This window comes from Symphalangus syndactylus, chromosome 1 (assembly GCF_028878055.3).
Source record: "Symphalangus syndactylus isolate Jambi chromosome 1, NHGRI_mSymSyn1-v2.1_pri, whole genome shotgun sequence".
NCBI classification, from domain to species: domain Eukaryota; kingdom Metazoa; phylum Chordata; class Mammalia; order Primates; family Hylobatidae; genus Symphalangus; species Symphalangus syndactylus.
Genome location: NC_072423.2, coordinates 85,789,933 through 85,911,828, shown reverse-complemented (window position 1 = coordinate 85,911,828; position 121,896 = coordinate 85,789,933). Strand labels below are relative to the sequence as shown.

The window sequence follows — 121,896 nt, the reverse complement described above, 5'->3', positions numbered from 1 at the left end:
AAGGTGCGTTGTTCAGACTGGGGCACTTTAGGAGGCAGAAATGATAATTATTCCTGGACAATAGACATAACATCCAGGGCCTTCTGAAGCAAACCAGGGTGTGGGGCACCCACACAAGGCAGTAGGCCCCAGGAGGCAGGTCCCTGCAGTCCCAGCAGAGAGCAGGGCACAGGGGTGAGAAGACTGAGAAAACTTCGTTATCGGCTCCTTTGTCCCCCACTCTGGCCTGGGGCAATCATTCTGGGCTCTTCCCACTTCCCCAAAAACCCAGTATAAAACGGCTGCCTCTGGGCCCTGAAGCCAGAGGCACTGAGAGTGGAGGTCTCAGACTCTTGGAAGGTGAGTTCTTTTCTGGCTGCCCAGGCAGGACCATTGTAGGCCCTGGGAAGAAGCAGCACCTCACAGGGCAAACACATAGGAGGCCTGTCCTTAGGAACATCATAGCTGAGCAGATCTGTCCCTGCAGGGGCAGGAGTCTGGGCTAAGGGTGATACTGGAGAGCAGCAATGGAGACTGGAAGACAAATGAAATTTTGTACCTGAGTTATCCCTCCCACCATTCCTTTTCTAGACTCTCTGGCTCAGGGTCTGTTCATGGCAAGAGGAGAAGGCAATCTTGTTTGCTCTTTAATCAAACAATTAAACAAACATTCCCTCTATACTACGTGCCAGGGACTGTACTAGACACACAAAGACAGCCCCAAGAAGGAAGGTGGAGTAGTGTCCTCGCTAAAAGACAGTAGATATGCAACGCCTCTTGCTCCTGCCCATTCTCCTGCTGGGAACAGTTTCTGCTCTTCATCTGGGTAAGTCTCTCCCTTCCCTCCTCATCCGTCTTTCTCTTTTTTCCTTTTTCCTACACTCCCCTTCCCTGGCTTTTATTTGCACTCATGAGGCCAGGACCACAGTCTTCCCTCTTTAGCTGATACAGCTCATCTCCGGTAAGATATCACTTGGACTCAGAACTGTAACCTGGAACTTTCTCTTTTTTTGTTTGATTTTTTTTGTTGTTTTTGGTTTTTTTTTTTTGTTTTGAGACGGAGTCTTGCTCTGTTGCCCAGGCTGGAGTGCAGTGGCACGATCTCGGCTCATCACAACCTCTGCCTCCCGGGTTCAAGCAATTCTTCTGCCTCAGCCTCCTGAGTAGCTGAGACTACAGGCACACGCCACCACTCCTGGCTAATCTTTGTATTTTTAGTAGAGACGGGGTTTCACCATATTTGCCAGGCTGGTCTCAAACTCCTAACCTCGTGATTCGCCCACCTCGGCCTCCCAAAGTACTGGGATTACGGGCGTGAGCCACCGCACCCGGCCAACTGTAACCTGAACTTTCAGAAGGAAAAACCAACCGCCCGTTAAGATGAAGGGCTGGTAGTTGCTGTTTCTCCCACCTTCAAAATACACACTCGTGGTGTCGGCCAGAAGTCAGGTTCTTAACCATTTGTGGGTGTGACCCGAGATATCTCTCCTTACCTAACACCAAGGAAATCCTCCAGTCTTGTCTTCAGGTGGAATTCCTAGGAAAGCTCCAGTGAGGTTGCTGGAGCTGTCCACGGTTCTGGAACAAGGAAGCTCTTGACCTGATGGCAGGCTACCTCTTCTTCCCAGAGAATGATGTCCCCCATCTGGAGAGCCTAGAGACACAGGCAGACCTAGGCCAGGATCTGGATAGTTCAAAGGAGCAGGAGAGAGACTTGGCTCTGACCGAGGAGATTCAGGCAGAGGGAGAGGAGGTCAAGGCTTCTGCCTGTCAAGACACCTTTGAGGATGAGGAAGCCATGGAGTCGGACCCAGCTGCCTTAGACAAGGACTTTCAGTGCCCCAGGGAAGAAGACATTGTTGAAGTGCAGGGAAGTCCAAGGTGCAAGACCTGCCGCTACATATTGGTGCAGACTCCTACAACATTTGCAAAAGCTCAGGTAAGTAGTAGGGAGGCTACTGCAGAGGACCTGGCGGAGAAGAGAGTACATTCAGTCTTTTGTTCCCTATTCATTTAGGCTAGTGGTTCTCAAAGCCTCGCATGCATCAGAATCACCTGGAGGTGTTGTTAAAACACAGATTTCTGGGCCTCACCTGCACAACTTCTGATTTAGGAGGGCTGAGGTGAAGCCTGAGAATTTGCATTTACAACAAATCCCCAGGTGATGATGATATTGTTGGTCTGGGGAGAACCACTGATTTAAACAAAAGGCTTTGGTGTTAGAACCACCTGTGTTAAATTTTGGTTCTGCCTTTTATCAGCTGTGTTATCTGGGCAAGTTGCTTTGCCTTTCAGAGCTTTAGCACCTTCATTTGTAAAACGAAGATATATAGCACCAACTTCTTAGAGTTGTGGTGAGCATTAAATGAGATAATACATGAAAAGTGTTTGGAATAGTCACTGGGCTGTAATAAACTCTCAATAAGTGCTGGTTATAATTATTATGAGTATTATTATTTCCTGCAGGATTGTCCTGACAGCTAATTAAGAAGCAAAAGATAGGATTAAGGGAGGCAAGTAGGTTTATTGTTAACCTGAAAAGGGATGCTGGGCTCTTGCCTGGAGACTCAGAAACTTGAAATAAATGAGAGGGAATTCTCTACTTTGTTTCTGTCTGCAGGACGTCTGCAGGAGATGCTACAGAGGCAACCTTGTCTCCATCCACAACTTCAACTTCAACTATCGCATTCAGTGCTACACTAGCACAGCAAACCGAGCCCAGGTCTGGATTGGAGGCATCCTCAGGGGCTGGGTAAGTCAGGGGCCAAATCTTGGGTGCAGTAAGTTCCTTCTGAATGTGTTAAAGTAGCACCTGATGGTGCCAAGCCTCAGGCCAGCAGCTGAAGTGTCCTCAATGCGGCAGGCAATGATGTGCTGGAGCTGGCTTGCACTGGCTCAGGAGAACTGATTGTGCCCATCTCTTCCCAACTCCATGCTCAGTGACTACATGCTTGCAGCTTGACATCAGCCATGGTGGGAGTGTTTACACAAAGGAAATTGGCAATTGCTACACATCAGGGCTCCTTTCTACTCCCCATCCTCCCACCCACCCCAAGAGCTGGTATAAACATTTACCAGCATACCACTGGAGTCACGAGACAGAGTCCAGGCCCAGCTTAGTCACTTAGAAAGCTAGCTAAATAGGTTTCTTGGAGCCTTGTTTTTTTTTTTTTTTATCCCTGAAATGGGGACCTTCTTCTCTCAGGGTGGTTCTGGAATTGTGGGTGAATAAGTGACATTATATTTGGTACGGTCCATAGATCAGCAGTACCACCATCACCTGGGAGCTTGTTAGAACTACAGAATCTTGGACCCCACCTCAGACCTCTTGAATCAGAACCTGCATTTTAACAAGATCCCCAGGAGATAACGTATGCACAGTAAAGTTTGAGAAGCCTGCTCTGTGTGATGGCTGAGAGAGATGGTTGCTCTTCCTGTCATTGCCTGGAAACTCTTAGGAATGGCTCTCTAGGGTGTCTGGCTCCTGGCCGGGTAGGCAGTGAGAGAAGTCAACAGGGGGTATTCTGTGAGGTCCTGGATCTGAACTTCTGCCCTCTGACCTAGTCTGTCACTTCTCTAGTTCCTGTGGAAGCGGTTTTGCTGGACTGATGGGAGCCACTGGAATTTTGCATACTGGTCCCCAGGGCAACCTTCGAATGGGCGTGGGTGCTGTGTGGCCCTATGCACCAAAGGTGAGGGGGAAGGGCACCAGGGCAGGGAGAAGGGATAGTAAAGTGGATTCTTAATACTACCCCTTTGAGCTGCCTGAACACACCTCCCCAAACTCAGACTCTCCCGCTGACTGAAGAACCAAAGTCCGGTGTGTAAGGAGGGCTGAGACATAGGGAATCCTCAAAGCAAAACCAGATGATAGGAGTTCTGGAGACAGGGGGGTGGGCTGGATGGTGTGTGTGTGGGAAAATTCTTTGCCTCCTTTGATATGAGGGCAATAAATTCGAACAACAGATGTGACCAATGAGAGTAGCAGAAGTGGATATAAGGTGTGGATGAGAGAAAAGGAAGGATGGGGGAATCAGGGGTGGCTGAGAGACAAGATGCCCGCCTCCAACAGCAGATGTGGGCAGCAGCATGGGTGCCAGATGTGAGTTTAGTATAGTGGCTAAGACCATATGTGCTGGAGCAAGACTGCTGCAGTTCACATCCCAGCACTGCCACTTGCCAACTGAGATACAGGCACGTTGTTTATCTCCACTAAGCCCCCATTTCCTCATCTGTGAAATGGGGATGATGACAGCACCCACCTCTTGGAGTCACGGTAAGGATTAAATGCAATAGTCCACCTAAGTCCATCTAATGCAGTTAGCGCACAGCCTAGCTAGCAGTAAGAGCTCAACAAATGTGAGCCAGCAGGGATGTGGGGCAAGCACACAGCTGGCAGATGACGATGGCCATCGATGGGGACATAGGGGGCCCCTGAGGAGGGAAAGAGGTGAAGCCCAGGCCAGACCCCGCAGGGCTGTGGACTTCACTGTGCTCTCTGCTGCTAGGAGGTTATTGGCGACGAGCTCGATGCAACAAGCAACTGCCCTTCGTCTGCTCCTTCTAAGCCCGCGGCACGGAGACCCTGCCAGCAGCCTCCTCCCGTCCCCCAACCTCTCCTGCTCATAAATCCAGACTTCCCACAGCATTTCCTGACTCTCGTTTCTTTATTGCTCACTTTGGGGGATTACCCCAGTTCGGAAAAATCCCGGAAGCGTTCACTCTTGGGAAAGTGAGCGATGGCCGAGTAGGGCGGCCCGGTGGGGGCTGGTGGCGGCGCTGGGCGGCGGAGCGGGACCTGGGGCGCCCGAAGGCCTCCCTGGGCGTGGGGTAGGGATGAGGGATGGGGGCAGGGGTGTGGGTGGTGGGAGTAGAGGTGGTGGAGATGGTGGTGAGGATGGGAGTAGGGGTGGGAGTGGGGAGTTGGGGGGATGGGAGTAGGGGTGGGGGTGGGAGGTGGGGGGATGGGAGTAAGGATGGGTGTGGTGCAGGAGAGGGGCTGGGAGTAGGGGTGGGGGTGGGAGGTAGGGGGATGGGAGTAGGGATGGGTATGGTGCAAATGAGGGGTTGGGAGTAGGGGTGGGATGGGAGGTGGGGGGATGGGAGTAGGGATGAGGGTGGGAGGTGGGGGATTGGGAGTAGGGGTGGGAGTGGGAGGTGGGGGAATGGAGTAGGGGTGATGGTGGGAGGTGGGGGGGATGGGAGTAGGGGTAGGGTTGGTGGAGGTGAGGGGTTGGGAGTAGTGGTGGGGGTGGGAGGTGGGGGGATGGGAGTAGGGATGGGTGTGGTGGAGGTGAGGGGTTGGGAGTAGGGGTGGGGGAGATGGTGGTGAGGATGGGAGTAGGGGTGGGAGTGGGGAGGTGGGGGGATGGGAGTAGGGGTGGGGGTGGGAGGTGGGGGGATGGGAGTAGTGGTGGGGAGATGGGAGTAGGGATGGTGTGGTGCAGGTGAGGGATTGGGAGTAGGTGTGGAGGTGGGAGGTGAGGGGATGGGAGTAGGGGTGGGGGTGGAAGGTAGGGAGATGGGAGTAGGGGTGGGGGTGGGAGGCGGGGTGATGGGAGTAGGGATGGGTGTGGTGCAGGTGAGTTGTTGGGAGTAGGGTTGAGGGTGGGAGGTGGGGGGATGGGAGTAGGGATGGGTGTGGTGGAGGTGAGGGGTTGGGAGTATGGGTAAGGATTGGGGGTGGTGGGTGGGAATAGAGGTGGTGGAGATGGTGGTAGGGATGGGAGTAGGGGTGGGGGTGGGATGTGGGGGTATGGGAGTAGGGTTGGGTGTGGTGGAGGTGAGGGGTTGGGAGTATGGGTAAGGATTGGGGGGTGGTGGGTGGGAGTAGAGGTGGTGGAGATGGTGGTGGGGATGGGAGTAGGGGTGGGGGTGGGAAGTGGGGGGATGGGAGTAGGGTTGGGTGTGGTGGAGGGAGGGGTTGGGAGTATGGGTAAGGACTGTGGGGGTGGGGGTGGGAGCTCAGTTGGTGTGGGGTGCTTTGCTGGTCCTCTTGCTTTGTTTGGATTCAGTATGCGGTGCAGGGTGGGGTGGCTTTCCAAAATAAAGGTGATAGAGCTGTTTCAAGAGTTGGTGTGGAACACTGAGGTCCCACCTAGCAGACAACACCAGGAAGTGGGGAGAAAGCAGTCTTGTCTTGGGGCAGACTGCTCCTCTGGCCCTATGTCTTTCTGGCTTCTGATAATGGCCCTCAATTTTATTTCCAGCCACCTCTGTGAGTCCCCAGCCTCCTCTGAGGCATGTTCCCCATCCATTCCCAGGAGGGTGGTGGTCCTCCCCTTCCTTCCTCCTGGCCTACCTCTGTAGAGGGGCCACATCCTTAGGAGTGAGCGACTTCTCCCCAGCAGGGCCCTGGGCACAAAGCCAGGGTGTCTGGTAGTTTCCATTCCCAGTTCTGCAGCCCCAGGCCTCTGTGGCTTTCCATCCCCCACTTTCTCAGACCCTGGGGACATTGAGAGATTATTGTTGTTGCTATTAACTTTGTCACAGATGAGGTACTGGGTTCCAGGAAGGATGTAGAGTTGATGAAGTAGGAAACTCAGACCTGAGACCTGGTATCAAAAGGGTAGAGAGCCCTGGATTGTAGGGGGTGGAGGTGGTGGGGAGAGAGAGACTTCTTGGGAGTGTGCTTCTACATGGGGCCCAGGGAGAATACAAAAGTATTTCTGTGTGTGCACATGTACATGTGTGCATATATATCTCGGTGTGTACATGAGTCAGTGTTTGTGTACATGTGTATACCTGTATATGTATGAATTTATATATGTAAATGTGCCTAAATCTGTGAGTCAGTATGAATTTGCATATTGAGTGTGCATATGTTTATATATCTCCGTGTATTCATGGATATGTCTGTCTGTGTACACCTGTGAATGCATATGTCTGCATAGCTTTGCAGCCTTATGTTCCCGAATGTCTCTTTGTATGCATATGTGTCTTCCTCTGTGTCTTTGACCAGTATGTATGTGGATGGGTATATGTCTTAGTGTGTGTCTGAGCATACCTGCATACAGGACTATGTTTGTGTGTGTGTGTATATCTGTACCAGCATCTGATGGGATGTGGTTTCAGGAGCGAAAAGAACTTTTCCCAGATGTGCTGTGTTTCTAAGGGTGCTAAAGTTGAGGAGACAGGATCAGAGAGCCCTGGGGAAAGTGGGTGATGGAGAAAGCACAGAGATGAGGCCCTTAAACATGGGCAGGCCTCTGGCAACAGGAGAATGGGTACTGGCATTGCCAGGGACTTTATCCATGCTGGGCCCCAGGGACTGTCTCTACATGAAAAGGCCTGTCCTCAGTAGAGGGGTCTGTCCAACTGCCATGGATGGAAATTGGGTGAGGCAGCTTCTAATCACAGCATGTCAAGTGGTCCTTCTCCCCAAGGGCATGGAAGGGGAGCTACCTGGGAGTAGGGCTCCACACAGATCTGCACACTACACACTACACACTACAATAGTCCCTTCTTTTTTTTTTTTTAACTTCTATTTTAGGTTCATGGGTACATGTGCAGGTTTGTTATAGAGGTAAACTCATGTCACAGTGGTTTGTTTGTTGTTCAGATTATTTCATCACCCAGGTACTAAGCCTACTACCCAATTTTTTTTTTCTTTTTTTTGAGACAGTCTCACTCTGTTGCCTAGGCTGGAGTGCAGTCGCACAATCTCGGCTCACTGCAAGCTCCGCCTACCTGGTTCACACCATTCTCCTGCCTCAGCCTCCCAAGTAGCTGAGACTACAGGCACCCGCCACCATGCCCGGCTAATTTTTTGTATTTTTAGTAGAGATGGGGTTTCACCGTGTTAGCCAGGATGGTCTCGATCTCCTGACCTCGTGATCCACCTGCCTCGGCCTCCCAAAGTGCTAGGATTACAAGCATGAGCCACTGCGCCTGGCCTACCCAATATTTTTCTGCTCTTCCTCCTCCTCCTACCCTTCACCCTCAAGGAGACCCCAGTGTCTGTTGTTCCTTTCTTTGTGTTCGTGAGTTCTCATCCTTTAGCTCCTACTTATAAGTGAAAACATAAGGTATTTGGTTTTCTGTTTCTGCTTTAGTTTGCTAAGGATAATGGTCTCTAGCTCCACCCATGTTCCCCAAAAAGACATGATCTCGTTCTTTTTATGACTGCATCACATTCCGTGGTGTATATGTACCATATTTTCTTTTTCTAATTTGTCATTGACGGGCATTTAGGGTTATTCCATGTCTTTGCTATTGTGAATAATGCCGCAATAAACATTCTTGTGTCTGTGTCTTCATGGTACAATGATTTATGTTCCTCTGGGGATACGCCCAGTAATGGGATTGCTGGGTCCAGTGGTAGTTCTGTTCTTAGCTCTTTGAGGAATCGCCATGCTGCTTTCCACAATGGCTGAACTAATTTACACCCCCACCAACGGAGCACGTGTTCCCTTTTCTCCACAACCTCACCAGCATCTGTTATTTTTTGACTTTTTAGTAATAGCCATTCTGACTGGTGAGATGGTATTTCATTGTAGTTTTGATTTGCATTTCTCTAATGGTCAGTGATACTGAGCTTTTCTTTTTCATATGAATAAGCCCATTCTTTTTCTTGTTTTCCTATTGGAGAGTCATGCTTTAGAATAAGCCCATTTTTGATGCTATGCTTCTAGAAGAACAGTGTAGTCTGTCTGTGGGGGTGGGAAGGACAGGCGATAAAGGAAGTTCTGTGCACATGATCTGGGGATTGGTATTTCAGCTGAATGCCAAGCCCTTTGTATCAACCTCTACTTATCTCCCTGATGGAGAATGAACTGTAGCCAAATCCAGTAGCCCAACATCCTGCCAGTCAAAACCAGGGGTAGACGTAGAGAGGGGAAAGAAGAGGGGCTAAGACTCCTCCAGACTGAAGCTTACTTGAGGCAGACCAGGGTAGATAAGATGTCCCTCAAATCTCCAGCATGGTCTAGCATTAGGCCTCAACATCAACTCTTATATTTTCATTCCTTTGGCTGATTAAGCCCTTCCAGTCTTGAATAACCCCTGATTAAAAAGGAAATACTCTTGAGAGAAGAAATTCCCCAGAGTGTTATCTATTAATACCCCTGGAAGGCTGATTGGCAGCTTGCTGAGAACAAGGTTTTGTGAGAAGGAACACAGAAGGGAAGGATGTGTGGAATTGTCAGTGGAAATGGTGGGAGTGGGGTGGGAGGGGGAGAAGAGAAGCTATTAAAATGGAGACAACAAAGCAGAGCCAGGGCTGTGCTCACTATTTTCTCTTCCTAGACACCCAAGAGGACTAGGACTTTCCCAGTATCCTTACAGTAAAGCTGGGCTCTGCAGCACGCTGCTGAATCCTGCCAATGGAAAGTGGCCGGAGGTGAAGTAAGCCCACTCCAGGCCTGGCCTTCAGATTACCCCCTGTGATCCTCCAGTTTTCACTTTCCCTGTGACAGTGGCCTGGCAGTCCATGTGTCTCAGATGGCACAGCTACCAGATGGAGGGGGCTATCTGACCTACTTTGCTGTATTAAACTCTGCGATTTTACTTGTTACTGCAGCAAAACCTGTATTACCTGAATGAACACACATAGAAAAAAAAAAAGGTACTAACAAGTTTCTGGATTTTCCCCAGATAGAGCATAGAAGTCATGATCTCAGACTCCAGAGTCATAAAGTTCTAGGTTCAAATCCCAGTTCTCCTATTTCAGTTTCTTTGTTTTAGTATGCATCAGTTTCTTCTTCTGTAAAGTGGGGGGTTGAGTTAGACAATCCCCGTCACTCATTTGGTCCATTGCCTGCCAATAGTAAGTAATCCATGTTGGCTTTTATGCTGAATGATTAAAGAGGCAATGTAGTGTTAGGAATGGGAATGGGTTCCCGATCTCATTTCCATGTACTGTAAATTTTTTTCTATCAAATAGGATTAATAACAAACCATAGCAGACTCACCAGGGTTGGTGTGAGGGTCCATGTGATTATGTTGCTGATTGTGCTGAGTAAACCATAATGCAAACAGAGACAAGGCAGCTGTTTTTATCACTACTGATATTAACCCTACATTTAGCACACAGAAGTGGTAACTTAGTTCAGATATGGGGAGGACAACCTCAGGCTCACACACACTTGCTGGCCAGCTCCAGAGGGGCTGAGGCACCTGCAGGAGGACCACCTCCATCTGGGTAAAAGGGAGGGGTTGGGAGGGTCCCTTCAGGACACCACTGCCTCCATCTCCCCATTAGAGAGAATCCCTGTGACCCCAGCCTCCCAAGAGCTGAATTCCCCAGGGATGCCTGGGGGACTCCCAGGTGGAGAAATTTTTAAAATGTGGTGCTGCCTTCACTGATGTCTCTGCTGGAGAAGCATAGTCTGGTCAGATCTCCAGGCACTGCCCAATTCCCAAGGCTGACCCTGGGCAGATACGCCCCACCATCCTGGGCATGGGGCTGTGGGTTAGGGCAGAGTGAGGGAAGCGGTGTTGAGCTTTATGTGGGGAGGGTCTCACCCCTTCTCCCCCTGGGGTGGGGGGTCATTGGGCAAGGCCTTTGCAAGTACCCACCATTTGAGCCTCCTGAACTACTCCTGATGCTGTCCCTTCCCCACTTCCTGTGCCTTGTGTTGAGGGGCCACCCTCCATCTACAGTTGAGCTGGTGCTGCTAAGACCTCATGATCATGCCCACTCCGACTGCCAGATGCAGATTTATCATGAAGCTATTGAAACATTCTTTAGGCTCATTCACTTGCATGAGCCCCTTCTAATACCTGATTTTGTATTCTTTCTAAAGAGATGCTCCCAAATTGTATATGTTTAGGATTCACAAAACCTAGGTCTGCCCCAGAGCCCTGCCCTGGGGCAATTTCTGGGCCTCTCACTGTAAGAGAGGACAGAAAGGGGATAGAGGATGTCTGGGTCAATGGACCCAGCCTCCTGTTCTCGCCTCCTTCCCTGAAGGGCCAGGACATGCGGGTTCCTTTTTGGCCACGAACTGTGGCACTGACCCATCATTTTCCCTTTCTGGCCTCAGTTTGCTCATCTGTAGGCAAGAGGGTTAGATAAGATGGTTTCTAAGGCCCCTTTATCTTCTAACCTTAGAAAACGGGGCACCTCGGGAGGCGGAGCTTGCAGTGAGCCGAGATCGCGCCACTGCACTCCAGCCTGGGTGACAGAGCAAGACTCCGTCTCAAAAAAAAAAAAGAAAATGGGGCACCTTATTAAAACCCTATGGGGACAGGCCTGGCCGACCCAGCTGAGCAGCTCACAAGGCACCAGGCCTTACTGGAGCCTTTTCACTGATGTTATAAATGAGGACTGCTGAACTCCTGGAACAGGGTCCCGGCCTACGACAGGACCCCAGGTCCAGGAATCAAATCCCCAGAGTGAGGGGGCCCAGATGTGTGTGGGTGTGGGGTCCCAGAGAAGAACAAGAATGACCCCTTCCCTGGTTTGGGGAGAGAGCTGTGGGGTGTGATGAGGAAAAATTCACCGACAGCCATGCCTTCTGTTGCCTTCTAAATTTGGGATGCACCCAAGTCAGAGATGGGGTCCCTCACCACTGTCTAACCAGTCTCCCTAAAACGCAGCCTTTGTTGCTGGGAAAGGCATGGGGCTTACTCTTTATTAACGAATCATGGTCAGGGTGGAGGCGGCTGAAGCAGCAGGGCTGACGGCCCCCAGGAGTTCATTCTTCTCTCATGGGGTGTGGGCGATGGAGTTAGTCAGACGGAGGTTCAAATTCCAGCTCTCTCACATCCTGACTATCTGGCCTGGGGCAAATGACTCAGTCTCTCTGAGCCTTGGTTTATCTTCAAAACAAGGGAAACTAGTATCCACCTCATAGGATTATTCTAAGGATTAAATGAGATAACGTGTGTGAAAGTGCCTGGCACTTGGTAGGCCCTTGTGGCCCTCTGTCCTACATTATCATCTCTACTCTTTGGGAAAGGGATGGCTCAGGTGCTCCTGCCCCAGGGGTCCTAGGAAGCAGATGGGGCCAGGCAAGGAGTGAAGGTAAGATTGGGGTCTCAGCAGGGAGCACTGCCTGTCTGCTGGAGCAGTGGGAGGCCCAGACACGTGGGTCCCAGCTATGCTCACGGAGTGAGCAGCAGAAATGAGAGCCCCTCTTCCCTCTCATGCCCCCTTGCTCAGGCAGGGTCCTCTGTGGGGAGGCCTGGAGCCTTTGTGAGTGTGGGGCCCTGGAAAGAGGCCCTAGTGGCCTATGGAGAAGGCCCCCGAATCGGTGGACTGCTTCTCCGCTGTGGTCTGGTCGCTGGGGTACACTGGGTTGGTCAAAGCGGCGATTTTCAGCGTAGTCTCATTCACCTGCAGGCAGAAGAGCTGGGGTTGTCGAGTTCTGACTATGGGCAATGTCCTCTTTTGTGACCCCATTTGACAGACTCAGCAGTGGGCACCCATGACCTAGTCATGAGGGGAGCCAGGACATCTTTGTGATCCCAAGGCCCCTCCCATGTACCCCGAGGGCAAACAGAAACCCCATTCATCCCATGGCCTCCCCTAGTCCTGCCCCAGAAATGGAGAGGGGAGGTGACAGGGTGGGGACCATGACAGAGATGACCCACAGAACCCGCATGATTCTCTGCAGAGCCCAGTCTTGGCCAAGCCTTCCCTTGTCTGGACCCCAAATATTCATTGAGGCCTGGTGAACCCCCCTTCAGAAGGCCTCAGAAGGGGAGCCATTGAGAGTCCCTGCCCCTGCCTGCCCTGCCCCCTCTCCCTTTTATCCAAGGGTGCCCCTCCCCCAACTCACCTCCTCAAACTTCTTGGCTTTGTACTGGTCGGCCCCCTTGAGGAAGTTGAGCAGGATGATGTCACAGAGAACAGTTCCCTGGAGGAGGAGAGGCAGGGTGGGCTCCGAGGGGTGCCCTGGGGTGGGTGGGATCAGGGTGGCAGGAAGTAGTAGGCTCGGGCAGCACCCCCAAGCTGCCTAAACAGTGGGCAGGACATTTCACCCTTGCAACAAACTTTTGGGATAGTGCTATGGTTTGAATATCCTCATCCAAACTCGTGCTGAAACTTAATCCCCAGCGTGGCAGTATTGACAAATGGGGCCTTTAAGAGGTGATTGGACCCTGCGGGCTCTGCCCTCATGGATGGACTAATCTCTTCATGGATGTATGGATTAATGGATTAATGGGCTATCATGGGAGAGGAGCTGGTGGCTTTATAAGAAGAGGAAGAGAGATCCAAGCTAGCATGTTAGCAGACTGCAGGCCAGGGTGGGGACCAGTCCTCCAGGGACGCCTGACTGATGTTCCCTCTTAGAAAAATGCCCAGGGACTTTGCAGGATGTTTCAGGGCTGCCTTCCCAGCTCCTAGGGGTGACCCAGACCACAGCTGCACAGAGAGAGGACTGCATGGGGTGGAAGGGTGGAAGTCCCTGAAGGCAGGCTATGTGCCCACCATGCCACGTGGGCTCTGTTCCTCACTAAGGCATCTCAGGTCTGCAGAAACCCAGAGCCTCCTCCCCCAGCTATACGGTGAGAAACAGGAACTCTGTAACAGGTGGAGCCTCCTGAAAACGGGAAGGCTGCTTCCGGAGGTAATGAGCTCTCCATGACTGGAGACGTTCCAGCCAGGGCTGACGCAGCAGGGTGGTGGCCAAGGAGACTGAAGCACCTAGCAAGTGGGGGTAGGGGTTTTACATTCCAGGCAGAGGCAGAGTTCTGCCCCCGTCACTCCCCTGCCTGCTGGTACCAGTCCGGGCCCCACTCTGACTGGCCCGTCAGACCGTGGAGGGGCTGAACTCACCACTCCCACAGAAGTAAAGGCTGCCACAGAGCTGATGATGGTGGGGATGATGTTGAACTTGCCAGCCTGTGTGCACAAAGACCAAGGCGAGTGGGCAGACGGCCCATGGGATGGGGGTGAGGCCCGAGGCTGCACCTGGAGCCAGAAGGGTTCTTGGTGGATCAGCAGGTCCCTCCCCTTCACGGCGCAGGTGAATTGATGGGAGAGTGACCCACTGAGGGTGTCAAAGCTGGCCAGCAGCAGACCCCTGCACCCCAGAGGAGCTTCTTCAGAACCCGAGAGGTGGTCTGGGCTGCCTCCCCTGTCAACCCCATCTGCCTGGCCCATGGACTCACATTGCCGTATACCAGCACGTCGAAGCGGATGCCAAAAGCCTTCAGGAGGGTGCGGTACTCACTGCCATTCTCCATTTTGTAGTACTTGGCAAACCTGGAGGTCAGAGGCAGAGATGGGTCCCTCTGTGGGATCCTGTCTCTCCTGCCTGAACCTTCTGTGGATGTCCAGAGCCCTGTGTCTTCGCTCACTGAGCAACCCTTACCGACGGTTTGCTGAGACACCTGCCACGCTCCTCCCCGTGTGGTTAGCTGACCCCTCGCACAAGCATCATCTTGGGAGCTTGTTATAAAAGCAAATTCCTGAGCTCCACCCTGAACCCACAGAATCAGCATCTCTGTGGGTGCAGCCCAAGAACTTGCCTTTTATTTATTTTTATATTTTTGAGACAGAGTCTCATTCTGTTGCCCAGACTGCAGTGCAGTGGTGCGATCTCTGCTCACTGAAACCTCTGCCTTCCCGGCTCAAGTGATTCTCCTGCCTCAGCTTCCCGAGTAGCTGGGATTACAGGCATGCGCCACCATCCCTGGCTAATTTTTGTATTTTTAGTAGAGAAGGGGTTTCACCGTGTTGGCCAGTCTGGTCTCGAACTCCTGACCTCAAGTGATCCACCCGCCTCGGCCTCCCAAAGTGCTGAGATTATAGGGGTGAGCCACCGCGTCCAGCCAGAACTTGCCTTTTAAATAATTTCCATCAGTGATTCTGATGTGCTGGAAAGTTTGAGCCACTGCTAGACTCCAAGCTTCTTCAGTTCCATTTGTCTGGGTCTCCCAGAGCCCAGCTCACTCTGCTTATTTGGGCTCAAAGCCTGGATCTGCTGCTTACTGACTGTGCAAACTTGGGCCAGTTACTTAACATCTCTAAGACTCAATTTCCTCATTTGTGGGTGGGAATAATATACAAAAGTCCTGCTTCATAAGGCTGCCATGAGCATTGAGTGAAACCACACACGTCAGGGGTGTAGACAGTGCCTGGAACACAGTAAGCACTCAGGAAACACTCGCTGATGTTGGCCAGTGTTATTGTTTACATTTATAGAGCAGTTTTGAAAGGTGCTTTCAGACTCCTCATCTCATTTCACCTTTGCAACAAACCTTTGGGATAGTGCTATGGTTTGAATGTCCTCATCCAAAACTCATGTCAAAACTTAATCCCCAATGTGGCAGTATTGACAGGTGGGGCCTTTAAGAGGCGATTGGACCCTGCGAACTCTGCCCTCATGGATGGATTAATCCATTTGTGGATTAATGGATTAATGGGCTATCATGGGAGGGGAACTGGTGGGTTTGTAAGAAGAGGAAGAGAGATCTGAGCTAGAACGTTAGCACACCCAACCCCCTCTCCATGTGACACCCTGCGCCCGAGACTGCAGTCCCCACTAGTAGGAAGACTCACCAGATGCGTCTGGCTCCTCAACCTTGGACTTCTCAGCCTCTATACATGAAGAAATAAATTCCTTTTCTTTGTAAATTACCCAGATTCAGGTATTTTGTAGAAGCAACAGAAAGCGGATGATTATAGATAGGCATGTGATTGCTGTGTTTTTCAAATGAGGCTCTGAGAGGGTAAGGTGACTTGTCTGGGGTTACGCAGAGCTGGTGCTGAGTTCACCAGCTGGTGAGCTCAGCACTAGATTTGCCCAAGTCCAAGCCTTTGACCCCTGCACCTTCTCTGCCTTGGCTTCTGGGTGCCATGAACTGTGCTGGGGACTTAGGAAAATGATCCCATTTCATTCTCACCACAAACAGGGGTTAGTGTTCAACACAGACCCCATTTTGCAGATGCCTATGTTGGGGAGGAGATTTGCCTGTGGTTTTGCAGTTAGTGAAGTGCTGGATTTGGGATTCAAATCGCTTCAGTCTTTTGGCTTCTAAAGCCAGTGCACTTTCTGCTGTGTGGCTCTGCCCATCACGGGCCAAACTCTAACATTAGGAAAGTGTCATCTCTTTGGGCTACTGTCCCACAGCTGTAAAATGGGTTCCTGATGCCAGTAACCTTGGAAAGTGGTGAGGATTAAGTGAAATCACAGGAGTGAAAGGGCCCAGAAAGCTCCTTAGCCATGTGGGGTCGACACTGTTCCCTCTCAGGGTCTCCAGTCCCCACGGATTCCCAGGCCTCTCCCACCAGGGGCCTGAGAAACTGATTCCCTGAAAGTGTTCATTGATTGACATGACGCTCCTGACAGGGATATTTGCATTTGAACCTGTACAACAGAGAAAAGGAAATGCTCAGCCCCAGCGAATCAATCATTGAGTGATTACAGGCATGGGAGGAAGATAACTTGTGATGGGGAAGGAAAACGTTTGCCACTATCTGCTCTGGCTGCCATCTGGCAGTGGGGCACTCTGGAATTAGGCAGAAATGAATCTAAATCCTGGCTCCACTACTTGTTCATGTGGCCTCTGGTGTTACCTTCAGGGTGTCCGTTTCCATGTCTATAAGCACAGGTGTGCTCATGCCCTGCTAGAAGGTCTGTTGGTGAGACAGGGTAAACGCAGACACCATTGAGATTCTTGTGTTAGAGATTCTGTCTGCTCCTCCACAGCCATTCTTTGTCCCTTCTGTGCCCAGCTCTGGGCCCTGAGAGCCTGGTCTGCAAAGACCACTTTGGCCTCCGTTTCCAGGTGGGTTCAGCCAATGGAAGGCGCTGACAGGAGATCAGAGGGCAGGGAAAAAGAAAGGCCAGGGCATTGAGGTGGCTGGGCAGCCTCGGCTTTTGTTCAGGTTCTGGGAATTGCTCCTCCCCTCACTCCCGACTGCATAGGTGGTAGCAGCTTGGCATCACTGCCAGCACAGAGGCCCTTCACTGGCCTGGTTAGTTCCCTTCCCTTGACCTGGAATGCACCTTTGTGTATAGTCTGTTTATTCAGTCACCCCTGTGAGACCACGCACTGTTTCCCCTTAGGACACCTACCCTGACCACTCCCACTTTACAGAGGAGCAAGCTCAGTCCTAGAGAGCTTTATCTGGGTCAGGAGGGAGCACAGGAGAATGGGTGACACATTTTCTGTCTCTGCCTATGCGTGGGCACGAGCAGAGCTGGTGTGCCTGAGTGATGTACCTGTTGCTCCAGTAAGGCTGAGAACGACTCAGTGAAAAAAAGTTTCCAGGGGAGCCTGACCTGGGAAGGTGTTTCCTTGTGGGCTGTGCAGCTGAGGGAGAGGCAGGGGAGGCAAGAGGATCCCAAGAAAGAGTAAGACCCAGAGTAAGAATGAGAGTGGCCCTGGGAAGGCAGCAGAAAGAAGTGCAACCACTTAGCCGGAAGAGGGCTTGGAGGTCAGGGAAAGAGGGGAGAGGCTAAACCAGCTTTAAAATGATGCTAAGTTCAAGTCTAGGTGGTGGAGGAAGACAGCCTTAAAACCAAGGCAAAACAGAATGAATTCAAGGTGCAGCAAAAGGAGGATAATAGGATGGACACAAGAGAGGATGTCAGTTCTATAAAGACGACAGAGTCTAAGAACATAATTCTCCAAGGAGGACTCTCAGGAGATTTTAAAGAAGTCTGCAAAAGAAGTACCTGGGCCGGGTGCAGTGGCTCACGCTTGTAATCCCAGCATTTTGGGAGGCCGAGGCGGGCGGATCACGAGGTCAGGAGATCGAGACCACGGTGAAACCCTGTCTCTACTAAAAATACAAAAAATTAGCCGGGCGTGGTGGCGGGCGCCTGTAGTCCCAGCTACTCGGAGAGGCTGAGGCAGGAGAATGGCGTGAACCCGGGAGGCGGAGCTTGCAGTCAGCTGAGATTGCGCCACTGCACTCTAGCCTGGGTGAAAAAGCGAGACTCCGTCTCAAAAAAAAAAAAAAAAAAAAAAAAGAAGTATCTGGAATGGGCAGAAGGCTCCAGGAGGTCCTTATAGACCATCACTGTCTCCATGCCCACTGTTTATAGAGCACCAACAATATAGGCAGTTCCTTAATATAAGCATCTCCACTAATCTCATGAAGACTATACTGTTGTTGACCCATTGTACAGATGAGGAGACAGGTGAGAAGATAACTTGCCAGAGCTGGGATTCTAATCCATACTGATGCCTCTAAAGTTCATGCTCATGCCCCTTGAACCGTCCTGCCTCTGAGCTCTCAGAGGCTGTTAAGCATAACGCAGCCCTTGTGCAAGATCTCAAAGCCTTCTAAATACTGTGTTCTGTCTCACATCACTAGAGAATTTAAGGCCTTTGTCTCAGAGATGTGGCTTCTCATGTCCATGGGTAGTGGGCAGGGGTGAGAGGATGGATCACAGAGGTTTGGGGCAGGGCAGAGGCTGGGCCTGTGATCCTGAAATCTTTACTGCTGGCCAAAGGCAGCAACCATGAAAACGGCTCTGACGGTGACATCAACTTGGAGAACAAAAAGTCGTATCCTGGGCACTGCCGTTCAAAGTGAGGGCTGGCTAAATTTATCCTGGGAAGGAATGTGAAGGGAACAGGGAGAAAAATCAAAGCAGACTTGGTTTTTCTCCAGCACCTGCCTTCCAAGAGGCAATAAGCATGGTAAGATCATTATCTCACCAACCACCCACCCTCTGAAGAGGGTTGGCAGGGACTGGTTCTCTTCCCGGGTGGAGGGAGAAGGAACAGAGCTCAGGGAGTGTGGGCCCAGGCTGCAGACAGGGAGGGTAACCCAGAAGTCCCAGCTTCTGCACTATCCTGTGGCCGATGGGGATCACAGAATCTGCCCACCCCTGTGACAGAGACGGCTCACTGGTCACCAGGGTCTGGTTATCTCCTCTCTTTGCAGATGATTAGACCACATTTCCCAGTCCCCTGCATTTAGCTGGAGCCCCATGACCAGTTTTTGCCGATGAAATGTGAATGGCCGTGAGGTTTGTTACCTCTGGACTGAGGTGGTTTAGAGCAGTGTACCTTCTACGTCTTCCCTTTCCTCACCTGATGGCCAGTTGCTCAGGAGTCAGGAGAGGACTCTGAGGCTCTAGAGAGACTGAGTCAAGATGGCAGGAGCCGGGGGTGGAGCCAAGATGGCCGAATAGGAACAGCTCCGGTCTCCAGCTCCCAGCCCCAGCGACACAGAAGACGGGTGATTTCTGCATTTCTGCTTGAGGTACCGGTTTCATCTCACTAGGGAGTGCCTAACAGTGGGTTCAGGACAGTCGGTGAAGCGCACTGTGCGCGAGCCGAAGCAGGGCGAGGCATTGCCTCACTCGGGAAGCGCAAGGGGTCAGGGAGTTCCCTTTCCTAGTCAAAGAAAGGGAAAACAGACGGCACCTGGAATATCGGGTCAGTCCCGTCCTAATACTGCGCTTTTCCAACGGGCCTGGAAAACGGCACACTAGGAGATTGTGTCCCGCACCTGGCTCGGAGGGTCCTATGCCCACAGAGTCTTGCTGATTGCTAGCACAGCAGTCTGAGATCACGCTGCAAGGCGGCAACGAGGCTGGGGGAGGGGCGCCCGCCATTGCCCAGGCTTGCTTAGGTAAACAAAGCAGCCAGGAAGCTCGAACTGGGTGGAGCCCACCACAGCTCAAGGAGGCCCGCCTGCCTCTGTAGGCTCCACCTCTGGGGGCAGGGCACAGACAACCAAAAACTCAGCGAGAACCTCCACAGCCTTAAATGTCCCTGTCTGACTGACAGCTTTGAAGAGAGTAGTGGTTCTCCCAGCACGCAGCTGGAGATCTGAGAACGGACAGACTGCCTCCTAAAGTGGGTCCCTCACCCCTGAGCAGCCTAACTGGGAGGCACCCCCCCAGTGGGACAGACTGACACCTCATTCAACCGGGTACTCCTCTGAGACAAAACTTTCAGAGGAACTATCAGACAGCTGAATTTGTGGTCTCACGAAAATCCGCTGTTCTGCAGCCACCGCTGCTGACACCCAGCCAAACAGGGTCTGGAGTGGACCTCTAGTAAACTCCAACAGACCTGCAGCTGAGGGTCTTGTCTGGTAGAAGGAAAATTAACAAACAGAAAGGGCATCCACACCAAAAACCCATCTGTACATCACCATCATCGAAGACAAAAAGTAGACAAAACCACAAAGATGGGGAAAAAACAGACCAAAAAAACTGGAAACTCTAAAAAACAGAGCACCTCTCCTCCTCCAAAGGAACGCAGTTCCTCACCAGCAACGGAACAAAGCTGGATGGAGGATGACTTTGATGAGTTGAGAGAAGAAGGCTTCAGACGATCAAACTACTCTGAGCTACGAGAGGAAATTCAAAACAATAGCAAAGAAGTTAAAAACTTTGAAAAAAAATTAGAAGAATGGATAACTAGAATAACCAATGGAGAGAAGGGCTTAAAGGAGATGATGGAGCTGAAAGCCAAGTTTCGAGAACTACGCGAAGAATGCAGAAGCCTCAGTAGCAGATGCGATCAACTGGAAGAAAGGGTATCGCTGATAGAAGATGAAATGAATGAAATGAAGAGAGAAGGGAAGTTTAGAGAAAAAAGAATAAAAAGAAATGAACAAAGCCTCCAAGAAATTTGGGACTATGTGAAAAGACCAAACCTACGTCTGATTGGTGTACCTGAAAATGATGGGGAGAATGGAACCAAGTTGGAAAACACTCTGCAAGATATTATCCAGGAGAACTTCCCCAATCTAGCAAGGCAGGCCAGCATTCAGATTCAGGAAATACAGAGAACGCCACAAAGATACTCCTCGAGAAGGGCAACTCCAAGACACATAATTGTCAGATTCACCAAAGTGGAAATGAAGGAAAAAATGTTAAGGGCAGCCAGAGAGAAAGGTCGGGTTACCCACAAAGGGAAGCCCATCAGACTAACAGCTGATCTCTCAGCAGAAACTCTACAAGCCAGAAGAGAGTGGGGGCCGATATTCAACATTCTTAAAGAAAAGAATTTTCAACCCAGAATTTCCTATCCCGCCAAACTAAGCTTCATAAGTGAAGGAGAAATAAAATACTTTACAGACAAGCAAACGCTGAGTGATTTTGTCACCACCAGGCCTGCCCTAAAAGAGCTCCTGAAGGAAGCACTAAACATGGAAAGGAACAACCGGTACCAGCCCCTGCAAAAACATGCCAAATTGTAAAGACCATCGAGGCTAGGAAGAAACTATAGCAACTAATGAGCAAAATAACCAACTAACATCATAATGACAGGATCAGATTCACACATAACAATATTAACGTTAAATGTAAATGGGCTAAATGCTCCAATCAAAAGACACAGACTGGCAAACTGGATAAGGAGTCAGGACCCATCAGTGTGCTGTATTCAGGAAACCCATCTCACGTGCAGAGACACACATAGACTCAAAATAAAGGGATGGAGGAAGATCTATCAAGCAACTGGAAAACAAAAAAAGGCAGGGGTTGCAATCCTAGTCTCTGATAAAATAGACTTTAAACCAACAAAGATCAAAAGAGACAAAGAAGGCCATTACATAATGGTAAAGGGATCAATTCAACAAGAAGAGCTAACTATCCTAAATATATATGCACCCAACACAGGAGCACCCAGATTCATAAAGCAAGTCCTCAGTGACCTACAAAGGGACTTAAACTCCCACACAATAATAATGGGAGATTTTAACACCCCACTGTCAGCATTAGACAGATCAACGAGACAGAAAGTTAACAAGGATATCCAGGAATTGAACTCAGCTCTACATAAAGTGGACCTAATAGACATCTACAGAACTCTCCACCCCAAATCAACAGAATATACATTTTTTTCAGCACCACACCACACCTATTCCAAAATTGACCACATAGTTGGAAGTAAAGCTCTTCTCAGCAAATGTAAAAGAACAGAGATTATAACAAACTGTCTCTCAGACCACAGTGCAATCAAACTAGAACTCAGGATTAAGAAACTCAGTCAAAACCGCTCAACTACATGGAAACTGAACAACCTGCTCCTGAATGACTATTGGGTACATAATGAAATGAAGGCAGAAATAAAGATGTTCTTTGAAACCAACGAGAACAAAGACACAACATACCAGAATCTCTGGGACACGTTCAAAGCAGTGTGTAGAGGGAAATTTATAGCACTAAATGCCCACAAGAGAAAGCAGGAAAGATCCAAAATTGACACCCTAACATCACAATTAAAAGAACTAGAAAAGCAAGAGCAAACACATTCAAAAGCTAGCAGAAGGCTAGAAATAACTAAAATCAGAGCAGAACTGAAGGAAATAGAGACACAAAAAACCCTTCAAAAAATTAATGAATCTAGGAGCTGGTTTTTTGAAAAGATCAACAAAATTGATGGACCGCTAGCAAGACTAATAAAGAAGAAAAGAGAGAAGAATCAAATAGATGCAATAAAAAATGAAAAAGGGGATATCACCACCGATCCCACAGAAATACAATCTACCATCAGAGAATACTACAAACACCTCTATGCAAATAAACTAGAAAATCTGGAAGAAATGGATAAATTCCTCGACAAATACACCCTCCCAAGACTAAACCAGGAAGAAGTTGAATCTCTGAATAGACCAATAACAGGTTCTGAAATTGTGGCAATAATCAATAGCTTACCAACCAAAAAGAGTCCAGGACCTGATGGATTCACAGCTGAATTCTACCAGAGGTACAAGGAGGAACTGGTACCATTCCTTCTGAAACTATTCCAATCGATAGAAAAAGAGGGAATCCTCCCTAACACATTTTACGAAGCCAGCATCGTCCTGATACCAAAACCTGGCAGAGACATAACCAAAAAAGAGAATTTCAGACCAATATCCTTGATGAACATTGATGCAAAAATCCTCAATAAAATACTGGCAAACCGAATCCAGCAGCACATCAAAAAGCTTATCCACCATGATCAAGTGGGCTTCATCCCTGGGATGCAAGGCTGGTTCAACATACGCAAATCAATAAATGTAATCCAGCATATAAACAGAACCAAAGACAAAAACCACATGATTATCTCAATAGATGCAGAAAAGGCCTTTGACAAAATTCAACAACCCTTCATGCTAAAAACTCTCAATAAATTAGGTATTGATGGGACGTATCTCAAAATAATAAGAGCTATCTATGACAAACCCACAGCCAATATCATACTGAATGGGCAAAAACTGGAAGCATTCCCTCTGAAAACTGGCACAAGACAGGGATGCCCTCTCTCACCGCTACTATTCAACATAGTGCTGGAAGTTCTGGCCAGAGCAATCAGGCAAGAGAAGGAAATAAAGGGTATTCAATTAGGAAAAGAGGAAGTCAAATTGTCCCTGTTTGCAGATGACATGATTGTATATCTAGAAAACCCCATTGTCTCAGCCCAAAATCTCCTTAAGCTGATTAGCAACTTCAGCAAAGTCTCAGGATACAAAATTAATGTACAAAAATCACAAGCATTCTTGTACACCAATAACAGACAAACAGAGAGCCAAATCATGAGTGAACTCCCATTCACAATTGCTTCAAAGAGAATAAAATACCTAGGAATCCAACTTACAAGGGACGTGAAGGACCTCTTCAAGGAGAACTACAAACCACTGCTCAATGAAATAAAAGAGGATACAAACAAATGGAAGAACATTCCATGCTCATGGGTTGGAAGAATCAATATCGTGAAAATGGCCATACTGCCCAAGCTAATTTATAGATTCAATGCCATCCCCATCAAGCTACCAATGACTTTCTTCACAGAATTGGAAAAAACTACTTTAAAGTTCATATGGAACCAAAAAAGAGCCCGCATCGCCAAGTCAATCCTAAGCCAAAAGAACAAAGCTGGAGGCATCACGCTACCTGACTTTAAACTATACTACAAGGCTACAGTAACCAAAACAGCATGGTACTGGTACCACAACAGAGACATAGATCAATGGAACAGAACAGAGCCCTCAGAAATGATGCCGCATAGCTACAACTATCTGATCTTTGACAAACCTGACAAAAACAAGAAATGGGGAAAGGATTCCCTATTTAATAAATGGTGCTGGGAAAACTGGCTAGCCATATGTAGAAAGCTGCAACTGGATCCCTTCCTTACACCTTATACAAAAATTAATTCAAGATGGATTAAAGACTTATATGTTAGACCTAAAACCATTAAAATCCTACAAGAAAACCTAGGCAATACCATTCAGGACATAGGCGTGGGCAAGGACTTCATGTCTAAAACACCAAAAGCAATGGCATCAAAAGCCAAAATCGACAAATGGGATCTCATTAAACTAAAGAGCTTCTGCACAGCAAAAGAAACTATCATCAGAGTGAACAGGCAACCTACACAATGGGAGAAAATTTTTGCAACCTACTCATCTGACAAAGGGCTAATATCCAGAATCTACAATGAACTCAAACAAATTTACAAGAAAAAAACAAACAACCCCATCAAAAAGTGGGCAGAGGACATGAACAGACACTTCTCAAAAGAAGACATTTATGCAGCCAAAAAACACATGAAGAAATGCTCCTCATCACTGGCCATCAGAGAAATGCAAATCAAAACCACAGTGAGATACCATCTCACACCAGTTAGAATGGCCATCATTAAAAAATCAGGAAACAACAGGTGCTGGAGAGGATGTGGAGAAATAGGAACACTTTTACACTGTTGGTGGGACTGTAAACTAGTTCAACCATTGTGGAAGTCAGTGTGGCGATTCCTCAGGGATCTCGATCTAGAAATACCATTTGACCCAGCCATCCCATTACTGGGTATATACCCAAAGGACTATAAATCATGCTGCTATAAAGACACATGCACACGTATGTTTATTGCGGCACTATTCACAATAGCAAAGAGTTGGAACCAACCCAAATGTCCAACAACGATAGACTGGATTAAGAAAATGTGGCACATATACACCATGGAATACTATGCAGCCATAAAAAATGATGAGTTCGTGTCCTTTGTAGGGACATGGATGAAACTGGAAAACATCATTCTCAGTAAACTATCGCAAGGACAAAAAACCAAACACCGCATGTTCTCACTCATAGGTGGGAATTGAACAATGAGAACTCATGGACACAGGAAGGGGAACATCACGCTCCGGGGACTGTTGTGGGGTGGGGGGAAGGGGGAGGGACAGCATTAGGAGATACACCTAATGCTAAATGACGAATTAATGGGTGCAGGAAATCAACATGGCACATGGATACATATGTAACAAACCTGCACATTGTGCACATGTACCCTAAAACCCTAAAGTATAATAAAAAAAAAAAAAAAAAAAAAAAAAAAAAAAAAAAGGAGGAGAACTGTGGGAGAAGGGAGAAAGCCTTTCCTATGCCTTCGAGGAACATCTGTTTATTCACTTGTTTGTTCAGTTTTTCAATAAATATTTGTTGAACACTTGCCTACTAGGTAAAAAAAAAAAAAAAAAAGATGGCAGGAGCCTAGATCCCTGAATGACTGCATGGAGCTCCCCACCCCCGCTGGCCCACAGTGCACTGTGCCATAGGCAAGAAATCAACCTTCACGTTAAGCCACTGAAATGAGGGGTTCGTTTGTTATAGCAACTAGCAATACTAACCCTGACTGTTACAAACTCCCAGAATTTCATGGCTGAGAGATGTAATTTGCCAAGGGACAAAGAAAGAGCTGAAGTTGGGGAGTTACTCAGGATTAGATAGAGGGCACAGTCCCATGTTGCTATATCCCAGGAGTAAACCCTCTAAGGAGGCCCTAGAGGATCTGGGTATGGTGCTATGGCTGTTGTGAATTAGCTTCTTGATCTTGGGAAAGTCATTTGACTTCTCTGAGCTTTTTACTTCAACTGAAAAATTGGAGGAAAAAGAGCTCTGAGGAGGATGAGTTGAGAGAGTGTCCATATATAGCCAGTGCTTAAAACACATCCCTGTCTTATCCTAGCATAAAGATAAAATGAAACAATATCTCCATTTACTTTAATCATTACGCTTTCCTGGCTCCTGTAGATAATGATATTAGTAATAATAACAGTCAACATCTACTGAGTACTCCTCTGTGACCTGACACTGTGCTAAGTGCTTATGCTTATTAGCTCATTTAATGCTCACAACCACCCCATTGCATTTAAGTACTGTTGCCATTCCCATGTCACAGCTGAGGAATCAAGATCAGAGAGGTGAAGCAACTTGTCTAAGGTCACAAAACCAACAGTGAGTGAAGCTGGGATTCGAACCCAGGCAGTCCAGCTGTCGGACCCACACTCTTAGCCAGCATTTATACTGTTCTTTTGTTACTTGATTTCTGTTGGGTCATAACTAATTTCATTCTCCAGCTGGGGCATCTTTTTGCATTTGCTAGGTGGGTCTCCATACCCAGAGTCACTGGCTGGGAGCAGAACAGGAAGCCTGGGGGGCCATGCAGTGTCAGGACAGAAGGACCCTGCAGCCTCCTCATCTAAAAAGGGGAATGGCTCAGCTACATACACCATGCCCAAGCCTTGATTTCCCCCAAGTCCTCTGGTTCTTACCAGATCACTTTTGTTTTTTTGGTTAGGATTGGGGTTGGTGAGAATGACAGGACCATTCGATACCATGGCCCCTCCCGACCTGGCCCAGTCCACCTGCCTTATCTGCAGGCTCTTCTCCCTGCCACATACTCAAGTTCCAGCTACACCAGACTACCTGCCTTCCTGCATTTCCTGAACACATCCCACAGACACAGACATCTATGCTTTTGCCCATGCTGTTCCTCTCGCCTCCCTTTTCCACCTTGCAGACTCCTATTCATCCATTAGGGCCCAGCTCAGATGGTCTCTCGTTCTTTCAGCATTCAACAAATATTTGGAGCACACCTGCTCTGTGCCAGATACTGTTCCAGGTACTGCTGATACCTTGCCAAGCTCTGCTGTCATGAGAAGGAGAGAAATACTAATTAACCACACAAGCCCATAAGTAGTTAAATTGGACATAAGGAAGGGCTGGGAAGGAGAGGAGTGCCATTCTATGAGCACGGTTAGATGTCTAACCTAGGCTGGGGGTTAGGCAAGCCTTCATGTGAAAGTGACCCTGAAACCAGAAATACCATTTAACCCAGCAATCCCATTACTGGGTATATACCCAAAGGAATATAAATCATTCTATTATAAAGATACATGCATGCATATTTATTGCAGCACTGTTCACAATAGCAAACACATGGAATCAACCCAAATGCCCATCAATGATAGACTGAATAAAGAAAATGTGGTATATATACACCATGGAATACTATGTAGCCATGAAAAGGAATGAGATCATGATCTTTGCAGGGACATGGATGAAGCTGGAAGCAAGCCATCATCCTCAGCAAACTAACACAAGAACAGAAAACCAAACATTGCATGTTATCATTCATAAGTGGGAGCTGAACAATGAGAACACATGGACACAGGGAGGGGAACAACACACACTGGGTCCTGTTGGGGGTGCAGGGGGAGGGAGAGCCTCAGGATAAATAGCTAATGCATGCAGGGCTTAATACCTAAGTGATGGGTTTATCGTGCGGCAAACTACCACAGCACACGTTTACCTATGTAACAAACCTGCACGTCCTGCACATGTATCCCAGAACTTAAACTTAAAAAAAAAAAAGAAAGTGACCCTCAAGCTGGGGCTTGAAAGATGGAGAGTTAAAAGGGCAAGAAGGCCAGAGGTGGGGGCCGCTTTCCTGGCTGAGGGAACTGCAGACCCTCTCATGGGAAAGAACGTGGTGTTTCTGAAGCAGCTGGAAGAGGGTTGGTGGGCTGCTGGGTAGAGGCAGATGGAAGTGGCAGCAGCTGGGTCCATATGCCCTGGCTGGCAGCCAATTGTGTGTAACTCTTTCCAATTCCACGTTTAGTGACTTCACCCTGGTAGCTTGAAATTGACCATCCTGGAGTATTTACCTCACAGAAATCTAGCCAATGCTACAAACCAGGGGCATGAGCTGAGGTTGGGACATCCCCCAGGGCTGCCTTTTCTCTCCCCATTAGGATTCAGGCCTCTACTACAGTATCTGCCACACCAGACTATAGCTAATAATTTTGACTATGGACTATGAGCCATATCTCACTGTTTTTCTTTTTTTTTTTTTGAGACAGAGTCTTGCTCTGTCACCAGGCTGGAGTACACAGTGGAGCGATCTCAGCTCACTGCATCCTCCGCCTGCCGGGTTCAAGTGATTCTCCTGCCTCAGCCTTCCAAGTAGCTGGGATTACAGGTGTGAGCCACCATGCCCAGCTAATTTTTTGTATTTTTTTTTAGTAGACAGGGTCTTACCATGTTGGCCAGGATGGTCTCCATCTCCTGACCTTGTCATCCGCTCACCTCGGCCTCCCAAAGTGCTGGGATTACGGGCATGAACCACCGCACCTGGCCTCTTATCTGACTGTTTCTGTTTGCCCAAAGGCCTAAGGCCCACAGTAGGGGGTTGAGTAAATGCTTGCTAGAAGAATAAATGAATTTCTGAGATTCTTGACATCTCAAAGATTGAGTTTAGCTAGGTTGTCCTCAGGGCTCCCTCCTGCTGCCACTGGTTTCTCCAAATGCTCCTGATTCTGCAGGTGGAGCTAGTATAAGGTGGTAACAACAGGCTGCTTCTCTCCCCAGCAGAACACAGTTAGATTCGGCAGCTAGCTAGGTGGGAAAGTGGGTGCCACTGGTGGGAGCCAGCCTCTCGATAGGGGCAATGGGGGAAAGAGTAGGAAAATGTATGTGGGACAGTTACTCCTGCTAAGCACTAGGCTACAGGCTTCCACACCTGTTGTTTCATTTAGGCCTCACAACAGCTGAACGAGGTAGCTGGCGGCTTACGCACTTTGAAATGAGATAGTCCTGGGCCTGAATCCCAGCTGTGCCACCTAGTTTATATGACCTTGGGCGAATTACTTCTCTGAGTCTGTTTTTCCATCTGTAAAATGGAGATGAGAGCAGTAGCTGTAGGGTTGCCTAGAGGATTAAATGACTACAGAATGTGAAGGCTGAGCACAGTACCTAGCACACAGCTTTCTCTTAATGTTGTGTACTGGTCATCAGGCAACGTGCCTGATTTTACAGGCTGGGGAAAGGCACAGACATGCTCCATAGGCTACTCTGCCTGCAAGGGGCACAGCTGGGATCTGAAATCTGGCTGCCTGACTCCAAAGCCCTTGCCTACCCCTACTGCCTCCCTAAGAGAGGAGCCAAAAGGAGTTCATTGCAGCCTCAGTGGGCAGGGAGCTTGCTAAGCTGGTGTCTGTGAAAACACCTCAGCTGTGGAGAAAGCATAGCATGGCTGTGACTGCGATGATGCCGTAGGCATCAGAGCAAAGAACAGAGCCCAGACAGCTGCCAGCGCTGAGCTGGAAAAAGGGGAAAACAGCCCCAGAGGCACACGCAGGGCTGGAGTTGTCAGGGTCGGGGGCTCCTCTGACAGGCGCGGCTGGAAGGGCTACTGGAGCCCAGACACTTGAAGGGAAGCAGGGATGGTTATCTGGTGGACCAGAGACTCTGCACTTGCCCCGGGAGCCAGTCTCTGGTCTGGGGAGCCCTGCAGGTGGACCTCTGCAGCCCACATTCCCTGGCTTCCTCCCCCCTGGTTTCTGGGGAATTTGGTCAATGGGAGGCACTGGCAGGGGACCCGAGGGTGGGAAGGAGGGGATGGGGTATGTATCCGCTCACCGCTTCCCTGCTCTGCCTTGATTTTGCCTGTGGCTGTGTCACTTTGACTGCTGCTCCTGTCAGGCACCCCAGCTCAAAACCAGGCTCCTATTCCTCCCGCGGGGGCGGCAGGTCTACAGTGGTGACGGCTTCCTGCTTTGTTCATCCCTGAGCGCCTCGACTCCCATGCTGGTTCCTGTTGTGTAAATTTCTTCACAAACCCCAGCTGAATGTGCTTTCCCTCCTGGGCCTTCACTGAGACATCCCTAGCTGTGACCAGACAGGACACCTCTAACACAGGACTCAATCAAATGATTCTGAGGCCCAATAGTGCTGGGATGTTGTGCGTGTGAGTGCGTGTGTGTGAGAGTGCGCGCGCTCCCTTGTGGCATTACCAGCAAGAGATAAAGAATGAGTAAGTACAAATGTCAATTACCATAATAAATCATTTGTCAGATGCGCTTCTGCAGGGCAGGGCTGGAGCTCCATTCCCATGTGATTGTGATAGGCCTATAAATAATAGTGCATGCTTCAGCAGCCCAAATTTCCACAGCCCTTCCTCAGACACCTACACATGTTGATTCACATTTTTATAGCTTGAAGGAGCCTAAAAGATCATCATCTTTAACTAGCCCATTTTACAGAGGAGGAAACTGAGGCCCACAGAGGCAATGAGACGTGCTTAACATCACATCCAGCATTTACAGCAAGGCCTGAACTGTAGCCCACATCCTTCTGCTTTACCTCTGCTTCATCTTGACTATCCTTGGCTTGCCCCTGCACAACATATATATATATTCTTTTGTATGAGCATTTTTTGTTATTTGGATTCAAGTTTATCATCACTATATTAAAACTTGCTTGATTCTAGGAACTGGTCTTGTTCATCTCTGTATTCGCCACAAAGCCCAGCATGTGATATAATCTGGAAGTTGAAAGAGACCTTCAAAGTTCTCCCTACATTGTCTACAAAGGGTTTCCCTGCCGATGCCTGAATACATTCAGTGCAAGGAAACTCACTACCTGTAGGAGCAGCCCAAATTTAGCTTTGGATAGCTCTAACTGTTAGAAGTACTTCCCCATGCTGAGCTGACATTTGCAGTAGTCAGCAGTCAATAAACGTTTGCTGAATGGAGAAGGGTTTTTTATCATGATGTACAAATCCCTTGGAAGCTCTCAGACATCTGTTTAGAAATGATCCATCCTCTCATCGAGTGGTGGAAATTCCTTCTTAAAGCAGGGACACGTAACTGTTACAGCAGCAGGAAAAACAGCAACAAACTTGCCGGAGCCGGGTTTGACTTGCAAGGGAAAACTTGGGCCTGGAATTTGGGTTTCTAAGTGAACGTGGTGGTGTTCTCAGCAAAGCTTTGCCTGGTGGGAAGTAATTTTGCCAGCTGAAATACACTTTTACAGTTGATTTCATACTGATAGGAAAATATCTCCTGGCAGACTCTTTGCTTCAGGGTGGGGCAACATCCTTAGAACAGGCTGGAACTCTCCTCCTTAGAGAAGGGCCCAAAGCCATACTTATTTATTCATATTCCAGGCACCAAATCAACCTCAAAGGCAGACATTAAAAAAATGCTTCTTGTTGATCTTTTAAAAATGCATTACTATTAATTTATCTTTAATTAATAAGGTAGGGAAAGATCAATGGACCTGGAGCCAGAAGATGTACCTGAGAGCCAGGTTACTCGCTGTCTGCTCCTGAGATCTTTTTGGCCTCGGTTTCCTCATCTGTAGAATGGGCGTTACCATACTGGTCCTACTTGTGGTTGCAAGCACAGGTTCTGGAGCCAGGCTGCTAGGGTTTGAATTCTGGCTCCAGCAGTAGGAGCTGTGTGGCCTTGGGCAGGTAGATGAAACCCCTGAGCTCAGGTATCCAGTTCTAAAATGTTCTCTTGAGCTGTTATATCTTTTTTTATTTTTTTTGACAGAGTCTCACTCTGTCGCCCAGGGTGGAGTGCAGTGGTGAGATCTCAGCTCACTAAAACCTCCATCTCTGGGTTCAAGCGATTCTCCTGCCTCAGCCTACTGAGTAGCTGGGATTACAGGTGCGCGCCACCACACCTGGCTAATTTTTTTTTTTTTTAATTTTTAATAGAGACAGGGTTTCACTATGTTGGCCAGGACGGTCTCGAACTCCTGAAGTCGTGATCCGCCCGCCTCGGCCTCCCAAAGTGCTGGGATTATTACAGGTGTGAGCCACCACACCTGGCTCTAAAATGTTCCCTCTTCAGGGTCAACAAGATAATCACACAGAGTACCTGCTAATTCTCTGGCTCACTGGTAAGTGTTCAATGAGTGTCAGCTAATATTTTCTATGAATAATACTGGTTGCTGTGAGAATAGGATAGACATGAACATGATAAAGGGCTATCTAAATCCAGGATCACTCTAATTGCATCACTTCCACTGAAACCTAAAAAAGATGAAGAAGAAAATGGATTATAGAGAATTTGAGCAAGTACATTTCCCATGGAAGAGGGCCTTCAAGTGTTTCTGTGGAAATGACGGTACTGGCTGCTTATAACACATATTCTATGGCTTTTGGAAAGAGAAAAATCCAGATTGTAGAGAGAATGATCAAAGCCAAGGGCGCACTTCGATTCTGTCTCTGTCAATTGGCCTAAGATCTTGCTGATCCACACGTTTCTGCCTGGAAGCAGGACAGGCGCCAAATCTCCGAGCTTCATGAAAGCTGCTGTGGGTACATTTCCAACATGAAACGATCACTAGAAACACCTACCGCACCAGGAACATCTAGCAGCTGAACAAGTGTTTTTTTGTCCCAGACACCAAAAGAGGAAATCCAAAACTGCGTTGCCTTTTAGTAGCAAAGCCGTCTTAGGAACTCTCAGAGGAGAAACAAGAAATCAGGCATTTTGAAATGCACTGTTTCGATTCTCTCCCGTCAATCACACCAGCCATCACTACCAGGTATATCTCTCAGAGCTATTTTTTTTTCCTTTTTTGCAAGCCATGTGATGGCGCAAGGTATGCTGGAAGCAATGGATATAGATCAAATTCCTGGGTTTGAGTCCTGATGTGCCTCTTAATTAGGCTGTATCATCTCAGGCAAGTTTTGAAATCTTTCTGAGCCTACCTTGGGGGGTGGGGGAAGATGGTGAGCTGTGAATCCCGTCAAAAATAGGTGTGAAAGGGCTTTGCAAACTTAACTCTAGGGCTCTTAATCTGAGGTGCAGGGATAGGCTTTCATTTATTATTTATTTTTTAGAATTTTTAATCTTATTTTTGTAGAGAAGGAGTGTTGCTATTGCTGCCCAGGCTGGTCTTGAACTCCTGGCTTCAAGGGATTCTCCCGCCTCAGCCTCCCAAAGTGCTGGGATTACAGGCAGGAGCCTCCACACCTGGCTATGGGATAGGCTTTTAGAGGGCCTCAAAGTCTTGGAATTTTATGCTGCATGAGTATAAATGCATAGAATAAGAACTGGAAGGAAACTCATTAAACTGTCCCAGATGTTAACTCCCTGCAAAGGGTGCAGGCCTGGGGGAATGAAAGGGACTTCCCATGTCATTACTCTGTATATATCAGTATTGGTTGGATTTATCACTCTGAGAATGTATTTATATCTTATTTGTAGAAATGAAATAACCTGGCTAGGCGTGGTAGCTCACGCCTATAATCCCAGCACTTTGGGAGACCAATGTGGGTGGATTACTTGAAGTCAGGAGTTCGAGACCAGCCTGGCCAACATGGTGAAATCCCATCTCTACTAAAAATACAAAAATTAGCTGGGCGTGGTGGTGGGCACCTGTAATCCCAGCTATTGGGGAGGCTGAGGCAGGGGAATTGCATCAACCCGGGAGGTGGAGGTTGCAGTGAGCCGAGACTGCACTACTGCATTCCAGCCTGGGCAACAGAGCAGAACTCTGTCTCAAAAAAAAAAAAAAAAAAAAAAAAGAAATAAAATATCCTTTAAGAAGAGAACTTGCCTGTGAATTTGCTCATGTCTATGAATATGTGCGTCTTCCTTGGACAATGCTCCCCACTTTCAGTGGGGGCATAAAGCAGTTAGAGACCTCTGAAAGTTAAGGAAGGGCTGTGATTTCACAGATGTAAGTTGTCAGGACTTGTCCCGGACATCTCTGCAGGTGCCCCTCGGGTCCACGCTCCTCCCTTCCTCGCCCTGCCCTGGCTGCCTCAGTGGGCCGCTTTGCCTCAGCTCTGGCTTCTGGCGGGGATCTCCTGAGTCACAGCCACATGTCAGGTTGTCCTCTGCTCACAGCTGTGTCCGTCTCCATGTTCCTGTCACTGCTTCCTCTCCTCGCCTCTTCAGACCTGGGTGGTAACCAGTGTCCTGTTTCTGGCCCTGGCACTGCACTATCTGTGTGGTTTCCGTACACCCTGCCCACACCTTTGAAACAGTCCCTTTATTAAACTCTCCTCAGATTACCCAGTTAGAATGTGCCATCTGTTTCCTGCGGGGACCCTGACGGATACAGTATTTTTAATCTGTCATTGCACCATCAATGCCTATACACTCACGCATACACACACACACTGACACACTCACTCTCAGCCTCACACATTCACCCACTAACAAATACACCCACTCTCACGAACTCGCATGTGCACACACACTCACACACACACAACATCACCTGCTCCCAGGACATTGGGAAATATAGTACTCTTGTTAAAATCCTGCTCCTGTGAATTGAGGGTCTACCTGGGCCACAGAAACCTTGCCAACAGAGAAGACAGCCTTCTGAAGAACTGCAGGGCTCTGCTGAGGGCGCCTTTCACTTGTGCAGCACTGAACTGGTGATTCTCAACAGTTCTTATTTTTAGAAATTGCTGCACTTTGTCTGCTAGAAATCCAGATGACCCCACCAACTGCAATCTCAGTGTGCTTGGAAAGAGCCTTCATAAAAATACTAAGTTAAAGCGGCCCACGGAGTCTTTAGCCACGCAGAACAGACCAAGGAGTAAAAATAAAATCTCTCCACTAAATTTCAGGTAGGGGAAGAACAGAATCTTTAGGGGATCACAAAAATAAAGATTAACTTGCATGGACACCACCAAGTACACTGGAGAGGAGTTGAAGGGAGACACATTTTGGCTCAATTTGAGGTCACCTTTCCAATGACTGGAGCAGGCCAATTTGCTTGCCATGGATATCAGATATCCCCCAGTGTCAGGGTGATTACATGGGCCCTCTGTAAACTCTTTTAAATCACAAGGGTCACATTAGGAGTTGAGATCCAATGACCTCTGAGGCTACGCTAAGATGCCCCCTTTGGAACTTCCGCTTCCTCATCTGCAAAGTGACCGCCTTACTCTGGGTGACTGCAAGGGAACTTCAACAGCTATAAATTCTCAAAATCTCTGATTCTGCAGGCAAAGAGCTACAAAAAGTAGGGGCGGGGGGGAGTGACATTTGGAAGGGAGCTGCGAATGTAATTAGTGATGGAAATGTGAATCTCTAGCTGCCTCTGGATGTCTTAGTTAGCGGATTCAAGCAAGGCCGAATCTTGGCTGAATAATTCCATTCCCTCCAGAGCAAACGGCAACAGTAGGGGTGTTGAAAAATCTGCCTCTGTTGGAGGGAGCGGCAAATGAATTTGTTTGGGAGACAAAAGGCCAGGCTATGAATTGTGCTGCCTGCATCTGCTAGTCTTTAAATCTCCCTGGAACTTAGATTCTTTGTTTTTAAGCAGGGATGAAAGTATCAACCACATAGGCATGCTGTTTTTTTTTTTTTCTGAGGATTAACAAGTACAAATGTCCCTAATCTTCCTGGCTGGGGTGGAGATCATCCAAAGAAATATGTTTTGAATCCAGGCTCCCCCTCTTGCTTGCTTTGTGACTTTGAGAACGTTATTTAACAGTGAGACTCCATCTTCTCCTCTGTAAAGTTGGGGGGGATATTGCAGCATCTACTTTGTTGGGCGAGCAAGGAGCGCTGAGCTGAAGCACACAAAACGTTTTGCACACAGGGTGACTAGTACGGTTTCTACTGATAAGTAGCTTGGTGAGATGCTAAAAAACAGAGTAAATTTTACCATATCATAGAAAGTGCACTGTGCCCTGCACTGAACCTGGCTTTGTGACCCTTTCTCTCTTATTCCAGCATTCAGAAAGACGGCTTTGCAGCCTCCCACACGTGGGCTCTTAGCTTAGCCTTGGGTGCCAGTAGTTTGAGGGTTGCATGAGGGTGGTGGGTGGGCACCCAGGTGAAGGGATGGGAAGGGGCTTGGGCAGAGCCCTCTGCTTGCCACGGATATCAGATGTCCCCCAGTGTCAGGCTATTACTTGGGCCCTCTGGAAACTTTTAAATCACAAGGGTCAAACTAAGCAGCTGTGCTTCCTTCTTCTCTGGCCTGGGGGGCTTTGTTGGGGGAGTCACTTATCTGAGATCCTAAGAGGGAGTGGTTTCTCTTAGGCCTCTGGGAATTATGCAGGCAGGATCTTTGGAGACACTCTGTCCTGCCTCCCCAAATACCCTCCAAGCTTATTTAGGACCAGGTCTATCTCACATCCTTCTGTGCTCAGGTGGGGAGGGAGGGAAGGCAGCCACAGTGCAATAAATTGGAGATAAAGAACTTCAGACCAATTCTTCTTTAGATGAGAGATGCTGTTCTAAAACTGTATGATATCAGTAGTTGGGGGTCTTTATAATATTCACATTCTTCATAAGCTTTCCTGCCAAATGAGTTATTTGGAGGATTAAAGAATTCCCAATGGCCAAAGGGAGGTTATGAAGATGAAAACTTGCATTTTAGATCATGAGAATTTTATTAATAGTTACTATTTTAAGCCACCATACAAATATCCTTTGTATTGATCTCAGTGTGATATACCAACTGAATAAATATGCCAATTTCTGCCAGTGAGCCGAACAGTATTTTTAACCTACTTTAAAATATGTGTTGTTTCCTATGGTTTTTTTAAAGTTTGGAGTTGATTATGAAAGTACTTTCAATTTTTAAAGATTCTTCTTTCCAGAGAATACACATGTATATTTTAAACTATTAAATATAAAGCTTAATGGGGTGGGTGATTATTTTTTTAAGTTATAAATTAACATTTTAAAAAGGTGAAATGATTATTTTTGGCTTATGTATGCCATTGTATCAGAGACAAAGGAAATTTGAGTAACATTTATTTGACTATATTCAAATATATATTCTTATGTTCAAATGTAAATGAAATATATTCTTATGTGTTTTTTTTCCCTGGTCACTGCCTATTTGGTCTATTTAAGCTGTTTAGTGTATAATGCTGTGTACTTAAACAGGGCCCTGCCAGAAGCTTCAGGATCTTCAAAAATTGGGGGAAATCCACAATGTATACATGTATCAAAACATCACATTGTATCCTATATATATATATACAATTGTTATTTATCAATTAAAAAGAAAATAAAACCTTTAATAAGTAGTGTTGACCTTGTAGCCTACACTTTAAGAACTGCTAACCTAAGATAACTGAGTATGGTCCTTAGCATGTAGTAGACAATTGGTACATGTTTAATGGATGAATCAATAAATGAATGATTCAGAAAAAAACAAAGACAGAAACAAAACAGAAAGCTGAAGCTTTTCACACACTGGTTAACTGAATCCTGAAGATCACAGCGGTACTATCACAATTTCATAGGTGGGGAAATCAGGATGGGAGAAGACCAATGGCTTGTTCAAGCACTTTCAGTTGCTTCCAAACAGTTTGTCCTCTGATTCCTCTCTCCCTTTCTTCAAAATGGAAAAACAAAACAAAACAAAACCCGAAAAGATCCCTGAAGTCTCAAAGCCATTGGGATGATATTTAAAGACTGGTCTGAGTTCTCGTTTGGAGAGGCATCGAAGAACCACTGACAATCATAATTGCTACTGGTGACACACGTTTGCGGACAGAAATGCAAAGTTGCCATCTTGTAAAATGTAAAATGATACCAGTTATCACCCTTACTTTGTAGAGCGAGAAACCTTAGAAAATTCAGGCCCAGGGCAGGGAATGGGCCTATCTGGAAGTCACTTAAGCACGTTACAGTTTCAGGCCAGCGTTAGGAACAGGCAAAGAATCGCAGAACCCCAGCATTTCAAGAGACCTTGGCCCTCTCTTCTAACTACTGACCTGCAGCAGGAATCCTTGGCGTGTTCCCCTTCAGTGATAAGGAGACACTGTCTCCCAGGACAACCAGCTAGATCCTAATGGCTGTTAGACAGTCCTTCCTGATTTGAAATGAAACCTGAGGTGGGACTTGGGGCCAGGGGTGGGTGGATGGATGTGGGATCTTGTCTCCCCAATAAACATTGCTGTTAACAGCCCGCACCTTCTTCTCCTGATGTCCCAGGAGACAGGGAATTACCTGAAGTTGTAGCCTGGGGACACGCTGCTCTTCTCAGAAACGCTGTCGAGCCGGGTGAAGGAGTATTTGGGGATGCACTGGTCCCAGGCCTTGTCCAAGTCGCACACCCAGCCGATCTTAATGCCCAGAACGCCCCCCTGAAGAAACGGGCCGGGTATGAGCTTTCCCCTCGCCCTCTGACTCCCTGCACTGGGCCAGGGTGGGGTTGGGGTGGAGGTCGTGACAAATGATTTCCTCCCATCCTCCAGGTGGGAGACGGAGGCAGGGAGAACGGAAAGTGACGTGTCATATGCCGCTCATTAAAGAAGTGCTGTGATGGCCGGGAGCGGTGGCTCACGCCTGTAATCCCAGCACTTTGGGGGGCCGAGGCGGGCGGATCACGAGGTCAGGAGATCGAGACCATCCTGGCTAACTCTACTAAAAATACCAAAAATTAGCCAGGCGTGGTCCCAGTTACTCGGGAGGCTGAGGCAGGAGAATGGCGTGAACCCGGGAGGCGGAGGTTGCAGTGAGCCGAAATCGCGCCATGCACTCTAGCCTGGGCGACAGATCCTAATTTTGGGATCTTCAGTCCTTTAGCTACAATGCAGGAGAAAGTGGCCACAGGTCTACTTTCCCATCGTTTGGGGCTTACTACAGATCTAAGGTCTCTCCCTGAGGTGAAGTGTGAAGATGGGAGTGAGAAACTGAGGCTTCAGAAAGGTGGGCTCGGCCAGGGCGGGGGGCAAGACCGCTCTGCGCGGGGAGAGCAGAAAGGATTCAGGCACAAAGCCAGGCCTGGGATGCTTCCACCAGGTGGCGCTGTCTCGCGGAGGCTCCTGGCCAGTGCCGGCCAAAGGGCCCTGAAATCTGGGTAAGGGCTGAAGTTGGGGAGTTTGGGGTCGCGGAAGAGTGGCTAGGTCCTCACCGTGCGAGCCAGTTTGGCAAAATCCTGCCCCGCAAACTTGACCACGTCCCCTACCCGCAAGATGGGGCAGAAAGGGTCCTTGTCCGGGTGGAAGCGGCAGGTCTTCATGTCCCTGGCTGTCAGGTTGGGAAGGAGGTTTCCCCTGGGGAGGAGCAGAGAGAGAGGTCAGCCCAGGGTTCATGGGAAGATCGGCTTGTGCAATCTCTCCCCGCCTTCCGGAGCCTCAGGGCCCTCCACGCCTAGGGGGGATCTGAGCCCTCAGCCTTCATCTAGACCTCGCAATCTCCCTTCCCTCTTTCCTTTCCCTGCATCTTTCTGGTGCCCCATCACCCCCTTCCCTGTATCAGGGTGATGTATGTCGGTGACTAATCTCCAGCTGCCAGGCTGGGAGTTCGGGAGGGCAGGAATCATTCCTGGTTACTCTGTGTGTTTTTTTTTTTTTTTTTTTTTTTTTTTGCGGAGTCTCGGTCTGTTGCCCAGGCTGGAGTGCGGTGGCTGATCTCAGCTCACTGCAGCCTCCACCTCCCAGGTTCAAGTGATTCTCCTGCCTCAGTCTCCCAAGTAGCTGGGATTACAGGTGTGCGCCATGGCGCCTGGCTAATTTTTTTTTTTTTTTTTTTTGTATTTTTTTGTAGAGACGGGGTTTCACCATGTTCGCCAGGCTGGTATCAAACTCCTGACATCGTGATCCACCCATCTCAGCCTCCCAAAGTGCAGGGATTACAGGCGTTTGCCACTGCGCCTGGCCTAGTGCACTTCTGTAGTGACTGGCATTGCCCTCTGCACATGGCCAATGCCCACCAAGTAGCTGTGGAATGAATAAGTCAATGAATGGGGGCTGAACTGACTAAGAGAAAAGGGATTTCCACACATGGGCTAGATGTGGGGAAAAAGAAATGGGACGAGACTGAAAGGGTTTCAACCGTTGAAGGCATCCTCGACCCAGGACTAGGCCTAAGTTGTCCCTCTCCTACCCCAAGCAAAACTCCCGTTTGGGTCTGAGCCCCAAGGCGGGGAGGCTGGCAGAGAAACTGACCCCAAATTTCACCTGATCCTCAGTGGCCAAGGCCCGCTGGGAGATTGGGAATGGAAGCCCCAGGGAGATGGGTCAGCAGAGCAAAAGTGGGAAGAACTGTGGCGAGGGGGCATCTCCACTTCCTTGAAAACAGGTTGGCAGGGCTGGGGGCGCCTGCATCTTGGCTTTAGGGAAGAAGTGGGGACTCACTTCTCAAAGTTGAAGAGGGGGAAACGGATGCTGTTCTTGATGAAAATAGTGAAGTTCTCAGCTTCCATCATGATGGGCCTGTGGGTGAGCACAGGAGGCCTTAGCTTTCCAGGAAGAAGAGGAGGAAATGAAGGCTTTCACCCCAGGGCGACCTTTCCTGGGGGGTGCCTCCAAAGGGAGACCTCTTATAGATAAAGGGCACTTTGAGAGCGGACCATAGGAAGGGGCTGTCTGTGCCTGAGCGTCAGAGCGGGAGGAGGAGGCAGGTGGGTGGGCTGGGGAAGATGATACCCTGGGCCTGAGGTCACCTCCCACACCAGGAAGGGTCAACACCAGAGAGAGCCACAGACCCTCCTCAAGCTCAGAGACACACGGCTCCCACATGGGCAAAGGGAAGCTGAGGTGGGGGCCTGTCTCCTCCCAACTGGCTTGGAGCCTTACGTTTCCACCGTGTCCACTTCCGTGGGGCACCAGCCCTGGATCTCACAGGTCTGGAGCACAGAGCTGTAGTTCACGCAGCGGCCAGTGAGGATCCCTAAAGTGAGAGCCACAGCTGCTGGGTGGCTGCCTGCCCTTTGCTCCTCTCCCTTCCCTTCCTCCCTCTTCCCTTCCTTCCCCCCAATCAGGGACCCTGGCAAGTGGCGGAAAAGAACCGGCAGGGAAAAGGGAGCTGACTTCTCTCCTGCTGCTTCTCCTGAGCCCCAGACCCAGCCAAAGGGAGGTGACAGCCTTTCTTTCATGTACTCCGAACCCCAGCAACCCTGAGGACCCCTCTTCTTCTTGCTCTTCCTTCCTTGCCTCTGAGTCTGTGCTGCAGCTGTTCCTTCTGTCTGGAATGCACTTTTTGAAGCCCCCTCTGTCCTGCCAAATCCTATTCATCTTCAGGGACCATCCCAAATGTCACCGCCTCAAGGAAACCTTTGGGTACCGTCTACCCAGAAGCAATCTCTCCCCTTCCCCCAGGCTCCACAGTCCTTTGTACCTCCTGGACAGCACATGCCACTTCAAGCACCCCTGTCTGTCACCACCATCCCAGACTGGGAACTCCTCTGGGGGCAGGGCCCATGCCACCTTTGTAGCACCCGCTGGGTGTGGCACCCAGGGAGCATCTGTAAATGCCAGCAGAATGACATGGAACAGGCTGGTTCCCACTCCCTCTCCAACGACGGGCTCTCCCCCATGGGTCCCACTAACACTTGGGATTGTGGGGTGGGGAAGGGGCTGGACTCACCCCCGCCTGGGAAGTGCTCAGGCCCGCATTGGCTGTCTGATACACAGCGGTATTTCTCCTCACTCTGTGGGCAGACGGGTCACAGGTTGGTGAAGGACACTGTCCTGGCCTGGTGAGCCCCTCGGCTCCCACAACCTCCCCACAACCAGCAACCTCAGGAGGGTGGAAGTCCCAGGTCCCAGCTGCAAGGCCAGACTTGGGGCCTCTGCTCATACCCCGCCCCTCCCTGCCACCACTCCCACTCCCACCAACATTTTCAGCCTTGACCTGCTTCACCCAAACTCTCTCCTCCCCTCACCTCTGGGCAGAATCCTTGCATCTGATTTTCAGTAACAATCATCTTGGTGATGATGACAAAGACCGAGGTGCCCTTGCGGGGAGAAGAAGGGAGAGAAAAACATCCAGCAGTCCCAATCTGTGAGACAGGGACTATAATTGATTATCCCCACTCTACAGATGAGGAAAGCGAGGCTTGTGTCTAGTGACTTGGCCAAGGTCACAGGGCTGGTGAGGGGCAGAGCTGGCTCTTTGCAGCCACCCACATGGCCCCCTTCCCCCGTGTGTGTTGTCCTTGATTGCATTACAAGTTGTGGCAGAGCCTGGAGAGGAATCCAGCTTTCCTGATGCCTCGCACCGCAGGCCCAAACTCCCGCACAGCACTCAGCTGCTGGGGGAGAGTTCCTCTGGATTAGTGACATCATGGATTCTAGTTTGGGAATTCCATGGCACTCTTTGCTCGCTTTCTCCCTTCCAACCTGCCCAGCGTCTGGGCATCCACATGCCTCTCTGGGTAGGGGGACCATACCTGAGGTGGCGTCACATAATCAGACACATCCATGACCCTGTTGGCGTACAGTCCGGAGCCCTTCACCTTGGTTACCACCGAGGACTCAATGGCTGTGTCCCGTACCTGGTATGCCTTCTCGTGCAAGAAAACCCACCTGGAGCAGGAGAGCATAAATGAAGAGAAAGAGAGGAGTCCATAGACCCGGCAGACAGAAGGTGGGAGAGGACACCTTCCTGCCAACACTTGGCCATGCCTGGCAGGGTGTGCCGGTGTTTCCTTCTGGAGGTGTGAGACCTAGAGTGAGCCCTTGGTTGACTTAGAATAGCATTTCTCCACCTTTTGTCCCATTACTGCCCCTCAGGTGCCTTTCTAGACATTTTCTCCCCTAGTGGTCCCCCCCTCCATGAAACTCTGATATCACAGATATCTGTTTATGTACTGTATGCAAATTTGTGCTTTATGAATAAAAAGAGTGAGAACCAATTTTCGCCTCCTCGGGGGCCATATGGCCCCATTGAGAATGCATGGCTCAAAGTCATTCCATGCTGCTGATGGGGGCCACTTCTCTGGCAGGCACCCAGGAGACAGAAGGACAGAGGATCCCAGGCCTCTGCTTCCGTGCATTCCAGCCTTGGCCCACGGCTGTACCCTAATGCCCAACACAAAGTAGCTCAGTAAACAAATCAATAAAGGTCCTTGGGAGCTGGGTGCTTGGCAGAATCTATCTGCCCAGGTGTCAGATGAGAACAGAGGAGGAAGTGGGGACAGCGGCTGAGCTTTTACCTGGTAGGTAAAGGAGTTGGGTTGAAGGTGGGGGGCTGGGGGGAAAGAGGAGGAGTCTGATCTTATTCCTTGGATTGTGCTGCCACCCAGTGGTCATTTACCTGTACTGGCTCCTTCCTGCAGCTTTAAGCCATTATGGGACCACGTGGATGAGGCCTTCCCTTCTTCCATCCCTACCTTCCTTCTCAGACTTTCCCGGCCTTGAGCAAGAAGGGCCTGCAGATACTTACTGGCAACTCGTGCCTCTGCTTTCCTATAAAGTGCCTGCCTTTCCATTTGAAATCGCCAATCACAGCCCTCAAGGCTGAAGTCCCCGCTCAGCCTCACTTAATCCCACACTTCCAGCCTTTGGCAAGATTGCCTTTGTTCCTGATGGCACACTGGGAGGTAAGATGCTGCCACCATCCCCATTCGACAGATGAGAAAACCTCATCAAATACGTTTAGAAAATGCCATGCAACCTTCCTCCCTCCCCGAGAAACATACAATGTAAACAAATAAATACATCTGTTACATTTTGTTAACCTCACTGTCTCTCAATCTTATTTGACCACAAAAGGCAGTCTTGGAGAAATACTGGTGACCTCTCACGGAACTGAGGAGCACACTTTTGGAAATGCTGGGTGAGGGCATTTTCTGCTTCTAACCAGGGTGGCACGAGGTTGGAAAACCACACCAGATGGAGGTGAGTGGAAGGAATTTGAGACTGTGTAGCCCAGAGAAGACAAAGCCGTAGGAGTTAGAGGCTGGGAAGCTGCAGAGGCAGGAGCTGGGCTGACCTGAGGATTCTATAAGGAGGTGGGTGAGGACTTCAATCCCAGAACTGGCTGCTGCGGGAAGTCACCACATGTGTGCCACACGTCTGGGAAGACTCCAGGACAGCGTGTTGCTCACCTGGCAGGTGTGCTGAGAGGAGGCCCCTTCCTCAGGTGGAGGTTGGACTGAATGATCTCTGGGGTCACCTACTGTTGGAACATGCAAAGAGCAGCAGCTCCCAGAACGTACTGGGGGTCCCAACCACTTATAGTTTGGACACCACAATTCTATTTACTGCAAACCCCAGCGGATATTTGCAAGTGGCTCTTTGTTCAGTTTTCAGTGAGAGGGTTTGGCGTTATCCCCATCATGGGTCTTCCTTTGCTCACTGGAATCTTTTTTTCTTTTTATTCTAATTTAAGTTTAAATTTTTGATAAATAAATACTATTTATTATTATTATTTGAGACAGGGTGTCACTCTGTTACCCAGGCACTGGCACCATCTCGGCTCACTGCAACCTCTGCCTCCTGGGCTCAAGTGATTCTCATGCCTCAGCCTCCTGAGTAGCTGGCACCACCACGCCTGGCTAACTTTTTTGTTTTTAGTAGAGACGGGGTTTTTCCATGTTGGCCAGGCTGGTCTCAAACTCCTGGCCTCAAGCGATCTGCCTGCCTTGGCCTCCCAAAGTGCTGGGATTACAGGTGGGATCCACCATGCCCAGTCTTATTTATTATTGTTAAGTAATAATTGTATGTATTCATGGGGCACAATGTGGGTGTTTTGATATGCCTATACCTCGTGGCATGATTATGTCATGCTAATGATCACATTTACTACCTCATATATTTATCATTTTTTTGGTAGTATTTCTTGAATGATTTCTTGAGCAGGAGAGAAAGGGTGTAGTCACAGCACCGGCATATGGCTTTAAACCCGTTACCTGTTTTCCTATTGCTGCTTTAGAGCAGGCAGGCGGCATCCTGATTAATGCACCACTTAGAGTGACTTGCATGCTTGTAAAATGCTCTCATGCACACCGCCTTCTATGGGGCTTTGTGGTGCTGCTTTATCTCCCAGCACTTTTCTTTTCTTCTTTTTTTGGAAGGGGAGGGGTTTCATTCAGATTTCACAAGGAAGTATGCCTCACGTACAGATAGAAATCCCATCTGCCAAATTACATCCTAGCAGAAGAGAAGGGAGCCTCCCTGTCACGGAAACCCAAATGAGCATTATTAGCTCACAGCCTGGGGCCCTGCAGAGTGACGAGAGTGAGGTCTGGGGCCTAGGCTCTCTGCTTCCAGCTAAGATGGCTGTTGGCCGCAGCTGTACATTCGCAGAGCGCAAACTGTGGTCTAAACACACCCTTCTGGAACCGAGCCTCAATGTGCCTAGCCACAGAATAGTCATATTTCTCAGTGTCGACCTAAGGAAATGGTTTTCTGAGGCCCCTGCCCTGCGTCCTTAAAGTCCAGGAACATTTGGAGATTCGGAGTTCAGATTACTATTATATAACCAATGCGGCACTCGCTAAGCTGAATCTTTCACTACATTCTTACTGAGACAGCTTCGTTATTACTTTCATGTCATGAATGAGGAAACTGAGGCACAGAGAGGGTGCTAACTTGCCCAGGATTTCACAGCTGGTATGTCGGCTCTAACCAGACAACCTGCTCCAGACCACTCACAGCCCCTTCACTCGAAGGTCTCTAGCTGTGTCCCAGCTCAAAGCCGGGCCATGCTGGCCCCCTGAACAGGACCCTGTGCTTTTCCTACCAGCTCCTGCTCCATCACCAGTGAAAGCACCTCCTGGCTTAGGATAGTCTCAGGAGGAAAGAGCCGAGGACTCCAAGGAACAATCAACCAATCTCCTACCTCCTCCTCCTCCTTCAAGGCTCCTTCTTGTGCCCAGTGGGGCGGAGAGGCCACATTAGAATTCTCTCTCTGACTTAAATAACAAGTGGAAGAATTTCAATGGCCTCACGGGGCCTCAGGATGTCATCAAGGCAGCTAGAAAGAAGGGGATGCTTCATTTCCAGAACGGAGGGGCTGCGTCTGTCTCTGGAGGCCAGGGCTCAGGAGCTAGGGCAGGCCTGAGCCTTCAATTCTTGGCATTTACTCTGCTGCTCTGACTATTTTCTTCTCGCATTCATGGTTTATTATTTATAGAGCGGAAGGCGTGTGGCAGCTCCTTGGCAGGTGGGATGTGCAGGAGAGAGGCCAGAGCCGCGCCCCAGCACCCTCCCATCCGCCCCCAGAGAGTAAAGGAGGAGGCTGGGGAGTGGGTGTGAAGAGTGCACGCTGTGTGTGTGGGAGGAGGAGAGGGGTCTCTTAGGAAGGTGTGAGCTGGGCAGAGGGAAAGGGGGAGGGGTGATGGTTGGGTCTTTGTGAAGTAGTCACAGTTGCCATCTATTACTGAGTCACCATCTCCGAAAGGCACTTCACATATGTTACCTCCCCTCCCTATAACTCTCAGGGAGGAGGTATTCCTAAATCCATTTTACAGATATGGGGACTGAGACTTTGAGACGTAAAGTCACTCTTAGGAGGCCCTCTCCTAGTTGGTGTCAGAGCCAGGCTTCTAACCAAGTGCTCTATGTTCCATATTGGGGGAGAGGGCAGGCAGGAATGAGAGTCACTCCTCTCTCTGGACCAGGATGACTGGTCCAGATGGGGCATCCGGCCAGGCATGGTGACTCATGTTGTAATCCCTGCACTTTGGGAGGCCGAGACAGGTGGGTCACTTGAGGTCAGGAGTTTGAGACCAGCCTGGCCAACATGGTGAAACCCCATCTCTACTAAAAATACAAAAATTAGCCAGGCGTCGTGGCACACGCCTGTAGTCCCAGCTACCACGGAGGCTGAGGCAGGAGAATCGCTTGAACCCAGGAGGCGGAGGTTGCCGTGAGTCGAGATTGCGCCACTGCACTCCGGCCTGAGGGACAGGGCAAGGCTCCGTCTCAAAAAAAAAAAAAAAAAAAGATGGTGCAGCGCAACAGTTCTTCCCACCATAACAGCTCTTCCCACCATATCAGTCACTTAATTGTGCTGACAAGGTGCCTCACAGTGATACCCTGGGCTGAGGATGGAGTGGAGAGCCAAGAAGGTAGGATTCCAGATCCTTCTCTTTAAACCAGAGCAGCTCCTCCCTTTCACCTGCTTTATGTATTGAACTCCCACCTAAGATCTGAAATGAGACTGCATATTGTGAACCAAAGCATGGGGCTGTACAGATGGCAAGTTTATGGACTGGGTCTTGTATGAGGGAGGAACAGGGCAGGCAGGGCAGGGCTGTGACAGGGTCAGAGGCTCCAGCAGCCACCAGTGACCCTTCAGGGCAATGGGGCATCAAAGGCCTGGCAAGTCCCTGGCCTCCTAGTTTGCAAGGAGGCAGCTTCCTCCAGGAAGGCCCTGGAAATCAACCTCAGGCCAAGCACAGGCTATTGCTTCCAGGGACTCAGATCCCAGGGATTTCCTTCAACTTCTCAGGTCCCCACAGAATCCAGAATGGAGATGGGCTCTCGGGAAGTCCCACTCCACAGAGGCAAGTGGGGATTACCACCTGGACCCAGAAAACATGTGAGAAACATCAAGTAAGTCCAGGCCTCTCTGTGTGCCCTGGAGTGGGTAAAGGAAAATAGTGATGAAATGGTGTCAACTACAGACAAGCAGCTGAGGGCGGGGTGAGAATGTATGCGAGATGACCAGGTGGTGTGTTGCTGAGTAGGTCTCAGAGAAATGATGGGCTCATGTTAGGCAGAGTCTAGGTTGTCGACCTGGTTGGGATGATGGGGAAGAGATTGAAGTATCAGTGAAATATTAACACTATAGCCTTAAAAATCCCTTCAAATTCGATTGGGTCCAAGCCGCTGTCACCTCTCTCCATAAACTGCCTCGTAGCAGGTTTTCCTGCACCCACTCCTACTCCCTCCGCTTCCAGGCGAATCAGCCCGGGTGCTCTTCCCAACTCAGATCTCATCGTGTCTGTTTCTCTCTCTCAAACTCACGTGTGCACAGACACAAAAGTGCACACAGACACATGGGTTAAAATGCTCCCATGGCTTCTGTTTTTTCATCTCCTGTAAAAAAAAAAAAAAGCCCTCTAAGGGTGTCTGAGGTCCAGCCTCTGTGTGTGTTCCCATCTACCGTACACCACCCTCACTCACTTCTGCTCCCTCGGCTCCAGCCACAACGACCTTCTTTTCTTTCCCCTGTTTGCCAGGCTCCTTCCGTTTGCAGAGGTGGGTTTCTCTGCCCTGAACTCTCTTCCTTCCCTCTTTCACTTGGGTTGCTCTTACTCATCCTTCGGGTCTTGACTAAAATGTCACATCTCCAGAAAACCTTCCCTTACTCCCTGACCGGGCCAAACACCTTCACAGAAGTGGCTCTCCTATAACTGTGCACCTCCAAGCCACAGTTGACATTTCACATTTGTAGAGATCATCAGATGAATGCTATCTCTTGCCTTCCACTGTAAGCCCCACGAGGGCGAGGACCCTGTCTGCTTCTGCCCACCATTCTGTCCTCAGTCTACAGTGCCTGGCATACAGAGATGCTGGTACATTTTTGCTAAATTAATGATGGTGGACTCATGAAGTCACAACGTGCATGGGTTCACATACACCGAGATGGGACTCAGGTCAGGGGGCTGGGCTGCAGAGGGCACCGATGTAACTGGAAGGCAGTGTCCCGTGGGGAGCTGTCAGGCTAGGAGATGGATGGGGTTGGAAATTAAGATGCCAAAGAGCTTCGCACACTCGCTCCAGCAGGCTGGGCTCCAGCCCTGAGGACTGGAGGATTCGATCTGATCATGATGAGACAGAGACAAGGGCAGTGGGGGCTGAGCGGGCTGGTCTAGGAGCCCACTCTCTCCCCCATCAATCTCTGCCTGGAGCCAGTGGAGCCAGGCCAGATGGGGAATGTGCTGAGCCAGCTTTTGCACTCACCTAGGCCAACATACCATCTTGTGGCTATAAACAACCACAGCATTGAATATACACGTGAACACAGAACATTTAAGAACCAACTTTGAGCCAAGCTCTAGAGATGCAGACAGCGAACATTTGCAAACCTCGTATCTCACAAAACCTCAACATTGGAAGGGATTTTGTGGCCATTTAATGCTATTCCAAAGCTTGAATCCCTTTTCTAAAATCTCCCAAAGGAGCGCTGGATGGTGCAGCCTTTTTACAATACCTGCCCACTGAAGCCTACCAGGGCTTGCCCAGCACACAGAGGGAAAAATCACCTAAAAAGTCACATCTAGCCACCTTTCCCTCCACACCCTCACATAAACTTCAACTTTTCAGACAAGCAGGTTTGCATGCAGCTTCAGCCCACAGGCACACAGGATTCTCCTTTGACCTGCTTGAACTAACTCCTGACAGTCAGTGGCTTGCTGCCTCAAATGCAAAGACCCATTGTCTGAAAGAACAGCATAAGATTGGAGACCCGCATGCCAGGAAAGAAAATCTTTGAGGTTTCTGCCTGTATTTCCTGGTGCCCACCAGTGTGTGGAAATGACCACAAGAAGGATAGGACCTGCATTCTTCCCCAGCCATTGTCTGCTCCACAGCCCTTTGTGTACGTGCGTGCGTGCGTGTGTGTGTGTGTGTGTGTGTGTAGGTGTGTGCTTCCAGGTGGTAGGGGCTGAGAGGGGATGGTTGCACCTTCCTGGCTCTTAAGCAACTCCTAGGATGGGTTACATGGAATAGGGTCAAGGAACTTATGGGAACTTATGCCTTTTGACAAAGAGGAGCATTTCTAGATTCCTGGGGAGGGAGCTGCACTACGTTCAGGAAAGCTCCTTTTCTCCTTGGCCCCTCTTCCCTTGGGCCTGTGTTTGTTTCTTCATCAAGGGGCAGTTCCCTCTTTGTCCTCCCGTTCAAGAGCAGAGGGCTTCTCCCTTGCCCTTCTCTCTCTCACCATCTCACCCATCCATGCCAGAAGGAAACTCCTCATTCTAAAATGGATCCAGTTCTCTCTTTCCCTCCCGGCCACCAACTTGATCAACCTGCCACCACCCCCTTGTCTCAGTGCCTTCCCTTCCCTATTCCTGTGCTGTATTGTCTTTTTGAGACCCCGAAGAATTGACTGAGGGGAATTCGAAGATGTGGGAGGGGGTCTGCCTGTTCTCTTGTTGGGGAGATGAGAGCAGGGAGGGTGCAGATGGAGCTCCTGAGCCCTCCCTCGGTGGAGGGCAGTGCCGGGGCAGGGACCCTACTCCTCCGAGCGTGTGTCTTGAAACCACTCTCAACTCTGGAGGATGAACTGGGAAAAGAATTCATCTGGGTGAATTCAGGTCCTAGGTGGGGGAGCAGAGGCCAGTCTTTAAGACTCGGCTCCACAGAAAAAACTGTTTCTCCCAGGAGGGGAGGAGCTCAGGAAGCTGGATGGTAGCACCGAGGCAGGAGGGTGAAGATGGGATGCCAGGCAGCCCACCCCACCAGGGACCTGAAGGGCCACAGACTCACCCTACAAAGTAGGAGATGATCAGAAGCTGAACTACTCGGTTGATGATCCCGATGGTCCAGCTCTTCACAACCACCGACTTGGTGGTCTCATAGGTGAAGAAGTCAGATATGCAGTTCATGCTGAGAGAGTGCTCAGGTGACACTCAGAAGGGGGCCCAGTGGTGGCCTCAGGAGAGGGAGGTCCTACAGGACAGGGAGATGAGATCACGACCTGGAGGGGGCAGCTTAGAGGGGTCGGAGGAATGGGGAGCCTGTCCCTTTAAGCCAGGCAATCCTAGTCAGGTTCTCTCTGCTCTTGATACTCTGGCTTCCAAGAGGCCGGGACCAGGGCGGGGGACCCCCTTTTTGTTCGTCTCCACCCCACTCCCCTGTGATGTCACAGCAGGGGTGGGGTCTCCAATCCTGGGCTCCTGATTGCCTGGGATGTAGCTGGCTGGAGCCCTCTGGGACTAATGTTTTATCTGCACTCTGTCTACTGTTTCTGTTCTGTTCTCTTCTGCAGCATCCTCATCCCAGCTCACCAGCTGCTCACGCTCTCCCTAAAGCCCCTTGCAATTTCCCATCCCCCAGTCACCTAACAACCTGCCTGAGCTAAGGACCCCTTCATTCCTGAGTGTCTGCCAAATTCCACCCAGTTCTGCAGCCGTCTCCTCCTTTCCTGAGTTGCCCCCGGTGGCATGGGTCAGGGGGAGAGGGTCTCTTGAAAGTTTTTCTGGGTCTTCTGGGGTGTGATGAGTAAAGAGTCACATATTTCTAACTCCAGTTGGTAATGAGCTTCGCTCTACCTGTAGCATAGCAGTTAGCACTTCTTTTTTTTGTTTGTTTTGCTTTTTTTTTATTATTATAGTTTAAGTTCTATGGTACCTGTGCGCAACATGCAGATTTGTTACATATGTATACATGTGCCATGTTGGTGTGTTGCACCCATTAACTCGTCATTTACATTAGGTATATCTCCTAATGCTATCCCTCCCCACTCTGCCCACCCCATGACAGGCCCCTGTGTGTGATGTTCCCCACCCCGTGTGCAAGTGTTCTCATTGTTCATTTCCCAACTATAAGTGAGAATATGCAGTGTCTGGTTTTCTGTCCTTGCGAAAGTTTGCTCAGAATGATGGAGTCCAGCTTCATCCGTGTCACTGCAAAGGACATGAACTCATTCTTTTTTATGGCTGCATAGTATTCCATGGTGTATATGTGCCAACTTCTTCTTTTTTTTAAAACTGTCAGTTTATTTATCAAAATCATTTGTTAGATTATGTTTTCCTGAAAGGTTGGGGCTGGGTTTTTTTTTCTTTCTTTCCTTCCCTTCCTTCCTTTTTTTTTTCTCTTTCTTTCTTTCTTTTTTTTTTTTTTTTGACAGAGTCCCACTCTGTCACCCGGGCCAGAGTGCAGTGGCACCATCTCAGCTCACTGCAACCTCTGCCTCCTGGGTTCAAGTAATTCCTGTGCCTCAGCCTCCTGAGTAGCTGGGATTATAGGCACCCGCCACCATGCCTGGCTAATTTTTGTATTTTTAATAGAGACGGGGCTTCACCACGTTAGCCAGGCTGGTCTCAAACTCCTGACCTCAAGTGATCTCCCCACCTTGGCCTCCCCAAGTGCTAGGATTACAGGTGTGAGCCACCGCTCCTGGCCGGGGATGTTTTCACCTTGTTCAAGTTTCCTCAAATCCGAGAAGTGTGCTAAAGTAGTAATAGGCCCTTAATATCTATTTATTAAACCCAGTTGAATTTATTTTGCTAGATAATGCTGGAATAGCCACTACTCAGAGGTTAAAGCTATGAGTTCAGGGGAGAAGGGTGCATTCCTGTTGTCTCTTACCCCAGGAATGAGTTAGCAAGCTGATGTACTGATTGTCAGGGAAATCTTGAGTTTACATATTCTGTATTAATGTCTTCATGTAGGACACATATCAATAGTCATTGTGAACATACAGTCACTGTGATTATGACAGAAGATAACTGGACTGGTGGTGTTAAGGAGGTCTGGGTCCTAGCCTTGTTGCCAACGCACTGAGACCCTGGGCAACTCACTCCCCTTTGGCTCTCAGTTTTCCCATCAGTAAAAGGAGGTTGGGGTAGAAAAACTAAAACATCTTTTCCAGGTCTGGTCTCTGATGTTGCAAAATGCACTCTGGGATTATACGGGGGAGACCTGGCTTCCGCAACCCCAGGATGATATGGTTTCAAATCAGTTCTGGCTCCAAGGTGAATCTGACATCAGGACTTGAACTGGATACGGCCGTTTGCCAGCCTCTTGGAGGTACCTATAATTTTCGGTTAGGGATGTGAAAATTTTGGGTGTAGACAGTGAACTTGACAGTTCAGCCAGAAAGCAGTGCACCCACCATGACACCAACACCCGCATACTCTCCGCAGCCAGTGGGAGTGGTCGTTTCTTCCCACAACTGTTCAAATACTTTTCTTCTTGTCCCATAGACTCCTTTCCATGACACAGAAACTATTTTGCAGAGAAACGGGCACGCACCATTCCAATACACACCCCCACCCCACCCCACCCTTGTACTAAGTCTGATACAATAAAACTACACAATTTCTCTTTAGTATCTAGTTTCGACTGAAGAAGCGTCTGTAGTTTCTAAAGATCCCTACACACATTTTCTAGGCGATTCCAGCCGGGTGAGAGAGGCTTCACGGCAACCACCCTTCCCTCAGGTCCTCCAGAGTCGCTGACGCTCTATGCGACTGTCTCGCAGGCGGGCCCGGCTCGCGTCTCTCTAGCCAGCTCGTCTTCTCTATGGCCTGTGCGCGGCTTCCGGTGGCGGGACGCGGGGCCGCGCACGCGGGAAGAGCTTCCCCGGTGTCCCCCCCATCCCCCGCCCCGCGCCCCCCCGCATCCCCCCAGAGAGCCCACCTCCCGCGCCGGGGCCCTCGCGAGGCTGCAGCCTGAGGAGGTAGGTAGTGGTCGTCCCCCGGTCCCTGGAAGGCAGGGGCCCCGCTCCCCCACGGGACGCTCGACATGGACCATTCCGCGTTCGAAACCGCGGGGAGCTGGCGAATCCATTCTGTGGGGCGGGGGTGAACCGTGGGTCTGGGGCCGCGGGGTGGTGGGAGCGGTGCGAGGGAAACCCTGCACTCTGAGCTGGATTGGGGCGCGTGCGAGGTGCGGACTCCGGGCAGACCCTGGGGTTCCGCTGCTCGTTGCCATGGCTCCCGCCGGAGCGGCCAGAGCGGGCGTCGGGTTGGGTGTCAGCGGTATTCCAGGCCCGGTTCTCCACCCGGGCCTGGGCCTGGACCCTCGGGCACTGCAGCGTCCGTCTGTAGATTTCCAGGCAGAGGAAATCCTGAGACATCCAGGCGCAGTTGGGAGTTGCTACCTGGCTCCATCCGTGAGCACAGCGAGGTGCTGCCTTTCATGCTTATCTGTCTTCCTCTTGAATTCAGATTCCCAACCTGCTGAGCATCCGCACACTCACTGAGGAGTTGGGGCCCAGCTCCCAGTTTACTTGGTTTCCCTTGTGCAGCCTGGGGCTCTGCCCAGGCCACCACAGGCAGGGATCGACATGGCAGAAACACTGGAGTTCAACGACGTCTATCAGGAGGTGAAAGGCTCCATGGTGAGAATGGCTTGGACAGTTGATACAAGTAGAGAGAAGGAAGGAGGGTAGAGTTTTTGTTCATTAATGAGAGCTTGCTTTAGTAACGTTATTTTGGAAAAAGAAGACTCAGTATAATGTATACCTCGTGTCTCCCCCAACACAAGGCAATACTGAGACATAGTCTCAGAGTTATAGGGACCGTATATGCTGTTCAGTTCCCAATTCCTGTTTTACAAATGAGGAAACTGAGAATCTGTTAAAGGTTCTAGATACCAGAGTCTGGTTTAGAATCTAGACTCCTTGGCCCCCTCAGCTGTTGCTCCTGCATTGATAATCTGGCCAGTCCACTTGCAGCAAGAATGTGTGTTAGGTAGAGCTGTAGAACCCAGGACATGCTGTGTACTGTCTCCATGCATCTGGGCCTGCTTTTCTTACAGAATGATGGTCGACTGAGGTTGAGCCGCCAGGGCATCATCTTCAAGAATAGCAAGACAGGCAAAGTGGACAACATCCAGGCTGGGGAGTTAACAGAAGGCATCTGGCGCCGTGTTGCTCTGGGCCATGGACTTAAACTGCTTACAAAGAATGGCCATGTCTACAAGTATGATGGCTTCCGAGAATCGGTGAGATGTCCCATGGCTGTAAACCTCCTTTTTACTGCATCATCTTATTTTAATCTTCTGGAGACTCGATGTTCCTTCCTCATGTAACCCTGTGATTGCTAGTTTGGGCTCCTTAGAGCAGGGCTGTGACGCCATCAGGCAATCAGTGTTTGGCTTTGAGCGTTGAAGTCTTGTGAATTTCTGTGTGCCTTGACTCCAGAAGATTTTCTTCTGTCTTGATTTAGACAGTAGTTTCTGCCTGTGGCTTTTATCAAGGTTCAGAATCTTAGCTTGATGTCTTTTTGTGTGTTTTTTTTTTTGGGACAGGGCCTTGCTCTGTCACCCAGGCTGGAGTGCAGTGGCGCAATCTCGGCTCACTGCAGCTTCCGCCTCCTGGGCTCAAGTAATCCTTCCACCTCGGCCTCCTGAATATCTGGTACCACAGATGCTGAATATCTGCCTCCATGCGCAGCTGATTTTTCATAATTTTTGGTAGAAACGGGGTTTTGCCACGTTACCCAGTCTGGTCTTGAGCTCTCAGACTCAAGGGATCGCCCACCTTGGCCTCCCAAAGGGTTGAGATACAGGCATGAGCCATTGTGCCTGGCTAGCCTGATGTCTTAAAGTGTGGGGTTTTGTTTTCCAGTTTGAACTGCTTGAGTTAAAGGCTTTATTTGATTTTAATTTCCACTTTCATTAAAGTAATACCTATACAAAGTTTATAAAGTCAGATGGCCCATAACCAGGAATGTCAGATCCAGTGGCTAGAAGCAACCTCTTTAAACAATCTTTTAAACCATGAGCTGGGTTGCTAAGTCAGCATGGATTTCTTATAAAGCCTATTTGCGGCAGTTTCTCAGAAATAGATAATCCCAGGACATTCAAGTCGGTGTTAAGCCCACCAGGGTTTACTGGGATTGTGTCTTCTTCCCTCCACCCACAGGAGTTTGAGAAACTCTCTGATTTCTTCAAAACTCACTATCGCCTTGAGCTAATGGAGAAGGACCTTTGTGTGAAGGGCTGGAACTGGGGGACAGTGAAATTCGGTGGTGAGTCGTGGGGAAGACTGAGATTTGGGGGGGAAGATAGGGTGAAGGGTTTCAGCCTTTTACTTGTTTTGCTTTTTTCCCTCTGCCACTGTCTCTGATTTCCTATCTGTGTGCATGTTCATCATGTGTTTATTGAGTACCTACAGTATACTGGGCACTGAGCTTGGGGTTGGGGTTACAGTCTAAACAGGCTAACCCCAGTATCCTGTCTCTGTGGAACTCAGTTTGGTGGGAATATTGCTTATGCAGACTTAAGGGGAGGAGCTTGTGGCTGGATAAGCCCTTTCCTCACAGGGCAGCTGCTTTCCTTTGATATTGGTGACCAGCCAGTCTTTGAGATACCCCTCAGCAATGTGTCCCAGTGCACCACAGGCAAGAATGAGGTGACACTGGAATTCCACCAAAACGATGACGCAGAGGTGTCTCTCATGGAGGTGCGCTTCTACGTCCCACCCACCCAGGAGGATGGTGTGGACCCTGTTGAGGTGAGGCTTCCCCTGGTTGCCTTGGCAGCAGATGGTGCTGAGCAGGCGTTGGCTGGCCTGGGAGCAGGGCCTGCTGCTTGGTTACCAGTGTGTGCTTTTGCAGGCCTTTGCCCAGAATGTGTTGTCGAAGGCGGATGTAATCCAAGCCACGGGAGATGCCATCTGCATCTTCCGGGAGCTGCAGTGTCTGACTCCTCGTGGTCGTTACGACATTCGGATCTACCCCACCTTTCTGCACCTGCATGGCAAGACCTTTGACTATAAGATCCCCTACACCACAGTACTGCGTCTGTTTTTGTTACCCCACAAGGACCAGCGCCAGATGTTCTTTGTGGTAAGCAGAAATCCCTATGGCCGGATAATCCTGGTTTTTGCCTAAGTGTTAAGTAGATGGATCTCACTGGTGTGCAGAATTCTATGCTTGTTAATTGCAAGTTGTTGTAGAGTGTCAATTAGTACTCTTCCTTACTAGATCAGCCTGGATCCCCCAATCAAGCAAGGCCAAACTCGCTACCACTTCCTGATCCTCCTCTTCTCCAAGGACGAGGACATTTCGTTGACTCTGAACATGAACGAGTGAGTGTCTCCCTGGACTCGTTTTCTGCCACTGTCCAGGCAGGAGACAGGTGTGCCATTAGAAGGCAGTAGTGTTGTGACCTCACCTTGCTTTCTTTGTAGGGAAGAAGTGGAGAAGCGCTTTGAGGGTCGGCTCACCAAGAACATGTCAGGATCCCTCTATGAGATGGTCAGCCGGGTCATGAAAGCATTGGTGAACCGCAAGATCACAGTGCCAGGCAACTTCCAAGGGTGAGAGTATGGGCCTGGGATCCTGCCCTGCCTGGGTATGGGAAATGCCGTGTCTCCTTGGTAAACCCTTCCTGAGATGGGAATGCAGCCTGTTAGAGGCCTGGATGGGACCTTGTGTCACAACAGGTGTCAGCGCCTCTGTCAGAACAGCTCAGTGAGGTTTACTAAGTCGAGGACATGAGCATGCGTGTCGCTGCTGCTAGATATGCCCTTTACCTCTGCTGAGGTTGGCACTAACCAGGCTCCCTGCACCCTCTGTCAGGCACTCAGGGGCCCAGTGCATTACCTGTTCCTACAAGGCAAGCTCAGGACTGCTCTACCCACTGGAGCGGGGCTTCATCTATGTCCACAAGCCACCTGTGCACATCCGCTTCGATGAGATCTCCTTTGTCAACTTTGCTCGTGGTACCACTACTACTCGTTCCTTTGACTTTGAAATTGAGACCAAGCAGGGCACTCAGTATACCTTCAGCAGCATTGAGAGGTGAGAACCTCCACCTGTCACTTCCTGGGCATCCTGGTCCCGAGTCAGCTTTGTCTAGGAAGGCTGGCATGGCCTGGGGCACTCTCCAACCCTGGAGCAGAATTTTTCTTTTGCTACATCAGGATTTGGTCCTTTTCCCTGGAGTGCTCAGACTTTAGAAACCTCTCCATTGCTTTCTTTCTGGTCATTAAAAAACAAACAAACAAACTTTTTCCGTATTCTGAAAGCTATATGTCTTCACTACTGGTCTTTTTTCTCCTCCACTCCTCACCATGATGGAAATGCTATCTCTTTCTTTCCTGGAATGAGCTTTGTGCCTGAGAACATAGCAGCTAATGTTTATTGAGTGCTCACTGTGGACTAAATGTTTTATAAGCATCTTCACGTGTAATCCTCATATCAACCTTGTGAAGTATGAAAAAAGATGACCACATCCCCTGCCCCATACTTACTCCCCTCTGGTAAACAGGTGCGAACCCCTTCCTGCCTTTTCTTTCCCAGAGCTCTTCAAAGCCATGCAGTTCTTTCAGGACTAATGTCTGGCTCTGGCTCTGCCTTATTGCTGTCCTCTGGGGGTTTCTAAGCCGTTGGGTTGGGTAGCATAGTCAAGACCTCCAGTCTCCACAGTGTACCCCAGCTCATGGAATCAGAACATTGTTTAGTCTGCCCCTGTGTTGGCACTACCTCTCTGGTAACATGGTGCATGTCTCCTCACAGGGAGGAGTATGGGAAACTGTTTGATTTTGTCAACGCGAAAAAGCTCAACATCAAAAACCGAGGATTGAAAGAGGTACTTCTGTGTCGGGAGGATGAGACCCTCTCCTGGTCTTTCTGTAGGGGAGAAAGGGGTGGAGATTTTTTCCGGCTTCTTTTTCACTCTTTCTTCTCTTCTTACCCTTATAGAAAAAAGAGGTGCGTGTGACCCTTTCCCCCTCCTGGTGCAGGTTTCCTCTGCATGACCTTAGACCAGTCTATGCAGCCCCTCAGGAGCCCCCCGTGGGGCTGGGAGAGGGAGGGGCTTGGGGCTTGGACTAACCCAGTTGGCAGGAAGTACTTGGGCGTAGGCCCTGCACGTTGGCTGTGTGTGGACAATCCAGCCCCAGGTCTTCTGGGAGCTGCTGCTCTGACTTGACAGGCATGGGGGTGTGCTTTTGAGTGTGCAGGGATTCTGGCTCGAGGGTGAGTTGGCCCCACTGTGAACTCTTCCCTGGCTAGGGCATGAACCCAAGCTACGATGAATATGCCGACTCTGATGAGGACCAGCATGATGCTTACTTGGAGAGGATGAAGGAGGAGGGCAAGATCCGGGAGGAGAATGCCAATGACAGCAGCGATGACTCAGGAGAAGAAACCGGTGGGTTAGCCTCTGTGCTGAGCACGAGGATGGTCAGACGCTCCTCGCTGTGGCCCGGGCTGGACTCACCCTTGGGCCAGAGCTGGGTGCCTGGGTGAGGTGGGGGGATTTCCACTGGGGCAGAAGCTGATGCATCCTGTGCCCTTTTTCAGATGAGTCATTCAACCCAGGTGAAGAGGAGGAAGATGTGGCAGAGGAGTGAGTTTTGGTGGTACCTTGTGGGGATAAGATGGTGACCCATAAGCTTAAGGGACCAGAAGATTTCTGGACATTTCTCAGGTCCCAGCATTAGCTACTGACCTAGAATGGGAGAGTGACCTCCAATGCGGTGATACACGAAAATGTTTTGGAAATTGTCAAGGGCTTTGTAAGTGCAAGTCATATTTTGAAGTCACAAAAGTATAGTGGGGTCTATGGCCATACCACCCTGAATGTGCCAGTCGGGGCTGGTTCACAGTTGGATGAGGAGAGAATGGGAATGAGAGCTGGTCAAGTAAGTCATTGAATCTCAGTTTCCTCATCGGTAGAAATGCAGTAGGACCCCTGCTAAACTGGTTAAGACTTTTTGTTAGCAGTGTCAGAAATGTGACTCACTCTCACTTTAAAAGGGAACATATAAAAGGGAATTTCATAAGTTCATGTTACTGCGGAGTCTGGGGATTTAATTGGCTTCAGACACTACTGGATTCAGGCGCTCAAATCTATTTCTTCCGATTTCCTTAATTAAAAATAGGTTTACCCCATGGGGTGCCCAGTGACTCTCAGAAGCTCAGGGCAGGCTTAATCCTACTGGTTTAAAACAACACCAGAAGTGCCTCTTTTGGTGAACAGCATAGTGAACACAATGGTTACCTGCCCCTTTCTAGCCTGAGTTATTAGGATGGGCCGGGGTCTGATGGGCCAGAAATAGGCCAAGTGCCCACCCTTAGAGCCTGTGGTTGGGGTAAACCCTTCCTGAGTGGGGGCAAGGTGGTTCCCAACAGAAAATTGGGACTCTGCTCTCTTAATCCAGAAGGATTGTAAAAGAATGTCGAGCAGCAAAAAAACACCCAACAGGAGTCCACTAGTTCAGCCTGCCACATATTTATGAAAGTTTATGAAGGTGTAATGAGCAAATATTTGTGAAAGTGCCTTGAAAACTGTCCAGCAGCATACAGGTGTAAGTAAGGTAGTTGCATTTTTTGAGGAGTTTCACATATATTAGATAAGACTGTCAATTACAGGGGTAGGCACTGGGTTGGACTGAAGTTGGTTTTCTTCTTTTTGTAGTAACTGATTATCTTTTCATCAGAAGACTGTAGGGCCAATCCTTTTGTAGTTCATAAACATAATGGTTGGGTGTTACGTGCGTGTGTGAAACGTGCCACCCTCCAGCCTTGTTATGAAGTCGACACATTACCCATCTGACATGAAAAAAAAAAAAGACAAAAAAGAGTATAGGGTAGATTAAGGTGATTACTCCGAAGGAAGTGGTGAAGTGGATTTGGGCCATGTTCCAGGCATGAATGAGGCAGTGTTTCTGCCTGTGGTGTCCTGGGGATGGACTAGGACCTGGTTTGGCCACGCCCAGGGAGATCCGCTGAAGCTCATTGATTTGTTTTTCATTCATTAATTCCGATCAAGTAACCAATTGCTGTGGCTGGGTCTGGAGAGGGCATGGCTGAAGCCACCTCAGTGAATGGGAGGAAGCAGTGTTGGGAATTGGTGGTGGATACTGTCCTCTGGTCTTCCTCCCTTGCCCCTTTTGGGTGGGTATCTTTGGATTTGTTTTCCTCCTGTCCTGAGGCCGTGGGGTTCTGTCTTCCCTCCTCAAGTCTAAGCCTGGCTTGTTCTCTGGCAGGTTTGACAGCAACGCCTCTGCCAGCTCCTCCAGTAATGAGGGTGACAGTGACCGGGATGAGAAGAAGCGGAAACAGCTCAAAAAGGCCAAGATAGCCAAGGACCGCAAGAGCCGCAAGAAGCCTGTAGAGGTGCAGACTGTAGATGGGAGGGGCTGTGTGTGTTGCAGTGGGTGGGGGGCGTGGGAGGCATTCTCTTTACCTTCTCCTGTCCACCACCAGTAGGACCTGTTCTTCCTTGGGGCTGTTTTTTATAGTCAGTGATTATAGCCTTGAGGGGTATCTTCTTGGAAATTTTTCTCACTAGCCCTGAGATTAATAAGCTTCTGGAAGGTCTGAATTAGGAGATGGGCTTCTGTCCTGGTAAGCTAGGCACTGAATTGCAGAGGGGAAGGAGATACTATCCTTGCCCTTAGAGAGCTCTCGTCTCGCCTGATGCTATTTAGTCCTCCACTTTTTCTCCACGTTAAGTGATCTAAATAATTTATTTGGGAAAATGTGTGAGTTCTATGGGAAATAGCTGAAGGTATTTGGGTTCTTATGTAGGTGAAGAAGGGCAAAGACCCCAATGCCCCCAAGAGGCCCATGTCTGCATACATGCTGTGGCTCAATGCCAGCCGAGAGAAGATCAAGTCAGACCATCCTGGCATCAGCATCACAGATCTTTCCAAGAAGGCAGGCGAGATCTGGAAGGGAATGTCCAAAGAGAAGAAAGAGGTGAGTAGCATCAGAGGAGGGGTGATGCCTCTTATGGGCTGGCGAGAGGTGCTCTCTTGGGGTGGCGAGTCTCATGACTGATCGGGGAGCAGTATGAGCCGTTGGAGGGACTTTCTATATCGATTTTGCCTGCGTCAGGGGAGAGGGGAGATGGGAGAGGTCTTGTCCTTCACTGTTTTTTTCTGTGTGTGTGACAGGAGTGGGATCGCAAGGCTGAGGATGCCAGGAGGGACTATGAAAAAGCCATGAAAGAATATGAAGGGGGCCGAGGCGAGTCTTCTAAGAGGTGAGTGTCGAGAACGTGGCCCAGTCACTGCTTTTTGTGGCAGACTTTTTTTTTTTTTTAACAGGCCGAAGTTGAGCATTGGAAAGTTAAAGACAGCAGATATGCTTCTGACTGCAGTAGGGTAGTGCTTCTCAAACCTGGGTAGGCCATTGCCCAAGTATGGGTGACATGACAGGGCATTCAAGTCACTGGGGAAATATGGCCCATTTTCCTGGACCATTTTATTTGAAGGTACGGGGGAACGAAAAAAAATACTATTATGGAGTGCAGTGCACAGTTCGCATGAACTCTAAAAGATAAAGCAAGAAATGTCAAGTAGGTTTTGCATATGGGGCTGCTTTAGGCTGTGCCCTCTGATTCTTCTGGTGTACTCATGATACTCTCCCTTGGTGCTCTTCAGGCTGACACATCCATTTATGTTCAGAGTGAAATGGGCTATGTGGCTGGGATTGGGAAAGGCCTTGTTAAAGCTGGGAGAGGTTTGGTCATGGTGATAGGGGACCTGAAGGCCCAGCTCCTCTTCCCTCTTGCCAATACAGGGACAAGTCAAAGAAGAAGAAGAAAGTAAAGGTAAAGATGGAAAAGAAATCCACGCCCTCTAGGGGCTCATCATCCAAGTCGTCCTCAAAGCAACTAAGCGAGAGCTTCAAGAGCAAAGAGTTTGTGTCTAGTGATGAGAGCTCTTCGGGAGAGAACAAGAGCAAAAAGAAGAGGAGGAGGAGCGAGGTGCGGCAGGAATGTGGGGGCTGTGGGCTGGGCAGGGTGAGGGGCATGTGTGTCTGGGGTTGGTCTGTAAGAGTAATGAGTTGGAGTGGATGGTGGAATTCTGAGGTTCTGAAGGTGGGTGCTGTAGTTGGGGGCGGTAGGGAATTGCGGGCCCTTCACTGAAGAGTGGGTGGGGCACCCAGGACTCCAGCTTTTCCCTTAAGACACCTTTGGTTTTCAGGACTCTGAAGAAGAAGAACTCGCCAGTACTCCCCCCAGCTCAGAGGACTCAGCGTCAGGATCCGATGAGTAGAAACGGAGGAAGGTTCTCTTTGCGCTTGCCTTCTCACACCCCCAGACTCCCCACCCATATTTCGGTACCAGTTTCTCCTCATGAAATGCAGTCCCTGGATTCTGTGCCATCTGAACATGCTCTCCTGTTGGTGTGTATGTCACTAGGGCAGTGGGGAGATGTCTTAACTCTGCTGCTTCCCAAGGATGGCTGTTTATAATTTGGGGAAGAGATAGGGTGGGAGGCAGGGCAATGCAGGTTCCAAATCCTCATCTTACTTTCCCGACCTTAAGGATGTAGCTGCTGCTTGTCCTGTTCAAGTTGCTGGAGCAGGGGTCATGTGAGGCCAGGCCTGTAGCTCCTACCTGGGGCCTATTTCTACTTTTATTTTGTATTTCTGGTCTGTGAAAATGATTTAATAAAGGGAACTGACTTTGGAAACCATGTCCTCATGCTTGCTTTGTAGCCCTGGTGTGTTGCTCCCACTTTTATTGGTGGTGTTTACTGCTCTGGTCAGACTGAGCAGGGCCTTCCTGGCCAGCCGGGAAGCAAGTCTCGAGGTACGTCCTGTTCTGTTCCCGGCTGGACAAGCATTGGTTTTCACCCGCCTCTGCCCGGATGGGCCACCTGAGAGTCTAGAAATGAGAGCTGATCTGATTAGGAAGTCTCTCCCAGTTACACTCCATTAGCCAACCAAGCTAGGGGGAGGCAGCTCTTGGCTGCATCCTTACCTATGAGTCAAGGGTCTTCCAAGGCTTTCGATAATGAAATCAGGATTGACTGTCCTTCCCGCAGCCGGGGGAGTGGAAACCTGAGCTTGGGGAGTCGGGGAGGATGAGCGTGTGTGTAGAGTGGTGGTGGTTGCAGCCTGGTGGGGGTGCAAGAAAAGTACGGAGTATATGTGAAGCTTTTGTTCTTACGGGAAGAAGGTGGGGATACAAACTTCAGTGTAGGGAGGAACCCATGTCTGAGAAGGGGCCTAAAAGGAGATAAAGGTCACTAATGAAGAATGCAGAGCTGCCAGACTTCTTCACGGTGGCTCTAAATCTGAAATGACACAGGAGAGTGGCCACGTTGCGCGCGTTCTCAGCACTCAGGTGGTTGTACCAGGAAGCCGCTCCAGTCCGCCGGCGGCTACCTTCTTGCCAGCGTAGCTCGATGGTACTGTGCTCTGTGCAGGCGGCGGGGCCCGGGAGAGGCCGCCAAGGCAGTTTCTCTAGGCAGTCGTCTCGGTGGCCATTTTACCCGAGCGCTCCCGGCTGAATTGCGTCAGTTTCGCCCCGGTCTGAGCCTGGGGCGGGCCCCTCATCTGCAAGCTTCATGAATAATTGAGTACTGGGCCGCGCCTGTTTGCCGACAGTGGGACGAATTCTGCACAGGCTTCCCACTCGCGGGTTCCACCGGCTCATGCATATTCATGGAGCGCCCTAGGGGCGTGGCCTGGGCGGAGCTAGGGGCGGGGCCCCGTCGGGGCTCGCAGTGGCTTCGTCCCGCGGTGACGGCGGCGGCGGCGGTAGCAGCGGCGGCGGCGGCGGGGACTGGCATCGGGGCCCCGAGCCGAGCGGAGCCGGATCCTGGGCGAGCGCGTGAGTGCGCGGGGGCGGGCGGGCGAAGGAGGGGGCGGGGTCCGGCATGGGGCGGGGGAGGGGCATGGAAGGAGTGGTTGCTTTCCAGCCGACACCTTGGGTTGAGGTGGTGGTGGTCGGGGGGTCACCAGGAAAGTTTGCAGGGGCCGGGGGCGCTGGGGACGCTTGAGGCCCGGGGGAAGGTGGCGCGTGTGCGCGGGGGCGGACGGGGTATGGTTTGGAGCTCGTGCTGGCGGAGCCAGAAGAAAGGGGGGAGGGGGCGAGGGCTTGGGGCGGGGCCGGGGGCGGGCAGAGCCGCTGGAGGGACCCCTGCCTCCCCTTCCCCCGGGCCGCGCTAGCCCCCTCCCCCGGCTCCTTCGGCACGCCCCCAGCCACCCCAGTCCGCCCCCACCTGATCGACGTCTGCAGCCCACCGTCTGTTCGCCGGCTGCTTCACAGCCCGCTCACAGGTCCTCCGCTTCTGCCACCACCGCCGCCCCCTCCTCCTCCTCCATCCTCTTCTCCTCCTCCTCTTCGGCTGCCGCCGTCCCTTCTGTGTCCAGAGCTCCCCACTGGGCCCCTCCAGACAGCCCATTGCCCGGGGCTGTTCCATCTTCCCGTTGGCCCTCCCTCTTTCCAGCAGTTTACGTGCTGTCTCTGCCGACCTCTCTAGCCTCGGATCCGGCTGGAGATCCTGGGCTCCATAGGGGCGACCCCGCCTGCGCCGAGTCCCCTCCAGGGCTGGAGCTGCCCAGCCCTTCTGGAGGCCTTATCTGCCAGGGGTCAGCTCGTCTCTACCCTGCTACCCTCTGCCCCGCTACCCTCTACCCCCGGTCTCTTGGGGGTGGGGAGTGCTCAGAACCGCTGCGATTTGGCAGCTTCTGGCCACAGCCTTGGTGGCCTTGGTCACCTGGGGCCCCTGGCTCGGGTCTCTGAGTTGCTGTGGCCACCTCCGCACCTGGGGACTCTGAGCCCGCCTTCATTGCTGCAGCCCCTCATACCGCAGAGGGGCCCATCAGAACCCCAGGTGAAAGGATTTTTTTGGTTCTGAGCCAATTCATTTCCATCTCCAACCACCCACACTATGTCCCCAGTAATAATGTTCAAGGACAAGGAAACAATCTTGTGTTTTAATTTTATTTTTTCTATTATGTGCCCCTCCCCCCACCACACTTGGCCTGGCTCTGCACAGTTATTCACCCACCCACAGTGGGCAGTCTTCCGTGGTGGTTGACTGACCAATGGGTTGACAGTACTAGGTTTCTCTACTGTCTTCATACCCTCTCCCATCTTTGAAACACCTGGGGCAGGGTCAGCGTTAGGGGAGGGGAGTTGGATTTTGCAGAGGTTGAGCACTGGGGGTCCCTTTTAAGGATTTGGTGCTGTCTTCCCAGACCAGCTGGAGTGGGTGACTTTAAGTGAGGCAATGCCCCTTGCAGGTTGGAGAAGTTTGGGTTGTCCCCAGGGCTCTGCATACCAGGTGAGGGAAACTTCTGCCTTGCATGAGAGGTGCAGGGCCCTATCCCCCAGGGTCTCCATGTTTTTGTGGGTGGGAGAGTGCTTCAGGAGTCAGGATGGGAACTGAGGAGGTGGTGGAGTATCTGAAGAACAGGTGATAGGACTAGGGCCTGGGAGAGTGAAGGAATGGTCTGGGAATGCTGGTAGCCTGGGGTCAGGGAAGAGGAGGAGGTGGTTATCAGGGATGTTAGCTCATTGGTGACACTGAATGGAATCACAGTAATAATAGGCAACATTTGTTGAACCCTTATTATGTGCTAGGCATTGTGCTAAGCCTATTTCATGTACTATTTCATGTAAGCCCCCTCAGGGTCTCAATAATCCCATTTTTCAGTTGGAGAAACTGAGGCTTGGAGAAGTCACACGGCTAGAAAGTGGTAGACCCACCCAGCATTGAATCTTGGTATATCAGATCCTGAAGCTCATGTGGCAGGCTTCTACCACCGGGCTGTGCCACTTGGTTTAATTTCTTCTGTCCCCCTCAGAACTCCTTAAAGCCAACCCTAGGCTGGTGAGTGAAGCCCACATAGCCCCTTTTCATAGGCTGTGGCTGCTCCACCCTGACTGTCTTGGAAGGTGGAGCCCCAGGGAATTTTCCCCCAAGTCACTCCACCCCCCGGATGTTCTCAAGCCCTGTCCCGTTCTCCCAGCCCAGGCCTGGGCCGGCTCCTCCTTCCTCTTGGCTAGGCCCTGGAAATCCAGTGGGAGGCCATTGCTATGGCAACAGGACTAGGCCCTGGCTTTACCTCATCAAATTCCAAGCTGAAGCCAAGCGATTGAGAAATTAAAGAAAAAAATATATTCCAGATGTTTACTTTTTATTTCTTATTTTTCCGTGTTTGGATGAGACAGCTCTGAGGGAGGGGAGAGTGGGGCAGGGATGTGGAAGGAGAACAGGGAGAGGGGGGAGAGGGAACCACTCCCAGCTGCGGGAGGGAGGGAGAGAGGAAAGGAGGGTGAGCGGGAAGGGGGAGGCAGGCAGTGGGGCGGAGCCCAGGTTGGGGAGGAGCGGGTTTTTCCCGTCTCCTGTGAGGTGATTCACAGAGAGACTTCATACTTTGCAGCTCTCTAGCTCTGCTTTGAGTAGACACCTCCAGCGGGGCTGTCCTACCCAAGGGGCACTGTGGGGACTGTAAGTGGGGTGTCTTGGAGAGCTTGTCAGAGGAGGGAGCAGTGAATGACTCCCTGAAGCGCTAGGACTTTGGGGTTAGGAGATAAGAGTTGGGGAGGATCTGGGAAGAGTTGAGGATATGGCTGCTGGGAACCTCCCTTGACCTCCTCCTACCCTCCCCCACCCCAAGTTCTCTCTCCCTGTCCCACACTCTGCCTCTGCTAGAAATAGGAGACTTCTCTCTGCTAAACCTACTGGCAACGCCCAACTCTTTTTTTCCTTCTCTTCTCTCTCTTTTCCTAGGTCTGCAGCCACCCCAGCTCCTACCTCTCTGCCTCCCCGCTCTCAAGGAGGGTCTGCCGCATGTGATGAAAGTGTCTACTCTCAGGGAAAGCTCAGCCATGGCTTCCCCACTGCCCCGGGAGATGGAGGAGGAGCTGGTGCCTGCTGGCTCTGAGCCAGGTACCAATGGGTGCAGGGTGGAGCTGGGTGGCTGGGAGGGGGTGGGAAGGGCAGAGGCTGCCCCCTCTTTCTGTCTTGGGGGGTGGTTGAGTGATGATTCTGTTGAGATAGGGAAGGAGTACCAAGGCAGTGCAGGATGAGTTTGAAAGGTTCTCAGCTTCTCTTGAGACTCAGAACTGTTTGGGATCATAAATCTCAAACAGGTATAAGAGCAGACAGGGACCTTTGAGATGATATGGATCAAGCTGCATGCTTTGCAGAGGGGAAAACTGAGGCCCACAGGGAAAAATGGAGTGTACAGGTAGGAGTTTGAACCCAGACCTCCTGGCTCCTTGTGTAGATTCTTTTCTTATATTTAGCCGAACGTGTAGGAGATACGGGATTCTATCAGGAGGACTGTGGACGAGAGTACTTCCAAGGTCATTTAACTTTATGTAGAAGGTAGATTTCTGGTCCTGTTTTTTTTCTTCCCGTAGCAGATTTACTTTTGTTTGACTTGGGTCAATAGTAAGTTTGCATTCCCAGTCACACACCAGATGACAGTGGGGAGGTGGCCTGGGAGTGTGCTGTGGCTGAGAGGAGGCAGCCTGGAGGCAGGATAGAGAAGCTTAGCTGAGATTGAAAGTTTACTATGGATGATAGAGAAGAGTGTCACATAAGGTGAAAAAACTAGATTGGGAATATGGGGGGCTGACTGCTTGATAGGGGCAGGCAGGCATTTGTTTATTGGCTCATTTGTTCATTCATTCTTTTGTTTAATTATAACTTATACTAGGTACAAAATACAGTACAGGAAGAAATAAGGTGCCAGGTAGGTCCTTAAATAGCTTCAGCTTAAAAGGGGAATCGGCTAAAACATTTTGGGAGTTTGAAGAAGGGAGAAGATGCTTTTGGGATGTGTGTAGAAAATCAAGGAAGGCTTCATGGAAGAGGTAGCATATGACTTGTGCCTAGAAAGATGTGAATATTCTTAAATTGGAGGGTGGGAGTTGAGGTGGAACAGGAGACAAAGAAGTTCTGCTTCCTGGTTCTTCTGACAGCTCCCCCACCAACCCTTTCCTTTTGGTAGGTGACACTCGGGCCAAACCCCCTGTCAAGCCCAAACCCCGAGCCCTGCCTGCCAAGCCAGCCCTGCCTGCCAAACCCAGCCTGCTGGTGCCTGTTGGGCCTCGGCCTCCCCGGGGTCCCCTGGCTGAGTTGCCTTCTGCCAGGAAGATGAACATGCTGGCAGGACCCCAGCCCTATGGTGGCAGCAAGCGCCCCCTTCCCTTTGCACCAAGGCCTGCAGTTGAGGCCTCCACTGGAGGAGAAGCCACCCAAGAGACTGGGAAAGAGGAGGCTGGGAAAGAGGAGCCACCCCCTTTGACACCCCCAGCTCGATGTGCCGCCCCAGGGGGCGTACGGAAGGCCCCTGCCCCTTTCCGCCCAGCCTCAGAGCGCTTCGCGGCCACCACGGTGGAAGAGATCCTGGCCAAGATGGAGCAGCCTCGGAAGGAGGTCCCTGCCAGCCCTGACCGCCTGTGGGGTTCCCGCCTCACCTTTAACCACGATGGCAGCTCGCGGTATGGCCCCAGGACCTACGGCACGACCACTGCTCCCAGGGATGAGGATGGCAGCACCCTCTCCAGGGAATGGTCCCAGGAGGGGCCAGTAAAGTCTCCAGCAGAGTGCCAGGAAGAGCACAGCAAGACCCCTGAGGAGAGGTGAAGGGTGGGAGGTTGTATATTTTGTGGCAGCCTGGAGGTCAGGTGGGGTGGGATTGGGTGGGGGCTGGGGACCAAGTGCATGGCCCCATATAGGGTTGTGACTTTTACCTGTAGGTTGGTTGTGTGCTGTGAGTACAGGCAGATCCCGATCTAGGTCACAAATCATTCCCCAGCAGATGGTGTTATCATTACTGTATGCTTTTAAAGTTGTAGTTTTCTTTACAGAGTTGATTCAGGTTTATTTATGTTAGAGAGTTCAAATGTACAGTATAGAAGTTTAATAGACAATAGACTTTTTTTTTTTTTGAGATGGTGTTTTGCTCTTGTCGCCCAGGCTGGAGTGCAGTGGTGTGATCTTGGCTCACTGCAACCTCTGCCTCCCAGGTTCAAGTGATTCTCCTTCCTCAGCCTCCTGAGTAGCTGGGATTACAGGCATGCGCCACCATGCCCAGTTAATAATTTTTTTGTATTTTTAGTAGAGTTGGGGTTTCACCCTGTTGGCCAGGCTGGTCTTGAACTCCTGACCTCAGGTGATCCGCCTGCCTCGGCCTCCCAAAGTGCTGAGATTACAGGCGTGAGCCACCATGTCCAGCCAAGAAGTTTATTTTTAGTTTCTATGTACTGACAGCTGGGCACCAAACTTTGCCTCATTGGCATCCTGTTTGTTCAAGGGAGTATTAGATCCATTGTAGAGATGAGGAAACTGAGGCTCAAAAATGACTCCCATAGTCTCAGCAAGTTAAGAGGCAGAGACAGACGTTTGTTTGATTCCAAATCCTCTGCTCTTAACTGCCAGCTCTTACAGTGGGCAGAGCAGTGTGCCAGTCTTGGGATGGGGCTGCATGTGTCAGGATGAGTAGGGCACAGTCTCTGCCTGTGAGGTAGAATCTGATGGGAGAGGTAAGAGAGGAACGCAATTTTTTTTTTTTTTTGAGACTGAGTCTCACTCTGTCACCCAGGCTGGAGTGCAGTGGCGCAATCTCGGCTCACTGCAAGCTCCACCTCCTGGGTTCACGCCATTCTGTCTCAGCTTCCTGAGTAGCTGGGACTACAGGCGCCCGCCACCACACTCGGATAATTTTTTTGTATTTTTAGTAGAGACGCAGTTTCGCTGTGTTAGCCAGGATGGTCTTGATCTCCTAACCTCGTGATCTGCCCGCCTTGGCCTCCCAAAGTGCTGGGATTACAGGCGTTAGCCACCGCGCCCGGCAAGAAGAACACATCTTGATGCCAGGCCAGCTAGTGTCTGCACAGAGATTTTGGCTGGTTGGAGATATTTGCATATGATACGCTTCTCCAGATTTGCCACTAGTATAAAGCAAGGCTGGCCAGGAGGTGCTTCTTGGGGTGGTGGGCACAGGACATTGGAGGAAGAGGCTGAGGCATCTCAGGAGCCATCAGCTGCACAGAGGCTGTCCTCAGTGCTGGGAGAGCCAGCTTGAGGTATGGCTGGCTCCTTGGGCCTTTGACCGCTGTGCTGGGCTCAGAGGCTCCCTTTCTCTTCCTGCTGCTATGAAGGCGAGGGCTGGTGTGGTCTGGGTTGAGCGGGAAGCTGAGGGGCCCTGCCCTGGCCTGCCCTCTGGCCTTGCCCTTCTCTCACCTGAAAGTGTCCGGAGCCTTGGCCCCAGAGCTAGTCCTTTGCCTGTCCCAGACCAGGGTGCTGTGAGGTCACACTCTTGCCCAGGCTAGGCTCCACCCGCCATCTTCCTTCTCTCCCTCACTCCAAGTAGGGCTTAAGAACAACTTCAACCCTGGAAAATCACTCTTTCCTCTTCCCCTCCCCCACTGCAGTTCTTCAAGAAGTATTGGCAGGGCAGCAGGACCAGCTGCACTCTTCCTGGCTAGAGGAGAACTTTAACTCTTTATGGGTTAAAGGAAAGAGGAGTTATCTTTTTTAGGAGCCGTTGAGAGGTCTGGGCATCCAGGATGCTTTTCCTAAAGGAGCTGGGGAATTTAACCCTTCATGCTCAGGTAGGGAATAAGCACTGTTTTCTGGGACACTTGCCGAATGGAAAATGGACAGATTCTGTGTCCCTAGTAGTTCCAGGCAGGGCTCAAGAGTAAGTGGCTAGGAGGGTTTAACCTTTGGGTGCTGTTAAAGTTGCACTGGGAGACTCTCCCACATTTTCCATTCTGTGACAGACTCTAACGTTCCGTGCTTCCATTTCCTGTCTTCGTCCCTCACAGGGGCCTTCCTTCCGACCTGGCCTTCAACGGGGACCTGGCTAAGACAGCCAGCTCGGAGCTACCTGCTGATGTGAGTTATCCTCCAGTTATGAATCAGAATCACATATTTTAGAGCTGAAAGTGTCATCTGAGATCATCTTTTCTACTCTCCTTGTAGTTCAGATGGGGAAACTGAGGCCCATGGAGAGAGTGACTCACTGGAGGGCTGGCCCTGGGATTTTTTGATTCCTAGGCCAGTGCTCTTGATCGCCAAAGTGGCTAAGTGTGGTTAAGGCCATGAGGCCATTCATCATAAACAGTAATGATAGTATCTACAGCAACTACCATTGATTAAGTCCCTACTATGTGCTGGGTCTGTCCCGGGAACGTTAACTAACTCAATCCTTGTGATAACTCTGGCTAGTAGACCCGGTTAGTCCCATGTGAGAGGTAAGAGCACCTGTACTCACAAAGGGTAAGTAACTTAGGCTGAGGCAGGAGCTGCTGTGTCTGCCTCCTGTGCTTTCCCTGGCTGGGCTGCCTTTTCTGGGTTCAGAAGAGGGGTGAGTCCTTTTGCTGAGATTTTCCCATCATACTCTCGTTCTTGAAGATGGTCGACCTGCTTTCTTGAGTAAACAAGGTACAGGATGGCCCTTCTTGCTCATACAGCCCTTGCTAGCTGGAGATCTGACTTGATTCATTTGTCCATCCAGCAAGCAGTGACTGAGTGCCTGTTAGGAGCTGGATGTTGGGATAGCTGTCAAGGTAGAGTAGAGAGTGCAAGGACGAGTGTGGTCAGGGAAGGTGTCACTGTGAAGGGCAGAGGCTGAGCTGTATGCATGTCTGGGGAGCAGCATTCTTGGTAGAGGGCACAGCAAGTACAAAGGCATTGGTGCTTTCCTGGCAAGGAGGCCAGGATGTCTGCCTCTCAGTGAGAGAGGAGTTAGGTGGTAGTGAGGACCGACAGGTGGTGGGGTTGGATTGTGTCAAGTCTCGAAGGTCTCTATAAAGACTTTGGCTAGAGTGAGAGCAACAGGCCATTTGAAGGGTTTGCAGGAGAGGCATGGGATGCTGCTGTCTTAGTTGTAAAGAGTCACCTGGCCCACTGGATTAAGAATCAGTTGCAGGGAGGTAAGATCAGCAGCATGGACCAGTCAGGGGGTGCTATTGGAATAGTCCAGGTGAGAGATGATGACGGCTTGGACCCTGGAGGTAGCCACCGGTGGAGAAGGGGAGAAGTGGTTGGTTCTGGATAGAATTTGAAGGCATGGTGGAAAGGACTTTCAGATAGAGAGCACAGAATCAAGGGTGACCCCAAGGCTTTTGGCCTGAGCAACCGGAAGGATGAGTTTATGGTTGTCGAGATGGGGACTTCTAAGGGTGAAGCAGGATTGGGGGAGATGGGAGGAGTTTTGCTTTGTCGAATTTGAGATGGCTTTCAGACATCCATGTGGAAACGTCAAGCGGATGATTGGGTAGTCAAGTCTGGCCTTCAAGGGAAGTGAGCAAATTTGAAAGAAACACTTGGGAATTGTCAGAGTAGGGATGCTTGCGAAGACTGGCTGAGATTACTGAGAGTGGGGATGGTGCAGGAGGGGAGGGCCTCGAGGCACAGCCAAGGAGACTGGGAGGATAGTGAGAGAGTCCACCAAGTGGAGGCAGCCTCCAGGACTGGGGGAGGGCGCCATCAGCTGTCAGATGCCACTGACAGGTCAAGTAAGGTGAGCACAGAGAATTGGATTCAGCTCCAGGGAGGTCATCCGTGACCTTGACGAGAGTAGTTAGGTGGCAAGGTAAAGGAGAAAGCCTGTTTGGAGTGGGTTCAAGAGAGAAGGGGACAAGAAGAACTGTGGCTATTAATAGTGAATGTAGACAGGGCTTTCAAGAAAATGGGTGGTAGCTAGTGAGTGATGTGGGGTCAAGAGTGGTTTTTTGCTTTGCTTTTTTGGCTTTTCAAGACAGAAGAAATTAGAGCAGTTTGTGTGCTGATGGAAATGATCCAGTAGAGAGGGAAAAAAAAATCAATGATGCAGGAGAGAGAGGAGGGATTGACCTCAGCCCCAAGCGAGGACAGTGCTTGATAGCAGAAAGGGAAGCAGAGTGCTTGGGCTCCCATGCAGGAAGTGGGTGGTGTGTGTGTGTGTGGCAGGGGGCCAGGTGGGGGGGGTGGGGGGCGGCGGTTGTCGGGTTCTCTGCTGGTGGCCTCTGTGTTCTCAGGGAACAGGAAGCAAGGCCATCAGCTGAGAGAGGATTGGGAGAGGTGGGGGAGGTGTGGAGGTCTGATGGGAGAAGATGCTAAAACATTGCCTGGGAGAGTCATGGAGTGAATGGGACGGGGAATGCCGTGGGATTCTGGGCAGCTCTAAGGCCGGCTTGAGGTCAGTGGTGAATCTGGAGTGAGACCAGCTGTCACGATTATGTGTTTTTCTCCAGCCACATGCAGCTACTCAGGTGCTGGGCTAGGACTGGCCCAGCTGTATTGGAGAGCTGTATTTAAACAGGTTAAACAGTGTGATGAAGCAGATGAGGGAGTTGAGCGTTGGGTAAAAAGTGATGTTAATGGTGATAAGAAGAGAGGTGAGGGTGTGAGGGGAGTGGGGGACAATGAGAAAGAATTAGGGTTAAGGGGCTGTGCTACGAGAGGGGCTGAAAATGAGGGCATTGGGGAAATAGAGTGAGCCAGTCAGATAGGCGGTGGGGATGGGCAAGCGGGATACTTGGGATTGAGATGATGCAGAGGTTGCAGCCACTGGTAAGGATGAGGTCTAGGGTGTGACCTTGAGAGGATGGGTCGCACAGTCACTGGGAAGAGGAGGTCAACAAACCAGAGGCTGGAAGGGTCGCATCTGGCTATGGAGTTGACTGTAAGCTATCACAGCAATGATGGAGAGGGTTGCAGTGATCCAGCGGTTATGGTTTTCAAGGAATGATGGGTGTTTAAGGGTCGATAACAAGAAAGAATTGTGTGTGCTGTAGTTTAAGGGCATGAACTTTGAAATTAGAACGTTGCAGAGGGGAGTGAGCATGGAGGGAACAGAAGGGACCTTGAGAAGCAAGCAGGACCCTTTATTTTGCCCAGGCCTAGTAGCTGATGATGTGGGAGAAATAACTGCATGGGAGAGGGCAGCCAGGGAAGCATGACCTCTGCAGAGGGCAAAGGTCAGATGGAGCCAGACTCGCTTCATTGTCTGGGGACAGGTGGAGTGCCAGGTGCTTGGTGCCTTGTTTGTCCCCCTCTTCTCTCCATGTCCTCCCCACTCTCTGCCGCCATCATCCCATGAGTCCTATGCCGAGGGGCCAGTGCACACATTTCCCTTCACCCTCACCTAACTGGGAGATGAGCATTGTTGCCACCAGCCCTAATGTACAGATGGGGAAGCTGAGGCTCAGAGAGACCAAGTGTCCGCCATACGTGAGGGAGGGCACATGCTGGTAAGAGGCAGTGCTGGGATGGCTCAAGCCAGGGGCTGTCACAACCCCCAGTGACTTTTGCCTGGGTCCCATGGCCTTCCTGCTTCCTTGGCACCTTCCGTGCCATGAGGGGCACCCCCTGCACGCTGTAGCCGCTCCTGCGAGCTGCTCTGTAGCTGCACTGCACCTTGAGTCCTGCTTGGACGCAAAACCCTCTCTCCCCTCCTGGCTCCCATGTGCTGAGGTGCCTCAAGAGCTAGATTCTCAATGTTCCTTTTCCCTTTATAAAGCCGGTGTTCTGGACCCCAAACTGTGGCCTCTGAGGAGATCCTCAGATGAGCTTTGGGTTGAGTGGGTGAGGAGTTCCAACTACCTGAGATGGTAGGAATTATGCTTTGTGAATAAGGATAGGCGCATTCTGGGGGAGAAGGTCTAAAGGGGGCTCTGAGAAGTCCTGCCTTGCATTGTCTGTGGGGCCCCTCCCATCTATCCCAAGAGGACCCCCTCGGGTTCCAGTTTCCTCCTCCCAGCCTGGGAGAAGCTGACCTGGGGTCTGTGTGGGGTCAGAGGGGACCCTCCCCACCCCGCTGAGAGGTGAGTGACAGCTCTTGACCTTTCTCTTGCAGATTTCCAAGCCCTGGATTCCCTCAAGTCCAGCCCCCTCCTCAGAGAATGGAGGCCCTGCCAGCCCAGGCCTCCCCGCAGAAGCCTCAGGCCCAGGCCCTGACTCTCCCCATCTTCACTCACCCGACAATAGTTCTCCCTGCCACTCGCAGCTTCTGGAAGCCCAGAGTCCTGAAGCTTCCCAAGCTTCTCCCTGCCCCCCTGTGACTCCATCAGCTCCAAGTGCAGCCCTGCCTGACGAGGGCTCCTGCCATACCCCCAGCCCGGGGCTCCCTGCCGAGGGGGCTCCAGAGGCCCCCATACCCAGCAGCCCTCCCCCTGAGGTCTTGGAGCCTCACAGCCTGGATCAGCCCCCTGCCACCTCACCCCGGCCCCTGATCGAGGTGGGTGAGTTGCTGGATCTCACTCGGACGTTTCCATCTGGCGGGGAGGAGGAGGCCAAGGGTGACGCACACCTCCGCCCCACTAGCCTGGTTCAGCGCCGATTCTCCGAAGGTGTGCTCCAGTCACCCGGCCAGGACCAGGAGAAGCTGGGGGGCTCGCTGGCTGCCCTGCCCCAAGGCCAGGGGAGCCAGTTGGCCCTGGATCGTCCCTTTGGGGCAGAGTCCAACTGGAGCTTATCACAGTCTTTCGAATGGACCTTCCCCACGCGGCCCTCGGGTCTGGGCGTGTGGCGGCTGGACTCCCCGCCTCCCTCCCCCATCACTGAAGCCAGTGAGGCCGCCGAAGCTGCTGAGGCTGGCAACTTGGCCGTTTCCAGCGGGGAAGAAGGAGTGTCTCAGCAGGGTCAAGGGGCCGGGTCAGCTCCAAGTGGGTCAGGAAGTTCCTGGGTGCAGGGGGATGATCCAAGCATGTCCCTCACCCAGAAGGGCGATGGGGAGAGTCAACCTCAGTTCCCAGCTGTACCCCTTGAGCCCCTGCCTACAACTGAGGGCACACCTGGATTACCTTTGCAGCAGGCAGAGGAGAGATACGAGTCACAGGAGCCCTTGGCTGGACAGGAGTCCCCTCTCCCCCTGGCTACCAGGGAGGCAGCCTTGCCCATCCTAGAGCCGGTCCTGGGGCAGGAGCAGCCAGCACCCCCTGACCAGCCCTGTGTTCTCTTTGCTGATGCCCCTGAGCCTGGGCAGGCACTGCCTGTTGAGGAGGAGGCCGTGACCCTAGCCCGGGCTGAGACCACCCAACCCAGGACAGAGGCTCAAGACTTGTGTAGGGCGTCCCCCGAGCCTCCGGGCCCTGAAAGCAGCTCCCGCTGGCTGGACGACCTCCTGGCTTCACCACCAGCCAGTGGTGGCGGTGCAAGGCGGGGAGCTGGATCTGAGCTGAAGGACGCACAGTCCCCAAGTACCTGCTCTGAGGTGAGAATGGGCATAGGGAGAGTGGGACTTCTGGGGACAGAGGCCAGGGCTTGGGTGGGCTTCATTCTTTTGATCGTGGATTTTACGTGTCGAGAGCTTGAACATGGATTTTACGTGTCGAGAACATGGATTTTACGTAGCGAGCAAGGCAGCTGTGGACCTGCAGATTGTAGCTCTGCAGAGCCACACAGGACGGTGTGTGGGGTTTCGTGTGAGACTGTATCCCAGCTCCAGCATTCGCTAGCTGATCGGTGTTGGGAAGAATGTACCTTAACTGCTGAGCTTCAGAGTGCTTTCCTGATAGTAGCATTGGCCTCTTAGAGTTATATTGTGGGTAAATGCGAGGCGGAAAGCTCTAGGCACAGTGTGTGGCAGGTGCTGCGTATTCAGTCTCATTATGGGAATATCGTTCAAGGCAAAATAGTGTAGCCATTTAGAGCGTGGGCTCCTGGGTTCATCTCCTGGCTCTGCTTTCCTTTGCCCAGGTGTGACCTTAAAAGAGTGACTTTTCTGCCCTCTGCGTCAGTTTCCACATCTGTAAAATGTGGATAACAAGATGAGCTCTACCTCCGAGGGTGTTGGCAAGGGTTCAATGATCTGTAATGTCTAAAGTGCCAAGAATAGCGCCTGGCTCATCCTAAGTGCTTAAGAAGTGTTGGCTTTTACAAACGTTATTAACGTTGAGCTCCAGACCTGCTTTGTAGACAGGCAGCTAGGCCTCAGAGGAGGCGAGCCTTGTGCAGTTACCCAGCAAGTTGGTGGCTGGGCCTGGGCCAGCGCCGTTTCCCGGCCCAGTGCCCTTTCTCCTACCAGGCTGCCTCTGAATTTAAGGGCTGGGGGCCAGGTGGCTTGTGAAATTTATTTCTCAAGCCAGGCCTGGGCTGTAAGGGGCGGGGCTGCAGGAAAGGAGGAGCCTGGGGGCCTCTAGGGGCTGGGGGGCGGGGAGAAGGAGGAGCAGGAAGGGGTTAAGCTGACTCCTGCAGTAGGTGTGTCTGTCCCGGGATGTGGGTGACTCAACTGGCTCCTGGGCGGGGCTGCCCAAGCTGCAGCTGCTCCGGAGGGAGCAGGGCCAGGGTGAGGGAGAGCCAGCGCCAGAGCCGTCGGACAGGTCCCAGCGTGGGGAGCAGCCCAGCCCTATCCCTGCGCCCAGCTGGCCGCACCCAGCAGCCCCAAGGCAGGTTGGGGGCGGGGGGCCATGGCCCAGCCTGGGGATGGGGAGGCCAGCATGTCTATCCTGGAGCGGCTGCTGGCCAACGCTGCGCTGAGGGATGAGGCTGGCCGGCTCCGAAGCCCTGAGCCCAGGGCTCTCCCGCCCACAAGGGTGAGTCAGGGAGCGTGAGGTGGGGGGTGGGGTGCAAGAAGCCCTGGCTGGGATTTTCCCCTGTGCCAGAGGCTGCCCCTCCTGTCTTTCCTGGGCCAGGGTGAGGGCTGAGAGGTCTTCCTGGGGAAGATTGAGCAGATGGCACTTTGGTTGGGGAAGAAGGGCCTGGGTACTTATAGGAGGATGGGGGTCAGATGGGGCATGGGGGAGGATGGGCTGGAAAAGCTGTCATTGGTGTTGGAACCTTGCCTTGCAAGGGAAGTCGCAGAGAGGCTTTGAATCTTGACCTCTCCTAATCAAAAGGAAAGTGCACTGCCCGCCATTCCTGTGTGAAGACCACTCCTCTCCTGGCTGTTAGCCAAGTATTGCCCAAGACTTGTAAACATGACCATGGGACCATCGATTGAGTGCCCACTGCATGCCAGGCACCATGCTGAGTGCTTGGTCTAAATGATCTCATTTAATCCTCTCACACGAGCCCCATGCAATAGGAATTATCCTCGTTTAAGGATGAGGATGCCGAGGCCCAGAGTGGTTAAGTGATTTGCTCAAGGTCACACAGCTGTCTGTTGCCAAAGTGGGGCTTTCAGGCACTAGGCAGCGCTGACTCTGCTGGATTGACTCCCACCCCAATTGAATCTAATCGTTGTTTCTTTGTCTACTTTTTTTCTTATTCCCAGGGACTCCTTGGCTGGTCCCAGAAAGATCTGCAGAGTGAATTTGGGATCACAGGAGACCCACAGCCCAGCAGTTTCAGTCCTTCCAGCTGGTGTCAAGGTGCTTCTCAGGACTATGGCCTTGGGGGTGCAAGTCCTAGAGGAGACCCAGGTCTCGGAGAGAGGGACTGGACCAGCAAGTATGGGCAAGGAGCAGGGGAAGGGAGCACCAGGGAGTGGGCCAGCAGGTGTGGCATCGGCCAGGAGGAGATGGAGGCCAGCAGCAGCCAAGACCAGAGTGGAGTGTCTGCCCCAGGGGCGCTCACAGCCCAGGACCGGGTAGTTGGAAAGCCAGCCCAGCTTGGCACCCAGCGGAGCCAGGAGGCAGATGTTCAGGACTGGGAGTTCAGAAAGAGGGATTCCCAGGGCACTTACTCCAGCCGGGATGCGGAACTCCAGGACCAGGAATTCGGGAAGAGAGATTCACTGGGTACTTACAGTAGTCGAGATGTAAGCCTCGGGGACTGGGAATTCAGGAAGAGAGATTCTCTGGGTGCTTATGCCAGCCAAGATGCCAACGAGCAGGGCCAAGATTTGGGGAAGAGGGACCACCATGGCAGGTACAGCAGCCAGGATGCCGATGAGCAGTACTGGGAATTTCAGAAGAGAGATGTGTCACTCGGCACCTATGGCAGCCGGGGTGCAGAGCCACAGGAACAGGAGTTTGGGAAGAGCACTTGGATGAGGGACTACAGCAGCGGTGGCAGCTCCAGGACCCTTGATGCCCAGGACAGAGGCTTTGGAACGAGACCCCTGAGCTCTGGGTTCAGCCCCGAGGAAGCCCAGCAACAGGATGAGGAATTTGAGAAGAAGATTCCAAGTGTGGAAGACAGCCTTGGAGAGGGCAGCAGGGATGCTGGCCGGCCAGGAGAGAGAGAATCAGGGGGCTTGTTCAGTCCTAGCACTGCCCACGTGCTGGATGGGGCACTCGGGCAGAGAGACCAGAGCAGCTGGCAAAACAGTGATGCTAGCCAGGAGGTGGGAGGGCATCAGGAGAGACAGCAGGCAGGGGCTCGGGGCCCTGGCAGTGCTGACCTGGAAGATGGGGAGATGGGAAAGCGAGGCTGGGTCGGTGAGTTTAGCCTCAGTGTTGGCCCCCGGCGAGAGGCAGCATTTAGCCCAGGGCAGCAGGACTGGAGCCGGGACTTCTGCATCGAGGCCAGTGAGAGGAGCTATCAGTTTGGCATCATTGGCAATGACAGAGTGAGTGGTGCTGGCTTTAGCCCTTCTAGCAAGATGGGAGGTGGTCACTTTGTGCCTCCTGGGAAGACCACAGCTGGCTCGGTGGACTGGACTGACCAGCTGGGTCTCAGGAACTTGGAAGTGTCCAGCTGTGTGAGTTCCGGGGGCTCAAGCGAGGCCAGGGAGAATGCCGTGGGACAGATGGGCTGGTCAGGTGGCCTGAGCTTGAGAGACATGAACCTGGCCGGCTGTTTGGAAAGTGGAGGGTCTGAAGAGCCCGGGGGAATCGGAGTTGGGGAGAAGGACTGGACTTCTGATGTTAATGTGAAGAGCAAAGATTTGGCTGAGGTCGGGGAGGGAGGAGGCCACAGTCAGGCCAGAGAGAGTGGCGTGGGGCAGACTGACTGGTCAGGTGTGGAGGCCGGAGAGTTCCTTAAATCAAGGGAGCGTGGAGTTGGGCAGGCAGACTGGACACCTGACCTCGGGCTGAGAAACATGGCCCCAGGGGCAGTCTGCAGTCCTGGAGAGCACAAAGAGCTTGGGGTGGGCCAGATGGACTGGGGTAACAATCTGGGCCTGAGGGATTTGGAGGTGACCTGTGACCCAAAGTCTGGAGGTTCTCAGGGGCTACGGGGATGTGGAGTGGGGCAGATGGACTGGACCCAGGACTTGGCACCCCGGAATGTGGAGCTCTTTGGGGCTCCGAGTGAAGCCAGGGAGCATGGGGTGGGTGGGGTGAGCCAGTGCCCGGAGCCTGGCCTGAGGCACAATGGCAGCTTGTCTCCTGGCCTGGAGGCCAGAGACCCCTTGGAGGCCAGGGAGCTGGGGGTTGGTGAGACAAGTGGGCCAGAGACCCAGGGTGAAGATGACTCCTCATCTTCCTTGGAGCCACACCCTGCAGACCCTGGAATGGAGACAGGAGAAGCCCTCAGCTTCGGAGCCAGGTAATGAACGGAGCCCCATCCCAAGTGTGGGAGGGAACGTGTGAGGGCTGTCCAAGAAGTCGGAACCTTTCTGAGGAGGGAAGAAACAGTTTTTCCTGAGGACTTTTAGTGTTTGGATAATTGAGACATTTTGGACTAAGAATTTTTAATTCTACTTAAAAAAAAATTGAAATATGATACACATACAGGTGAGTTCTTTTTTTGAAGGATGACTAATGTGTTACTTTTGCAACCTGTGTTTGAACTTTCTTGGTGATTTGGAATTGTGACTGTGATGGAGGAAATGGTGCATGTCATAGCTTGGATGGTTTCTGATGGGTTCTACTCTTGTACACAGTAGCCGTTCCTCAGGCCTCTCAGCCCTGAAGCCACAGGTGGTTTCATAGGCATAGGGCAGAGAATTCTGTGTCTTTGGCCGGGGCCACCACAGCCAGGAGTGGAGTGGACAGTGGCACCCACGGGTTCTCAAAGAGGTTAGGGACTTGGTGCTTCTTGCCTGTCCTGTCATGAAGCCTGGAATAGCAAGTTCAAGAACCTGAAGGGTATGGGGACCTGGCCCCATGACCTTGGCCTCTATGTGCAAATTCGCTGAAAGAACTTTCCAAAGGCTTTGCAAGCCAAGCACAATCTGTTTCATCGATGTTTTAAAACCAGCTGAGACGATTTTGCAGCTGAGAAAGGTGCTAAAAAGGCATCGCATCTGTTTTGTTAACATTTGCATCCATTGAGATTCGCTTTTATTCCCTTTAGTGAGCAGAAAATGTTATCTTTTCCAGCCCCACAGTGGGAGCTTCTCACTGGGTATGTGGGAAAGGCAAGGGAAGTGTGGGGCAGGGGCTTTTATAAGTGGAAGGGGTTGGTGGTGGGAGGAGAGGAGCAGGAAGGGGCTAGAGCACATCATGGTGGTCTTGGGGAGTCAGGAGAGGCATTTGGGATGGAGGAGGAGAAGGGAGAGAGGAAGATGGGCCCAGGGAGATACCCAGGGGGATTTAAGGGGAGCTTCCTGTCGACGCAGGCCGTTGAGAGGGTGGTGACGGAGCACAGGGAACCACTGAGGCTTCATTGAGGACTGCAGGGACAAGGGGAGGGCGCAGGACTAGGAGTCGGGAGGCCTTGTGGTCCTGGGCAGGTTGCTGGGCTCTGAGCCTCAGTTTCTCAGGGTTTGACTCAGGAAGTGCAGAGTTCCAGCTTTAATGTTCCTAGTGCAGGGGAGAGTCCAGGCTTGGTGTGGTTGTTACTGATTTCTCTTCCTGGGACTCATAGAACTTCGCACGCCCCATTCTTAACCACACATCTTACCTCATTGATCTTCACAGCTGCTCTGTGAAGCAGGAAAGTGATTTTTATCCTCTCCACTGGAGGGTCGAAAGGTAGTGTGACCCCTTAAGGGCAAAGAGTCAGGAGTACCTCTTTCTCACTTGTATATGTTAACTGCTTTCAGGTGTGGCCGCTGTGGGACCCACCGCTCTCTGCCTTTCCGTTCTGTGTGGGGTGGCTCTTAAGAAGTGAAAAGTGATCATCTTGTTCCCTTAGTTTAGGATGGAGGGAGGTGGGGGGGGGATTGTGATAGGACTAGGTTAGGGGAAGAGGAGGATAGTGTCAGAGAAGCAGGGAAGCACTCACTGAGCTTTGGTCTCATTGTGTCTTTAAAGCACCCAGGCCTTTGTGGCTGTGTTACCATAATCTGGCCAGTGTTGACTTTAACCTGAGTTCAGGGGTTAGCAGTGATGCCATACAGGTGAGCCTCATTGTATGCAACAGAAAGCGTGGCTCCTAACAGAAAGCATGGCTTCTCAAAAGCTGAACAGAAACAGTTGCTTTAGAGAGGAATTCCAGGGGCTTGTTTAAATTTTATGCTTTCGGGCAGCCTTTTCTAACTAACAGGTGTCCTAAAGAGTACCAGTCTGTGAATATGTTTGGAAAATGCTGGGTACAGAAGACTTAGTCTGTATATTAGCATATATTAGTACCTTAAAGACAAGTAATGCAGTATTTTCCAAGCTAATTTGGCTAATGTCCAAGAACCTAGTGTTCTGAGCAGGGAAATTCTGATGTAGGGAAATTCTACACTATGGGCACTTTCTCTTTTTTTTTTTTTTTTTGAGACGGAGTCTCGGTCTATCGCCCAGGCTCCCAGCCTGAAGTGCAATGGTGCAATCTTGCCTCACGGCAACCTCTGCCTTCTGGGTTCAAGCGATTCTCCTGCCTCAGCCTCCCGAGTAGCTGGGATTACAGGCGCACATCACCACGCCCGGCTAATTTTTGTATTTTTAGCAGAGATGGGGTTTCACCATTTTGGCCAGGCTGGTCTTGAACTCCAGACCTCAGGTGATCCACCCACCTCGGCCTCCCAAAGTGCTGGGATTGCAGGCATGAGCCACCATGCTTGGCCCACTATGGGCACTTTCTCTTTAAAGAAAATTTTGGAGGTTCCCTTTGTAACGAGAAGTCCTTGAGAATAGCTCAGAGGGGTCTGGCTTTGGGTCCATCTGCCAGGCTTGCATTCTGATTCTGTCACCACCTCTATGACCCTGGGCAAGTTTATTCTCTTCCGTGGGCCTCCGATTCCTCGTCTGTAAGTTGGGAGTAACTTACTCCTAGTACTCATGGGGTTTTGTTAATTGGTCCTCACAAAAACTAGGGAAACTGAGACCCAGAGAGGCAGTGTAACTTGCACCGGTTCCCATGGCTGGCGGCTGTGGGTTCTTCTTGTCCCCCTGGGCCCAAGCCTTGCAGTCTTCTCTGGGCACCCTCCCTGTCTCTCTGGGGTCAAGGTCAGCTGCTGTTTCTCTAGACACATCTTTCCAGCTTCACCCCTCCCTCATTTCAGGTCTCAGAACACTGGGATATTCACGTTTTGTAGTTCCAGTGCCATGTTTGCCTCTGGAGCAGTGGTGGAGGGTGGAGTGGGATACAGTCTTGGTCCTCAGGGTACTCTAAAGTTTAGACCAGGTGAAGGGTATAGATGCGACAAGATGAGGCACATCCTCTCTGGCCAGGGACCCGTGTTGAGGATGATAATGACTATCCTAATAATTTGTTGTATTTGTCAAGTGCTAACTATGTGTTAGGCACATATTTCTGCCAACAAACTAGAACAGTTTATGTACTTTTATTATCCCCATTTTACAGATAAAGAAACTGAGGTTCAGAGTGGGACAAGTAACTTGTGGTCAAAGCCACAGGCATAGGAGGAGACAGAGCCTAGCTGCGTCCTGGAGTGGCAGGACTCAGCACCTGTGTTCCTAACTACCCCTCTTTCCTGCTCCCGTGCTGGGAGGGGCTCAGCTTGTACGTGATTTGGGTGCTTAGGGGTAGAAAAGCTGCTCCTAAGGTGGGGTGAAGGGCGAGTGGGGTTTAGTCCAGCGGGGTGGACGTAGCTGCACTTTCTTGGGCTTTCCCCACTCTCCACTCCTCAAGGCCACCTCCAGAGCTCACTGACCTCTGCCTGAGTGGCTTGGGCCACCTCTCGCTTTAGGAGTGGATTTTTTTTTTTTTTTTTTTTTTTTTTTTTTTTTTTAGACAGAGTTTTGCTCTTGTTGCCTGGGCTGGAGTGCAGTGGCACTGTCTTGGCTCACTGCAACCTCCACCTCCTGGGTTCAAGCTATTCTCCTGCCTCAGCCTCCCAAGTAGCTGGGATTACAGGCGCCTGCCACCATGCCCGGCTAATTTTTGTATTTTTAGTGGAAATGGAGTTTCACCATGTTGGCCAGGCTGGTCTGGAACTCCTGACCTCAGGTGATCCACCTGTCTTGGCCTCCCAAAGGGCTGGGATTACAGGCGTGAGCCCCCGCGCCTGGCTGGAATGGATCTTTTTAGCTACCTGGGCATTTTACATCTCTTTAGCTCATGGGGCCTGCCCTTAGCCTTCTTTTGCCCCACCCCAGGGAGAGGCTTTGGGCCCGGCCTCTGGAGGCTGGGTGGGGTGCTGTTGCCGCCCCCTCCCTCCAAATCCTCCCTGATTTTAAGCTGGCTGTCAGGGTGAGCTGGCTTTGGCCCCCAGCCAGGGCAGCTCCCAATTCTGCTGCCTTACTGTACTTCTGCTGCCGCCACTGCCTCCTCCCCCAATGTCTCTCCCCAGACCACTTTAATTTCCATCTGTCAGCAGCTTGTGGAAGGACAGACTGCCACTCATGCTCTCTCTCCCTGCCGCTTCTTCCTGCTTGGTATTGACTCACCTGCCCAACTCTCCTCTTGCTTTAATCCCAGTGGGAACCTGGGGCCTGGCTTCCAGGCACTGCCGTGCCAGCCTTTCCCACACCTCTGTGCATGGTATGAGTGTGTGTGTGTGCGGGGGTGGGGGCGCGGGGATGCGCGTGTTTGTGTCAGGTGTGGCTCTGTGCCGTGTCTGTAGACGTGGTGGGTGCGAGGTTCATCTGGGGGAGTGACAAACAGCACACAAGTTCTCTGCCTGAGTGTGTGTGATGAATGTGAATGTGTCTTGTCATTTTGGGGAGTGGCCGCTGGACAGGGTGGGTAGTATGAGTTAGAGAGTGTGTGGTGTGCTCCTGCTGTGTTTGTATTTTGTTTTTAGATGGGGGTCTTGCTATTTTGCCCAGGCTGGTCTTGAACTCCTGGGCTCACGTGGTCCCCCTGCCCTGGCCTCCCAAGTAGCTGGAATTACAGGCGTGAGCCCTGCATCCCGTGTCCAGCTGTGTTGTGTTTTGAGGAAGCAGCAGACAGAAGATGCATATGCTGCATGGAGGTCCAAGGTGACCCATCCCCTCATTTGCTTGGCAAACATTTGCTTAGTCCAGCGCGTAGCCAGGCTCTGGGTCAGGTGCTGGGGGCATAAAGGCAGAAAGGGCCCCGTTTTTGCCCTTGAGGAGCTCACCGACAGGCTGTGGGGACAAAGAACCACAGGACAGAAGCAGGAACTGGCATGGATTGGAGCCCAGGGCTGGTAGGTCCGAGGCGGCCATGGTGGCTGGGAGGGGGCAGGGCAGCTTTGGAAGCGGAATTGAACCAAGGGGACAGTACCACCAGGGACAGTGTGGTGGGGGGAGCTTTCCAGAAGAGGGAGCAGCTCGTTCAAAGTCAGCAGCATGTGAGGGCCAGGTGTCTTTGATGGTCCCTGGTTGCTCTGTGAGCCTGGGGAATGAAGAGGCATAACGTGGGGGCTGAAGACAACATGAGTCTGGAGAGGCAGGTGGGCCAGTACCTGGCTCACCCCAAGGAGTGTGACTGCCCGAGCACGTGGCCCTGGGAGGGAACACATTGCTAGCATCCAACAACAACAGCAGCAGGAATAATGGCTGCTCCATCTGGGGTGCATGCTGACCAAGACTGCGCTAAGTGCTTTAGATTTTTCATTCATCCTTGCAGCAACTCCGTGCAGTTAGAGGAGCCTGAGCTGTTTCCAGGGAAGGGGCCTCACCCAGGGTCTCAGGGATTTGAACCTGCCAGACTGGCTCAGCTCTTCACCTGTGTGCTGTGTTGCTCAAGGCCCTGACCGTGTCCTTCTTGAAGGAGTCTGGAAAAAGCATGGGAAGGAGGGCAAGGGAGAGTTTGGGGGCTGGGGGAAGGAGCTTGTGAAGTAAGCTTCAGGGCAGGGAGATGGGGCCTCACAATGATCTCGTTCTCTCTCTGTCCCCTTTACAGCCCTGGCAGGTGCCCAGCCCGCCCCCCACCCTCCGGCTCCCAGGGCCTGCTGGAGGAGATGCTGGCAGCCAGCAGCTCCAGGACGGTGGCTCGGAGGGAGTCAGCGGCCTCGGGCCTTGGGGGCCTGTTGGAGGAAGGAGCCGGGGCAGGTGCTGCCCAGGAGGAGGTGCTGGAGCCTCGCAGGGACTCTCCACCCTCCTGGAGGCCCCAGCCTGATGGTGAGGCCAGCCAGACAGAAGACGTGGATGGCACCTGGGGCTCTTCAGCAGCCAGGTGGAGCGATCAGGGGCCAGCACAGACTTCTCGGCGACCCTCCCAAGGCCCTCCTGCCAGATCCCCCAGTCAGGACTTCTCCTTCATTGAGGTCAGTGGAGGGTGAGCCCAAGACAGTGGGTGGGTGAGGGCAATGCAGCCAGAGCCCCATTCCTGGAGCTTCCCTGAGCAGAGCTTCCCTGAGCAGTCCCAGTCCAGGAGGCAGAAAGCGGGTTGTAGGTGCATCATGTGAACGTGAAGCTCCAGCTGCAGGAGGGGTCCAGCTCCTGGTCAGCTACTGTTGAGGGGCTCCTGTGGGATGAGGCAGTAATGGCAGTGGTGTCACCATTGTCCCGAGCAGGACACCGAGATCCTCGACAGTGCCATGTATCGGAGCCGTGCCAACTTGGGGCGCAAGCGTGGGCACCGGGCCCCAGCCATTCGGCCTGGGGGTACCCTGGGCCTGTCGGAGGCAGCAGACTCGGACGCACGCCTGTTCCAGGACTCTACGGGTAGGGCTGATGTATTATTTTGTGATGTCTCTTGATCTCTGGGGCATTAGGCCAAGCTTTTGCAGGATCTACGGGTTTGGGGAGTCTGGGTGTGCTGCCTTCACTGAGCCCCTTTCCTGGGCCTTTGCAGAGCCACGGGCATCTCGGGTGCCATCTTCAGATGAAGAGGTAGTGGAGGAACCTCAGAGCCGCCGGACACGGATGTCGTTGGGCACCAAGGGGCTGAAAGTCAACCTCTTTCCTGGCCTGAGCCCTTCAGCCCTGAAGGTACCATCTGATCATTAAGCAAACATGTCCAGCCATCTGGCCAGGTGGCCACCTTGCATGCTGTCTTTCTTCTCTCCATCCATCAATTCATTCCCCTGTCCCCTCTCCCATTCCCCCTCTCACTCTCCTCTCCATTGAGGGCTCCAGAAGATCCCTTTGTGCCCTGCTGGGCCCTGTGCTGTGTGCCAAATGGGATGGAAAGAAGAACAAGACGTGTTCTTGTCCTGGAACCTCAGGGGCAGTGGGAGACATGATGCCCATAATTAGCCTGGATGAGGGAAGAAGTTTAGGTGTCCCTGAGGAGAGGCACAGATAAGGGCTGGGCCTGTTCAGAGAGAGAGGAGTTATTTCCTAACAGCAGAGTGGAGGGGAAGGGGAGTGGAGGGTGGATTGGAGAAGGCCTCTTGTAAGTATTTGATCTTAGCTGGCGGCAGGCACAGGAGTTGGCTTCTGAGCCGGGGTGGTGGGGTGGCATTGCAGGCAGAGGGAACAGGGGTGGGAAGTCACCACTGGCTTTGTCCCACCCAGTTTGTCTGAATTCAATCCTGCCATATCTTTTTGAGGACAGAAAGGTGTGCAAGGCATAGCTCAGTTCTGTGGGAAGTGCATCTCTGACTTCCCATCCTTTGGGGTGAAAGGACTGCAGAGGGGTCTCTGCTTGATTCTGGGGACTGCACACTCTTGAGATAAGGTCTCACCCCCTGAGAATCCTACTGCCTGTCCCTCTACTATATATCTGCATCTGGACTTGTTTCTCAGGCCAAGCTGCGCCCCCGGAATCGCTCAGCTGAGGAGGGGGAGCCGGCCGAGAGCAAGTCGAGCCAGAAGGAGTCCGCGGTCCAGCGTTCGAAATCCTGCAAGGTCCCAGGGCTGGGGAAGCCCCTCACGTTACCTCCCAAGCCAGAGAAATCCTCAGGGTAGGTGACCTAAGCTGTGGGCATCTGCTGACCTCACTGTATTACCCTGATGAAAAGGGAAACTCTCACTTCACAGAAGAGGCAAACTGAGGCTCAAAGAGGAGCCTCAGTCGGACATGCCCCAGGTGAATGGTATGAAGATGGTGTCAGAATTTGGGTCCCTGCAGCCAGGCCCCAGACTGCCTCTTCTTGTTAGAGGGTGGTTTCTGTCCCTATCACGTCTCCATGTTTTGTTCAGTTTCCTCAAAGTTTGCATTCTGGACCTTTGCCGTCTGCCTCCTAGGTCAGAAGGATCGTCACCCAATTGGCTTCAAGCCCTGAAACTGAAGAAGAAGAAGGTCTGAGAAGTCACTGAGGTGAGGACAGGTTCCTGGGCTTGGATCCAGTCTGAGGAGGGCCTGCCCTGGAGGCTTGGGAGGCCTCGTGCCCGTTCTGTCTCTTAGCTCCCACCCCTTTCTGTGCAAGGTTAAGAAACAGCAGGTGAAGCCAAGCTCCAGAGACTCGGTAGGCCCTTGACTCCTCTAGATTTTGTCCACAGGGAGCTCAGGGTGTTGTCTGGCCTGGTATGGAAGAGGAGGAGGGCTACCATCCTAGCCAGCCTCCCTGTGCTCAGGGACAGTCCCCCCATGCTCCCTGGCTGGACGGAGAGTGGTCAGCCAACCCTTCTGGTCTGGGACCCTGTGGGCACTTACCAGGCTCCATGACCAGGCTTAGCTGGGGGCACCAAGATGGGTGTAGGGGAGAGGTAGCTGAAGCCTCCACAGTGTCCTTCCCTGATGTCTTTTCCTCCCTTACCATTGCAGGTTCTTCCCACCTGGCAGTCTCAGGCAGTGCCCATTCCTGTGGGGTCCCTGGGTGAGGAGACGGCTGGAGCCCCACCATGCCCCAGGCTGCAGCCTTTGTCCCCCTCCACCTCTGAGGAGCATCTGGGGAGGCACATTTATGCACTTTGTATCACCTTCCCAACTCCCCCCACACCTTCCCTTCCCTGGATTTCGTCACTAGTGGTTGAAGGTTTTGTCCCTTCCTCTCTTCCTTCCCTCTCCCTCTCTGCTTCCTCCTCCAGCCTCCCTTGGGTTTTCTTTTGATACCAATTTATAGCATTTTTTATAAAAGCCTTTGATTTTTATAATGGGTGGGACTATACCCCTGCCTCACCCCAGGTCTCCCTCTGCCCCACCAGGTACCCCACAGAGACCAATGACATTTTGCCACTTGAAACAATAAATAAAGTTTTTTGGGAATTGGTGCTGTCCAGGTGGTGGTGCGTGGTCATGGCTGCCCATCTCCTCTTCCAAGGCTGTAGTTGGAAAATGCTGATTCCCACTCTGCCCCACCAGGGGCTCACTCTGACATTGGATGTGTCACTTCCCTTTCACTTACATTACTGAGAAGGGTATATGGTTTACAATAGGCTGATCAAGAATTCAGACACCCCCTAAATCTTAGTAGTTAACACAAAAAGGTTTATATTTCATCCATGACACAGTCCAGGGTGGGCTGGTGATAGGGGCACTCTGCACCTTGAAGTCATTCAGAGCCCGGGCTTTTTCCCTGTTGTGGCTCGGCCATCTTCAGGGCTTGGAGTCTTCTGCCACATCTAATGGAGAAAGGGGGAATCTTTTGTGGGAGACACTCTGAGTCCATTCAGGCTGCTGTAACAAAATACTGTAGACTTGGATGGCTTATAAACAACAGACACCTATGTCTCACAGTTCTGGAGGCCAGGAAGCTGAAGAACAAAGCACTAACAGATTCAGTGTCTGGTGAGGACCTGTTTTCTGGTTTATAGAGAGTGCCTTCTTGCTGCATCCTCGCATACATGGTAGAAGGGACAAGGGAGCTCTCTGGGGCCTCTCTTATAAGGGCACTAATTCTATTTGTGAGACCTGCAACCTCATGAACTAAACATTTCCCTTTTTTTTTTTTTTTTTTTTTTTTTTTTTGAGATGGAGTCTTGCTCTGTCACTGAGGCTGGAGGGTGGTGGTGCAATCTCAGCTCAGTGCAACCTCTGCCTCCCAGGTTCAAGTGATTTTCCTGCCTCAGTCTCCCAAGTAGCTGGGATTACAGGCACTCACCACCACACCTGGCTAATTTTTGTATTTTTAATAGAGACGTGGTTTCACCATCTTGGCCAGGTTGATCTTGAACTCCTGACCTCAAGTGATCTGCCCACCTTGGCCTTCCAAAGTGTTGGGATTAAGGCCTGAGCCACCATGCTCGGAAAAGCCCTCTCTTCCTAGTAGCACCTTAGAGGTTAGGAATTTAACAACATTTAACAAATGTTGGGCACAAACATTCAGACCATGGCTTTCTACCCATCTAAAGTCTCATCTTAATATTATCTAATGCTGGGCGTGGTGGCTCGCACCTGTAATCCTAGCACTTTGGGAGGCCAAAGTGGGTGGATCACTTGAGGTCAGTAGTTCAAGGCCAGCCTGGCCAGCAGGGCAAAACCCCATCTCTACTAAAAATACAGAAAAAAAAAAAAAAGGTATGGTGATGTGTGCCTGTAGTCCCAGCTACTCAGAAGGCTGAGGCACGAGAATCACTTGAACCTTGGAGGTGGAGGTTATAGTGAGCTGAGATTGCACCACTGCACTATGGCCTGGGCGACTGTGAGACTCTGTCTCAAAAAAGATATGGATGAGACTCAAAGCATAATTCATAATTCATCCTGAGGCAAAATGTTCCCCAGCTGTGAACATGTGAAATATGTGCTTCCAAAATACACTGGTGGGGTAGGTAGGCATAGGATAGACATTCTCATTCCAAAAGGGAGAAATAGGAAGGAAGGGGTAACAGATCCTTAGCAAGTGCAAAACTTTAAGGCTGGAAAACAGTCATCTTTGACTTGAGGCTCTGCCCTCTTAAGTCCACAGGGGTAGAGAGGTCCTGTCTTCTGGACCCACTGGGGTGGTGGTCCTGCCTCCATGGCAGTTCTGTCTTGTGGTCCCGTTTTCTGTGGAGGCTCTGTGCACCTGTAGCTATCTTGGGCTGGGATCACACACTGGTGGCCCCACTGGTCTGGGTTGTAAGGTAGCCCTACTTTTGTGGCTCCCCTGGGCATTGCCCTCATTGGGGCTTTCTACAGTGGCCCTGCCCCTGCGGTGGTTCTTTGCCTGGCCCCTTAGGCTCTCTGGAGCATCTTTGAAATCTAGGTGAAGGTAACCATGTCCCCACAGTAGTAGTAGTCTTTCTAAGACCTCATCAGAACAGCCTTTATATACTCTGTGTACTGGCTGAGATGGCACCATGCGGATGCCACCAAAATTTACCACCTATGTCCTTTAGGGGTGGGAGGAGGGTGGCCACTGGAGCTGAACTTGGGATGGTGAGGAGGACTACACTGAAATGCAGGGAGCAGAGCCTTGAGGTGATGCTGGACAGTGAGCACTGAGGGCCTGTGGAGGCCTGTGGCTCCTTCTTTGAAATCATTCTGTTCCTTAGGCCCTGGCACCCTAGGCCTGTGATGGAAGGGGCAGCCCCTATAATCTCTGAAATACCTTTGGGGCCATTTTTCTATTGTCTTGATGAATAGCACATGTCTGATTCATGCTAGTCTCTGTAGCAAATGCCTGAGCACACTTTCTCATTTTTTGCAATATAAATAGGCTGAGATGTTTCCTAATCTTTAAGTTCTGCTTCTCTTTTGATGAAAAATTCCATCTTTAGAGTTTGTCTTCTTGCTTTTTACTATAAGCATTTAAGAAGAGCCAAGTTGCACCTTCAATACTTTGCTTAGAAATTTCTTCAGCCAAATATCCTATTTCATTGCTCACAAGTTCTACCTTCCACAAAACAGTAGGACATGAACAAAAGCCCAATGTCTTTGCCACTTTTTAACAAGGGTCATCTCTCCTGCAGTTTTCAATAAGATATTCCTCATTTTCATCTAAGACCTCATCAGAACAGCCTTTACCATCTGTATTTCTACCAACATTCTGATGACCACTTGGGTGATCTCTAAGAAGAGTGAGGCTCTCTCTGTAGCACCCCTTTTCTGAGCCCTTACCAGAATCACCTTTAATAGTCTGTTTATGGCAATGTAGATTTTTTTTTCTAGGATTCATCTCAAAATTCTTCCAGCTTCTACTCATTACCCAATTCCAAAGCCTCTTCCACATTTTAGATATTTGTTATAGCAGCACCCTACTTCTTGATACACATTTTCTGTTGTTAGTCTGTTTGGGCTGCTGTAACAAAATACCTTAAACTGGGTGGCTTACAAACAACGAACATTTATTTCCCATAGTTCTGGAGGCTTGGAGGTCCAAAATCAAGGCACTGGCAGATTTGATGTCTTTGATGTCTTGTGAGGGCCTTTTCATGTGAACTCAGCAGTCTGTTCTCACACTGCTGATAAAGACATACCTGAGACTGAGCAATTTACAAAAGAAAGGTTTGTTGGACTTCCCATGTGGCTGGGGAGATTTCACAATTGTGGCAGAAGGTGAAAGGCATGTCTCACATGGTGCAGACAAGAGAAGAGAATGAGAATCAAGCAAAGCAGGTTTCTCCTTATCAAACCATCAGGTCTCGTGAGACTTATTCACTACCACGAGAACTGTATGGGAGAAACTGCCCCCATAATGCAATTACTTCCCACTGAGTCCCTTTCACAACACGTGGGAATTATGGGAGTACAATTCAAGATGAGATTTGGGTGGGGACACAGAGCCAAACCATATCACCCATCCTTGTTCATAGATAGTGCCTTCTCACTGTCCTCATATGGTGGAAAGGGCAAAGGAGCTCTCTGGGGTCTCTTTTTTAAGGACACTAATTCCATTCATGAGGGTTCCACCTTCATGACCTAATTACCTCCCCAAAGGCTCCACTTCCTAAACCTATCACCTTAGGGGCTAGGACTTCAATATATGAATTTTGAGGAGACACAAACATCCAGACCATAGCAGAGATCCACATTGCATTGGGCAGAATTCAACTCATTACCTCCGCCAACTACAGGGGAGTGAGAAATGTAGTTTAGCTATGTGACCAGAGAGAGAGGACCTGATATTGGTAAAAATTCACCCCTCTTGCCAGGGGTTTGCTTTCATTGATATCTAAGGGTCCTGTGTCATTTCTTACCCAAGCCCATGGCCATTGCCATCCTATTGTCCCTCAGCCTAGTTCTATGTCATCCTGGTCTCCCCAGACTTGCCAGCCTTTTTCAAGGCCAGCCTTATCTTTCCCTGAGTTTTGGTAAAAGGGGAGCATCCTGGGGGCTTGCCCTGATGGGGGCCTGAACAGGGTCATCAAGTTGTAGTAGGTCAGAGCTACAACTGAACTTAGGAATCGTCTCATTTACTAGTGCTTCTTAGCCTTTTGTTTTAATTTTTAATTTTTTTTAGAGATGGTGTCTTGCTCTGTCACCCAGGCTGGAGTGCTGTAGCATGATCATGGCTCACTGCAGTAGCCTCAAGCTCCTGGGTTCAAGTGATCCTTGAGCCTCAGCCTCTTGAGTAGCTGGGACTACAGGTATGTGTCACCATGCCCAGCTAAGTTATTATTTTTTTTACTTATCTGTAGAGATGGGGTCTTGCTATGTTGCCCAGGCTGATCTTGAACTTCTGGCCTCAAGCTATCTTCCTGTCTCTACCTCCCAAAGTGCTGGGATTATAGGCTGTGAGCTACCACATTGGGCTTGTTTTTAAAAAACTTTTAAAGGGTTATGGGGACTATTGACCTAATTTGAGAATTTGACAACTGTGGACTCTAGAAAAATGCACATATACACAATTTCACAAGCCAGCCTGAATCCTTGTCATTGACTTTCCGGAGCACTGGTTTTTAATCTTCATTATGCATCACAATCTCCTGAGGTGCTTATTAAAAATGCACATTCCTGAGCCTCACCCCAGGATTCCAACCCAGGAAGTATGCCCAGGAATCTGCACTGTGGGAAGCCCCTGAAGTGGAGGGTAAAGAAAGGCTGTGGGCATCAAATGGGTGCCTGGCTGCACCCCTGGGTGGGTCTGGGCCAGGCAGCCCCTGTGCCAGTCTGCCCAGGGCCGAGCAGAACTGAGCTGGCATGAGCTTTGGCCCATTCTTCCCACTCCCTCCTCCCTGTAGGAGTAGGACTGGCAGGAGCCCAAGCCAAATACTTAAGACTCATTAGAGGAACAAGTGGAGTCTGGGCTGATCCCAGCACAGGGGCTCTGTGCTGGGAGGGAGAAGGGGCAGGGGGCCACGCTTCTGGGGAAGTCAGAGGAGGGTGTCCCACACTCTGCCAAGATCTGGGGAATGGTTCAGAGCCTTTGTTGGGAGTCAGGGAGAGAGGAAGCCAACACACACAAGCTTTGACCCTAAAGGCAGTTGTCTGACAACACAACTGAGAAAGTAATGATATGTCTGCCATGCAGCCCTTTCTCAGACTATGCCCAGGGTTCTTGGGAGTGGCCTCAGAGGGGCAGCTCTTGGTCTTTTGAACCTGAATTTGGATTTTGGAAATAGCTGAAAGTTCTTTGGCTACCCGTATTGGGGAATACTTTGGACAATCAAGCAGGTTGACCAATTTTGGTCAAAGGTTGCGCTGAAGGCAATTTCTGAAGAGTTGAATGAGCTCTGGAGAATTCACTAGAATAACTGGACAGCCTTTCAGGGGACCACTTTGAAGCCAACATCTCAGTGTTTGTATTAAAAAAAAAAAAAAAGGCCTTTTAGAGAGGCTACCTGTGGCTGGTCACGGTGGCTCACACCTGTAATCCCAGCACTTTGGGAGGCCAAGGCAGGTGTATCGCTTGAGGTCAGGAGTTCGAGACTAGCCTGGCCAACATGATGAAACCCCATCTCTACTAAAAATACAAAAATTAGCTAGGCATAGTGACGTGCGCCTGTAATCCCAGCTACTCCAGAGGCTAAGGTGAGAGAATTGCTTGAGGCAGAGGTTGCAGTGAGCCAAGATCGTGCCATTGAGCTCCAGGTTGGGCGACAGAGTGAGACTCCATCTCAAAAAAAAAAAAAAAACAAGGCTACCTGTTAGAAAGCTGAGTTGTTGTTCCTCTCAGGGGTTCTTGTTGCCAACTCTGAGAGAGAGAAACAGTCTGGTCCCAATGCAATTACAGTAGAAATGTGTCAGCACCGTCTCTCTCTCCTGGCCCCTGCTTTGGAGGTCCTCAGCAAGGGGAGGGCCCGTCCGCCTAGGAATTGGATACCAGGATGATGGAGGATGCCCTTGGGAATGGAACAGGAGTGAAGCCCAGGGAGCAGTCGCTGGTGCTTTCTGACGTTTCCCAGGATCCAAGAGCTGCAACTGGTGTTTGGGCCCAAGAACGAGCTGGCCTTTGTCCATGGAGTCCTCAGTATTGGGGTGGTAGTGGTTGGTGTCAGGGGAAGTCTGAAGGGTGCTGCCCACTGCTTGCCACTTCCTTTCTCCAGCATCCTGTCTCCTAAATGTAGTCCAGCCATCTGCTGTGGTCATGGCACGTTCCCGAGACAGGTAGAGACAGGTGTCCTTCTAGCGGGCAGCTCTGGAGTGAGTAGATCAGAGTTTATATCCTGCTTCTGACTCTTGTGAGCTGGGGACTCTCTCTCTGAGCCTGAGCCTTAAAAGAAGTGCAAAAATAAAGAATCAGCTTTATGGGACTGCTTGAGGTCTGGATGCAGGACAAAGTGCCTGGGGCAAACCACACATTCCTGGCGAGTCTCGTCTTGTCTTTTGTTCGTATGGTGAGAACTGAGGACCCTTTGCAGTCTTCCTGCCTCCCAGACTGATGACCTAGAGCAGGCTGAGGCTTGGCCTAGAAGCTGATGGACGAGATTTTCCTGGGGCTGATTTGCCTGGGGCCTCTCGAGCCAGCAGTGTAGGCTCACCCGGGATAGCCCTTTGACCTCTACCAGCAAGTGCTTCATAGATAGAAAAAATGCTGGCAGGTTCAGAAGCACACCACCCTCCCCCGGGGAGAGTGCCAGGCCCTGGGTGCAGAGTGATAAAGTGTTTTTTTTTGTTTGTTTTGTTTTGTTTTTGAGACGGAGTCTCGCTCTGTTGCCCAGGCTGGAGTGCAGTGGCACGCTCTCTGCTCACTGCAAGCTCCGCCTCCCAGGTTCACACCATTCTCCTGCCTCAGCCTCCCGAGTAGCTGGGACTATAGGTGCCCGCCACCATGCCCGGCTAATTCTAATTTTTTGTATTTTTAGTAGAGATGGGGTTTCACTGTGTTAGCCAGGATGGTCTCGATCTCCTGACCTTGTGATCCTCCCACCTCAGCCTCCCAGAGTGCTGGGATTACAGGCGTGAGCCACCGCGTCTGGCCTTTTTTTTTTTTTTTTTTTTTTTTGAGACATGGTTTCACTCCTTTTGCCCAGGCTGGAGTGCAATGGCATGATCTCGGCTCACTGCAACCTTCGCCTCCCGGGTTCACAAGATTCTCCTGCCTCAGCCTCCTGAGTAGCCGGGATTACAGGCACCCGCCACCATGCCCAGCTAATTTTTGTATTTTTAGTAGAGATGGGGTTTCACTATGTTGGCCAGGCTGGTCTTGAACTTCTGACCTCAAGTGATCTGCCCGCCTTGGCCTCCCAAAGTGCTGGGATTACAGGAGTGAGCCACCACGCCCGGCCGATAAAATGGGTTTTAGTCGCTGTCCAAGGACGACTCTAGTTATACTTTTATGTATATAGTACTGTCTCCAAAGAGCCTAACATCCATTCACTTTTTTAAAAAAGTAATGTTCATTGAATTTTTTTTCTGATGTCAAAAGCAGTATGTATTCCTCATAGACCATTTGAAAAATACAGATGCAGCTACAGACTCAGTTTATGTGCTTGAGCCCAGGAGTTGGAGGCGGTTGTATGTTATGATTGAGCCTGTGAATAGCTACTGCACTCCAGCCTTGGCAACACAGAGAGACCCTGTCTCAAAAAGAAGAAAAAATAAAAATATACAGACAAATAAAACTAAGAAAAGAAATTGCCTGTAATCTCACCACCAGATCAACTACTAGCATTTTGAAAGCGAATACTCTTTTTTAGAATAGATTTAGATTTACAGAAAAGCTGAAATGATGGTACAGAGAGTTCTCCTGTACTTCACCCCCAGTTTCCCCTAATGTTAGTCACTTACATTAGTATGGCACATTTGTCACAACGAATGAAGCAATATCGATACAGTATTGTTGACCACAGTCCATACTTTATTCACATTTCCTCACTTTCTACCTAATGTCCTATTTCTGCTCCAGGATCCTATTCAGGATACTGCAATACATTTAGTTATCCTATCTCCTTAGATTCCTTTAGATTGGGACAGTTTCTCAGGCTTGTTTTTTGAAGACCTTGATAGTTTTTGAGACGTTTTGGTCAAGTATTTTGTAGCATGTCCTTCCATTTGAGTCAGTCTGATACTTTTCTCATGATTAGACTGGGTACATGAGTTTTTGGAAGTTAGAGGTAAAGTGCCATCTATCTATGATACGTCTATCATATCAACGTGATTTATTACTGGTAACTTTAATCTTGGCCAGCTGGCTGGGGTAGTGCTTGTTGAATTTCTCCACTGCAAGGTTATTCTTTCCCTCCCTTTCCATACCATACTCTTCAGAAGGAATTGCTAATTACTAGAATTTTCATATATTTACTTCAATCTAAATTCATCCCTTTGTCTACACCATCTTGAAAGCAAAATTTCACTAGGCACTTGTTCTTTCTTTTTTTTTTTTTTTTTTCAACTCTTGCAGTTTGAAAGTCAACTTGTTAATTCTTTTTTTTTTTTTTTTTTTAAAAAAAAAAAACATAGACTCGCTCTATTGCCCAGGCCGGAGTGCAGTGGCGCGATCTTGGCTCACTGCAACCTCCATCTCCCGGGTGTGATTCTCATGCCTTGTAGCTGGGATTACAGGCGCCCACCACCATGCCAGTCAATTTTTGTATTTTTAGTACGGACAGGGTTTCACCATGTTGGCCAGGCCTGTCTCAAACCTCTGACCTCAAGTGATCCGTCCGCCTCGGCCTCCCAAAGTGCTGGGATTATAGGCATGAGCCAATGCAGCCAGCCTCAACTTGTTAGTTCTTGACACCCTTCAATTTTGCCAGGATCTGGGATCTGGGTTCCAGCCTTGTTACCTTAATTTTCTTATTTTTGGCAATTGTAGCACAGAGACACATATCACCATTCTAAATGGGTCTATGCCTTGGTCTTGTCATTCATTAAAAACAAAATTATCTAGCAATACTATGTACTGGGCACTGTGCTATGTGCTTTCCCTGACTTATTAATCTACATATGACCCCGTGATGGAGGTGATACTACTGTCTTCATGTTATGGATGAAAACTGTGATTTGCAGTAGTGAAATCAGTTGCCCAGAGTCACCATCTTGCAAGTGGCCAGAATTGGAATTCAGTCCTTGCTTTATGATCCCAGAGCTCAGCACTAAACCAAGCTTCACCAGACTGCTTCAGAGCAGTCATAGAGAAGAGAGGCTCAGGGGTTTGAATCATACATGGCTCTTCCTCTTACTGGCTCTGTAGCCTTGTCCAAATCACTTCATAACTTTATATCTCAGTTTTCTTATCTGTTCAATGGAGAAAATAATATTATCTGTCTCATAGCGTTGTTGTGAGAATTAAATAGTTTAAAATAATGCCTGGCTCAGGGTAAGCAGTCCATGAGGATTATTATTGCTATTACTGTGCTATTTTTTCATTTGCACTTCTATCCATTAATCCATTCACCATCTGTTCACTCACCATCCATCCATCCCTTCATCCATCCATCCATCCATCCATCCATCCAGAAGAAGCACTGCCTGTCTTGGACCTTGGTTTCTCCATCTACAGTGAGGGTTAAAGCCCAGTAGGAATTCTTAATCCTTTCTGTGTCGTGGACACTTTTGAAGGCTGGTAATATAAAATACATCGAATAACAAAGTTAACTAATGATACCAAAATACAGTTGTCAAAATAAAAAAACAAATTTGTGATATAGCAGTAACAATGCTTATTTATTAATACATTAAGCGAGATCTAGTGGTGGCCCTGATCATTACTACAATTTTGAGGTAGTATTAATGAACAATGTCTTGAGAATTCTGGAATGCCTGTACTGAGCTATAAAAATGCCTGTCATGTCTCTTGGTGACAAAGTCTTAGGTTCTCCAAATTCTACTGTAGTTTGTTGCTTAGGTTCATGATAGAAAGAAATGCTAAATTTCAGTTATAGATTAGTGAACCTTTTCCCCCTGACCCATCCAAGTGCATAGATGGATGAATTCTTAACATGGTCCCAGATAAAAAACTGCATTGGAGAATGCTTGGGGTCCTTTCCAGCTCTGTGATTCTGTGAGACTCTGAGTCTGATCCTGGAGGGTGCTGGGGATGAGGAGAGGGACCCTGTGCTCTGAGGATATTGACCCCAGGACAGGCCTACCTAAGGGCCTTTCAAGCCTCAGCCTTGCTTTCCTGGATGGCTCTGTTCTAGACGTTTCAGAGAAACTGGCTGGCTGCTCCCCACAGGAGCCTTTGCCCTCACGGATCAATGGCTGCCGCGGCAGATTTATTGACCCAGCCCTTTGTTTTCGGGAAACAGCTGCCTTTCTCTTGTTAACCCCAGCCAGCCTGGCCCGGAAGAGGATGCCTTCTGTGCTTTGGGCTCAGCACTAGGGGAAGATGGACATCAGGAGAAGAGTAGCATCCTATGGATAAAGGGCATGCTCCAAAGGCCAGGAGCTATGCTGGGCCCTTTCATCTGGCTCCTTTATCAGCTGGCAGCAAACGAGTGAGGCTTCTAACCAGGTCTGTCCGAAAGTCAAAGGCTGCGCCCTCCCTAGGGTTCTAGAAGCCTCCAGCCCTGCTGCTTCACCACACAAGTGAGTTTAGGGATTTTTCCACCTCAGGATGCACATATACATCCCTCCCCCGGACCCTCTCCAACACACACACACACACACACACACAAACACTTCCTCTGATTCACAGACAGCTCAGGGCTGATTTCACCCAGTGTGGGAAGGAGCTATTGATTCAAGATTTGGGGTGCTGGATAGGTGAGAAGGGACCTCCCCTCCCCTCAAGTTTGCTATGTTCAGCCCCTGGCATCCTACGTTGTTATCATGAGCAATCCACGTCTCCAGGTTAAATATTGCCCTCCCCCAGTCTTTGTTTTATAATACAGTTGCTCCTTGACTTATGATATGGGGTTAGTGCCCAATAAACCCATTGTAAGTTGAAAATGCATTTACTACACCTAACCTACTGAACATCATAGCTTAGCCTAGCCTACTTTAAACATGCTCAGACACTGGCATTAGCCTACAGTTGGGCAAAATCATCTGGCAACACAGTATACTGTCGAGTACCAGTTGTTTGCTCTCGTGATAGTGTGGCTCAGTGGGAGCTGCAGCTCATTCCTGCTGCCCAGCATCACAGGAGAGCATATTTCCACTTATTGCTAGCCTGGGCAAAGATCAAAATTCAAAATTTGAAGAATGGTTTCTAATGAATGTGTATTGCTTTTACACCATCTTAAAGTCAGAAAATTGTACACTGAACCATTGTAAGTTGAGGACCATCTGGACCACCTCTATACAATTTCTAAGACAGTGCTAATTCTTTTGACCTTAAAGCCTTTCTTGGCATTTGTGCAGGGTGCAAGGTGGATACAGTGAAGGGGAAGTGTGGGGTCTGAGGGCCAGAGACCCTGCCAGGGGATGCTGAGGCACTCAGCAAATTCTCCAGTTCAGTTCAATCCAGCAGACATTTTATCAAACCATTTGTTATTCAGGCTGGGGATGCGGAGATGAGTAAGGAATGGCCCCTGTCTCCAGGGTCAAGGTCTGGCAAGAAGATAAACTCAAATATGGTGTCATAGAGATGATAATGGTTACATGTGTACAATGCAAGACCGTGTAGCACAGTTCACTGACTCGGGGCTTGAAGAGACATGTCATGGAGCAATTGGCAGGGAAGGACTGGAAGGTGGTGTTTTTCAGAGGGTCAAGAGAGGAGGGAGGGAAAGGCACCCCAGGCAGGTGTAAAAATGTGTTACATTTAGGAAATGAGAGTTGTATAGTTTGCTAGGGCTGCTGTAATAAAATGCCACAGACACAAACAACAGAAATTTATCTTCTTATGGTTCTGGAGGCTGGACGTCCAAGAGCAAGGTATCGGCAGGTCTGGTTTCCTCTGAGGTCTCTTTCCTTGGCTTGCAGACGGCTGACTTCTTGCCCTGCCTCCTCTGCACATCCCTGGTGTGTCCGTGTGTCCAAATTTCCTCTTCTTATAAGGACACCAGTCAGACTGGATTAGGGACCATCCTAAGGGCCTCATTTTAACTTAACCTCTTTAATGACCCTATCTCCAAATATAGTCACATTCTGAGGCACTGGGGGGTCAGGACTTCAACATATGAATTTTGGGGGAACACTATTCTGTCCATAATAGAAGCTGACTGCAAAAGACAGGGGGTGGTAGGGGGATGGGCAAAGCCAGATCAGGAAAGAGCTTGATTGTTGTGGCTTCATAGTTTAGGATTTAAGATGCTGGCTTCTGGTTCGATCCTTGGGAGGTTCACTGGAAAGCGAAAGCATCTCAGCTTCCCATCCCGTTTCTGGTAATTCTGGGAGGGGTGAAAGCTCTCAGGCCCACAGCCCCCAGGGTCTGTGATCATAGCCACGCCCCAAGGAGTGGCTAGCATTATCCCTCTGCCTGGGCCCTGTGGAAAATCCCCACCCAGCTGGGTGGGTCCCGGAAGCTTATCAAGTGAGAAACCTTCCTGCCTTCCAGAAACTCCCATTTGGATAGACATGGATGCACAGAGCCCATGCTAAGCAGACTTACAGGCAATGGAGGGCTCTGCCTCACTGAGAGGAAGAGAAAGACCCTAAGACTGTAGTTCTGCCTTGGCCGTCAGAGGAGTCCGGGCCTCACCTGCCTCCCTGGCTGCACATTCCGGTCCCTCCACCACTCCCCTTCCTGCTTTCCTCCTCCATAAAATGACGGTATGAAATGAAACCGCGATAGTCCTGGCACCTTCCAGCACTTTTGGATTCTAAAACAGAGAAGGAAGTCCGGGCAGAAGGGCAGAGGAGGGGCTGGAAACGCCTCCCCTAAAGAGCTGCATCCACACGCCATCGACTAGCCAGAGCGGGGAGGCCTGGGAATCTGCTTTTCTAGGGCATGTAAATCTGGCTAGGGGAAGGGGTGGAGAGTGAGGTGCTCTGACTGGATAGGATAATTCTTTTGTTCCCCCTCTCCTCTCCTCCTGAGGATAATTCTTTTACAAAATTTTTATTGAAGTAGAAAATGCATAGTGTGGTCAATGCATGACTTTTAAGTGTAGGAGTTGATTAGTTTTTTACATATGAATACACTTGTGTAACAAATGTATTAATATAAAGAACATGCCAGAAGCCTAGAAAGCTCCCTCTCTTGTGCCCCTTTGCACCCCACCTGCAGGTAACTGCTATTCTGAACTTAGTTTTGTCTTTCCTTGAATGCTGCATAAATGGAACCACACAGTTAGCACTCTTTTGCACCTGTCTTCTTTTGCTTATCATTATGCCTGGGAGATTCTGCCACTGGATTCTGCAGGAAATAGGTCCCCGGACAGGAGAAGATCCTCTGGAGTCTCTTTTGCATATGCCCTTGAGCTTGGCTCCTTCCTGGAAGCCAGGGTGTGAAGGCTTTAAAACATGGCCTCCAAATTCCTTAATTCCTTGACATTCCTCTGCCTTAGTAGCTGGAATACTGGTGCTTGGAGCACTGGGCCACTAAGTAGGAAGTCTCAGTACTCCAAGGCCATCATGCATTGAGGAAGCCAAGCTGCAGGGAGAGACCACATGTAGGTGCTCTGTTGTTAATCCCAGCCTTTGAGTCTCCCATCATATGAGCAAAATGGCCCCAGATAACTACAGCCCTAGCCATCAAATCATTCCTTGCCTTCGGGTTTTTCTGGTTGAGGCCCCAGATTATGGAACAGAGACAAGTCATCCCTCTGGTCATCTTGTTCACCCCATGCCCTGCCCAAGTTCCTGACCCACAGAATAAAGGTACATAATATAAATGGTTATTTTAAGATGCTAAATTGTGGGGTAATTTGTTATGTAGCAATAGTAACTGGAACACAGGGTGAGAAGTGGCTGGACTTGGGAAGGGTAAGTTTAGCCTTCTCACTGGGTGGCTGTTCCACAGTAAGTCTACTGGCTGATGTACAGCCCTGCCTTGGCCTCATCCTCTGGTCCTGTCTTCAGAACTTCTCTTATTCACTTTAGGCCAGTTGTAAATTGTCTGCCCCATTTCCCTCTAAAGCAAAAGGCATCTTCTGGTAAGGGTGTGATTTTTCCTGTAGACTGTTGCCTTTCTATCAGAGTCTCCTGAAGAAGTGCGCACATGGAATATTTGGGCAGGACAGATAGTTTCTGGCATGTGCAAGTAAATTGCTTAACACAGTCCCAAGCACACAGTGCTCAAGAGATGTGCCTACCAAAGGCATTATCCTTCCCTTCCATATAGTCTGTTCTTTCACCACTAAAAAGAAATACCTGAAGCTAGGTAATTTATGAAGAAAAGAGGTTTAATTGGCTCATGGTTCTGTAGGCTGCAGAGGAAGCATGGCACTGGCATCTGCTCCTGGTGAGGGCCTCAGGATGCTTACAATCATGGAGGAAAGCAAAGGGGGAGGAGGTACGTCACAGAGCAAAAATAAGAGCAAGAGCGAGAGAAGAGGGAGGTCGCAGACTCTTTTAAACAATAAACAATCAGATCTGGCAGGGCATGGCGGCTCATACCTGTAATCCCAGCACTTTGGGAGGCTGAGGTGGGTGGATCATGAGGTCAGGAGTTCAAGACCAGCCTGGCCAAGATGATGAAATCCTGTCTCTACTAAAAATACAAAAATTAGCTGGGTAAGGTGGTGGGCACCTGTAATCCCAGCTACTCGGGAGGCTGAGGCAGAGAATTGCTTGAACCTGGGAGGTGGAGGTTGCAGTGAGCTGAGATTGCGCCATTGCACTCCAGTCTGGGCGACACAGCAAGATTTGGTCTCAAAAAAAAAAAAAAAATCAGATCTCCTATGAACTAATGGAGAGAGAACTCACTCATTACCAAGGGGATAATGCTAAGTCATTCATGAGGAATTTGCCCCCATAATCCAATTGCCTCCCACCAGGCACCATCTCTAACATTGGAGGTCACATTTCCACACGAGATTTGGAAGGGACAAATATCCAAACCATATCATTCCACCCCTGGCCCTCTAAATCTCGTGTTCTTCTCACATTGCAAGATACAATCATTCCTTCGCAACAGTCTTCCAAAGTGTTAACTCGTTCCAGCATCAAGTCCAAAGTTTTAAGTTTTATCTGAGACTCACTCCTACCTATCAGCCTGTAAAATCAAAACAAGTTATTTACTTTCAAGATACAATGGTGGTACCAGCATTGGGTAAATGTTCTCATTCCAAAAGGGAGAAATCAGCCAGAAGAAAGGGGCAATAGGCCCCACACAAGTCTGAAACCCAGCAGGGCAGTTATTAAATCTTCAAGCTCCAAAATAGTCTCCTTTGATACCATGTCCCACATCCAGAGCACACTTATGGAAGGGTGGGACTCTAAGGCCTTTGGAAGCTCTGCCGTTGTGGCTTTGCAGAGTGCAGCCCCCATGGCCATTCTCACAGATTGGAGTTGAGTGCTTGAGGCTTTTCCAGGCTCAGGATGCAAGCTGCTGTTGGCTGTACCATTGTGGGGTCTGAAGAGTGGTGGCCCCCTTCTTACAGCTCCACTAGATAGTGCTCTAGTGGGGACTTTGTGTGGAGGCTCCAACCCCACGCTTTCCCTTTGCACTGCCCTAGTAGAACATCTCTGTGGTGGGGTCCACCCCTGCAGGAGGCTTCTGCCTGGGCTCCTAAGCCTTTCCATGCATTTTCTGAAATATAGGTGGAAGCTACCAAGCCTCCTTCACTCTTGCATTCTGCACACCTACAGGCTTAACATTATGCGGAAGCCACTAAGGCTTACAGCTTGAACCCTCTAGAGTGGCAGATTGAGCTGTACCTGGGCCCCTTTGAGCCAAGGCTGTAGCCAGAGTAGGCCTGAATCAGGAAACAGTGTCCTGAGGCTGTGCAGGGCAGCGTGTGCCCTGGGAGTGGCTCCTGAAACTGTTCTTTCCTTCTAGACTTCTGGGCCTGTGATGGGAGGGGCTACCTAGAAGATTTCTAAAATGCCTTCAAGGCCCTTTTTCCCATTGTCTTGCTTATTAGCACTTGGATCCTTTTTTAGTCACACTTATCTCTCTAGCAAGTGGTTACTTTGCAGCCTGCTTGTATTCGTCTCCTGAAAAATGCTTTTTCTTTCTTTACCACATGGCTAGGCTGCAAATTTTCCAAATTTTTATGCTCTGCTTCCCTTTTAAATACAAGTTCCAAACATAAGTCATTTCTTTGTCTCTGTATTTGATCATAGGTTATTAGAAGCAGCCATACCACATCTTGAACGCTTTGCTGCTTAGAAATTTCTTCTGCCAGATACCCTAAGTCATCACTCTGAAGTTCAAACTCCCACAGATCCCTAGGGCCTGAACACAAAGCAGCCAAGCTCTTTGCTAAGGTGTAACATGGGTGACCTTTGTTGACCTCCACTCTCCAATAAGTTCCTCATTTTCATCTGAGACCTCATCAGCCTAGACTTCATTGTCCATATTTCTATCAGCATTCTGGTCACAACTCTTTAACCAGTTTCTAAGAAGTTTCAAACTTTCCCTCATCTTCCTGTCTTCTTCTGAACTCTCCAAACTCTTCTAACTTCTAACTGTTACCCAGTTCAAAATCTACTTCCACATCTTCAGGTACCTTTATAGCAATGCCCCACTCTTTGGTACCAATTTTTTTGTATTAGTCTGTTTTTGCATTGCTATCAAAGAATAAGTATTCCTTGAGACTGGGTAATTTATAAAGACAAGAGGTTTAGTTGGCTCACAGTTCTGCAGGCTGTACAGGAAGCATGGCACTGGCATCTGCTCCTGGTGAGGGCCCCAGGAAGCTTACAATCACGGAGGAAGGCAAAGGGGGTGCAGGTGTGTCACATGGTGAGAGTGGAAGAGAGAAGAGGGAGGTCTCAGACTCTTAAACAACCAGATCTTATTGTGGGAAGTCAGGGACCCCAAACGGAGGGACCAGCTGAAGCCATGGCAGAAGAACATGAATTGTGAAGATTTCATGGACATTTATTAGTTCCCCAAATTAATACTTTTATAATTTCTTATGCCTGTCTTTACTGCAATCTCTAAACATAAATTGTGAAGATTTTGTGGACACTTATCACTTCCCCAATCAATACCCTTGTGATTTCCTATGCCTGTCTTTACTTTAATCTCTTAATTGTGTCATCTCGTAAGCTGAGGAGGATGTATGTCACCTCAGGACACTGTGATAATTGCATTAACTGCACAAATTGTAGAGCATGTGTGTTTAAACAATACGAAATCTGGGCACCTTGAAAAAAGAACAGGATAACAGCAATGTTTAGGGAACAAGAGAGATAACCTTAAACTCCGACCGCCAGTGAGCTGGGCGGAACAGAGCCGTATTTCTCTTTTTTCAAAAGCAAATGGGAGAAATATCACTGAATTCTTTTTCTCAGCAAGGAACATCCCTGGGAAAGAAAGTACGTGCCTGAGGGTGGGTCTCTGAAATGGCCCCCTTGGGTGTGGCCATCTTCTATGGTCAAGACTGTAGGGATGAAATAAACCCCAGTCTCCCATAGCGCTCCCAGGCTTATTAGGAAGAGGAAATTCCCACCTAATAAATTTTGGTCAGACCGGTTGCTCTCAAACCCTGTCTCCTGATAAGATGTTATCAATGACAATGGTGCCTGAAATTTCATTAGCAATTTTAATTTCACCCCGGTCCTGTGGTCCTGTGATCTCTCCCTGTCTCCATTTGCCTTGTGATATTCTATTACCTTGTGAAGTACGTGATCTTTGTGACCCACACTCTATTCGTACAGCCCCTCCCATTTTGAAAGTCCCTAATAAAAACTTGCTGGTTTTGTGGCTTGTGGGGCATCATGGAACCTACCGACATGTGATGTCTCCCCCAGATGCCTAGCTTTAAAATTTCTCTCTTTTGTACTCTGTCCCTTTATTTCTCAAACCGGCTGACGCTTAGGGAAAATCGAAAAGAACCTATGTGTCTATCGGGGCAGGTTCCCCAGTAAGATCTCACATGAACTAACCGAGAGAGAATTCACTCATCACCAAGGGGATGGCACTAAGCCATTAATGAGGGATTCATCCCCATGTTGCAATGCCTCCTGTTAGGCTCTACCTCCAATATTGGAGGTCACATTTCTTTTTTGTTTGTTTCATTTTGTTTTATTCTTACTGCTTTTATAATTGCAGAATGGAGGTCACATTTCAACACGAGATTTGGAGAGAACACACATCCAAGCCATGTCACCTTCTCATGCCAGGTGTCCTGTCTGTGGCCTCTGGATAGGGACACCACTCAGGGGGAATGATTTTGGTACCCTGGTGATATGGTTTGGCTGTGCCTCCATCCAAATCTCATCTTGAATTGTAATCCCCATGTGTCTAGGGAGAGACCTGGTGGGAGGTGATTGGATCATGGGGGTGCTTTCACCCATACTATTCTTGTGACAGTGAGTTCTCACGAGATGTGATAGTTTTATCAGGGGTTCTTTCCCCTTTGCTCACACTGTCTCCTGCCTGGATGTGAAGAAGGTCCTTGCTTTCCTTTCACCTTCTGCCATGATTGTAAGTTTCCTGAGGTCTCCCCAGTCATGCAGAATTGTGAGTCAATTAAGCCTCTTTCCTTTATAAATTACCCAGTCTCGAGTATTTCTTTATAGCAATGTGGGGACAGACTGATACACCTGGCTCTCAGGACTCTTTTCTGAGGGCCCAACTCTGTGTCAAGCTCTTTATCTACTTACGAAATGTCACTCTTGCTATATGGATAGAGTATAGTATGACACTTAAAATGATGACTTGGGCATAGTGTCTTTGCCACTTGCTAGCTTTGTGACAATGGAGAAGTTGTCTGGCTTCTCTGAACCTCCGTTCCTTCATACCTAAAAATGGCATAATAAGAAATCATTCTGGATTTGTCCAGGATTACAGTGAAGACTAACAGAGATATTAATGCCTGTACAGCATTTGCTTAGTACCTAGTAAACCTTCAATAAATGTTAGCCCAACAAAAGAAAACAAACTGGGGAGGGGAAGAGTGAGGGCAGCTCACATGATAGGCATTATTACTGAATTTTTTAAAAGATGAGTATAGGCCTGAGGTCATAGAACTGATAGATAGAAGGGATGTGGTGCCAATTTGGGTCTGTCTGTTGCCAAAGCTCATGTTGCTTCTGTTCTGTCTCTGTCTTTAGAGCAGGTGTCTGTGGGTCTGGAGCCCATGTGTGACCTGGCAAAGTTTTTACCACACCCGGCCTTACAGCCATACCTGGTGCTAGTAGAGCTGTGTTACTCTCCTTGGTACATGGTGTCAGCTGGTTACAGTGTATCCTCCAGCTTCAATGGGCCTGGCCATGCTGGCCACTGGCAATGAGCTGCTGCCAGGACTGAAGAGCCCTCTGGGCACTGAGGGTTGCAGTACAACATAACTCTCCTGCCTCCAGCCTCCAGAGGTCCTGATTTTGTTTTCCTTACGTGATTCATACTGTTGGGAATATAGGGGCTTGGAAACTGCCCTTGCCTCAAGCAGGTGTACAAAGAAGAGCTTGGTTTATTTTACTTTTTTAACACATTTATTGATAAATAATTTACCTGCCATATAAGTCACCCATTTAAAGTGTACAATCCAATGGCATTTAGTATATTCAGAGTTGCGCAACCATCATCACAAGCAATTTAAGAACATTTTTATCAGCCCATAAAGACACCTTGTACCCCTTAGCCATAATTGTCTACCCCCACCCCCAGCCTCACACCTGCACCAGCCCTAAGCAACTGCAAATCTCCTTTCTGTCTCTATAGACTTGCCTATTCTGGACATTTCATTTCATATAAGCAGAATCATGTAATATGCGGTTCTTTGTGACTGCTTCTTTCACTTAGCATAATGTTTTCAAGGTTCCTCCATGTTATAGCATGTGTTGGTTCTTCATTCCTTTTTATTGCCAAATAACATTCCATTGTATGACTATAGACATCTTGTTTTTTTTTTTTTGAGACAGAGTCTCATCCTGTTGCCCCGGCTGGAGTGCAGTGGCGCAATCTCAGCTCACTGCAACCTCTGCCTCCCAGGTTCAATTGATTCTCCTGCCTCAGCCTCCTGATAGCTGGGATTACAGGCTTGTGCCACCATGCCTGGTAATTTTTTTGTATTTTTAGTAGAGATGAGTTTCACCATGTTGGCCAGGCTGGTCTTGAACTCCTGACCTCAAATGACCAGCCCGCCTCCGCCTCTCAAAGTGCTGGAATTACAGGCGTGAGCCACCATGCCCTGCCGACTATAGACATCTTATTTGGTGTGTATTTGGGTTGTTTTTACTTCTTGGCTGTTACGAATGATGCTTTTATGTGAACTTGTGTGCATGTTTTTGTGTGGATATATGTTTTCATCTCTTGGATATATATATATAACTAGGAGTGGAATTGTTGAGTCATACTGTAACTATATAACCTTTTGGGAAGCCTCCAGGCTGTTTTTCAAGAAGTTGCATCCATTTTCCATTCTCCCCACCACCCCCCGGAAGTGTTTGAGGGTTCTGGTTTCTTCACATCCTCACCAACACCTGTCTTTTTGATTTTAGCTCACCTCATGGGTGTGATATCATGTCTTTGTCATTTTGCTTTGCATGTCCCTGATGGCTGATCATGTTGATCACCTTTCCATGTGCTTATTGGCTTTTTAAAAAATGTCTATTCGGACCTGATATGGTTTGGATCTGTGCTCCCACCAAATGTCATATTGAATTGTAATCCCCAGTGTTGAAGGTGGGGCCTGGTGGGAGGTAATTGAATCATGGGGCCAAATTCTCATGAATGGGTTAGCACCATTCCCTCGGTGCTGTTCTCCTGATAGTGAGTGAGCTATCGTGAGATCTTGTTTAAATGTGTGTAGCACCTCCTCACTCTCTGTCTTCCTCCTGCTCTGGCCATATGAGCATATGAGTTGTTTGCTCCGCCTTTGCCTTCTGCCATCATTGAAAGCTCCCTGAGGCTTCCCCAGAAGCTGCTATGCTTCCTGTGTAGCCTGGAGAACCATGAGCCAATTAAGCCTCTTTTCTTTATAAATTACCCAGTCTCAGGTATTTCTTTATAGTAATGTGAGAACTGACCAATACAAAACCCTTTGCTGATTTGTCTTTTGACATTAGGTTGTAAAAGTTCTTTTTTTTTGTTTTTTTTTGTAGAGACGAGGTCTCATGATGTTGCCCAGGCGGGTCTTGAATTCCTGGGCTCAAGTGATCCACCCACCTTGGCCTCCCAAAGTATTGAGATTACAGGCATGAGCCACCATGCTCTGCCAGGTTGCAAGGATCCTTTACATATTCTCCATACACGTCCCTTTGGCTGGTGTATTTTTAAAGATCTTTAGAAAGGTCATGCCATAACTTCCTTGTTCTTGTGTTTACTGGCTGAAGAATTGCATCAGAAACAAATCACTGGCTCTCATTCCACGAGGTGGAGCTGACACCCCTTGGAAGCACCAGCTGACATACATTCCTGGTGCTGGTGAAGACAGACGGGATCCTTTTGACTCCTTTTTCCCCTTTTCTCTCTTTTCAGCTTCACCGAAATCAGACAACCTCAAGTGCACAGAGTGGAGGGCACGCCAGGGTCCCCTGCGGGATTCTTTCAACCCCCACAGTCTCGCCTGCCTCCAAGAGTTGGACATGTTTTCCTCCCCCGCCCCCACGTCCTACTTTCTTTTGAAAACCACTGTCCCAAGGAATGCTTTGGAGAGTCATCCTGGCACGGCATGAAATGGCCTCTGGGTGGCAGCAAATCTGAGACGAAGACCCGGGATCGGCGGCAGTGACCAGTGCCGATTCTCAGACAAAGAAAACATTCTCTTCTCGCGGGCAGTTGCACGTGAAGCCGAGTTAGGTGGTCAGTTTGTTCTCCAGCTGAAGCCAAGAGTGTCATGTAGTGAGACATGATCATGCCCTGGGGGAGGAAGAAAGGAATAGTGGCATCTTTTAGTCTCCAAGAAAGATCTTGGCAGCATCCTTCAGTGTTTATTAAGTTCTAATGTTGAGCCAGGCATCGTGCTAAGCATTTTATGTTCCTTGTCTCATTAATCATCACCATAATCTTATGGGTTAGGTACAGTGGATCCTTATTTTCCAAATGAAGAAAGTGAGCCCAAGTAGATTAACTTGCCAGCTATCACCCAGCTAGCAGGTGGCAGAACTGGGATTAAAACTCAGGCCATCTGACTTCAACACCTGTACGCTTAAACAACTCCTTCTTGGTGCACAGAGCACCCAAGCTTTTGAATTCAAATCCTATGGATGTTCATTTTCACATTGTCGATTTCCATAGAAATTTGCATGAGACAAAGCTGAACTGTAGAAGAAAGAGCCCCTAGCATGTATTAGAAAACTGGCACTGAGATGTATTCCAGCACGCACAGGTTTTGAGCGACTTCAGTCAATTACGTCATCCTTCTCTAAATTTCCTTATCGCACAATAGAGGTAGAGATAGCATACCCACGTCATAGGGTTATTGTGAGGGTCAAATGAGATGATTGCTGTATGATTTGGAAAATCTGAAGTTTGAAAAGTCAGGGATTGTTATTCTTACTGCATTGTTCAGTTAATTCAGGTCAAATCCTGTAATTAACAGCCATAAACTTAGATAACAAGAGTTCTGAGTCTTAGCCAAGAAGCTTAGGGTTGGCTTACTTGTGAGCAATATTCAAGACAATAGACATGGGGTACCACCCAAGTGTTGGGTGCTTTGTACCTGGTTAATTCTGGAATCCTATCCATCTCTCTCCACTCCCCAGCCACTAGCTTGAATCTTGGCTCTTTTTTCCTCCTCCGCCCTCCGAATTTGTACTGACTGGGCTGGCTGAGACTTTATCTTCTGCATGACCCTTGACAGGAGTCTATGGCTCTTTGTGGCAGAGATGGGATGTATTCACCAAATGTCCCCACACTAAATGTCAGTGAAATGTGAGCAGCAGTGACATGTGTTCCCTTTAGGCTGAGTCAGCAAAGAGCCAGTGCTCCTCTTCCACCTCTCCCTTCTCCTGTTGGAGGCCCCCTATCAGATGGAGAAGGGCCACTTGCCCCACATTAGTCCATAATATGAGCAGGATGTAAATCTTGGTTGTGATAAGCTGCTGAAATTTGAGGATTTATTTGTTCACAGTGTAGCTTAGTGTTACTTTGATGAATGTATTCCTTGATATAAGTCTACAAATAGGTGAGGAGGAAGACCTTATTCCAGGCAGAGCACCATGAATAAAGATATGACATATTCAAGGGAGAAGGAGAAAATTGGTGTAGACAGGGCTGAGGTTCATGTTCATAGGGCCCTAGAAGATAGTGGCTAAGGTCACACACTTTGAGTTGTGGCTCTGCCATTGACTGGCTGTGTGCCTTGGACAAGTTCCTGTCTCTGAGCCTTGGTTTCCTTCACTGTAAACTGTAGACAATAACAGCACCCAGACAATGGAATTGTGAAGATTGAATGAGTATTTAGCTCAGGGTAAGTGCCTGGATAAGAATTAACCATGTTGAATATCAGTCATTGTTATAATAAGAGAGGACTGGGAAACTGATTTCAGGACAAGATAAAGGGCTTTCTATATTTACAGTAATCTGGAGCCTAGGGTGGTAAATATGAGAAGATGAGGAGATAGAGTGTTCTGAGGGCACTCAGAACCAATTCATCCACCTTTCATTGCATTCCTCCATCTGTCTATCCATTCATCTATCTATCCATCCATCCATCCATCCTTCCATCCATCCATCCGCCCATCTGTCCATCTGTCCATATACACACCCATCCATCCATCAAACAAAACAATTAATAAATTGTCAATTTATTAATCTGTCAGGGTGTCTAACCAACATGGAGATAGAGCCTGAAACACTAGGTTATGGGAGAAATCTTTTATGGACCTGTTGCCTCTTTAACAGGAGGTAGAAAAAAATAGAAAAGTCAGGAAGGGAGCCAAGGCCAATGACATCTCAATAGAAAGGGCAGCGACAGGAAACCAGCAACAAGGCTAAGTGCTTTTTCTTGGCGTGGGTTCTCTCTGTAGGAGGAGCGGTTGAGGGGAATCTCCATCCCAGGGCACCTTAGTCATGGAGTCTCTGGCTTTCACTCTACCAGGCTTCTGGGCTGGTGGAAGGAGAGCAGGATGATGGAAAGCCAGGCTATGCTCCACTCAAGTGAAATCTTAGAGCCACAGTGAGTGGGAAATGTCACCACGCGCAGCCTGTCATGGCCTCTGCAGCAACATCCCTTGCAGACCCTTCGGTGTGTTTGGAGCTCCAGTGAACAGAGCTGTAAAGTCTGGGCAGAGTGAATGTGGTGGACTTTATGTGCTCCGTGTCCATTGCCCTGTCTCCTGGTTGCTGAGCCCACTTTAAACCCATAGGTTCAGTGGGACTGATTCTCTCTCCAGCTCCAGGAATGGGCAAGTGATGTATGTTTGATAAATTACAGTGTTGATTCTTGAAGGCCACAGTGATTGGCCCAGGGGTGGGCATGTGACCAAATTGGTCCCATGAGATTCTATTGGTAAGCTTTTTTTTTGCTATAATAATTTTGGCATCTATTGGTGAACTTTTGTTTGAACTATTGGGGAATAGAATCTCTCTTTTTAATAGACTCATAGTTAGAAGGATATGACCTAGAGCTTTTGGAAGTTAGTAAGTATAGATAAAGCCTGCCTGAGAGTGAGGCTAACACAGCAAAGCTTAGTGTTGAGAGAAAGACAGAGGCCACATCCTGAAGCCATTGCGTGTGAGACCCTGGATCCCACCATACCTGAAGGTGGCTGACTTTTTCAGTTATTTGAGAGTCCTGACTGGTACACTGGCATGGTTTTCTAAAGAACATCTTTGGCTTTCTGAACACGATGAGATGGGGAGTCTCACCACTAGCATGCATATCCACCTTCCATCTTTCCAAGCTTCCACATTTTACAATGGACAAATTAGTCTGCACCAGTTTCGGAGCTGTGCTCCTGGGAGAGAAAAACAAACAGGACCTGGGCCTTATCACAGTCACAGTTTAGAAGGGGTGGCAAACATAACTAGAACAGTTCAGTATAAGATGTACAGAGATAAAAACTAAGTGTCCTGGGAACTAAGAAGAGAAAGAAAGCCTGAATCTCAGAGGGAGAGGAGTGTCAATTAAAGCTATTTAGAGGAGATAATATTTATTCATTCATTCAGTAGGTATTTACCGTGCATCTACTTTGTGCCAGAAACTGTTCTAGGCACTGGTGATATAGTGGTGACCACAGACAGATATGGTCCCTGACCTAAAGGAACTGATAGTCTATGAGAACAGGAGCATCAGATTTCTCAGAATAACCCTGGGGGCAGGGCAGGAACATAGTGCTATGAGAATAAATAACAAAGGAACCAGATTTGACTTTGGGATCTATGGGAGGCTTCCCTGAAGATGAAATGCTTCAGCTGATAGTTGAAGGAGAAGCAGGAATTAACTAGGCCAAGTGGAATGAGTGTGGAGGCGGGGAAGCATCCTTAGCAGAGGAAACAGCACCTCCAAAGGTTCTGTAGAGGGAAGGAGCAAAAGGTGCAAGGGAAGGAGCAAAAGGTGCAAATAACTATTATAATAAGACGCATGTGTTTGGAGCACAGAGAAAGGAGAGGGTAAGAGATGAAGCTGGAGAAACAAACAGGCGTCAGACTCTAAGGGCCTTAAAACCCATTGCCTTCCTATGGGTTTTTGGTCTGTCTTTGAACCGGATCTGGAAGGATAAGTGAGCAAATGGCACACCAGGAGGAAGAAATGGCATGTGAAAAGGCAAAGCTGTGTGAGGCTTAGAGATCACCCCATAGCTATGTGTGCTTGAAGTGCCAGAGAGCATCATGGGGCCAGACTGTAGAAGACCTTGTCTGCCCAGCTAAGGCTCATGATATTCTCTTGCTTGTTCTTGTCTTGACCTGCCCTCTCTAATCCCTGCCTGTTGATGACATATCTTTTTTCTAACACACCTCCATAGCTCTTCTCCCTCTGAGTAGTATTTCAACTAACTCTTGATGCAAAATAAGCTATCCTTAGACTTAATGTCTTAAAACAACAATGATTTATGCTTTCTCATTATTCTATGGGTCAGGAATTTGGGCAGGGTTCAGCTGGGTGGTTCTTTTGCTCTAGTCACTCACTCAGTTGCATTTATCTGGAAGCTGGGCCTGGGATGGAAAGCCTAAGAAGGCTTCATGCATGTATCTGACACTTGGTACTCTTCCACTTGGCTGCCCTCTCTCTCCATGTGTCCCTGTCCATAGCTACCTTGGGCTTCCGCATAGTGGACCCAAGGTAACTAGACTTTTACATAGTGGCTAGCTTTCAAGAAAGAGGTAGCAGGGCCGCTAGTCCTTTTTGGTCTGGGTTCAGAATGGGCACAGTGTCACTTCTGTCATATTTCAGTCACTAGAGCAAATCACAAGGCCCCCCCAAGTTGAAGGGGAGGAAAAAAAGACCTAACTTCTTGATGCAAGGAGTTGTGAATGAGATCAGAGAGGGAAGGAATCTATGGCACCATTTTTGTATACTACTGACCACACCCAGAACCTTTCAAACTCCATCTCTACACTCACCAAGCAGGGTGACTACTGAGCCTACTCATTCCAGAACTCTGCTCTAAGATTTCTAGGGTAGTGGGGTCTTTTTCCAGTTACCCCTTCTGCATGCTAAAGTTGAAAAAACATGGATGAATCAGCACTAGCTCTGCCATATGCTAGGTGGTGACTTTTGATGAGTTACTTCATTTCACTTTGCATAGGTTCAGCATGAATGAAATACCCTTTTGTGTGTGTGTGTGTGCGTGTATGTGTGTCAGAGACTTTTTTGGGTATAGCAATAATTTTTGTTTATTTTCATACTCAGAGTAAAGCTTTGTTATTAATTTTACATAATCACCAAACAAATAGAATGAATTATCTGGCTTTTTTTTTTTTTTTTTTTTTTTTGAGATGGAGCCTTGCTCTGTCACCCAGGCTGGAGTGCAGTGGCGCTATCTGGGCTCACTGCAGCCTCTGACTCTTGGGTTCAAGCGATTCTCCTGCCTCAGCCTCCCTAGTAGCTGGGATTACAGGTGTGCACCACCACGCCTAGCTAACTTTTTGTATTTTTAGCAGAGGCAGGGTTTCACCATGTTGGCCAGGCTGATCTTGAATTCCTGACCTCAAGTGATCTATCCACCTTTGCCTCCCAAAGTGCTGGGATTACAGGCATGAGCCACTGCACCCGGCCTGATCTGGCTCTTATCCTGAGAAGATAGGACCCATGATCCTTAGCTCCATGGCTTCCTCAACCCAGATGTTTTAAAAATCACTCTGAGTATCATTTTTCTGAACTATAAATGGGATAATAATACCAACTTGTTATCACAGGCCTGTTGTGGGGATGAAATGAGAAGGTAGTCAGTAAATTTCAGTGAATTAAAAAAAAAAATCTTTAGAGACAGGGTCTAACTCTGTTGCCCAGGCTGGAGTGCAGTGGCACAATTATAGCTCACTGTAAACTCAAATTCCTGGGCTCAAGGTATCCTCCTGCCTCAGCCTTCTGAGTAGCTAGGACTACAGGCACACGCCACCACACTCGGCAATTTTTGTTTTTATTTTTGTAGAGACAGGATCTTGCTATGTTGCCCAGGCTAATTGCAATGATTAATAATGCTTCCCTTCCCCACAGGCCCATCCCCATCATCTCAGTGAACAGCGGTTTAGGCTGTCATTTGGTCTCCAGAGTTTCCACTTTCATCAACACTCCTTTCCACTCATCAGCTCCTTACAGTTCTGCCCCCAGAACCTCGCTCTCACTGACATCTCCAGGTGGCCAAGAAATGACTTGAGCAAGAGGGATGGAGGCAGACAGAGGGTGTTATGGGATGTACTGTTCCCTATGCCCCCCAATTCACATATTGAGGTTCTAACTCCCAGTACCTCACACTGAGACTGTATTTAGAGATAGGGTCTTTAAAGAGGTCATTGAATTAAAATGATATCATTAGGGTGGGCCCTGATCCAGTACTATTGGGGTCCTCCTTAGATGAGATTTGGATATAGACCTATACAGAGGGAAGAGGATGTGAAGACATGGGAAGACTGAGGCCATCTACAAGCCAAACAAAAGGGGCCTGGGACAGATCTTTCCCACATGGCCCTCAGAAAGAACCGACTTTGCTAACACCTTGAGCTGGGACTTCTGGCCTCCAGAACTGCAAGAAAATAAATTTATGTTGTTTAAGCCCTCTGTTCTGTGTTGCTTTTTTATGGCAGCACTAGCAAAGGGATACAGGGTGATAGCAAGAGGCACAGAAAGGCACCTGTGTCCCCCAGCAATCCCCTGAGGCTGGGAGAGGGGCCCGTACTCTCCTGTCCTTGGACACAGGTGAGAGAAGGAGAGAAATAGGCCCTGGGAACAAAGAGCTCTGTCCTCCTGCTTCCTGCACCTGTCCTGGGATGTGGGCGGGTGAATGGTGACATCTCTGAAGCCAGGCTGGAGTCAGACTTCCTGGGCTCTGATGTCCTGACTCCACCAGCTCCTGGCTGTGTGAGTTTGGGAAAGTTGCTTACCCTCTGTGTGCTTTACCTTCATCATCACTAAAATGGGAATCATATGTGTACCTACCCTACTGAGTTGTGGAGATTACAGGACAGTGCCTGGCATACAGGTAATACCAAAGAGGACTAGCAGCTTCACCACCTCTTTCTTGGAAGCTAGCCACCATGTAAAACTCTACTTACCCTGGGTCCACCATGCTGTAAGGAAGCCCAAGGTAGCAATGGACAAGGAACATGGAGAGGGAGGGAGGCCAAGTGCAAGAGCACCAAGGGCTGTGCTATGTAAGGGCTAGTGAGTGTTGGGATTACTCCCATCGCAGAACCTCACTCTTAACATGGGAGGCACATTCCTGGCCTCCTTAGATTATGCTAAAGCTGAAATAGGACATGAGGTGTAAAGGAGTCTACAAATGTTAGTTCTTGAATTATTCACTTAGTTCAAGTCCTAGTTCTTAGTTCTGCCACCCTTTCAGGCAGTCAGGTAACCTATGGATTTTAGTTTGCCTTCTTGTATTAATAAAAGGGCTCAGCCGACTACTTGTGCCACCGCCTGCCCCACGGAACCCTTGTGAAATTCAAATGAGATAGTGATTTTGAAATTGCTTCACAGAACTGTAAAGCCGTGTAATAGAATGAATTTATACATACTCCCCAAAATGCATTACTAAGAGCTAATATTTATAGTGTGCTTATCATTATTTGGCATTCTTCTAAGTGTCTTACACACATTTCTCATTTAGTCTTTACAAAAACTCTGGGCTGGATCCTATTATTTCCCATTTTATAGATGAGAAAACTGAGGATGAGGAAGTTCAGTAACTTGCCCAGGGTCACCAGTAAGCGGTGGAGCTGGAATTGCAGCCTTGAATCGAATCAGGGTTCACACCCTCATTCACACGGCCAGTGCTGTCCTGTGGAACATCCTGTGATGATGGAGATGCTCTGTAGCTGCCCTGTCCAATACAGTAGCCTTGCTGAGCACTTGAAATTGCCTAGTGTGACAGAGAAATGGAATATTTGATCTAATTTAATTTTAGTTGATTGAAATTGAAATTTAAACTGCTGCATGTGGCTTGTAGCTACTGTATTGGATAGGCACAGCACTAGGTACCCTACCTCCACATTTATGTGCAAGAGCTAAATTTCAGAGCGCATGCAGGTGAGAAAACAGAAGATTGTCCAGGTCCTCACAGCTACCAGCCACAAAGCTGGGACCTCAACTTTGCTCTTGGCATCGATTCCAGGCCTCAAGCCAGACCTGACTCTTCCTTGAGGAACCAGTAAAGAACAGGCTTGATGAACCAGTAAAGAACTTCCCATACCTGAGCGGTCACAAAAGTCAGGGGATTTTTCCCGTGGCAAGAATCAGAACTTCTGAGTTCCCAAGGGGAAGTGGCCACAGTGGTTGAGGGCCCCTCCCTTGCTCTGCTGCTGTCCTTGCTCCCTCCATCCCCAGGCCCTGAGCTCTGCTCCCCCTGCAAGGCAGACAGAGGCTGGAAGGGAAGCTGAGGCCACGCGTGCCTGCATTTCCTCTCTGAGCTGGAAGCTGAGCTGGCAGGCATTCAAGGTTTAATTAGCTGAAATAACTGCATATAATAATCTTTAAAATGATAGTGGTTAGAGTTCAGGCCTCACTGCTTCTGATTATTCAGTTGCCCTGCATGAGTGTCCTGTTGCCAGCTCAGCCGTGCCAATGAAGCTGCCAGGCTGAGTGGGGTGATTCTGGCATGCCCTGTTGAAGCAATCCTGCTGCCATTCATTTGTCGTGTGATGGGAGAGGCAAGGCTCAATGTCTTTGCGGCTCAGCTCTGCATCTGTGTGATGGAGATTGTATTCATCAAGCAGATGGGTACAAGAGGAGTCAGCTACAGGCTTCACAAAACCATCAAATACTCCCAAATAACCAGCTGTGTGAATGTCACAGATAAGGGGACACTGGCTTTCGCTGCTCAGTGACTGTGAGCACAACACATCATGTCTGTAAGCCTGTTTCCTTCTCTGGAAAATGGGAAGTGCTCACTTTTCAAGATTGTCCTGGAGGATCAATAGGCATATATGTATGCAACACTTAGCCTAAGGGCCTGGCACATAGTAAATGCTCAACAATTAGTACCTTCTCCTTTTTTGGTTTTCTCTGTTCTTTCTACTGTATCTTTGTAAACTTTCCTACTGCAGAATGAGAGGGGAGGACTTGGTCAGCAGGTTGAAAGGGGCTGATGCCCCAGAAACAGTTCTTTCCCCAATGCCTGCCAACGCTTTCTCTAAGGGACACAGATTTTAGCAAGTGTTGGGGCCTGTGGGGCAGAGGCAGTGAGTGGGACCCCTGTGAGGACAGATCGTGTGTGTTCTTCCCTAGAAACCCCTAGCAAGGGGGAGGCCTCCAAAGCTAACAGATTACTTTTTGTAGTAGAATTATTAGGTTGAATCATAGGAAATTACCTTTTTTTCCCCACCATTTTATTTATTTATTTTTTAACATTAATTTTACGTTCAGGGGAATGTGTGCAGGATGTGCAGGTTTGTGACATAGGCAAACTTATGTCATGGGGGTTGTTGTACAGATTATTTCATCACCCAGGTATTAAGCCTAGTATCCATTAGTTATTTTTCCTAGTCCTCTCCCTCCTCTTACCCTCCAACCTCTGAAAGGTCACAGTGTGCATTGTTCCCCTCTGTGTGTCCATGTGTTCTCATCATCTAGTTCCCATTTACAAGCGAGAACATGCGGTATTTGGTTTTCTGTTCCTGCATTAGTTTGCTAGGGATAATGGCTGCCAGCTCCATCCCTGTTCCTGCAAAGAACATTATCTCATTTTTTTTCATGGCTGCATAGTATTCCATGATGTATATGTACCACATTTTCTTTATCCAGTCTATCATTGATAGGCATGTAGATTGATTCCATGTCTTTGCTATTGTGAATAGTGCTGCAATGAACATACACATGCATGTCTCTTTATAATAGAACCATTTATATTTCTTTGAGTATATAACCAGTAATTGGATTGCTGGGTCGAATTGTTATTGATGGAAGGGTGTTCAGGTTCTTGGTGTTTTGAACAAAGAATTGAACAAAATGCAAAAACAAAGCAAGGAAAGATTATGAAGCAACAAAAGCAGAGATTTACTGCAAATGAAAACACACTCCATGGGGTGGGAGCAGGCCCAAACAAGTGGCTCAAGGGCCCCAGTTACAGAATTTTCTGGGGTTTCAATACCTTCTAGAGGTTTCCCATTGGTTACTTGGTGTATGCCATATGTAAATGAAGAGGATGAAGTTAAGTTACAAAGTCATTTACTGGGTGTATGCCCTATGTAAATGAAGATGATATTTCTTGTCATAGCTCAAGTGTTTCCATCTGATTTAGTTCTAGGAAGTCCTTAGTTTCCCTGCCTCCAGGCCCTATTCTATTACCTCATTTCCCCCAGAAAGATGTGATCCCCATAAATCTTTATGGGAGGCAGAGGGACTGATGGTCTTTCTTCTGTAACTGCTTCATGTTGGCTTGGGCTGTAGTCCCTACCTATTGGGAATCACAGAACTCTCGCCCTACTCTGTCTAGTGGAGGCAGGGTAGATTCTTGATGGCAGGGGATAGTGCCCTCACTTGGAACTTGCTGGAAACCTTGTTACATGATCTTCTGAAGCCTGATGGTCTCTAGGCAAGAGGATGTGAATTTGTTTAAAAGATTGAGTGGGAATATCGGGGTGGATACCAATGCTGTCAAGAATGTTTGTTATAGAGATGAATTGAAACATTCTGCTTAATTACTATAAAGGAAGTAATTCCATCTGTTTGGAAGGGGGCAATATAAAAATGGCCACTATTATCCAGAGCAGGTGATCTCTCCTTCCATGTTTTAACAAGTACCTTATCTCTTGGCCTGATTTTGGGTTGCTGGGATTGGCCAAGATTCAGCTATTGTTACATGTGCATATTCCTAAGTTAGGTTACGGTTTGTTCACAAGGTCTCAAATATAGAAGTACGGAGTCGTTCTCAGGCCATGGAATGCAGAACCCTTAATAACAAGAGCTTTTAGGACTCAGGAAGGACAGGCAGCCATTTTGGTTCTCCCTGAGTCCATGCTTAATGTTGAACTTATGTCCTCTTGAATACCATTTGTTTCTCCAGTTTAGACGCATAGCACTGATAACTAATGGGTTATCATAGGTAATTTGACTTAGCCCATGGAGTTCATTCAAATTGTATACCTAAACAATTTCAGTATCAGCTGATTTAGCATGCAAATCTGGCAATGTATTTTCTTGGTATTCATTTAATTTTGGGTTAGTAGTTTTATACAAGGAAATTTGATTATTTCTGTGGTCTACAGTAACTTAACATAATAAACATTATAACTGATA

At 49.6% G+C, this 121,896-nt stretch overlaps 5 protein-coding genes and 1 non-coding gene across 9 annotated transcripts; 5 read left to right on the top strand and 1 right to left on the bottom strand.

Moving 5' to 3' along the window:
• The first annotated feature begins 302 nt into the window (after positions 1–302).
• On the top strand, positions 303–4,627 carry PRG3 (proteoglycan 3, pro eosinophil major basic protein 2). The gene is made up of 6 exons (XM_055293644.1): positions 303–339; positions 672–805; positions 1,608–1,918; positions 2,600–2,731; positions 3,560–3,671; positions 4,488–4,627. The coding sequence occupies exons 2-6, from the start codon at positions 745–747 to the stop codon at positions 4,544–4,546; spliced, it is 675 nt and encodes a 224-aa protein (XP_055149619.1). The 5' UTR covers positions 303–339; positions 672–744; the 3' UTR covers positions 4,547–4,627.
• Positions 4,628–11,132: 6,505 nt separating this feature from the next.
• Positions 11,133–52,737, bottom strand: P2RX3 (purinergic receptor P2X 3). Of its 3 annotated transcripts, none has more exons than XM_055293614.2 (14): positions 52,636–52,737; positions 50,017–50,199; positions 42,024–42,159; positions 41,517–41,588; positions 41,219–41,282; positions 40,429–40,522; positions 39,988–40,065; positions 38,763–38,904; positions 37,856–37,992; positions 14,041–14,134; positions 13,706–13,771; positions 13,358–13,573; positions 12,705–12,782; positions 11,133–12,259 (listed from the first exon to the last, which is right to left on the bottom strand). In XM_055293614.2, exons 2-14 carry the CDS (start codon positions 50,133–50,135, stop codon positions 12,146–12,148), a joined length of 1,410 nt encoding a protein of 469 aa, XP_055149589.2. In that variant the 5' UTR covers positions 50,136–50,199; positions 52,636–52,737; the 3' UTR covers positions 11,133–12,145. The 3 variants fall into 3 exon arrangements, with proteins under 3 accessions (XP_055149589.2, XP_055149597.2, XP_055149607.1); XM_055293622.2 differs by having other exon boundaries at positions 11,133–11,742; XM_055293632.2 differs by lacking the exon at positions 13,358–13,573.
• Positions 52,194–53,458, top strand: LOC134736591 (collagen alpha-1(II) chain-like). Its single transcript, XM_063638735.1, has 2 exons — positions 52,194–52,281; positions 52,695–53,458. Exons 1-2 carry the CDS (start codon positions 52,194–52,196, stop codon positions 53,456–53,458), a joined length of 852 nt encoding a protein of 283 aa, XP_063494805.1.
• Positions 52,713–62,638, top strand: SSRP1 (structure specific recognition protein 1). Its single transcript, XM_055240292.2, has 17 exons — positions 52,713–52,933; positions 53,424–53,596; positions 54,016–54,201; positions 55,124–55,229; positions 55,524–55,714; positions 55,818–56,048; positions 56,187–56,290; positions 56,393–56,521; positions 56,784–57,005; positions 57,723–57,795; positions 58,221–58,359; positions 58,512–58,557; positions 60,200–60,329; positions 60,744–60,914; positions 61,112–61,200; positions 61,740–61,926; positions 62,147–62,638. The coding sequence occupies exons 2-17, from the start codon at positions 53,543–53,545 to the stop codon at positions 62,216–62,218; spliced, it is 2,130 nt and encodes a 709-aa protein (XP_055096267.1). The 5' UTR covers positions 52,713–52,933; positions 53,424–53,542; the 3' UTR covers positions 62,219–62,638.
• On the top strand, positions 59,666–59,768 carry LOC129461680 (small nucleolar RNA U13). Its single transcript, XR_008650653.1, has one exon. It is a non-coding gene; the product is annotated as a small nucleolar RNA U13 (small nucleolar RNA).
• Positions 62,639–63,643: 1,005 nt separating the features above from the next.
• On the top strand, positions 63,644–89,074 carry TNKS1BP1 (tankyrase 1 binding protein 1). Of its 2 annotated transcripts, none has more exons than XM_055281234.2 (12): positions 63,644–63,783; positions 66,695–66,853; positions 67,923–68,556; positions 70,747–70,816; positions 74,763–76,118; positions 78,120–80,281; positions 85,883–86,246; positions 86,496–86,646; positions 86,777–86,913; positions 87,673–87,830; positions 88,114–88,186; positions 88,634–89,074. In XM_055281234.2, the coding sequence occupies exons 2-11, from the start codon at positions 66,760–66,762 to the stop codon at positions 88,172–88,174; spliced, it is 5,187 nt and encodes a 1,728-aa protein (XP_055137209.2). In that variant the 5' UTR covers positions 63,644–63,783; positions 66,695–66,759; the 3' UTR covers positions 88,175–88,186; positions 88,634–89,074. The 2 variants fall into 2 exon arrangements, with proteins under 2 accessions (XP_055137209.2, XP_055144662.2); XM_055288687.2 differs by lacking the exon at positions 63,644–63,783 and adding an exon at positions 66,347–66,412.
• The last annotated feature ends 32,822 nt before the right edge of the window (positions 89,075–121,896 follow it).

What these genes read in the sequence shown, in the direction of transcription:
- PRG3 (XM_055293644.1), top strand. Translation starts at nt 745, where the DNA reads ATGCAACGCCTCTTGCTCCTGCCCATTCTCCTGCTGGGAACAGTTTCT. An exon ending in CAACATTTGCAAAAGCTCAG is followed by an intron (nt 1,919 to 2,599) that starts GTAAGTAGTAGG and finishes TTCTGTCTGCAG; the next exon opens with GACGTCTGCAGGAGATGCTA. An exon ending in TGTGGCCCTATGCACCAAAG is followed by an intron (nt 3,672 to 4,487) that starts GTGAGGGGGAAG and finishes CTCTGCTGCTAG; the next exon opens with GAGGTTATTGGCGACGAGCT.
- LOC134736591 (XM_063638735.1), top strand. Translation starts at nt 52,194, where the DNA reads ATGATATGGTTTCAAATCAGTTCTGGCTCCAAGGTGAATCTGACATCA. An exon ending in CGTTTGCCAGCCTCTTGGAG is followed by an intron (nt 52,282 to 52,694) that starts GTACCTATAATT and finishes CCCTTCCCTCAG; the next exon opens with GTCCTCCAGAGTCGCTGACG.
- TNKS1BP1 (XM_055281234.2), top strand. Translation starts at nt 66,760, where the DNA reads ATGAAAGTGTCTACTCTCAGGGAAAGCTCAGCCATGGCTTCCCCACTG. An exon ending in CCCCAAGTACCTGCTCTGAG is followed by an intron (nt 76,119 to 78,119) that starts GTGAGAATGGGC and finishes TCTTATTCCCAG; the next exon opens with GGACTCCTTGGCTGGTCCCA. An exon ending in AAGCCAGAGAAATCCTCAGG is followed by an intron (nt 87,831 to 88,113) that starts GTAGGTGACCTA and finishes TCTGCCTCCTAG; the next exon opens with GTCAGAAGGATCGTCACCCA.
- SSRP1 (XM_055240292.2), top strand. Translation starts at nt 53,543, where the DNA reads ATGGCAGAAACACTGGAGTTCAACGACGTCTATCAGGAGGTGAAAGGC. An exon ending in GTGCCAGGCAACTTCCAAGG is followed by an intron (nt 56,522 to 56,783) that starts GTGAGAGTATGG and finishes ACCCTCTGTCAG; the next exon opens with GCACTCAGGGGCCCAGTGCA. An exon ending in CGAGGCGAGTCTTCTAAGAG is followed by an intron (nt 61,201 to 61,739) that starts GTGAGTGTCGAG and finishes TTGCCAATACAG; the next exon opens with GGACAAGTCAAAGAAGAAGA.
- P2RX3 (XM_055293614.2), bottom strand. Translation starts at nt 50,135, where the DNA reads ATGAACTGCATATCTGACTTCTTCACCTATGAGACCACCAAGTCGGTG. An exon ending in TGAGCACTTCCCAGGCGGGG is followed by an intron (nt 40,523 to 41,218) that starts GTGAGTCCAGCC and finishes CTCTCACTTTAG; the next exon opens with GGATCCTCACTGGCCGCTGC. An exon ending in ACGTGCTGGTATACGGCAAT is followed by an intron (nt 13,772 to 14,040) that starts GTGAGTCCATGG and finishes TTGTGCACACAG; the next exon opens with GCTGGCAAGTTCAACATCAT.